The 144,179-nt window shown below is 34.3% G+C and overlaps 4 protein-coding genes across 7 annotated transcripts; 2 read left to right on the forward strand and 2 right to left on the reverse strand.

Moving 5' to 3' along the window:
- Positions 1-596: 596 nt before the first annotated feature.
- Positions 597-47,331, reverse strand: LOC101900099 (protein ECT2). Of its 4 annotated transcripts, none has more exons than XM_011295254.3 (13): positions 46,465-47,326; positions 24,366-24,591; positions 16,022-16,157; positions 15,827-15,933; positions 13,188-13,437; positions 11,424-13,037; positions 7,581-7,712; positions 7,158-7,520; positions 5,126-5,683; positions 4,677-5,060; positions 4,504-4,614; positions 4,116-4,265; positions 597-1,853 (listed from the first exon to the last, which is right to left on the reverse strand). In XM_011295254.3, exons 1-13 carry the CDS (start codon positions 46,496-46,498, stop codon positions 1,713-1,715), a joined length of 4,206 nt encoding a protein of 1,401 aa, XP_011293556.1. In that variant the 5' UTR covers positions 46,499-47,326; the 3' UTR covers positions 597-1,712. The 4 variants fall into 4 exon arrangements, 3 of the variants coding, with proteins under 3 accessions (XP_011293556.1, XP_011293557.1, XP_005186008.1); XM_011295255.3 differs by lacking the exon at positions 46,465-47,326 and adding an exon at positions 36,643-36,945; XR_002194805.2 differs by having other exon boundaries at positions 1,714-1,853; positions 4,116-4,285; positions 46,465-47,331.
- Positions 47,332-49,507: 2,176 nt separating this feature from the next.
- LOC101900796 (uncharacterized protein DDB_G0283357) lies at positions 49,508-51,823 on the forward strand. The gene has a single exon (XM_005185955.4). It carries the CDS (start codon positions 49,888-49,890, stop codon positions 51,082-51,084), a length of 1,197 nt encoding a protein of 398 aa, XP_005186012.1. The 5' UTR covers positions 49,508-49,887; the 3' UTR covers positions 51,085-51,823.
- Positions 51,824-51,840: 17 nt separating this feature from the next.
- LOC101900273 (transmembrane protein 43 homolog) lies at positions 51,841-54,079 on the reverse strand. The gene is made up of 5 exons (XM_005185952.4): positions 53,895-54,079; positions 53,616-53,842; positions 53,184-53,556; positions 52,511-52,730; positions 51,841-52,419 (listed from the first exon to the last, which is right to left on the reverse strand). Exons 1-5 carry the CDS (start codon positions 53,988-53,990, stop codon positions 52,208-52,210), a joined length of 1,128 nt encoding a protein of 375 aa, XP_005186009.1. The 5' UTR covers positions 53,991-54,079; the 3' UTR covers positions 51,841-52,207.
- Positions 54,080-55,774: 1,695 nt separating this feature from the next.
- LOC101900436 (tRNA-specific adenosine deaminase 1) lies at positions 55,775-57,209 on the forward strand. The gene is made up of 2 exons (XM_005185953.4): positions 55,775-56,774; positions 56,848-57,209. Exons 1-2 carry the CDS (start codon positions 55,843-55,845, stop codon positions 57,194-57,196), a joined length of 1,281 nt encoding a protein of 426 aa, XP_005186010.1. The 5' UTR covers positions 55,775-55,842; the 3' UTR covers positions 57,197-57,209.
- Positions 57,210-144,179: the final 86,970 nt, after the last annotated feature.

Here is a 144,179-nt window from a genome sequence, read left to right on the forward strand (position 1 = left end):
GGTATTTTTTAGTGCCAACCTTGCTTTTCAAAATACTCCAGACACAATAGTCCAACGGATTGGTATCCGGAGATTTTGGTGGCACTGAAATTTGGGGGCGCTGAAAATGAAGCGAGGAACCTCATCTTGTAACCATTCTTGGGTGGCGCGTGCTGAGTCCTGTTGGAAAGTCCAAGGTCTGCGGGCAAAATGTTTGCGTGCCCAAGGCTTTAATACACCCTCCAGAATATTTTCTCGATAATATTCGGTGTTTATTCTGATGCCACGGTCGATTAATACGAGCGGAGAGCGATCATCGGCTGTTATGGCGGCCCACACCATCACCATGGCCGGCGCTTGAGTTCTGGTGACCAACCGAAGGTGCACGTTTTCAGCTGACCTCTTTGGCGAGTAAACACGATCATTTAGTTTATTTACAAACTGGCTTTACCACAAGCTCATTCTGAAGGTTGCAGTTTTTTCATCTCACCCTGTATCTTAACGTGTGGAAATTATAAATCGCAATCAAACGACTTTCCAAACATCGCGTACATCCACGAACTCATAACCAGTATCACAATACTTTTCAGAAAAGTAATAATAATAATAAAACACAATTATGAATACAGCAAATTTAAATTTTATTAACTGAATTATACACAGTTACCAATATTTATGTTCTTAATTTTGGGTATGGAAAATATAGTCTTAAAGTGACATTATGTTTTTTTTTTTCTGGGGGGATACATAAACAAATACAGATTTTATTTTAGCTAAAGATGTTGTTTGTTTTATTTTTAGCGAACATCAAATAATTTCAATTAACATAAAGAAGATTATATTATTTTTTAAATATATGACGAATATTATGGTTATAAAGTGGATGGTAATTGTATTATCTTCTGTTATTACTGATATTTATGGAGTAAAAATGTTATTGGTAGAATTTGAAATGAAACCTTTTTGGGGAAAAATCCCAATTATATATATAAAAAAAATTATGTACAATGCTAGAAAAGTCTTGTTAAATATAGAAATGCTCACATTTGAGCCATTTTTTTGTTCTGAAGATGCTCTTAATTACAAAACTTTTATATTTATGACAATCTAAATAATTAACATCCTTTTTACCGAACTGTAATTAGGACAATAAAAACCCCAAGCGAAAATCGGGTTTTCTATGTTATGGAATTTGGAATTAGGTTTGTGAAAATATATTAATATTGTGAGCTATCACAATTTCTACGAAATATATCTAACTATATATAAAACTATGACTCTCGTTCCAAATTTCTTTACGAAATAAAATTCACTTAAAACAATATATCGAAGACAATTTATGAAAGTCCTTTAAAATATCAAAGTGAAAGTAGTAGTTTTGTTGGTATTAATGGTAAAAACTTAATCTTGACTTAATTAAAACGTTTTAAAGATATTCTAGTACGATTCTAGTATTTAAAATACTTTAGGAAAGCAAAATCTTACAAGCATTATTTTCATAAAATAAAATTAATCATTTACATGGAAATCCTTGGGCTCTCAATCTTGCTTCGGATGAGCAAATTAAATTCTATTATTACGGGGGATTTGTTTGTCTTACTAATTTAAAGTGTCATGTAGAAAAGACACTGGGACGCCATTTTTAAAAAAGAATTTTAAAATATATTATAAAAGCTCAATAAGAATAGAACGAGTATTATTATGGTCAATAGAGACACCAAAAAAAGAGCCGTTCAAATGCGTCCAACACTGCTTATACTTGAGTTAATATTCTTGCGAGTCGGCTGCACAGACATCGGTGGTACTAAAACTTCTGAATGCGTTGAGGGTGAACTGCTACGCATGCCTGAGTTGTTATCATCATCAACAACTTCCTGTAATTAATATAAATAAAAATATTGATTTAGTTAAATTCATTGGTATTAAAAAAATAAATAAATTTATACAAAGCTAAAGTTAAATTGAAAACTAATTTGACAGAGCTTGAAGTTACAACTAATTTTTTTTTTTAATCTAAGGAATTTTCTACTGGTTTTGATATAACATCATTTATGTTAGTAAGGTTGATAGCATGTTAATCCTTTCAACGGCAATTCTTAAGTTGCAATATTTTTGGTTAACCTGGTTTACTACCGTCACTGCACCTGACGTTTATTGATTTTTAGGCAATACGATAGAAAATATTTATATACGCACATCATTTGTATTGTTCTTGAAAATACAAATGTCTTATCTGCTTTACAATCTGAAACATGGTGGAAATCCACGGTTCTCTTATAGACTTCCAAGGATTTATTAATGGATGAATATTGACTCTATGTTTAATCTCTCTTCATTTTATATTAATGAATAAAGGGATTCTATGGATTCTCTTACTAAATATTATTCTCAAAAAAAAAAAAAAAATCAGTAAAAAAAAATTCAAAAGTAGGGCGGGCCGACAATATGATACCCTACACCAATATCTCCCGTCTAGCTTTTGTACGTTTTGTAACAAACGTGCTTTATATTAGCAAAATTATTAAAAAAAAACATTTAATACAACCCCAATATATTCATATTTTTCCTACAAAAGCTACCTACAACTTGTTTTCTTAATGTTAACTGAACAACAATGTGTGCATCCCCCACGCATGTCTACATTCGTTGAAGTCTCATCAACGACTGAGATCACCGCAAACGTACTGTTTTGTGCATCTATGCCCTACACCACATTGCATATTTGGTATAGGTCCCGAACCAAAGAATTTATTTGAAGTAGATCATACCACCTATCAACATTTGGCTTAGAGCAGTTATATTTTGGTTTCAGAGGGAACTAATACATGAGAGGCATATCCAATTCTGAATCGATTTTCACTAAATTTGACGGCGACATTTTAATCTTTTATACCAAATAACATTGCTATAGAGTGCATGATATAACTTCGAGAAGGATTTTATTAAAAAAATATATATCGGAGTCGAGTTCCACAAAATGGAACGAAATTAACTCCATTTGGCCTGATATTGGTCATTTAGTGCACAATTAACTCGAAATCGGTTGAAGATATATATGGGAGCTATATCCAAATCTGAACCGATCTTCATAAAATTTGGCAGAGGTATATCTGAGCTCTATAAGAGGTATCATTGTTGTCGAATGGATATTACGAATGTGAGCGACTTAAACACAATATCGGATGAAACATATATATGGGAGCTATAGCTATATCTGAACCGATTTTCACTAAATGTGATGATGCCAAAATATAGGTCATTTGGACTGATATTGGCCATTTGCTGCGCAATTAACCCTAAATCGGTTGAAGAAATATATGGGAGCTATATCCAAATCTGAATCGATCTTCATACAATTTGGCAGAGGTATTTCTGGGCTGTATCTGATATCAAACATAATTCTTATGGGGTGCATATTACGAATGTGGGGGACTTAAACACCAAATCGGTTGAAACCTATATATGGGAGCTATAGCTATATCCGAACCGATTTTACTAAATTTTATGTAGTGGCTTCTAGACTGAATTCGGTTGGATGTGCCAAAATTCAGGTAATTTGGACTTATATTGGCCATTTGGTGCACTATTAACCCGAAATCGGTAGACGATGTATATGGGTTTATGAAATTTCATATGGTTTGGGAAATTTCATCTCAATCGTATAATAAATGCGTCCTGCATTTTGTTCACAAGAATAAATGGACAGACGGACTGACATGCATAAATCGACTCAGAATGTGATTCTATGAAGATCCTCAAAAGTAAATATGAGTCTATCTCGATTCCTTCTCCCTGTTACAAATAAATGCACAATGACATAATGCTTTTACCACTATGTGGTGTAGGGTATAATGAGCAGACTTCCAATTATAAAAATAAATCATAATAATCATAAAGAATTCATATACAAAAATATACCAAGTCCCATAAATATATTCTTATGTATGTTCATATTTTCACATTAGTAACGCATATGTTTCATCCAATTCCCAATAAAAAAAACAACTTCAATCCAAATTACTTAATTTAAATTGTTTTAATTTCTGCCTGTATTTGATCATTTTACCCTCATTTCGATACTTAATTTATTCAAAAACACTAAATATATATTCCAAAAAACACATTGAAGTACTTACATGAATATTTGTACAACTTGCCAAACGCATTTGTGCTAATTGAGAGGCGGGTGTCAAGGAATTTGTACTGCCAAACGGTGATGTCATCATTGTTGATACAGCGCGCTTCAATTTAGAAGGGGTTTTGTTGAATGAAAATGCGCGCCCGACCTAGGTAGAGTAAATAGTTTCTTTAATTTAGATGGATGGTTTACAGACACACATCAGTGGTTGTATCGAGAAAAACAAAAAATATATGTTAGCTTAAACAAACAACCACGTCAGCACACAATAACAAATAAAAAAAATAAACTCAAACAAACGAGAAAAATTCAAAATACAAATAGAAAACCGCATACTAATGAAAAAGAAAAACACAGAACAATTCAAACAGAAAAGAAGGACCTACCTTTAGACGGGTACGTGCCGCCAATTTAAATGCTTTAGACAGTGTGCTTAGGTTAACATCACTAATATCCACTTCCAATTCCTGAGAAGTCCGACATAGTAAGGCTTTATCCTAAAAATAAAAAAATCGGATAATTAATCATTTTTTCATTTCACAAGTCCTCCGTAACCTACCGTATCCGTACGACAGGCATTCTCTGCCATTTGCTTGCAAAGCGTTTTCAAGTACATGACTTTATCGATTTCCTCATCGGTAATGGTGAACGAATGCAATTTGTCTTTATCCTGGCGACAAAGCAAAGCAAATGCTCGCGGGCTATCAGTTATGTCGATGACAAAACGTATGGCATTTAAGGACATCAATTTGATGTGCTTATATGATTTTGCTGTGCTTGGAGATTTGGCACTATTGAAGCCACGTGAACGTTTCTTACACACTTCAATGGAATCGGAAAATAAGTACAATACCAAATGATCGCCACGGCCACTAAGTGAGTCGGTGAGTTCAGAGACTTCACAACGTGATATGAAATTACGATTAGAGCTAACTAGATGGGCCTAAAATAGATAAAAAATTATTTTCTCTGTAAGGGAACAAATGTTTAATTTATTCGTTTACTTACCGGACATCCTTCAATATCATTGAAAATATCAAATATGGCCATACGAGATTCTGTCTTTCTCTTATCCTCATTGATGTGCATCATCACGACACGAATGGCTTTTAGGGCCTCCTCCAGTCGTGCATAATCGGGATTATTTTTACTGGTATGTTTAAGTATGTCATTTAATAGAAGACTTATGCTGGGCAATCGCTGCACTGGTCTTATCATAAGATCCTGTAATGTTTGTCGTCCACATTCCGGTTTGGTTTGATTGATTTTCAAAAAAGCATGAAATCGCGGATTTTGTGTGTCACACTGTACCAGAGTCTCTTTCATTTGTTCAAAGAAATTAACATAGGGTGGATAGGCTTTGATCAGATCATCTTGATGTTGAAGTATAATGTCGCCGATCAAACAATCCTCACTCCATTTACTGTGTATGGCACGCAAACGTTCCAACATACTTTGATGCACTTCATGTATGGGAAGGAAGTTGCCAAAAATTGCTTTAATTTCCGATTTATTAAGCAGTGCATCACTGGATTCGGCAATTTCTTCCAGGGGATTTTTGAAGAGCTGTAAGATTGTTAAAATAAGTTTTATTGTCACTGAACCTTAATTCAATTCCGGTGTTATTGTTATACAAAGCTTAGGTAAAGAAATATACATTTAAAAACCTATTCCAATGGATTGTGATAAACCACGGACGTCTTTACATTGTTCTATTAATTTTATAACAAAGTCAACAAAGTCAAAAGCCATATTTTTGACATTTTTTTAATTTTATAGAATGAAAGCAAAGAATTTCGGAAACAGCATCAAATTTTAGAATACGTTTAGATTTGTTCGAATTGGTCACCGTTGACACGAATTATGGCCTTTAAAAGGCCAATGAAACCGTCACACGCTGACCGAATGTTACTTTGCGGTATTTTGGCCCATTCCCGGCGAAGCGCTTACTTGAGGTGATCGACACTTTGGTATTTTTTAGTGCCAACCTTGCTTTCAAAAATATTCCAGACACAATAGTCCAACGGATTGGTATCCGGAGATTTTGGTGGCCATTGTGCACTGGAAATTAAGCGGGAAACCTCATTTTGTAACCATGCTTGGGTGGCGCGTGCTGAGTGCGATGGTGCTGAGTCCTTTTGGAATGTCTAAGGTCTGCGGCCAAAATGTTTGCGTGGCCAAGGCTTCATTTTCGCGATAACATTCGACATTTATTTTGATATCACGGTGTATTATTAATACGAGCGGAGAGCGACCATCGGCTGTTATGGCGGCCAACACCATAACCCCCATAATGGAATGAGTATTATGCCCAATAACATCGGTTACAATTAGGTCCTACCCTAGTACGGGGTAGGCATTTTTAACGTTATTACGGCAAAGTATTTTTTCGTGGAGGAAATACTCGGTTGCCTGGTTATTCGACCTTACAGTTCGGATAGAAAATCCGACAAATGGGCTGATATTTCTTGTAGTTTCGTATAGTATTAGCAATAAAAATCATAAACTTGAGATTTTCTCCTCTAATATTTATATAACCTCTATAGGTTTTTTAGATAGCTGGCAATTTTCCAGGACTTATGATTTTCTCCTCTGAGTTATGTCGAACTTGATCATAGTTTGGCAAAAATATTAGGATGTTCCAAGTTTGGATAGAATCGGATATTACGTACGTATCAGCTGATATACCCTCTTAAGCAATAAGGATGAGGGTAGGAATAGATAATGTGCCGATGTTTTTATGGGGAATTCAAAAGGGAATACAAAAGAAATATACGAATTCCTTGTGTGAATTATATGATTATAAATATCAAAAAATTGGAAGACACGTGAAATGGGTGTTTTTCTGGCGAATTTACTTTCGAACCGTAATAGAGAAACAGGCCCTTAAATATATTTTCTTTAAATTTCTCAAAAGTGTAATTTTTTAGTCCGGTTCAAATGAGGTTTATACAATTTATGTAACTAACATTAAAACATAATTGTACAACAATACCAACGAAAAATAAATGTTTAACATGATCGAGGTTCCAATACTTACATTCACAATCGTATCCAAAATGCCAACATAATTTGATTCAGTACTAAAGAAATCCATAAAATGATTGAAACGCATGGACGCCTTCTTTCCCGGTGGTGTCTGTTGTTCACATGCCGATGTTTCTGGTTCCGTTAATATTGTACCATTTTCTAGTTTATTCGGTGTACCGCTACAATCAAAGAAACTACCCGATGCCGATAGCAGGCCAGCATCTGAGACCGATGAACGTCGTTTGGTCGAACCCAATGGTGTACCCTCCAATTGGATGCGTTGCGAAAAACGTTTGCGTTTACGTTTATTGAAACTAATGGGCAACGAATCGCGACGATCGGTATTGGGTGTATTGGCAATGCTATCCAAATACTAGGTAAAACAAATAATATTGTAATAATATTGTGGAGGGAATAACTTAATTTTACTTACATCACCGAACAGATAATCCATTTCATCGGCATATCCATTTTGTATGGTATACCAAAACCAGTCTGATTTTAGAATATGCGTACGATGATTTTTCGGCTCTGGCTTGGTTTGAGTACTATGCTCATCCACCACCTAAGACATTTTATAATATCAATTAGTTTATGGGTATTTAAATATCAATCTTGTACAATATTATTTGAAAATTTAATTTTCAACACAAAACACATATTAATGACCTTATGAATCTTCTTATATTCAAATAGTTCAATGATTCAATAACCAAAACCTATTGAAATTAGTGATAATCGGATCAGATTTAGATATAGCTCCCATATATCTTCAACCGATTTCGGGTTAATTGTGCACCAAATTGCCAATATAAGTCCAAAAGACCTGAATTTTGGTACATCCCACCGAATTCAATCTAGAAGCAAGTACATCAAATTTGAAGAAAAGAAAATCGGTTCAGATATTGCTATAGCTCCCCCTCCCCCACATGCGTAATATGCACTCCACAAGAATGATATTTGGTACCGGACATCAGATACTGCTCGAAAATACCATATTTTATCCAGTTCGGTTCCGTTTTGATTTCGAATTAATTGTGCACCAAATGGCCAATATCAGTTAAAAATTCCTAAATTTTGTTCCATCCGACCGAAGTTAGTCTAAAAGCAAGTACATCAAATTTGGAGAAAATCGGTTCAGATATAGCTTAGCTCCCATATATATATATTTCATCAGATTGGTTTTTTAAGTCCCTCACATTCGTAATATGCATTCGCCAACAATGATATTTGGTACCAGAAATACTATAGAGCTCGGAAATAACTTTGTCAAATTTTATCGACAACTGCTAAGATTTGGATATAGCTGCTATATATATCCTTAATCCGATTTCAGGCTTCTTGTACAAATAATGGCTAATATCACCCCAAATGGAGTGAATTTCGGGACGTACGTTTCCATTTTCTGGAACTCGGCTGCGATATATATTTCTTTAAAATAATCCTTCACGAAGTGATAAAATGTCTCTGTCAAATTTAGTGGAAATCGATTGAGAATTGGATATGCCTCCCATATATTAGATGCCTTTGAAACTAAGCTATAACTGCTCTAAAGCCAAATGTTAATGGGTTGTATGATCTATTTCAAATAAATTGTTTTGTTACGGGAACTCTACTAAATATGCATAGTGCATGCATGCATCATATTGTCGGCCCTGCCCGATCTTAATACCCAACAATTCCTAATGTATATCACTAAAATTCTCTACACGTTTGACCTTGTCCTTCATTTGTTTCTGTTTCACTGTTTTAGTCAACAAAAAAATGTTTTCATTCATAAATACTAGAATATTGTATATATATATAGATGCAGGTATATAAAAAAAATCGCTAATATGTGTTTTGTGTTGATCGTAAAAAATTCAAAATTAAAGATATTGAAAATTGTTTAAATAATGTTCTTATGTGAGAAAATAATTTTTGAAATGTTTGTTTATAAATGATTGTTTTAAAAATGTTTCGTTCAATTTAGCTTTAGCTGTTCACATGGTAATTGGTTAAGTGCTTTGCTAAATTTTGCAGCAACAACAACAAAAAAAGAAAGAAAGCGTGAAATACATGACTATATGATGATGACTGATTGTTATGACAATAAAAATGTGCAATAAACAAAACATAAAATAAAAATGAAAAATGAAAATAAAAAAAAAATTATATTTCGATTTGATCATGTTATTGTGTGCTCACCAATACACATTCTTTGATAGTATCCTTCTGATTTAGTGTGCAATTTGAAATACAATTGAAAGGGTAATTGAACATCAGAATTCACAACTATTTTACCGTACAATTCAACAAGCACATAAAATTATAATTTGATATTTTAATGCTTTAATAGATTGAACATTTAAAGAACAAAGAAATTCAGCAATTGTATTTAAAACATTTTTCAAACAATTTTCAATTAAACTACAATTTGTTAAAGATGGGGCAAAGAGATTGTGTAGGATGTCTTAATAAAATATGGAAAACATTTCAACTTCATTTCATTCAATTGTTTATTCATTTAATTTTGCCCATATTTCATCAAACGCAAATAATGTAATTTGCTTTGCATTTTTAACATTTACATTAAAAAAAATATTGTGTTTTAAAAATTACAAAATTTAAATATTTTATGGCCTTTGTTTTATACAACCAACTGAATTTGCTTGTTAAACCTTTTTAGTATTTTGTTTAAATTATAATTTACTGTGCTGTGTTGTCTTGGGATGCAAAAAAGGACTGTTACCCAACCACCATTTAAAGAAAAGATTATTTGATTAATTTTATTTACATAGGACCAAAAAAAAATAACACAAACACACATTCAATTTGTTTTTTGCAAGCGACAGTAACCAATAGATTATGATGTTGTTATGTAACTAGTGTAAATATTTTCGTTGGACAATAATGATGTTAAAAATGCGCTGCAAATTGCAAATATTTTTCCTGTAACTGGATCGAAAATTAAATCTGAAACGAAGAAAATTTAAATCCTCAATGTAGGCAATCTATTCACTGAGAACCCAAAAAATCTTATTAGGAGAATAGCAGTAGAGATGTTATGTTAACGTTTGAAATCTGTTGGTTTCCTCATGCGTAACATTATGATGACTTTTCATAATTTAGTACTATTTTGAACAAAAAAAAATATATATATACTGAGATGAAAAAACTGCTTCAGCTTCAGACTACTGTCATTTCAAAGCCACTCGTCCGACAGCTGTTAAAATTATTCCAGTGACAGTTCATTATATTGTTTACAAGCGTACAAGAGCATTTTCGAAAGAAACAGTTATTCGTGATGGCATTCAAGCGTGATAGTGTGATTTCTTAATATTTGGCTGGAAAACCACAAGTGGCTATCGTTAGAGAACTCCAGCACTTAAATGTTAATAAATTTTTTGTGTCTCGTACCATCGCTCGTTACCGTGATACTGGTAGCGTAGTCCGACGTCAAGGAAGTGGACGGGAGAAAACAGCAACATCAGCCGAAATGTTTCGAAAAGTAAAGAAGCGACTTGATCGAAACCCGCCTCGCAGTGACCGAAAAACGGCTCGTGAGCTGAACATATCGCAATATTCCATTCGCAAATATTGAAAAATGAGCTTGGGGTAAAGCCATTGAAATTCCAAAAAGTGCAAGAACTTACACCGCAACAGAAAGAAAATAGACTCAAAAGAGCTAAAAAGTTGCTTCGCTTGGCCGAAAATGGTGAAATGTCGAATTTGGTTTTCTCCGATGAGAAAAAATTCGTTGTCCAGCAGTTTGTAACCAAACAAAATGATCGTGTTTACTTGCCAAGGAGATCAGCTGAAAATGTGCACATTTGGTTGGCCACCAGAACTCAATCGTCGGACATTCAGGCAGCGTGTGACGGTTTCATTGGCCGTTTGAAGACCATAATTCCTGCCAAAGGTGACCAATTCGAACAAATCTAAACGTATTCTAAAATTTTATGCTACTTGCGAAATTTTTTGCTTTCATTCAATAAAATTTAAAAATTATAGCGTTTGTCTTTGTTGCAGTTTTTTTATCTCATCCTGTATATCATACCGATAACATTTTCTATTCTCTCAATAATTCCAAACAATTATTCCAATTTGGCAAACGATTTTAGTTAAAAAAGGGAGAATAATATTTTCAATTAAACATTAAATTTAACATTCAATTTTCAAAAGGATTTAATCTCTAAATGTTTTCCAAATTTTGTTTAAGACATTTCTCTTTGCTGCCCATTTACACTCTACGTTCGATATTAAAAAGAAAACAATGTAAATGAAAAACATATACCGAATTTAAAGCTGTTGTTGCAACGGGAGCAACAACATTTGCCTCCACATTTGATGTCATATGGTTTCCTGATTGCTGTATTTGCTTTTGTACAATTTCGTGGTGTAGAGTGGACGACGATGTTTGGTTACTTTGCATTAAAACATTGTTAGTAATAGAAGTATTAAAGTTATTTGCACCTAAGCCCATATTTTTACAATCAGCCGGTAGATTAGAGGAGGTATTCATTTTTTGTAAAAAGGAAGAATTTATTGTACCATTGGGACCGTCAATGGTCGTAAGATTTAATGATTTATTAGACAATTTAGAAGTTGATGCAGTTGCCGAGGCTGACAGAGATTGGCTAATGGATCTTGTTGTTGGTCTGGGTGCTGAGGCACAAGTGTATGCAAACTTGGTGGGTGCTTTGGGGGTCTTAAACTCTTCTTTATCGGTTTGTTGGTCACCATCCACCATGGCATTATCTTCTTCCGTGGCATTTGGTTTCTGATTATTACTAATCACATATTTTTCCCGACGACTGCTACTTCTTGTGATGCGATTACGCAGACTCCGTAGCTTCTCCTTAACTGGTTTCCTTATCGATTCATTGAATGTACTTTCAACGGATGCTATAGAACAAAATGAATCATTCGCATCGTTTTCATTATTGTCATCCACATTATTGTCCAAATCCTTGTCGGTAGGTGCCGAATCCAAGGCCACCGAACTGCGACGTGGCCTCAACATTTTCGCAATAGGGGTGCGTACAGCTACAAAACTCATAGAACGCTTTATGGTACGTGATATGGAACCAGTGCGTAATAACTTGGGTTTCTTGGTACTGGTCGGTAGGGCAAATGATTCCACAGACATTAGGGATATGCTATCGAGGCTTTCCCGTTTACGCTTCAATTCGCGTTGCGCTTCATCTAGTTCCGCGTCTAAATCTTCGGCATCCATTTCCATTGCAAAACATGTTTCTTCTGCTTGGGCTTTTATTAAGCTTTCCTCTTCTTGGGCGACTTTGTTACATATGGGTGAAATTGCGGAATTGTCTTGAAATTCATTAGACATTGTATCTGTTAAAATACTAAGTTTACGTTCCAGCTGCTTCGAGGGTAGAAGAGCTGAAATAGCTTTCGATGATTTGGGAGTACTGGCATGAGAATTAACATCTTTGTTTGGTGGCATAGCCATATCATCCTCAATATCATCTACCGTGTGTGGTATCAAATCATTAACCAAATCATCATCAAAGTCATTTTGTTTTAAATTGCACTCATAATCAACCACTAGACGTTCATCGAAGTGTCCCTCATCGTCATCATCCTCATTTCCATCGCTGTTGTCTTCTTGCCGTTCAGGACTTTCAAGAGACTTTTTATCATTTAATATTGGATTATTATTCTCGCACATTTCTATATTCTTTGATTCACCATTAGAAACAACACCACCACCACCAGCCTCAACTTCAACATCAACATCCATTTGATTGTCATCATTTTCATTTAAAGGATTTGCTTTTTTAGGAGTTTGGTTAGTTTGAATTTTTGATGAATTGTTAGTACTAAGATTATTCGGTTTGTTATTGTTAATAGTTTCAGGAAAGTAACCACCAGTATTAGGCATAACCTGTAAATTTAGAATATATATATTATATTTAAAAATATATTACGCACACACACACACAAACATATACATATGTACAAACATTTATAACATTATTGTGGTCTTTTGAGGCTTTCAATGTATATAGCCGCACAGTTTGTAAAATAAACTTACCACATGAGAACACTCTGGATCATCCAATTCTGCAGGAACACCACCATTACTTTTCAAAACATCTACCATATGCTGATGTTCATCGGCCGGAAACCCGAAGAAGCAAATTTTTTGTCCTTCGAAAGCTTTCAGTTTGTGTTCTTTGGAAAAATCTTCTGCAGTTGCTTTAAAGTGTGTTTCATTTCTACGCTCCCATGCAGCGTAAACCCAATGTGGACGCACCACTGTTAGACGAAAGGTTTTTGCATATCTGGAAGAAAATGAAAATTTTGTTAAAATGTACATATGTTGGAGCTCAATGGGATAATTTATTATCAAAACAAGTCTTCAGAAACTTTACAAGAGTACTTAGTAGCAGTTTTTAAATGCCAAGATGTACGACGAAAAATACTGGGAAAAAAACAATTATCAAATAAATCGCACTATTGAATTGGTATTTTATTGCTTATTTTTATTTATTCATTTTGAAGACAACCAAAATGGTCAAATAAAGCTAAGGTACAACAATACTACAAATTACAACAAAAAAATGACATGCTTTTTACTACTCCAATAATAATAAAATGAATTCAAATAAAAAATATATACATTTTTTTATTTTGAAATTACTCTTCGTCAAATCAAAATCTAAATACATATTAGCTGTTAAGAAGGATAAATATCCAGAAGCAGGCCAAGTAAGATTTTAAATAAATTTGTAAATGAAATGATTTTGGGTTTCACTGGTTTTCAATGCTTAATAACCTTCAAAATTGTTCAGTACTCTCTGGAAGAGAATATGGGAATCATCATAGGTCACTGTAACATAAGTTCAACGACTTGAACTTGAACGACGGCACCCAATTCTGCAGACTCCGTCAAGATGAGGAGGAAACTGAAACTGTCGAGCATTTACTTTGCCACTGTTCAACTCTCTTCGCTATGAGACAGTAGCTTATGTGGGAACACATTATGGACGATCTGTCTTCATTTTCCGACACTGAATCAGCATCCATTTTTCAGTTAGTCAGAAGACTAAAGTAGACGACATGCAGAAGCTAACCAATTTAGATGGCAATCGAAAAATATTTCCACTAACAGCGAATATTTTTAATCCTGCCCAAATCAAAAATACAAATACAATAAAATATGGCTAATAGCCATCGATATCGGATATGTAGCAATATAATACAATATGAATGTAAAATAAATAGACCTTTTTTATTCATAATTCTCATAAATTTGGAGTGGTCTCTGGCCAAAAAAGGAAAAATCTACAAAATCGCGTAAAATATGTCAATAAAAAGGCGACGATTTTTTTAATTTTTTTAAATTTTTGTCATATTTTTTATCACATGCGATTTTTTCAATTTGACTAACAATTTTGAATTGTACATTTTGTTATGTAGCAACAGCCTGCAACACTATGTGTTGAGTGTATTATATACAGGTCGCAATTATCGTCCGATCCTAATGAAATTTATCTAATTCTTCAATAAGTTGTAATTTTTGTTCATCTTTTTTTTTTTTTTTTGTTAATTTTTTAATAAGATTTTTAAGATTAAGGATGTTATGAATAGTTTAGAGTAGTCATGTATAGGAGTTCTTGGAACCGTCAATTAATTGTTAATTTTGTTCATTTTTTGTTAATTTGTTTTAGTGTTTAATTTTAAGTAAGTCTATTAGGATTAAGGATATTATAATTAATATAGAGTAGTCATGTATAGAAGTTTTTGGAACCGTCCATGGCCGTGTCGGATAGGTTTCTGTACAAATTGAAAATATTTTTTTTTTTTTTCGGACTGTCAAGCGAGCTCTCCTATGTTGTAGAGAGCGTTGGCGATCCTCAGGATACAAAAAGCCAGGTTGTAGAAAATAAATAAAAAAAAAAATTTGAATGGGGGTAGGTCAGAATTCAAGCCTTTTTTTTCAAGGTGTACATTTAGGGTTTCAAATGGACCAAAAAAATAAAATTTTCCTAATTTTGCAGTCGCTCCACAAGTCACAATTAAATAACAATCGACACGGAATTTTGCATGAGAAGAGAGTTAAGTGCAGAGAAGAAGTCTAGCATTTTAGATGACCATTGGATTATATTTAGATGTAGTGCGTAAATATTCTGGAAATGCCTACGGTCAAAAAGCTAAGCGTAGGGCTCTATGATATCATATCAAAAACGAAATCTTCCAAAATGGATTTCGACATAAGGGACCTGTAGAGTTTGTAGGGTATCACATGGTTAGTCCCGCACGACCATAGCTTCTGCTTACTTGTTTTTTTTTTTATATTTTCAGTTTCCCCCTTTTCTTTTTTATAATTTTAGAATGAACAAAATGTCACAAAACTACACAGACCTTCCTAACCAATTAAAAAAAATCATTGAATTCATTTTTATTTCGAATTCACTTTCGTATCATTATACATAAATGGAACTCCATGAACTCTAATACGTATTAGTTGCACTTACGTTTTAATTGATATTTAAGTCTAAGTTTTAAAGTCAATGCAAAAGATAACTACCAAGAACAGCTACCATTTATGTAAATGGAAATACCATATAAATACAGCATAGTTTTAGGCATTATTATTTTTTTAAACAAAATCGTGTTGTTCTATTCCATTTATAAAGAAATTGAGGTAAAAAAATTGTTAATACTTACTGATACTTATCACCACCACTGTGGGAACTAATTAAATGTGTTATTTTTGAATTCATATCCTTTCGTATACAACCGCCCATTGAATGTATCAAATTCACCAATTTTGTCTGAAACAATTAAAAATTAATACATTAATAGAAACAAAATTAACATTGTTGTCATTACACTCAAAAAATGGACATTTACAAAACTCACCAATTCATCTTTTTTGCGTATGCCAGTAAAACACGTAACCACACCACGCATGGAATAATTATAAATGGGACGTGCATTGTGTGTAAGACCATCTTTCATTTCGGCTGCCTGACGTAAAGCTGGAGGACCCAAAATACTGGAAAAAAAACATAACAAAAACAAATTATAAGTAAACAAAATATACAAATTATGGTGAATTTTTAATGAATTGCAATTGTAAATAGTCCTACTTATAAGTAATTACAAGAAAATCACAACAAATGACATGAATCAATTAACACCTCCTTTTGGCTGCCCATCATCTCACCCCACAACAGGGTAAGCACTATTATGATCATCAAAAGAAAAGTGTTATTGTTTTATACGTCTGACAAAAAAAAAAAAAAAAAAAAACGAATGAAAACAAAACAACCAAAACATACACGTCAATGAAAATCAAACAAAATTTGCCGCCGTCACTTAATGGCGGGGAGGGTGCGGTTGGAAAATGCTTCTTCTTTCTCTCTCTCTTTAAAACTTATTTTCATTCATAAACAAATAAATGTTCACATTTTCATATACATTCATATGTATATAATTGTATATGAAATTAAGGTAAGTGTTGATTTTAAACCACTTAGAGACAAATCTTTATTTAGCATAACAATTATATATAATATTTATTTTTCATGGGGGAAAGATTTTTTTACTCTGAAACCTATAATGTTTTTACCCACGAGAAACATACTGCTACACATACAACATACTATATTTCAGTGTATTGGTTTTTTAATTGGGTATTGGTTGCTATTCAATTACTTCAGGTAGGAAGTGCCGATATGGTGAGGCTATTTTAAATTGTAAAATAATTCAAAAAAAAAAAACAAGTTAAAAAGTATCAATTGGTTTTGGATCGGATTATTCAAATTGTTGGATTGGATTATTCAAATTGTTGACCCTCTATGGAGTAGGTTCCGAAGGAATGGGTCAATATTGACCATTTCGTATCGGACCTAAATAAAAATGATAACAATTTTCGAAGTGTAAAAAATTTGGACAATGTTCACTTTATAAGTGATATGTGATAATTTTTAGAAAATGTTAAAATGTACGTGAGGTACCAGATGTAGTCGACCGAAGCATTCCATTTTCATACTTCATCTAATACAAATAAATGTATTGAAAGGAAATCAAACATTTATATCCAATTTTATGCGAAATTATAAATTTCGTATTCATATCAGGTATCTGGTTGAGAGAAATTTCCAGATATAACAAGTTGTAAAGAATCGCTGACTTGTATCGCAAGCTATGATAAATAAAAGATTTGTTCCAGAAGATATATATCAACTACACAACAGATCTTGTGTTAGCCAAAATGTTTGAAATTTAAAGAGAGGAGAATGCTTATTTCGTTTTCTTTGATCGTTTTATTTTTCAAAATCTTCAACCCTATGTGGAGGAGGTACCAGAAGAAATGGTCCGATCTCTACCATCTTTATAACAGATCTAGCGTTGATAGAAATATTAAGAAGCACCAAGTCTGAACGGTGTCGGATGTTAATTTCGTGTTTTATGAGCTTCATGGCTGTTGCAAATTCTAACCCTTTGTGGGGGAGGTACCAGAAGGAGTGTACCGATATATCCCATCTTTACAGTAGATCTTGTGTTAGTAAAAATAAAGGGATATGTGAAATATAAAGTGAACTGGATGCTTTTTTCGGATATTGTAAACGTTTTTGTTATTCAAAATTTTGACCATTTATGAGTGAATTACCAGAATTAGTGGACCGATATTGTCCATCTCCGAACACGATCTAAGTTTCACAACAATATTACGATGTACCATGTTTGGACCAAATCTGATACTCCCATCGAGAGTTATCGTGCACAACAGCCAGACAGACGGATATCGCTAGATCGGCTCCAAATATCCTGACACAGATTTGGTCCAAAGATAACTGGGGTCTAAAAACATTATTTCGATGAGGCAAAATACATGGATAGAAGGACAGAAGGACTGACATGGAAAAATCGATTTAGAAAGTGATTCTATGAAGATCCTCAAAAGTAACTAGTAACTATCCCGCTTCCTTCTCCATATTACAAATAAATGCACAAAGACATAATACCCTTACCACTATGTGGTGTGGGGTATAAAAAAAATGGAATATCTCATAGAATACAAAGGGATTATTATAACCTGGAACTTTGCACAATATTTATAGTCACTTGGGCCAAGAGCTAAAATGAACAAATTACAATAATCGAACCTATCATAAGTCATACAATTTAACATCTCACATAAATTGGAACAAAATTATTTGAAGTGAAAACATGGGATGCATGGAATTACTACTTATGGTAATTACATCCCAAAAAAGCAGTCAAAATTTTAATAAGCCCTTAATCCCATTGCAGGCGATCCAAACTTCATATATCATAATATTTTCATGGAATTTAATTCAGGCCACAAAAAGTAAAAAACTCATGCATTTCTTCTTCAAAAGTTCCCCGAAAAATTTTTAATAGATCGAAAAATCCTGTTTCCGATTTGGTCGAAATTTAGTGCAAAAATATGTTTACATCAAACTTAATGGACAATAAACATTTACTACCTTTCTTTTGAATTCACTGTTTTCTTCTTTCTAATGATAAAACAAACCATTAAAAGGAAAACATAAAACCAAATCGAGCTCACAATACCCATTCCGAGAAACAGAAAAATGTGTTTCTAGTCATTTTATTATATACGCATTTCAAACACGATAAAATTAGTGGGATATGCATTGTAATTCTTTACAACATTTAAGAAAAAATTCCATTGTTATGTGTGGTTTACTTCTTATGGCTTGGTTTTATTTTTTTTCATACTTTGTTAGAAGAAATTTTTATCATTAAATAATCATAATTTTTTCGTTGGCAAATTTTGGAATATATCATAAATTTCAGTAATGAAAAAAATACATTCATGCTGTTGATATACATGTGTATAAATCTGTTTCTGTATGGGGGAGGCTTACAGTGGACACACGATAAGACAATTGTTAGAAAATTTTTAGTCCCGCAAGCAGGTTTGTAGAATGGTGTAGGCAAATCAGCCTCTTTCCGAGATGCAAGGTAATGACAAGAAAATTCCTTCCGCATTACAAGTATGCCAAAAAATAATGAGTTATTATTTTAAAATTTAAAAACAAAAAAAAATAATTTTTTTCCTCATCAAAGAATGAGTAATGAGTGGAAGATATACTAACACAGTTACAAATGTCATTGACATTTTAGAACATGTAAATACTTAATGAAGATCCTACTCATCCCTAATTTTGGCATGGTTATGTCATAGGAAGTGATAAGGCAATAAATAAGTTTTAAAACAGTTGCTTTGTTTTTAGACTACTAGAGTTGAATTTGTGTTAAATTTCACCACACCTATTTTTTGCTGGGTTTCTATTCGTAACAATGGCTGACATTGTGTTGAGCCCAACTAGTAATGAGAGGACCGTGATTTTAAACCCCCAATTGGCAAATAAAATTCCACTGAAGTGTTTTAAAATGTAACGATTGTTTTTTAAATTATTTATTGGCCGTTGGAGATAGTTTGGTAAGTACTTGCTTCCTCAGACATGTCCATTTTGAAATAAGGGATTAGTAAGCAGTCTATTGGTAATGAGATTCTTATTATATATAATTTTTTGTGAGGGAAGTACCAGAAGGACTGGACCGGCATATTCCAGCTTCACACCAAATCTTGCCATATGGCTATATATCTTGCCATATGGCTATATGAGTATATATCATTTGATACGGCCAAAACGTGCCTCATCCTAGGTCTCTTTGGACCAAATCCGTTTCAGAACATTTCGAGTCGATGTAACGATGTCCGCCCGTCCGTCTGTCTGGTGCGCACGATAAGGAGTATCCGATTTGATCCAAACTTGGTACATCGTAAGAGGTAGGATAATCCGATTTTGCTCCAACTTTACAAATCCTAATATTTGCATCAGTACTAGTTCAAGTGCTCTCTCTTATAAAATTTGATGTAAGTGTTTAATTGTCTTCAAATTACACACAACACAATATTTTTATTAACCCAAGGTCTGGTGTAAAGATGTAATATATCCGTCCACTCGTTCTGGTACCTTCCCCACAAAGGGTTAACGTTTTGAATATTCATAAAGCACAAAAAACACGAAATAAACATCCGATTCTATTCAGATTTGGCACATCTCAATATTTCTATCAACACAAGATATGTTATAAAAGATAAGCATCCGTTTCTCTTCAAATTACCACATCACAATATTAACATCCGATTTCATTCAGACTTGGTACATTTCAATCACAAGAAGATCTGTTATAAAGATGGAAGAGATCGGACCATTTCTTCTGGTACCTCCCCCACACAAGGCTCAAGATTTTAAAAACAAAATGCTCAAAGAAATTGAACCCACAAATTCCATACACCCAATAATTTTGCTAACGCAGAATCTGTTGTGAAGATGATATATATCTGCGAACCCATTCGGTATCTAACCTACAAAGAGTCACAATTTTCAATACTTTTATCTTCATAACTTGCAAAACAAGTCAGCTATTCTTTACAACTTGCTATACCTAAATATTTCTCTAAACCAGAAATCTGATATAAATATATAATTAATGGAAATTTACGATTTCTCATAAAAATGGATATAAATGTTCGATTTTCTTGTAATTTTGTCCATACTAGTACTTTTATTATTAAAAAGGAATACTTCGGTCCGCTATATCTAATACCTCACACATATTTCCAAATTTTCCAAAAATTTCCACATATTCCATATAAAGTATTGAAAGTAGTCGATATAGTCCAAATCCGGCATGTTTTAATATTTATATCAGCCTTAGGTCAGATACGAATTGTTCAATATTGGCTAAATTCGGAACTTAGGAACCTCTCCCATAAAGATTCAACAGTTTGAATAATTACAACTCATGGCTGGGGGTATACATCTGTCGGCAAAAACGACTGATACTATTTTACTTGTTTTACCTATAGCTCTTGAAATATCATCCTTTAAAAGTACGGCACTCATATATTCTTGTTGGAGCCATCACCCTCATTTGGAAATCCAACTCACCTCTATTGGCTAATTTCGACAATCGATCAGCAGTGGATGGACCACATTCACGCTCTTCCTGTCGGAGCTGAATTTGAATTTTTTCTTGATCTTGATTCGCCTAGAAGATTATAAAGTCTATCCTGTCAACCAGCAGCATCATCAGCATGATATCTACAAATCAGCTTTGGACTTTTTTGACTATCCAAGCGAGTATTCACTGTGACTTTGTAAAAACAACAACAACAAAATTGACAAAAATCAAACCATTATACAAACAATTCCACGACTAACTGACAGGGGGTTTGCTGATATCTACATGAAGACAAGACAGGCAAAGCAGAGCAATAAAAATACGATTGGCGCCAACAATGTACGATGCGAACATATATGTACCTCCAGTTTTCCTCACAATGACATAGATGACAAAAGCTAATTCAGAAAAAAAAACACACAGCCGATTATTTAGATTATTAAATTGAATACGCAGAAGGTCAATCAGTCTTATGTTTGACATTTAAAATATTTCAGAGAGTTTATGTGAAGGTAAAACTCGTCCTGACAAAGGAATAAACTTATGGGGAATTATGTTTTAAAAATAGATATTATCCTTAGCTGAATGAGACTAAACAAGAGATAGAGATAAGTAATCTTGTTTTAATTATTTTTATTGCACCTCACAAAGAATACGTCATGTTAATATTGCGGGTGCCCCCACAAATGATTGTTGATTACTTAATTATTCAAATGATTAAAAATAAACTGAACGTAAAAATAACTTGGGGACAATTTAGAAGCAATTTAGTAGATAAATGAACAAATAAATAAAAAATAAATAAACAGGTTTAATGTCTCAAAAAATGCGGGCTCCTGACGCTAAAATACTCAACCACATCATTTTTGGCATAAAATTTCGTAATACGAAACCCTCTGATCGGTATATTGACAGCACCCTTTGAAATGTTTTGCTTAAACAAGTGGCAAGTCAAATGAGACTCGTGAAGTTAAGATTGGTCGATTTCCAATATAAAGTTATATTTTTTAAAAAATATTACGGAAATGTATTCGGCCGTTACCACAATTTCTCAAAGCATTTCACTTCATCCAACAATGAAAAAAAGATGTGGTTGTTCAAAATTTGAAGAAAATCAAACATCTATAACCAAATTTTTGGGAAAAATCGTCAATCATAACTTTTACTTTTTTTGGGGAAGTACTAGAGGGAGTCAGCTGAAATATTTTATATTCACATCAGATCTTTGATTCGGAAAAATATGTAGATATACCAAGTTTCAAAGAATTGCCGACTTTGTTTCGCACATTATGAGAGATATAAGTATTGCAAACCCTGAACCTTTGTGGGAGACGTTCCAGATGGGATAGGCGAATATCTATCATTTTGACACCAGAAAATATCAAAATACATGAAATTTGAAGAGAATATGATGCTTATTTCGCATTTTATAAAACACAGGGTGAGATGATAAAACTGCAACCAACTTCAAACTACTGTTATTTCCGAGCCACTCGTCCGAAATCTGGTAAAATTATTCCGGTGACAGCTCATTATATTGTTTATAAGCAAAAGAATTGTGGCCACAATTTTCCGGAAAAAAGTAATTCGTTATGAAATTCAAGCGTGGTAGTGTGATTTCTTTATATTTGGCTGGAAAACCACAAATGGATATCGTTAAAGCACCCCAGCATTTAAATGTGAATAAATCTTTGTGTCTCGTTACCGTGATACTGGTAGCGTAGCCCGACGTCAAGGAAGTGGACGGAAGAAATCAGTAACATCAGCAGACATGGTTCGAAATGTAAAGAAGCGACTTGATCGAAACCCGCGTCGCAGTGGCCGAAAAATGGCTCGTGAGATGAACATATCGTAATATTCCATTCGGCAAATATGGAAAAATGAGCTCGGGGTAAAGCCATTGGAAATCCAAAAAGTGCAAGAACTTACACCGCAACGGAAAGAAAATAGACTCAAAAGAGCTTAAGAGTTGCTTCGCTTGGCCGAAGGTGGTGAACTGCCGAATTTAGTTTTCTCCGATGGGAAAACATTTATTTATTTATTTATATTCAATTAACACAGTTACCAAGCCCCTAGGGCCAAATTAAACATTAAAACAAATTAACAAAAATAAAAAATAACCATTGATTTAATAATAAGATGAATCAGCTATGCAAGAGAAATACAAAAACAAACAAGAAAATCATGAAAATTTTTAAACAATATGTTGGTTGAAGTGAGCATATAATTTACGCTTATAACATTTTAAGGAAGAATTGAATGTTTTAAGATTTGGCGGCAGATTGTTGAAAATACTAGCAATTCTAACATAGAAGGATTTTTCCAACAGAGGAGTCAAGCGTGGTATAAGGATTTGCGGGTTCCTTACAGATCTAGATCCAAACTGCCCAGCAGTTTGTAAACAAACAAAATGCAACATTTGGGCAGCGTGTGACGGTTTCATTGGCCGTTTGAAGGCCATAATTCGTGCCAAAGGTGACCTATTCGAACAAATCTAAACTTATTCTAAAATTTGATGATATTTCCGAAATTTTTTGCTTTCATTCAATAAAAAAAAATATATATATATAAATTATGGGGTTTGACTTTGTTGCAGTTTTTTTTATCTCAGCCTGTAAACTCGACTTTATGTTTTTTTTTAATTATAAAAAGCTTTATAAATACCAAATCAAAAGCTTTGCGTATATTTTATTAGTATAACTAAATGTCTAGACCGGACTTGAACAATAAGTGGAGACTAGCGGGTCGGTCCTAAAAATTACATCACTAAATTAATACGCTAATAACGTTATTATCCATAAAAGTGTGAATGTTAATTGCAGCAATGAAACGTTTAGAGACAATGGCGAATAACAAAAAACAAACACATCATTTGCATACAACATTATTTGGTTTTATAATAATTAAAAAAAGTAGATGGGAAAAAATAGCCCAGACACCAATTGAGCAAATATTTTTCAAAATCGAACTCATGACGAGAAGCATCAGTGGGGAGAAGATACCCACCTGTGTTACTTTTTGTTTTGTTTGCTAATGTTTACTTTGTGAGGGAGTAGCATTTAATTTGCATAAAATTTTATAAATTAAATTTTATTGTTTTATTGTTTTTTCTCGTTCTCTTTTGGAATTTTCACGTGATATATTTATCACCTTAATTATAATATTTTGCTTAGCAGCAATTCATACAATTGCTTATCAAAAAACAATGTGTAATAAATATTTCAAAACTTACCATTGTTTACTTTTGTGTATTGCCTCATACACAGGACCCTCGAAATCATTCAACACGAAATAGGTACGCCAGTCACAATCGTTAATAAGTTCCAGACCAGTTTCCGATGTTATGACCGGCACACCGAATGTGTGCGCAGCTTCGACGGCAGCATCATTTTGTATTACATCGCCGACAAGGCAAATGCGTAGATTTTCTGGCGATGGAGATGATGAAATTGACATTTCTGGAAAAATAAGGATAAAGTATATATTATTAGTCTTGCTAAAACATTTTTAAAGTTTTATTTAATTTTTTTTTTTTTGAATTATTAAATAACAATTATAAAACTTATTCAAAATGTATGTATAAGGGAATCTAACACCATCTGCAAGATTTGTACATACAGTATTGAAATTGTTTAATTTAAATTAATATAAAATATAATGGTTCAATGACTTATTACTCGATTGAAAACCATATTCAATATTAAGGAAAATATTCCCTCCCATACACCCTCGCACACAACGCACAGACCGAATGGATAAAGGAGAAAACAATAAACAACATTAGACTCTTTCAATAAAAATATTTAAAAAAACGGTGTGTGTGCGTGTAGCACATACAAAGCAATTTAGATTTTTATTATTGAATAAAATTGTTATAATCAGAAAATGTTTCAGTAGCACCAGGCGGCGGTAGTCAACACCAGCTGCAATTCTTAAAATTGTGTTCTATTGTTGCATGGCGTCTCAGTTGTTAGAGACGCAGAGAACATTTTGTCGTTAAAGCGGTGTCTTTCCAAATAATGTCAACAAGCGATTAAGGCGGCAGCAACCGCAGACAATCCATATGCATTTTCCACACGTGTTAACTCTACGTCTGGCTGCAATTTGTATGCTCTCCATTTTTTTGGATTTCTTTACAGCTGTTGTAACACACATACTTCCTTCGCCAAACCTTATCAGCTGCTTGTTTTCTCTAAGCTAATAGGAAATAGATAATTAGTTTAACATTATCCAAACATGTGTTACCTAATGGATATGTATACAGTATTAACAATATTTACAGATTAAAAAATTACATAAATATAACAAATATAAATAAAATCGGAGGTGAACTAGGTGTAAAACTTAAAAAAGAAACTTGCATACTGTATTTAATTTTTATACCCTCAAATTTTATATTTGATTCGGCCAAAATATGCCTCATCGAAATAATTCTCTTTGGACAAAATCCGTTTCACAACATTTGGTGTCGATCTAGGGTCTACGTCTCTTTGGACAAAATCCGTATCAGGACATTTTGGAGTCGATCTAGGGGTATCTGTCCGTCCGTCTGTCTAGCTGGCTGGTGCGCACGATAACTCTCGAAGGGAGTAGCCGATTTAGTCCAAACTTTGTCCATCGCAATATTATTGTCAAACTTAGATCGAGTTCGGAGATGGGTAACATCGGTCTTCTCCACAAAAGGTCAGAATTTTCGAAGAAAATAATTTACATCGTACATTATGTTAGCACTAGGTCAGGTGCGAAAATGGACAATACCGGCCAACTCCATCAAGTACCTCCCCCACAAAGGGTCAACATTTGGAATAATTATAATTCTTATAAAATGTGCTATAATAGTCCGGTTGTCTTCAAATTTCGCACATCCAAATATTTTTATCAACACAAGGTCTGGTGTGAAGACGGAATACATCAGACCACTCCTTCTGGTACCTTCCCCACAACGGGTCAAATATAAAATGTGAAACAAGTAAAAAAAGCTGTAAGTTCGGCCTGGCCGATCTGTGAATACCCTCCACCATTTGGAACGATTTTGGCAAATTTTCAAAAAAATAAAATCCGTTAAAAAAAAATAGTCGTTATATTAGGGTCTATACGACGGCGTGGACAAATTCAAATGCGAAACTTCAATAAAAAAATTCGTTGAATAATGTAGCTAAAATCATCAAAATTCCGAATATAGGGAGGTACAGACAATTTTCTGTTATAGGCTGTAATATCCATTACAAACTTCTAACACCAAATTTGAAACAATTCCGGTGAATAATGTCGCTAAAATCATTAAAATATATAAAAAAATATATATCGGGAGGTACCGTTATATGGGGGGATATACGAAAACGTGGACCTGCACAGACAATTTTCTCTCTCAGGCTGTAGTATTTATTACGAACTTCAAACACTAAATTTGAAACAATAATTTCGTGAATAATGTCGCAAAGATCATCAAAATACCGAATATCGAGAGGTACCGTTATATGGGAACTATACGAAGACGTGGACCTGCACAGACATTTTTCTGTCATAGGCTGTAGTACCCATTACGAACTTCAAATAACAAATTTGAAAAATTTCCGGTGAATAATGTCGCTTAAATCATTAAAATACCGAAAAAGGTAGGTAGCATCATATGGGGGTTATTCCAAAACGTGGACCTACATCACCCATTTTCAATACTGCAGACATAATACACATTTGAGTAAAATTTTATCAACCTACTTCATTTCGTTCGGAAGCTAGAGTGATTTCCACAGACGCTAAATCGACATAGTATCTTATGCTGATCGAGAAAATACAGGGTGAGATAAAAAAACTGCAACAAAGTCAAACGCCATAATTTTTACTTTTTTAAAATTTTATTGAAGAGAAGAAAAAAGGTCGGAAAGAGCATCAAATTTTAGGCACGAATTGTGGCCTTCAAACGGCCAATGAAATCACACTATCACGCTTGAATTCCACCACGAATAACTTTTTTCTGGAAAATTCTCACCAGAATGCTTTTGTACGCTTGTAAACAATATAATGAATATTAGAATAATTTTAAAAGGCTGTCGGACGAGTGGCTTAGAAATGACAACAGTCTGTAGTTGGTTGCAGTTTTTTCATCTCATCCTGTATACTTTGTAGGGTCTATTATGAATATTTCGATACGTTACAAACGGAGTGACAAAGCTAATATACCCTCCATAGAATGGTGGGGGTGGCGTATAAAAATTAAATCTAAACAGAAATCACCAAATAAATATCGGGAAAAAGAAGAACGGCTAAACTCTTTACCACTTGAATTCCAAAAATTTCTAAACAAATTAAGTAGATTTGATTGCTCATTTCTTCGGCGTTACACTTGATTGACAAGTACTATAATGTTCAATTTATAAGCAAAATAAACAATATTTCTTAGATACACACAAAAGCTTGAAATATAAATAAACATTTTTTTTTGAAAATATTCAAAAGAAAGCAAAAGTAGCATATGAAGAATATTCGCACAGCATACAATGTACCAAACAAGATGGATAGATAGATGGATAAGTATCAATGACGAAAGTAAAAGCTATGAGTGGAGGCGAGAAGCAACAACAAGAACAGCAATTTGCTATTAATCGAAAACAAATGGTGTGTAGTTGATTTAGAATACTTGAGGTAGTGAGTGTTCTCCTTCCGCTGCGCTCTTCCGTGGCGAGCATTTCCACAAACTCTGCATACTTTTCTTCATAGGTTCTTTCGTGTCTTCATACAACGCAAACAATTATTCACAGAAAAACAAAATCGTGAATTATGTCGTGTGCCAGTCAGCTAGCTGGCCGGCCAGCCTGCTGACCAGTGGCAGCTGAGTTGTTTGATTTGTTTTTCTATATTTCCTTAATTTTATTTATTTATTCGTTTTTTATTGAACTAGACAATTTTTAGTGACTAGAATTTATTTCAAAAGAAAAAGAAAATATTGTGTTTGTTTCTTAGTTCTTCCACAGGGAAAAAATGTAAAGGGAATACGTAGTTAGAAAAATCAATTGAATATTTTATCCTATTCAGCGGAAAGAACAAAAGCTACGTGATCCACATTTTTTATTACAGAATTGAAAGAAAATGCGACAACGTATGTAATATAATTTCCATTTACTTTCGAAAACAGCAAGGAGTGTAGATGTATGGTTAGTGTCTCACACGTTTCAATTTACTTTTGGCGGTCCGCATATGGCAAGCAAACGCGACTATTTCAATTAATTAACAAGTAATTCATTTACAACATGAAAAACAATTTAAAATGGGTTAATTGTTTGGCGGGAAAAATTAAAATTTTCTATTGTACGTCACGAGATGTTGTTTTTAGGCATGTATCATTTGATACGGCCAAACGTGCCTCATCGAAATGACGGTTTTAGGCCGTAGGTCTCTTTGGACCAAGTCCATTTCAGGATATTTGGAGTCGATCTAGCGATGTCCGTCCTTTTTCCGTCTGGTTGGCTGGTGAGCACGAAAACTCTCGAAGGGAGTAGCCGATTTGGTCCAAACTTGGTACATAGTAATATTATTATAAAATTTGGATCAAGTTCGAATATGGGCAATATCGGTCCACTCCCCCACCCCTTCAAAAGTTTCAAATTTTTAAAGAAAATAATTAATCTCATAGACAGAGAAAGGTTCATTCAATTTTGTGCAAACTTTGCAAATTGCAATACTTCTGCAAATGCTATGGCAGGTATCAAGTACCTCACCCACAAACATGTGTCAACATTTTGAATAACTCTAACTCTTATAAAATGTGATACAAGAGCCCGATTGTCTTCAAATTATGCACATCCCAATCATTTGACTAACATAAGGTCTGGTGTAAAGATGGAATACATCGGTCCACTCCTTCTGGTACCTCCGCCACAAAAGGTCAAAATTCTGAATATCCATGAAATTAACATCCGATTACATTCAGACTTGGCACATCTCATTATTTTTATCACCACAAGATCTGTTATAAAGATGGTAGAGGTCGGACCATTTTTTCCGGTACCTCCCCCATAAAGGGATAAATATTGTGGAAAACAACACGCTCGAAGAAAGTGAAATAAGCATCCAACTCTCTTCAAATTTCGCACACAACAAACATTTTTGCTAACACAAGGTCTGTCCTGAAGAACCCTACCTCACATTTTAACTTTTTCTAAAAATTATCACATATCTTCTTAATTAAAAGAAGTAGTCGATATAGTTCAAGCCTGGTACGTCGCAATACTTTAATCATATGTACAGGGTGAGATGAAAAAACTGCAACCAACTTCAGACCACTGTCATTTCTAAGCCACTCGTACATAAAGCTGTTAAAATTATTCCAGTGACAGCTCATTATGTTGTTTAAAAGCGTACAAAAGCATTTTGGTAAGAATTTTCTAGAAAAAAATTCAAGCGTGATAATGTGATTTTTTTATATTTGTGAATAAATCTTTTGTGTCTCGTATCATCGCTGTTACCGTGATACTGATAGCGTAGCCCGACGACAAGGAAGTGGACCGAAGAAAACAGCAACATCAGCTGAAATGGTTCGAAAAGTAAAGAAGAGACTTGATCAAAACCCAACTCGCAGTGGCCGAAAAATGACTCGTGTGCTGAACATATCGCAATATTCCATTCGCAAATATTGAAAAATGAGATAGGGGTAAAGCCATTGAAATTCCAAAACGTGCATGAATTTAGAGTTGCTTCGCTTGGCCGAAGTTGGTGAACTGCCGATGAGAAAACATTCGTCGCCCAGCAGTTTGTAAACAAGCAATGTGATCAAGTTTACTTGCCAAAGAGGTCAGCTGAAAATGTGCCCCTTCGGTTGGTCACTAGAACTCAAGCGCCGGCCGGATGATAGTGTGGGCCGCCATAACAGCCGATGGTCGCTCTCCGCTCGTATTAATCGACCATGGCATCAGAATAAATGCTGAATATTATCGCGAAAATATTCTGGAGGGTGTATTAAAGCCTTGGGCATGCAAACATTTTGGCCGCAGACCATGGACATTTCAACAGGACTCAGCACGCGCCACCCAAGAATGGTTACAACATGAGGTTCATCGCTTCATTTCAAGCCACATTTCATGACCACCACAATCCCCGGATACCAATCCGTTGGACTAATGTGTCTGGAGTATTTTGGAAAGCAAGGTTGGCACTAAAAAATAGCAAAGTGTCGATCACCTCAAGCAAGCGCTTCGCCGGGAATGGGCCAAAATACCGCAGAGCAACATTCGGGCAGTGTGTGACGGTATTATTGGTTGTTAGAAGGCCAAATTCGTGCCAATTCGAACAAATCTAAACTTATTCTAAAATTTGATGCTGTTTCTGAAATTTGTGGCTTTCCTTCAATAAAAATAAAAAAAAATAAAAATGATGGCGTTTTTTTTTTTAGTTTTTTTTTTATCTCATCCAGTGATGTAGAGTTTCTTCCTGCAAAAAAGAAATGTTCGATTTAGGTCCACAATTTTGGTATAACCTCGCAATTTTAAATATATTGCTAAATAATAAATCATTACAACTTTTGCTACTTTTGTTAATCAGAACCGCAACCTACGTTAATGAATGCTACATTGTCTGGAATTATAAAATTCAAATACAGTTTGTCAACTAAATTTTTCCATACGACGTTCATTATCTAAATAATTTTCTTGCGTTAAGAAGTAAGCTTATAAATAACAGCAACCCCATTTGGGGTACTGAGTTTTTGTACTATCACCATGATCTACAGCCCTTGATAACACCCCGACAGGTTCAAAAAACTGTAAATTCCCGTATCGTGTTGAATCGCGTTTGTATAATCTAAGTCTTATTTATGTTGGACCTGGATGTTTTAGGTCTACACCTTAAGAAAAAAGTTTTACTTTTTTATTGTTTTAGGAAAGGGATGAACTACATTGAAATAAATTTTAAGGATATGGAATGGACAAAAATATTACTACTAATGATTTTTTTCAACAACAAGGGTGTTGAAATATGGTGAGAATTGCAAAACTTGTAGATTTTTCCTGAATCTGGAATTGTGCAACATTTTTCGCTTGCCAACCGCCAGTTGACAAACTGTATTCCAGTATTTCCAAAGAAACAGTTACGGAATATATTTTTCATTTTTGATGGGTTATTAGTTGATGAAATAAAACAGATGTTGTCCAGCAATTTGTAATAATATCAACAAAATAAAAGTAGTAATATTTTATTTAAAATCAAGCCTAAATATTTACATTTGTTTGTAAGAAATTGAACTATAGACATACATTTCGATGTGCACGAAAAACAGTATTCATTGCTCTTGGCCATGGCAAACATTTATAATTTATAGACATCCATCATTAAGTGATTATCTTTCATAATTTACAAGATAAATAAATGATTTAAATTACATTCATTACGGCTGGAGAGGAAAGAAATTTCACTCACACACACGAACGCAAATCCCAAATAGACACAAGTTTGGGCCACAAAAGAAATGTTTAGTGAACAATTATATTTTCCAATCTGTTTGGCATTTCTTCCGAATACATGCGTCGTCCATAATCCTAAATCACAAGCAACAAACGAATTCTTCCGTTTATTATTTTCAAACATCAACAACAACAAAAAGAGAAACAATTTTTTGATATTTGCATGCACAGCAACGGAAAATATTTGTGAAAAAAAACAACATTTCAACATTCACATGCGTCAATTAGATTTTTCCATTGCCATTATGGCATTATAAAAACAATTTGCCAAGCAAAAAGTATGTGAAGAGATGTTCATAGGCTCGCCAATAGAATATCAGCACATATACTTTTTGGAGAACTGAAGAGAAAAGCATTGGGAAATTTGGAATTGCCAAGTTCACGGAATCAGTTATTCAATATTTTGAAGATTTACGTTATAGCTCGCAAAATGTATAAATCTTTGTTATATTTAAAAAATACAAAAGATGTTACTTTTCTCATTACCAAGTAATAAGTAACAACGGTACAGACTATGCGACTTCTACTACGGTTTTGTAGTTCATATTTGTTCATATTTTGTTTCACTTTCAAACATCTTCAGTTTGGTCTATAATTTAACCATGAATCGCCTTACAAAGGAGGAAATCTTAAATATCATTGAATTTTATTATCAGAATGCGTGCTCAGATAAGAAAGTTCATCGCGCGCTTCCTGTATTCATCGACGTTTTTGCTTAATAAGCGAAATGGTCGATTTTAGACTGAAAATCAGCCAGAAGCTTTGCAAATCCTGAAAAAATAACAGTTTGGTGGGGTTTATGGGCTAGCGGCATCGTAAGACCATACTTCTCCAAAGATGCTGCGAATCGGAACGTAACTGTGAATAGTGAGTCCTATTGTGAACGATACCAAAATTATATAGACCGCACTATCAGTTCAAATACGCACTATCAGTTCATGCACGATTTTCTTGTGTTTTACTTTTTTGAAAATTTTTCCTATTGCCCTTTAAAAATCACCCTGTCTATCGAGGAACATCTAAAGGAAGCCTAAATAGGCAAGACAATGTCACACCATTCAAACCTTTTTCCAAACAATCAATTTTATATTCTACTAGAGATCAACTGACCGATCTGAAACGAAGAGGAAAAAGTGAGTAGCAAATATTGTGCAAAAAAGTGTCAATAAAGGATCAAGCTTTGACATAGGACCAAATATAACCCTATCGCTCAATTTGGGGTTATTCGAAGATTTTAAAGACATTTTCTTTTAATGTCTGCAAGATGGTGAAATATCGGATCGTAACACCCATATAAAGGTACCTCTAGGGTTAACTTATTTCAACGTCCAACCAATGATCCAATGATTGAATATGATTTTGTATACGCTTGAACCAAACTGGGAAATATTACGGAAATACTTTTAAAATCATGGTAATGTTGCAGAATATGTGAGAAAATTGTGTATGCATTAGGAAGTAGATAAGCACCATCAGCTCTGTATGTACACAAAACAAATTGTCTTTAAAAAAAATGAAAAACTTTCCAATAGAACTTAAAAAATTCATCCTATCTATCGAGATTTTGGAAGCCAACATCTAGAGGAAACCTAAATAGGCAAGACAATAATACACTTTTCAAACCTTTTTCCAAACATTCAATTTTATATTCTACTAGACATTGCATACTTGTTTCACCACAATTAACAATGGACCACTTGTATGGAGAGGGCCTTCAAAAAATGTTTCTAGTGTCAATATAGCCTCCAGCTTTGATATAGGACCAAATATAACCCTTTCGTCCGATTTGAGGTTATTCGAAGATTTCAAATACATTTTCTTTTAATGTCGGTAAATTGGTGAAATATCGGATCATAGCGCCTATATAAAGGTACCCCTAGAGTTGACTTATTTCAAGGTCTAACCTCATCGCTTCCCTCCTTTTTATTATGAATTATAAAGGATCCATAATACAACTCTTTTTAACCAGTGCTTATTTGGAGATTGTTAACACTTAGTATATAAAGTATATATATGAACGAATCTGATTGTGTATACGCATGAACAACGCTGGGAAATATTGCGACATTACTTTGAAAATCATGGTAATAATACAGAATGTGTGCGAACATTGGTGTGCGGATTTTGGAAGAAGACCCGTCAGCTCCATATGTAAATGAGTAAAATTGTCGTATTTGGGCACAGAAAACCCGCTCGCATATATTGAAAAGCCAATGGCCGTTACGTTATCGGTAGTTGAACGAATTTTTGTTCACAAAAATTGAAGAGGAGGGTATTGGCAACATTTGGTTTCAACAGGACGGCTCTATGTGCAACGCTGCGGGTTGGACACCGCGGCGCTACGATTTGCCACCATTGGACTATTATTTGTGGAGTGCCGTCAAAGGTTAGTGTTACGCCGACATACCAGAGACAATTTACACTTTAAAGGACAATATTCGTGAAGCCATCGGTAAAATACTGCTGCACACATAACCAAGCGAGGTAGCCATTTGAATGATACATTTTTTCATTATTAACTGGAAGGATTGTTTTTTTAAAGAAAAAACAATTTTGAAAAAATATTAATTAGTTTTAATCAGGACTGCAAACAGGTTCCGATCCGAATTGAACTTAACCACTATTTTTGAAAATATACCGAACCGTGAACCAAAACATTGTCTAAAATAATCTTTTGAACCTAACCAATAACCGTATTTAAATTTAAAACAAGTAAAAAAACATTGAGTTCGGCCGGACGAAATACCCGCCACTAAAGAAAACATTTTTATATAAAAGAACCTGAATTCAAACGTGTTCCACTTTAAACTACAAATACCAGTACGACCGTTGGATAGTTCTGTTAAACTTTTCAAAAAAAAATACATAAAGTGGGTGAGGCCGTTATACCAAAACGGGAAGGACTATAGACGACTATTTTGTACCTCAAGGATTCTCATCTGCAAAATCTTAAATGCCAAATTTAAAACAATTTCGTGGGTAAATCTGACTAGCTTTATGAAAATACCGAATATCGGATGGCATCGTTATATGTGCGCTATATGAAAACGTGGACCTAAAAATGTTTCGCCACCGGAGATAGAACCCATTATGACCTACAAATAGCAATTTTTAGTAATATCCATGCAAAAATGTGACAAAAATTGTCAAAATACCGAATATCACAAGGTGCCGTTTTACAAAACGTGGGCTGTACAAAAACGTGGACCTATACATTCAATGTTTCGCCAATGGAGCTAGAACCCATTAAGACCTACAAATAGTGGTTAAATGTGGCAAAAATCATCGAAATAACGAATGTCGGGAGGTACCGTTATATAAAGGCTATACAAAAACGATTACCTATACCTATACATACAATGTTTCGTCACCGGATCTAGAACCCATTATGACCTACAAATAGCAATTTTTAAACAAATCCATGGAAAATGTGGCAAAAATCATCGAAATCGCGAATATCAAGAGGTACCGTTATGTGGGGCTATACCATTCAATATTTCTCATTTTCAATACCAACCATCCTAGAAAAATTGTTCTGCCAAATTTAGAAGCTATACGTCAAAAAATGTGGGCTGTAATGTGATTTCAACAAACAGACAAACATAATATTTAGGGATGTTACAAACGGTATGACAAATTTAATATACCCTCTTTTTCAAAGTGGAGGGTATAAAAAATGGTTTGGTTTAATAAGTTGTGCCTCCAAAATTAGGAATTTATGTCGAAACATAAACAACGCCTTATCAAATACAAGTTTACTATAAATATGTTGAAAATTGCTTGAAGTGACAAGTAGTTTTGACAAGTAGTTTGTATGCGTAACTGGATATGTATGTATTTACACATAACACTGAACCGAACTGAACCAAAACCATTTCATAGTTCAAAAGGTAGCTTGAACCACTGAACCGAACAAACTCAAATCGACAAATGGTTTGAGGACCTGATTTTTATAGCATTTTCAAAAAAAGTTACTTGGAGGACCCTGTATATCAGGGGTCATGAGGATTAAAATAGAAATTAATATATAACATATTGCCATAGGTAAACAAAAACCTATTTTTAAACATTCCTCGGATAGGATATATAAATTGGTCAAGCCAAATTCTATCTATATATCCCTATTTTCTATCCACTGGTCATGATTAAATATCATCTTTGACCTACACGAATCAGCCATTAGTAATTGGCAGCACTACAATAGCAATACACATGGGAAATATATTGAAAAGGCTTGCAAAACATGTGAGTGCACTTGAAAATTGTCTTGTAAACAAATAGAAAATAAAAAGATTTTGTTTATAAAAAAACAATGAATGGATGGAAATTTTTCATTGAAACTAACTTAAACAGATATTACTTTATGTATTTGCCGCTAATAATTACAAAAAATTCGTTATATTTAAAAGTTGTATTCCTTGGATAGAAAATTACTCAAAATGGCATTAATTAATTTTCTTTTGGTACACCTAAACAGGTTCTAAGTCGCTCGTTGATATATTTTCCAAATTAACGGAAAGAGTAAGTAAGTAAGAATAAGTATCTCGCTCTGACACCCGTCAAATTTCTTACATAGCCAAATAAACGTATAGACGGAGAAATGCTCTCACTAAGTATGTTCGAATTGAGTCAGCCGACAGCCATGCTTATTTTAGATTGCCAAAAAAAAAAAAAAAAAAAAAAAAACTACATCCTTAAATAGCATATTGCTACAAAATCTGAACAGTTTTGCCAAATCCGTCTTCGAACAATTCGAAACTTATTTTAAAATTTTGATTTTGCTTTCATTCAAAAAAATTTAAAAATTTTTCTATCTCACCCTGTAATTAAAGAAAAAATGATTAATTAATAAATAACATATTGCAACAAAATCTTAACAGTTTTGCCAAAATTGTCATCGAATAATAATTTTTTTGCACTGAAATTTCAAAGGATTCTCCTTTCATATGGGATTTAAAAAAAACTTCTGTTTTTTTTTTCAACTCCATTTCAAAATTACAAACAATTTAAAATTATTAAATAACAAGATACACTTAACACTATTTTCAATTTACTAACCGTAACACATTTTTGTTTCAATTAAAAAAACAAGTTCAAATATTTTTTCAAAATATTTCAAATCACAATGTTCTTTTTCCTTCTTTGTATACACAGTTCAATATTCTTTGAATTTATTTGTTTTACAATTTCACAGGCACACAACAGTGATACGAAAATACTTTTAAAGTAAATTTTACAAAATATTTTTCTTCATTTTGCAATGAAAACTTGGACGCAACGATGCATAACCGAATGACCGACCGACCGACTGACAAGGCCAGCAACCGTTTCACTGCAAGGATTTGAAGCGAATAAAAACGTTGGTCATAAACAAATAGCGGCAAACTCAAGACCATTAAAAGGATGTTTTGGTTTTGTAAAAAAATTAAACAGCAGCATAGGTAGACGACGAGGACGTTGATGCATTTATGTTTGATAGGAAATGGAAATGTAGGTAGATTGCAAGTTCGTGGTAATCCTTGGCCCTCGTTACTTAGCAGCAGCAGTAGCAAAACAACAACAAAACACACAACAACAAGCCATGTGTTGAACATATTGCGGATCAAAGGAATGCAGAAATAAACAAGGAAAAGGAACTTCTAAGGATGTGAGAAGCAAACAAGTGCTATGTTGTGTAAGGAAACAGCAAGCAAAAATAATGAGAGACTGTGAGAGACCGAGAGAGAGAGAGTCACCATGAGAGAATCAATAAAGCAAAAACAATACACAGCAGGTGTTTCTTACGCTGATTTAGAAATGAAACGTGAAATGAACTACAGGTACCTGGCCGGCACCTGCAGTTTTAGTATAACTCCATGGGATTTGCAAACACCAAATCCGCCAAAGACAGTTTAGAGGGCAATTTGGCAATGTCATTTGCCGTTAAGCTTTTTTATTTTGCTTGTGATACGACATGACACCTAAAATTTTTCCCTTTGACATTGTGGGCAATCGCATTGTAGCAAGATGGCTAATTGCTAAATGACCTTCAGATTTTGTTCAAATACCAATAATTCTTCTTAGAATTCCAAGAGTGGCATTCTTTTCTAGCGATCAGTTTACGATGACAGCAATTGTTTGGCGAATGATTAAAAATTCGCCAATGCATATCATTAGCCATAAATTTCACGTTTATGCATCACTGGAGCGATGTTGAAATTTCAGTCAAGTGTTGGGCAGAAATATTTTTGTTTATGTGTTGTGGCATGAATGTGGGTTTTATAGGTCATGTGGAAATATATGAAGGCATTAATATTCCAATCAAGTCAGTTGGGATACCTCTTTTCCAAATACAGACTGAATATTACAAAAAAAAATAAATAAATTGATATACATAGAACTTTCGGAAATCCTAAAGAATTACCCTTTTTGGATGTTTAAACATGAACGCTAAATGGTTGAAAAGAATATGTGCGGAATAGTTCGTGATAAGGAAAGTACATGGATATGGATGCACTTATAAAATAAACATGGGATTCAATAAAACTTAGTCAAGACTTAGGTATATAATTTAAACCTGAATCGTCTTACAATCAAACGACGCTTGCAAATCATTGCATTTTATAATTAACAAGTAAAAAAGCTGTAAGTTCGGCCGGGCCGAACTTTTAATACCCTCCACCATTTGGTACAAATTTGGCAATTTCCAAAAAAAAAACCGATAAAAATTCTGTTAAAATCTTAAAAATACCGAATGCTTATACGACGACGTGGGCCTGCATAGGCAACTTTTGTCATAAATTATTACAATATTTAAATGCGAAACTTGAAGAAAAATCTGTTTATAATGTAGCTAAAATCGTCAAAATACCGAATATGGGGGGTACCGTTATATGGGGGCTATATGAAGACGTGGACCTGCACAGACAATTTTCTGGCATGGGCTGAAGTATCCATTACGAACTTCACATGCGAAATTTGAAACAAACCCTGTAAATAATGTCGCTAAAATCATTAAAATACCGAATATCGGGGGTACCGTTATATGGGGGCTATATGAAGACGTGGACCTACATGTCTCATTTTTTTACTTTGGATGAAGTATCCATTACAAACTTCAATTACCAAATTTGAAACGATTCCGGTAAACAATGTCGCTAAAATCATCAAAATACCGAATATCGGGGGGTACCGTTATATGGGGGCTATATGAAGACGTGGACCTGCACAGATAATTTTCTGTCTTAGGCTGTAGTATCCATTACGAACTTCAAATACCAAAATTGAAATAATTCCGGTGAATAATGTCGCTAAAATCATCAAGATACCGAATATCGGGAGGTACCGTTATATGGGGGCTATATAATAACTTGGACCTACATGGCCCATTTACGAACTTAACCTGCCTACTGTGAAAATATACATGTGTGCAAAATTTTAGCCTTCTATCTCAATTTGTTCGAAAGATAGCGTGATTACAACAGACAGACAGACACACAGACAGACAGACGGACATGGCTAAATCGTCTTAGAATTTTACGCTGATCAAGAATATATATACTTTGTTGGGTCTGACATGAATATTTCGAGGAGTTACAAACGGAATGACAAAATTAATATACCCTCCATAGTATGGTGGAGGGTATAAAAATGGCACTAAGCAACGACCCACGAATACCAATTTTTAGACAAATCCGTGGAAAAATATGGCGAAAATCATCAAAATACCGAATATCGGGAGGTACCGTTATATGATGGCTGTGCGAAAACGTAGACCTATACACACTATGTTCCGTCACAAGAGCTAGAACCCATTTCGAACTACTAATACTAATTTTTAGACAAATCCGTGGAAATGTGGCAAACATCATCGCAATACCGAATATCGGGAGGTACTGTTATATGGGGGCTATACAAAAACGTTGACCTATACATACATACAATGTTTTGTCAACGGAACTAAAAACCATTATGAAACACAAATACCAATTTTTAGACAAATCGGTGGGAAAATGTTGCAAACATCATCAAAATACCGAATATCGGAAGGTGAAGGTGACTTTTTCTGAATGCATTGGTATCTTTTGCAATGCTTCTGTTCTTCTGATCTTTACTCAACAATCGAAAAATCTTTTTTTATGTACCCATTGAACCAAAAATGAAGAAATTGAATTGAATGAAATTTCATAACGGAGCACAAATTTTAATAAAAAAATAACTAATTCTCAATGTTTGTAAGACGATTTATGGTTGAATTTTGACCAAACTAAAGATGTTTGACAGTGAAGCAAAACACAAAACGTTAGTGAGCTGTAGAAAATTGTGTTGCCGAAAAGATTGTTCGTCAAATTTGATATATTTGCTTCTAGTCCGAATTCGATCCCTGTGATATAATCTATCAAATTTGGGCCGTTTCCTTCGAAATAGACAATAAAAGACATATATGGGAGCTACATTCAAATCGGAATTATCACGAATTTTAATAGGATCCGTTAGGGACTAACAAATAATTTAAGAAAAATTGAACACTTAACGCGACCTGTACATTTATTTTACAAAAATACATGGAATTAATTCAAAATGTGATTATATGAAGGTCATCAAAGGATATCTAGTATCCTTCTGTATGCTACAAGCAAATGCGAAAATATATAATATCCTGTACCACAGGCTGTCTACATTCGGTACATTGGCCAAAAGAGGATAATTCCAAATTTGCTAAAGTAATACAAACAAAGAAAATGACTAAGAAAACTTTTTTCGGTTTAGTTCTAGATATCATAATTTCGGAAATAATTCGTTGCAACATATTCCCGCATCTTTATTCTATTCTAAAATTGAAACAACGCAAGTAACATTTGCTGCAACAACAAAGGGCATGCATTAAATGTCATGTCACCGAAACGGAAATTGTATTATGTTAAGTGCATGGACGAACGCAATCCATTGACAGTCATAAAAAAGGAAAACACAACAACAATGATCATGTACTTGACACTCACGCACTTCTGCGTCGGGGGTGAAACGAAAATGCTATTAAAAATCGACAAGAAAAACATATACGTACGTATAGGAGGTGAATATTTTTAAATGAAAAAGGAAAACATGATCATCGTCACCATCAACGTCGTTTGACAATGTCAAAAGAGTTGTTGCACGCCAAAGAAAAAACAAAAACAAAAAAAAAAACATGGCACAGGCCACAAAAATACGAAACTTTGCTAAAAATAGGGAACAGCAACAAAAAAGCAAAACACATTTCTTTTTTTCTGTAATACACTAACCGAATAGGTATTCCTTCTAATTATAAACTCAACAAAGTGGCAATGATCAAACATAAACCGTATGGGACAAAATGCTTTGTGAGCATCACCACTACACGGATGACTTTTAGTTTCTTGTTTAAAATTTCATAGGAAATCATATTTAGGATGCCTTGTTAAAACCCATCATAAAATTAGGAAATCCCCGTTTTGGTTTATTATTGCAATGTAAGGAGAGAGAGAGTTCAATTGTATAAACATGGCGAAAGGGAGAGTGAGAATGAGAAAGAAAGTATTTACAACTTTAGCCACATCCGAAGTCTGCACACACCATAACATAACCTTTCAGAATAGAAAAGCATGACATTTGCCGTTCTTAATTTACTTCACCGTAGTACAATACACGGTGAGATTAAAAAAAACTGCAACAAAGTCAAACGCCATAATTTTACAATTTTTTTTTAATGTAAATGTCAGAAATAGCATCAAATTTTAGAATAAGTTTAGATTTGTCGTCTTTGGCACGAATTATGGCCTTCAAACGGCCAATGAAACCATCACACGCTGCCCGAATGTTGCTCTGCGGTATTTTGGCCCATTCCCCGCAAAACGTTTGCTTGAGGTGATCGACACTTTGGTATTTTTTAGTGCCAACCTTGCGTTCCAAAATACTCCAGACACAATAGTCCAACGGATTGGTATCCAGAGATTTTGGTGGCCATAGTGCGCTGGAAATGATGCGAGGAACCTCAATGGTGCTGAGTCCTGTTGAAATGTCCAAGGTCTGCGGCCAATATGTTTGCATGCCCAATGCTTTAATACCCCTCCAGAATATTTTCGCGATAATATTCGGCATTTATTCTGATCTCACCGTCGAACGAGAGCGACCATCGGCCGGCGCTTGAGTTCCGGTGGCCAACCGAAGGTGCACATTTTCAGCTGACATCTTTGGCAAGTAAACACTGCGACGCGGGTTTCGATCAAGTCGCTTCTTTACTTTTCGAAGCATTTCTGCTGATGTTGGTGTATTCTTCCGTCCACTTCCTTGACGTCGGGCTACGCTACAATATCACGATAACGGGCGATGGTACGAGGCACAAAAGATTTATTCACATTTGAATGCTGGAGTGCTCTAACGATAGCCACTTGTGGTTTTCCAGCCAAATATAAAGAAATCTCACTATCATGCTTGAAATCCATCACGAATAACTTTTTTTCTGGCAATTCTCCCCAAAATGCTTTTGTGCGCTTGTAAACAATATAATGAGCTGTCACTGGAATAATTTTAACAGCTGTCGGACGAGTGGCTTAGATATGACTGCATTCTGAAGTTGGTTGCAGTTTTTTCATCTCACCCTGTATGTTGCTACCTCTAGTTTACTAATTGCAAGAGAAATGAAACTCAACTTCAAAAGATTGCTGTTTCTGGCAGGCTTGGCATTGATATGAATATGATATGATAATGTGATAATAAATCCGAAGGACAAACCCTTCGTGTATTCGGACTAAATTTGACATGTTCCTGTTTTTCTCATAGTAAACTGAGCTATTTGTTTGTTTACGCGTTAAGTATGACAATAATTTTAAATTTTCGTATAAATTTTTAAATTTAAATTTCCGTATATCAAATATAATTTTATGTAATAAAAAGGGATAGCGTAGCGAACCGAGTTCAGCTAGTATTCTTTACAAATGCATCTTAAAAAGATATTCTCAAAAACAACAACGTTTGTAATAAACTTAAAAAAAAATTAAAGAATTGACTTTTTTAATAAACATAAAAAAATATTACTTAAAAATCAACAAAATTAGCATCTTGTAAAGTTACAAAGGGCTAGTTTCGTATTTTTATTTTTTTCGTATTTTATTTTTCCATTCTTATTTTCTATACGTTTACTATTTACCCACAGTGTAGATAAACAGGAAACCTGTAATGAACTGGTTCGTGTGTATTTGTAATGATCCTCAATGTATTCGAATGATGGTGGTAGTATGTATTCAGGAATAAAGTAAGTTGAATAAAAAACAAGTCAAAAACGCTCTTTCAATGATGTTGTCCGTCGACATTGTCGACTAATGCAGACTCACCCCAATGTCTGCTATCGAATAAGGATTTATGTACCTACAAAACTACATCCGTGCGTGCATCTACGCTATGACAATTAAACTAGATATGAAAGGGAGGTAATAACAAAATTCACGTTAGAGCAGTTTTAATTCCACACCTCACCACACACACATTTTCTACCTATTGTAGTAAAAATACATCAGACACACACACACATAAAATACAACCACAAATAAAACGGAAAATGATCAATTTATGGAAAACTATTGGAGTAACGAAAAAAAAAGCAAAAAGGACAAAAAAACTGTGCATTAAACTGGGTTAAACCCAAACAAACAAATTTCCATAGACAGATTTTTATAGAAGGCTGAATAGGTAAGTAAAAGGATTTTACACGGAAGATTTCAAGGGCATTTTTGTAACTTAATAAGTACTTGTAAAAATAGGAATTCCTATTATTAGTTAGCCTCCAATGACACTGAACTTTATAAAGCTGGGATAAACCCGTTCATAGCAAATTTCTATAGAAATACTTTTAATAGAAAGTGGAAAAATGGGCTTTGTTAATGAAGATAACCTTGGTAAGGTAAATCCACACGGAAATTCTAAAGCACACTTTATGCAAAATTTCTTAGTTTTTAATTCTAGCCTTGACTTTCTCTTATTATCTTTCTAGCAAAGCTTTGTAACGACAGAATGGGTTATTTTTTACTAACAACCTTTTGGAGCAAGTTGAATTTCTGAGCTCGTCTGGGATTATTCTAAAACTCGTACTTATAGTTAGTAGCCCTTGTCCTGATTGAAACGTGTTGGATTTTGTTCGTTAGAGTTTCTTACTTGCTTAATGTATGAACCTTCAAATTTAATAAAAATAAAATGGACTATATGTGGGTATAACTCGCCTTTTTTGACTCGATATTGGTTGCGTCGAAAAATGCATTACTCGTAAGTAAGAATGTAGGCATTTCAGAGTTTTACCCTGGACCAAGTTCAAAGTTACCTGAAACTAAATTATTTTATTTTAAATAAAATTCCGTTTGAGATTACAAGTCAAATTTCCCTTATATCTCGAAGATACTATCTCGGTCCTTAATTTAATTTAATAACAGAAATTTCTTTAAACCTGGTACTGAAAAGTTAGGTTCTTGGTAGGCATATCTTTCACGGATAGTTGTAAGTCCAAGACTAACTTCACTGGACATGGCACCATTTTAAGAAAAACTTGAGTGTTAGCTATAATTTCGCACCTATTTTTTATTTTTATACGTTTTCAAACAATCCATATATGACGACTAGCTGAACCCGGTGCGCTTCGCTACCCCTTTTGATTTTATATGCATTCAATTATATATGTTGGCTTAAAAAAAAAAAATAAAACAAATTCAAAAATAAAAAAAAAAATATTGTAATACTTTAATGGGTAAATAAACAAATAGCTCGGTCTGCCAACGCGTGAACATGCCAGGAACAGCTGACCATGAGAAAAGCATGAACATGCTAAATTTAGTCCGAATACACGAAGGGTTTGTTCTTCAATTTTTTTGATTTCATAGCAAATCCCAAGCGTGCAGGATACTGCAATCTTTTGAAGTTGAGTGGCATTTCTGTTGCAATTAGAGAATTCGAGGTAGCAACATACTTCCCCGTAATAATCGTATCCTAAATTAAATTATTGTGTAGTATTTTACTGTTAGCCTATTACCAGTGCAAAGGCTTTGTGGATCAATGCTTCTTAATAAAATCATAACCCAATCTGAATCGATTTCAATATAATTTGACAAAATTTACTTTTAAACCAAATTCCGTCACACCTTCCATATTTCATTGAAATTGCTGCGACAAATACGTAAAATCAGCCGAAAAAATATATATGGGAGCTATATCCAAATCTTAACCGATTCCCAATTAATTTGTCAAACCAAACCAAATTCCGCTACATATTCTAAATTTCTTTGGAATCGGTTATATACATCGTGTTTGGTGCATAACATACATGAAATCGGCCGAAATATATTTATTGGAGCTATACCGAAACCTCAACCGAATTCAATATAATTTGGTAAATTTTTTTGGTACCAGATTTCGTCTCTCTTTCCGATTTTCTTTTTGGGTACATCAATATCGTGTTCGAACATATATAATATACATACATTCTTTCAGGCGATGTTGTAGTATACTTGGAAATTTTTAGAAAAATCTGTTAAGCGGGTTTCGAGTTCATAAATTACAAACAAACATACAACCATATTCCTCTTTTATAGATATAGAAATCAACCGACGGGTAGTATGACCACTTCTTCGTTCACATCTTTTGAACACAGTCTTTTAACCCGTATTTGTAGTAGATGTAGTTCCAGTATATAATTTCCGCCGTTTTGGTGCTGCAACTTCGCTCATCTGTACAATTTAGTGCTTCATCAATTTGGCAGAGAGTATGAGAAACTGGTACCAAACATCATTGTTTTGGAGTGCATATTGCGAATACGAAGGACTTAAACACCAAATCGGATGAAACATATGTATGGGAGCTAGGTATATGTGACCCGATTTTTACCAAATTTGAAGTTCTTGCCGTGCCGAAATATATCCTGTTTGGACGAATATTATAGATATGGCGTACAATAAAATTGAAATCGAACGAAGATATATGTGGGAGCTATGTCTAGATTGGAAACGATTCTCACCAATTTCGATAATGTAAACAACACCTATTTTTTTTAAATCGTCTAAAAATATAAAAAAATATATATAAATACATTTTTAATATAAATATGCTGAAAATTGCGTCGCAACCGCTAATTTATTGAATTTTAACAAAAATTTTGTGTGCGAAACTATACATATCGCTGAACCGAACCAAAATCACGGTTCGACCCGTCTGAAAATCTATTTCAAAACCGAGCCTTGGTTCATGTGAACCACAGAACCGAACCAACCCAAATCGACCAGTGCAATTACCCCAATCGTTTCGACGGTTCCATATGGTACCTCTTTCAGTTATATGTATTTTCCGTAAAATCAAACTTAGAGGGCTAATTAATTCAATCGATGCGACGATTACATAAGTTATCTCTTTCAGTCATATTTATTTTCAGTATAGGAATTAGCAGATCAAAATTTGGGGGCGTGAAACGTTGAATTAGAAATTTAAAGCAAAAGTTTTTGCGTATCCTAAAATTAAAATGAAATGTGGATGCTGTGATTATGTTCCAACTATGTTTGCTACGAGCGGTCCTTCCCTAATTTAAAAAAAGTGAATTTCCTAAGGAAAAAATCTGCAATTATTATCTCAATTACTTAATTTTCTTGTCTATAATAAGTAACACGCCATAAATCCTTTACGTCTGTCAACAATATCGCGCAGCTTTTAATTTTCCATTAGAATTCTAAATACTAGGCATTTCCTAATTACAGCTTCGCCTGTGTGCACTTTAATACCTTTAGCTGTAGATTACACGGTGATATACCTTTGCCAACAACAACAGGATGTACATGTGTAGGTATACAACCAAAAGAACAATGTAGATTAATGTCATTGATAAAGCCTACAGCATACGCCACATTACTTACCATACTTGGACGAGTGCTCGTCTATAGTTTCCATCCTGAATATGGATAATTAACGGCAAGACCCGCTAATAGTTCACAGCAATTTAATCACAAATCTTCAATACAGTTTCCGGCAGGGAATATGCAATATGTACATGAATGAATGCTCACAGAGCTTAAACAGACTTGTAAACATTAAAATTAAATTTGGGATGGCTTTCTGTATTAGCAAATGGTATTGCTAAGTAAGTATTGTTATTCACAACAAAATGCACCATAAACAGGCTTTTGTTATTTCAATGTGTATGCGTAATCCTTTGTAGAAATTGCCAAGAGGCAGCTCAAAATTGTGAACAAGTGTGGCCTTTCTTTTGCCACACCTCAGCGCACAGAAATATTATTAAAAAATCGCTATACAAGATCTATAGGAATGTGTATCCTTGGCGAATATAGATAAATGTTTTCGGGTATAAAACTTTGGCTATCACTCAGGTACGCTGGCAAGCAATCTTTATTCGTGGGATCTTTTTTGTTCTTTCAACGCATTCTTTTTTCATTTTAATGGCATTCTCATTCCGCACACAGGCCACTCAAGGACAACAACGACGCCGCGGAATCACAATGTTTTCAATAATCTTTTTTCCACTAATGCATTTGTCAACAATTTGTTTTCCATTGCACAATTTTTATTAGCATTTTGTTTGATTTTTTTCTAATTCAATTTGACAACTTCAATTGAGATTTATTATCTTTTTCCTTTTAGCGTTTAAACTTCTATTTTTTGTTTGTTCTCTGTACGCGCGACAAGAGCACAGCACGACGGCGGCAAAACGTAAACTTATTGTGGCGCGGCCAAATACAAATTGAATTCAACGATCGTTTGCTATGTTTTGTTGTTGTTCTCTTTGTTATCAACGTCAATTGTGGTGCGATGTTTATACACTTCAGGTCCAGATGACAATTTTGAGCAACCCTGTACATTGTCAATTGATAGCAACACTGCAGAACAATGTTGTCAACTAATTAAAAGTTATCTCATGTATTTGACGTCTTTGTGTGTAGAGAACAGAGACGCGTCGACACAGCTGCTGGGACAATGAACTGTCAAACCAATTTTGGAATTGAAAATGTTGAATGAAAAATTATTTAAATTTGTAAAAATTGTTGAAAAACGCGAATTATAATAGCCTCCGAATGACGTAGTATAAGAAACATATAAAAATATACTTATATTTGAAAAAGCATTTGATGCATCTACCTGTATTCTTCTGCCATGGTATATAGGGTCTGTTTTATTAAGTTGAAAGAAAATGAATGTTATGTAAAAACATCAAATTACTAAACATTAACGCTTCCGGTTTGACAACAGGTTTCCAGTTAATAAAATAGTCATGGTACAATAATTTCCAAGTTAGGACAGAGCATGGCTTAATAAGAAAGGTTGCTCAACTTCAAGGAAAGTGGGAAAATGCAACTCTGTACTTGAGTCTTATTATGTCAAATAGACTTTTGAATAGCAACAGTTGGCTTTGTTTATTTTGATTTTTCATATTCAAATTCATATATTGGAAAAACGTGCGAAATAAGAATGGAATTTCCACAGGATTAAATCTAAAATAATAGGACAATACATTTTTATTACAAAATTGTACAATTTGTTTACCATTTCGTAGAAAATGTGCATTTATTTTGCAACCATATTTGAAATAATTTCAAATTATTTTATTTTTTATTCAAAACAATACACACCATGGTACAAAAAAAGGTAAGGTAGAGCTACCAGCTGATTACAATTTTTTCTAAGTGTGCCCGATTTCTGCCAATTTTTTGTATGTATTTTTTTTGAAAAATGAAAACAGAATATTTTCAAAAACAATGATTGGAAGACAGGTACATGACGGCTCGCGCATTAAAACTATTAATCAGTTTAGCAATTGAAATTGAAATCCAGGCATTTCATTAATTTTTGGCGGTATTTAACTTATTTTAAAAATGAGGGAAAATATGAAAAAAAGAAAATAATGTTTTTGACAGGAAGCGGACATAGCCTCAGTGCTGTATTTCTGTAGTTTTACGAAGCTGTTCTATCTCCTTATTGTACCATGACACACACATACACAAAATGTGTATGTTTTAACAGAATAAGGAACAAAAAAAACTTTTATTCTCCATATTTTCTTCTGCATAGAAGAAATTTGGTGGAAATAAAGTTAAAAACAAGAAAGAAGAAGACCAATCTAACTTTTTCAATGTACTGGTTTACAATTGTCATAGTTGTAAAGAATTATTTTATAATTCCATGCAACTATTCGATTATACTCAGTGTACTGTTTTGATCTTCTTTGATCGAATACATACATTGCATAACAAAAACATACAATTACAGTTGTACTTATATTTAATGGTGGATCAATCGGCTCATGGGCGATGAAGAACGCAGCAAACTGTGCGTCATCTTGTGAACTGCAGGACAGATGAACATCGACATTTTAAACGCATATCGCAGTCCATGCTGTAAGGTACTTTAATTAATTTTAGAGTGCTGCTTGGACTACATATGGTTGAGGGTTGTAAGACTATATATATATATATATATATATATATATATATATATATATATAGAATTGTCTCTTTTGAATTGAAAACAAATTTTCATATACCGAAAAGAAAAGATTTTTTTCATTTGAAAATGATGATGTTTCTATTTAATGTATAACTGAGTAGTATCTGTTTTATACAACCTCAACTTATATGGGACTACCCCCCGAATTTAAGCATATTAATTTTCAAATGTACATTTTTTTATTCTAATATGATGTTTAGTTTGGCGAGTATAAAGACACAACTGACAAAATTGTTCTTTATAGATTTTATGTATTTATTTATTGGTTAAAAAAACATTGAAACAATATATATATACCTATTTTCTTGTTGTTTAATGTAGAAATAATTTGAAAAAATAACTAAGCTCATTTGATTGAAAGAGTTTTTTTTAATTAAATCAAAATTATTTTCATGCTTAATACTGCAGAAATTCACAAATACATTTGCAAATACTCTCTTGCATGTTCACAGCGCATAGTCTGTATACGAATTAATTTCCTCAATAGTTTCAAATTCCAAAAATGACCGTTAATAACAGTTTAATGCAATACCGCGCTGCCAACTTGCAACATTAGTAACCCTAATTGTAATTGGCAACACAACTCATTGTGTCAATGCTGCAATCTGTCAATACATACAATCCATTTGACAGTGTCAATACAGCAACATATCATTACGTCCATTACGTTGTCAGAGGAAAACATTGAAGAAAATCATCACAATTGAACCATCCCACTCCGAAAACAATAGCGCTCAAGTGTTTTTATAAATCGTTAAAGGCACTTTTAACGGTCAAATTTGAAAAAAAAAGTTGCTCACAAGCATACGCAGCGCATTAGTATGTTGGATCCCAGTCAACAGCAGCAGCAATCGATCAATATAAAGTCTTCGTTTAGTGTGACAGAAGAAAATCGTCATTACCTGAAACTTTTCATACAAACCTACCACAACCTTCCCATCCTGTGGGATACAACATTGCGTGATTACACAAATAGAGATAAACGTGCCGAGGCATATCAACAGTTGGTTCCCATTTATAAATATTTAAAGCGGGATGCCAACTTGCAGGATGTAAAGAAGAAAATCAATACTCTGAGGACCAATTACCGCAAGGAACTGAAAATTGTTGAAAGCTCTCGAAGACAAGGAACAAGTTATCAGCCACGTTGTTGGACTTTTTACGAATTGGATTTCCTCAGAAATGCGGAAAAATTTCTTGCCATTGACCCTAACTACATAAAAAGTGAAACGCCAAGCAGCAACACAACAAATTCCACACCTCCATTCGGTCTATTTAATGAGACTACACCTCAGGGAAGCTTTTTGGAAATGTCTCCTTATGGCTTCCGTATGAATAATGGTAGCTCACCGCCTCCAAGTATAACGCAATTGTTTCAAAAGAATTTTGGCCAAAATAGCAATCCTTCCACACAGCAACAACAAAAGTCACAGGCAATGCAACACAATATAGGAAATTCCTTAAATAATATGTCCGGGGCCATAAGTAATGGTGGCAATGATATAAACACATATAACCAGCAAATTCCTTCACAAGCAGAAGCATCCACGCCAAGTAGTGATGGAAATAAACGTTTGAAAATATCAAACAATTTGAATAAAAATTCTTACAGTTGTCTCTCTTCCAATTATCCCGAAGAAGAGTCCATCACCCGAACATGGGCACATAAACTTAAGCGTTTACCTCGAGACCAACGGCTCTTTGCTGAAAAGTTTATTAACGATATACTCTTTGAAGCTGAATCTGGTACTCTGCATCGGGGCTCAATGCAATTAAATGCTTTCGAACCCTATGTACGTTTTGAAGAGCCACAGGTCGATGATAACACAAACAGCACTAGTCACGACAAATCGCAGAGTCCAAATATAATGTCGAGCAATTCACCTAATACCGGCAGCATGCCATCGTCTAGTAATGCGCATAAACAGGCGTCAGAGAACAATTGCGTTGCACCTAGTATAGACAGTGAAAGTGATTGTCCTAAACAACAGGCTGTGGGTTTCAATAGCTACAATTAAAGTGGAAGTTATAAGCAATATTCTTTGTTGAACGGCTTAAAATAGAATTGAAAAATAATTAATTTAGATATCTATTTACTGCCGAGGGGTTTGGCCGAAAGTCGTTTTATGGGTCGACTATGAATTGTAACTTTGTTGAGTTATCAGCAGCCAATTTTTTTTTAATTTTATGATTTTGTCTTCTGGGAACATCATCACAGTTAATATGCAATCCATTAGACCTATATTTTTTATCGTATATGGTATCCAAGATTCATTAAAATTTTTATCGACTTGATATAGGTATGAGTGTAATGACCGAAAGGTCTTCGGGTGGAGTAACTAAAATTTCTTGTAATCAAACGTACACAAAAATGTATGTATATGTATTCATTATACAAAATGTATATATTTGTATCCAACCATTTTAATTGAAAGTATTACTAAGTAAATATATACACAATTTCAAGCTTGGGGGTATTAATTTGTTTTAAACAAATTCTAACATCCCTGTTGCAACATTACATGTTTCATCATGACTGATGAAAAAAATCGTATTTATATTTTCCAAATCTTTCTCAACATACGAAAAATGTACAAAGATATAACCTCATTGGGGGATAATTGTAATTTGTACAAATCTTAATCCCTATGCTGCACGCCAATATTGTGAACAATTAATGCACAAAAATAAGAAAATCGTATCTATGTTTCGGTATGATAAATATTTGCACAGTAAAAATTTCATAATCATATTAAAAAATCAGTTTATTGAACTCCTTTGGTAAACTCTTTTTATTTTGTTTTAAAATAAAAAAAAAAAACTTTAAAACATGTAAAAGTTTAAGTAAACACAAACTTAAAACAATGAATATGTTTTGAAAATAAATCAATAAATCTATGAGATGTCTTATAACAAAAAATAATATCAATAAAGTAATAACATAAGCAGGAGGTTATATCCAGTTATTTTTAACTGTTAACCAATTGTTTTTTATGAATAATGGGTTCATTTCAGTTCAATTTTCGGAAAACAAATGCATTAACAATCATAAGATATAGAAGCTTACATTGTAATTATTCTTCACAAATGTTTAATAAACCATGCCAACCGATCCAAATTTTATGATCTTCTTACATCCTGTCAATCGACTCTTTGATAATTTGCAACACCTCTGGCAAACCACACGAATGGTGAGGCCGCAGCAAACATCAAACCAGCTCCAATCATGGGTCGATGTAAAATCCAAGCAACAGCTGTTATGACCAGAGCCATAGAGAGTGAAAGTAACACATTCGCACCCACCGGAAATCGTGGATCTGGAGCAAGGGCTGAGAGAAACTGTATACGTGACACTAAAGTAAATAATAAATGGACAAGGTTTAAAAATAATTCAATTGTATTTGAAGTCATGGCAGTAGCTGCAAAATATATTTCCGTACTTACATATCAAATGCAACAACGTGGATGTACATGTTACACCAAAAAATACCAAAACCCAGCCCATAAAACGGAAGCCCCATGTGGTTAAGCGTTGAGCATGATGTTCTTTTTTAAACACTTCAGTCAATGAATGCTCGCCCGGATAGACGAGTAAAATTTTAACACCCTGACTAGTTACGTATGGTTCGATTTTGTTCTTCACTAGTTTTCCAACTATTGTGTACTGTAAAAATAAAGAAAAGTGTGTAAATATTTTATATAAAGAATAAAAAATGTGTGATTGAAAGATTCTTAAAAATGCTTTTTCAACAAATGCAGCTTTAAATTGCATCTGTAATGAATATCCAATTATTTTTGATCACAGATGTAGTTGCCAAATTTTAAAGCGATATACCACTCCTCAAAAACTCAAAAGGCAATGCAAATACATTATTTTTGGGGACAATATTTCTCAGCTATTACCTTATTTTTGCCGTTGAAAATTTTAAATTGGTCTGTTCCAGAACCTGCAAGAATCTACTAGTTTTGCAATTTTTCCGATATCATAAAGGAAAAATCGGTTATCGTAGTAAAACCTTTTACATTCTTACAGTTCTGGAACAGATCAAATATTTTGAAGCGATCTATCGTATTAATTTTATCATCTTGATAGGTATATGCTTCTATACACACTCACCATTTCACCCTCCATTCCGGCAAAGGAGAACAGAATACGTATATCGCCTATTTCAGGATTAAAAATATCATTCGTATGATAATATAAACCCAAATGCAATTTTATAGATGGATCTTCAGGTCTGGTATCCGATGTTAATTCAACGTAATTGCTGAATATGTTTTTAATATCGCTACCCAACTCGAAACGACCAATGTAAACAGCATCTGCTGTCTGCGTCGTAGATTCAATGGGAAATTGTCTGGGATTTTGATGTCCAGTTTGTATATAAAAAGAACGTGAATCAACAACGTGATCACGCCAATCTCTTGTGTAGTAGTAAGTGCGGTCTTCTGTATGTACTGAAGCTACACTCTCTCCATAATTATGCTCCCTAGAATGAATATTTTACAATGTTCGATTATATTAAAACCTTAATCTCTGTGCACTTACACCGTCTCTTCCACCCATTGATACATTTGAACTCTTCGCTTCAACTTTACAGCCAAAACCTGAATATTATAGTCCGGTTCTGTCAGAGGTTCTCCAACAATTATTGGCCCAGTGATATGTACAATTCTATCATTGTAAATTGGCTCAATCTCATCGGCCCCAGCATCCAGGGTCACAGCATCATCCAAGGCCTCGTCTAATGACATTATCGTGTGTACGGCTCTTCCCTAGAACAAAACAAATTATTGACTTTTAGCGGAACAGTATATGTTACGTTACCTCATTCCAAAAGAGAACTCCGGCTCCACCAATAAATAGAACCAAACCAAATGTTGCTATTAACCAACATGAACGATATGCTTCCGCAAGTGTCATGACTAGCTAGGACATTTAAAAAGAACCCTTTCCTTTAGATTTGTCGTTCAAAGTAAATATTCGAAGTAAATATTCCAAATTTTTAGGGACCAACAGATCGAAAAAGAAGGCCTTCAGGGCTTAGCAGGTCGAAAGCCAACCATGAGCTGGAGTTCACAGAGTTCACCAGATCTAAAACTGGAATTCCTTGCAGGGTTTTAAAAATCGGTCCATCTAAACATAAGCAGCTGTTTTTCACCTGCAATGATCGACCAAAATGAAAGTCGTCCCCAATGGAACGAATATAAATGTCAAAAGAATACTTGATAAAAATTAAACAGAAAGCAAAATACACGAGGGGCCTCTGTTGTTTACGAATGAGACTTGAGGAAAACTGAACACATTCACTAAAAGAGCGCGGAACTAGCTACAAAACATGGCAGAAGAATACAGGTAGATGCATCAACGCTTGGGAGCATTGATATGTCAAAAAAATTTAAATATTTTATTAAATATAAATATATTTTTATATGTTTTCTTATACTACCTCATTCGGAGGCTATTATAATTCACGCTTTTCAACAATTTTTACAAATTTAAATAATTTTTCATTCAAAATTTTCAATTCCAAAATGAGTTTGACAGTTCATTGTCCCAGCAGCTGTGTCGATGCGTCTACCTATATTCTTCTACCATGCTACAAAATTCGAAACTTTGTTGAACAAAAAAGGGAAAGATGAAAACAATGTAAGGTGGCTTACACACCATTGAACAAAACGGTGTAGGCGCGTGGGCTGTATTTACAACATTTTTTTTCCGGTTACGCGTTCGCCAACGATTTAGTTCAACGGGGATATTCATTAAACAATGGTAGGTATATTAAGGTATATTAACTTTGTCATTCCGATTGTAACTCCTCGAAACAATCATGTTAGACTCAACAAGGTATATATATTTTTGATCAGCGTAAAATTCTAAATGGATTTAACGATATCAGACAGTCTGTTGTAGATACGCTGCTTCTGGAACGGATTGACATGGAAGTCTAAAATTTTGAACACATGTGTATTTTGTCAGTTGGCAGGTTAAGTTCGTAAATAGGTCATGTTGGTGCACGTTTTCGTTTAGCCCCATATAACAGTACTTACTGATATTCGACATTTTGAAGATTTAGATCACATTTTCTAACAGAATTGTCTAATTTTAAAGTAAAGTCATACAGTCATATGTTTACAATTTCCTTGAAATTATACATTTGACAATATCTAATTGTCAAAATTTATATATACAAATCCAGTGTATAGACGACAATTAGAGATGGAAAGCGCACCTCCCGATCTAAGGTATTTTCTGAATTCTAACGACATTTTTAAACGGAATTGCTTATAATTCGGTTCATAGACTGTAGATTGGTTCCATGGCTCAATAAGAAAGGTTGATCAACTTCAAAGAAACTAGAAAAATGCATCTCTGTGCTGGAGTCTTATAGTGTCAAATAGACTTTTCAGTATGCAACAGTTGGTTTTGTTTATTTTTCATTTTTTTAATAAAATTCTTATATTGGGGAAAACCCGAAACAAGAATGGAATCTGCCGGCGCCATTGGAATATACAACGGCGTTACAAGTGACGGAGTTGTTGTTATCATATGTTAAAACTTCACTAAACAGTACCTTATTTATTTCTCTGAAGGATCTCTAAACAGCTGTTTATGTTTAGAAGGTGACGATTTTTAAAACCCTGCAAGAGATTCAGGTTTTCGATCTGGTGAACTCTGTGAACTCCAGCTCATGTCTGCCTTTCGACCTGCTAAGCCCTGAATGCCATCTTTTTCGATCTGTTGACCACTATGTTGTTCGGTCTGTTGTGGCACTATGGTCACCAATTCGCAAGAGATTCCAGATCCAGACACTATTGCACAATTGTGCTTTTCCAAATTTAAAAGCCTGCCTAAAACTGGTAAACCAGGTGCTTCGGAATGGACAGTGTTGGCGGGAGTTGTTATGCACAATTGCAACAATGCCACAAACGAAGTAATCTCTCTAGGATGTGGAACCAAATGTATTGGGAAGAGCAAATTATGTCCTAAAGGTTTAATACTCAATGACTCACACGCTGAGGTGTTGGCCCGTAGAGGTGTACTGAGGTGTTTTTATTATCAATTGCAGCAAACATTGAAGGCCAATAATGATACTGTCTTCGAGTGGATACCAGAGAAGAATAAATGCAGGTTGAAAGAAGGTATAAGCTTTCATTTCATATGTACCCAGACTCCATGTGGGGATGCCTGTATAATTGGTAATGGAGGTGATAAAGTGGATGGCGAACCACTTAGCAAAAAATCAAAACTTGACGACTGTGAAGTAAAGGATAACACAAATGAGAATTGTGGTGACATGGTTTATACAGGAGCTAAACTGTTGGGTTCTGATCATGTAGATGCCATTGACCAAATAGTCGGTGCTGTGCGAACGAAACCTGGACGAGGTGAGAGAACTCTCTCTATGAGTTGCAGTGATAAACTAGCTAAATGGCAGGTAATGGGATTTCAAGGAGCACTACTGCACATGCTTCTAGATGCTCCGATATATTTCAAAACATTAAATTTCTGTCAAACAGATTATAATGCTTTGGAAAGGGCCATTTGGAAACGATTTGAAAAGGCAACCTATAGTCATCACAAATTTAACTTACACAAACCGCAAATTAGAATTTATAAGACAGAAGGTTTTCCCCATATTCAAAACGAACTGAAACAACCATCACCTAATGGCTTAGTGTGGTGTAATATTCCAGCTACCATGAGGTATGTATGGTTACAATTTCATAAACATGCTTTCCTAGATTCCCTAGTTCTAATGTTTTGTTTTTACTTATAGACCCTATGAAATATCGGTCAATGGAAAGCGTCAAGGTGTTACTAGAAAAAAGTTGAATACCCATGCGGCCGCCTTATCAGTGGCAAAAATAAATCTATTTAAGAATTTCGTGGACACAGTACAATTACAAAAAAATATATCGAGAGAATATGAAAATTTGCAATCCATATCGTATTTTGATGTAAAATCAAAATCTGTCGAATATCAAGATGCTTGGTTGCAACTTAGGGAGAAGTATTTCCAACAATGGACGAAAAAACCAAGCGATTCACTTATGTTTACTATTCAAGATGCTGAAACGAATGAAAATATGAAAGAATTGAAAATGAATAAAGTTGACAGTGTATAAGAACATAATTTAATTTTCCTCTGTGAAGAAGGTATGCATTTGATTTAAGTATTCTATTTTAATGCAAGTAATTTAACCTGATATATTTGTGCTCTTGAGGTGGCATTTCCCAAAGTGGATTGGAATGGAATCAATCAATCAAACGAAATCGAGTAGGTCGACTGGTTTAATAAACATGTTGACTATGCAAAAACGTGTCGAGACCTACCATAAAAAGACAAAATTAACATTCCGTTCTCCATATATTCATAAGTCTATGGTTATTTCATTAAATGCTTCAGATTATTAAAACAAATTAAAAAAAATAATATAATTAAAATCCCCTGGCGAGAAAATTTTCAATTAAGAGGTATGTCTCTATGGTTTCTATCTATGATAAAGAGTCCTCCTCAAAGTATGCATAACAAATTGTTAAATTGTCGATAACACCGTGTTGTGGTAATAGCGTATATATACTTCGATGAGTTCAAAGGCCTAAATACAAAAGAGGGGATAAGGGTACAAGTCATTGGTTCCTAGTTCAAGGCATGGCCAGAATTCGAACTAGGACCAGCCCAAGGGCTACTAAACAAGAACACGTATCAGCGATTCGTTGCAACCAAAACTGCTTTTTGAAGCATTAATAGATTGTTGCAGAACTGCTGGGATGTAAAACATTTTACTACGATAGCTTATTTTCCCTTTATGATATCGAAAAAATTGCAATGTTAGTATATGCTTGCATGTTCTGGAACATAGGTTAAATATTCAACAAAAATTTCCGCAAATGTATTTTAAGTCCATAGATTTTTTGGTAATAAAAATGAGTCCACGTCCTGGTATAGCCCCTGTACCGGCAGATTAATGTATTTTGGGTCACAATTTCAAAACGAATTAGATATATGTTGACAGTTTGTGTTTCCGGTAAGTAGAAAACATTGTAGCAGATAATTATACATAGAGGTCCACGTCTTCATATAGTTCCATAGAACTGTACCTTTTCGATTTTCGGTATTTTCATGATTTTAGCCACATTTTTCATGGCCATTGTTTCAGATTTGGTACTTGGAGTTCGAGAGCATTTTAAACGTATTTTTTTTAGTTTGCAAGTTCCTTACAAATGTTGGAGGGTATTAAAGTTTATGGGCCTCCTAAAATTAAGTGCTTTATATACCCTCCACCTTGGAAAGGAGGGTATATTAAATTTGTCACCTCTAAGTATTTGTGAAAGACCCCATAAGTATATACATTCATGATCAGTATACAATTCTAAGTCGATTTAGCGATGTCCGTCTGTCTGTTAAAATCACAATACGGCCCACATTGTTTCTCGCAGGGCTTTTAAATTTGGCACAGTAGTTAGTATTGTGTCCAGGATGGTTGGTATTGAAAATGATATATATCGGCACACGTTTTGGGATAGCCCCCATATAATGGTAGCTCCCGATATTCGGTATTTCAATAGTTTTAGCCACATTCCCTTCCTCCATTTTGTCTAAAAATTGGTATTGATACTTCGTTATTGGTTTTAGCTCCAATGGCGCAACATTTTATATATAGGTCCAGGTTTTCTTATAGCCCCCATAAAAGGGTAACTCCCGATATTCGGTATTTTGATGATTTTTGCCACATTTTTCCACGGGTTGTCTAAAAAATGGTATTTAATGTTGGCAATGGGTTCCAGCTTCAGTGACAGAATATTGGTTATACAGGTACACGTTTTCATATAGCCCCCATATAAAGGTACTTCCCGATTTTCGGTATTTTGATGATTTTAGCGACATTATTCACCAGAATTGTTTCAAATATGGTATTTGAAATTCGTAATGGATACTACAGCCTAAAACAGCAAATTGTCTGTGCAGGTCCACGTTTTCGTATAGCCCCCATATAACGGTACCTCCCGATATTCGGTATTTTGATGATTTTAGCAACATTATTCACCGGAATTGTTTCAAATTTGGCATTTGAAGTTCGTAATCGATACTATAGTCTATGACAGAAAATTGTATGTGCAGGTCCACGTTTTGGTATAGTCCCCTTATAACGGTACCTCCATATATTCAATATTTTGATGATTTTAGCTACATTATTCACCGATTTTTTTTAGTTTCGCATTCGAATATTGTAATAGCTTATGACAAAAGTTGCCTATACAGTTCCACGTCGGCGTCTAGACTCTAATATAAGGGCTACATTCGTTAGTTTTAAAATTTTACCAGAATTTTTAACCGATTTTTTTTTGAATATTGTCAAATTCGTTTCATATGGTGGAGGTTATTTAAAGTTCGGCCCGGCCGAACATACAACGTTTTTTTACTTGTTTAAGTTTCAGCAATATTTGGTATGTTCCAGAACTGCAAGAATGTTACCGTTTTTACTACGAATTTTCGAAAAAAATTAAATATAGATTCTTGCTTGTTCTGTAACTATAATATTCTATGAGTAATGCGCCGCAGACCAAGAATATACTAGTTTTGCAATTTTTTTCGATTTCATAAAGGAAAAATCGGTTATCGTAGTAAAAAATTTAACATTCTTGCAGTTCTGGAAAAAAACAATATTGGTATATATTAATATTAAGTCAACTTTTTTATTCAATGAATCTCATTATATACATTTTTATATATACAGCAAGAACTGTAGACACACATCTATTCCACAACCATTCCGAAAGACAATAATCAATAGACTCAAAGAACCATTTGTTATACTGTTAACAATATGAATATGGACATCGGAAATTTGTAAATTGCTTAAAAAATTTATAATGTAAATAATGCATGACTATAAACAAATCAAAAGTAATTCTCAATTTGTAGGCAAATACAAAATGTCAACATTGAGCGAGCGTCTTGCTTGGATGCCAAATGAATGCTCAAAAGAAGCCAATAACTAAGAAAGCATACAAACGTATAAACAAAGAACAAAAAAAAAAAAAAAAAAACATCTCCTCCAAAACTACTATCCTACTACTACTACTACTACTTCGGCCATAACGCCAATGTAATATATCCAAACCAATCATCGAAGTACATTTGTCAGTTGGTCAATGGCAATGTTCATAAACATCCTTGGCAGCGTAGTTGCAAGAGAAACAAACAAAAGCTACCAGTAAGGAAGGGATGGACCATAGTAGGGCGTAGCAGACTATATTATGCCGTATACCGCAATCGGTAGTGACCAATTTTATCATTATTTTATGTTCATTTATTGGGGATACTAAACGTTATTTATGGGGGAGCTATACCAGAAAATCCACTGATTTTAGGTATAGCTAACCTTACAGCACGTTTGGACTACTAAATCCACTCGATTTCAGAAGTAAATTCCATAACGTATACGCATTCAATTCGACTTCGAACGATCGCAAATATCTGGGAATCTAAAAGACTTATCATTCTTGGAATGGTTCCATTGTGTCGAGAAACATTTTTTACACTAAAAACGGCTTTAATCTTAGTTGTATTGGAACAACACAAAGAGATAACAGCCATCATTTAAAGAAGTGGGAAATTGTCCTGAAAATTGACTAGTGCCCTTCAACTTGAAACTACCAATATGTCGGAAACTTAAAGATTTACATCTCTGGGAATGGTTACGTTGTGCCGACAAACATTTTTTACACTAAAGCCAGTAAAGAAAACCCAGTATAAAGTCGGGCGGGGCAGACTACACCACTATGCATATTTAGAAGAGTTCCCATAACAAAATAATTTACTTCAAGTAGATCATATCACCTATCAACATTTGGCTTTGGATCAATTATAGTTTGCAATAGAATGCATGATATCACTTGGAGGATGATTAATTAAAACAATTAAAAAATCTGTAAGTTCGGCCGGGCCGAACTTTGAATACCCTTCACCATTTGGACCGAATTTAACAATTCTCAAAAACAATAAAATCCGTTAAAAATTCTGTTAAAATCTTAAAAAATACCGAATGTAGCTGTTATATTAGGGTCTATACGACGACATGGACCTGCATAGGTAGCTTTTGTCATAAGCCATTACAATAATCAAATGCGAAACTTAAAAAAAAATCGGTGAATAATGTCGCTAAAATCATCAAAATACCGAATATCGGGATGTACCGTTATATGTTGGCTATACGAAGACGTGGACCTGCACAGATAATTTTCTGTCTTAGGCTGTAGTATCCATTATGAACTTCAAATACCAAATTTGAAACAATTCCGGTGAATAATGTTGTTAAAATCAACAAAGTACCGAATATCGGGAGGTACCGTTATATGGTGGCTATAAGAAGACGTGGACCTGCACAGACATTCTCCTGTCATGGGCTGTAGCATCCATTACGAACACCAAATACCAAATTTGAAACAATTCCGGTGAATAATGTTGCTAAAATCAACAAAGTACCGAATATCGGGAGATACCGTTATATGGTGGCTATACGAAGACGTGGATCTGCAGGAACAATTTTCTGTCTTAGACTGTAGTATCCATTTCGAACTTCAAATACCAAATTTGAGACAATTCCGGTGAATAATGTCGCTAAAATCATCAAAATACCGAATATCGGTAGGTATCGTTATATGGGGGCTATACCAAAACGTGGACCTACATGGCCCATTGTCAATACCAAAAGTCCTGGACACATAATATACATTTGAGTAAAATGTTATGAATATATATACTTTGTGGGGTCTAAAATGTATATTTCGAGGTGTTACAAACGGAAGGACAAAACTTAATATACCCTCCATACTATGGTGGAGGGTATAAAAATATATATCGGAGCCGAGTTGCACAAAATTGAAACGTATGTCTCGAAATTCACTCCATTTGGGATGATATTAGCCATTATTTGCACAATAAACCTGAAATCAGATTAAGAATATATTGGCAGAGCTCTATAAGATATCCGAGCTCTATAAGATATCTTGTACCAAATATCATTGTTGTCGAATGCATATTACGAATGTGAGGGACTTAAACACCAAATCAGATGAAACATATATATGGGAGCTATAGATGTATTCGAATCGATTTTCACCAAATTTAATGCACTTGCTTTTAGACTGAATTCGGTCGGATATGCCAAAATGCAGGTCATATGGACTGATAAAGTCTATTTGGTGCACAAATAAGTCGAAATCGGTTGAGTATATAAATGGGAGCTATATCCAAATCTGAACCGATCTTAAAAAAAAAATTGATACACTTATTTCAGAGCTGTATCTGATATCTGGTACTAAAGATCATTGTTGTGGAATGCATATTACGCGTTTGAGGGACTTTAAACCCCAAATCGGATAAAACATATATATGGGAGCTATAGCTATATCTGTACCGATTTTCACCAAATTTGATGTAATCGCTTCTAGACTGAATTTGGTCGGATGTACCAAAATTCAGGACTTTATGACAGATATTGGCCATTTGTTAAATTTGTTGTATTGTTCAAAATTTTGGCCGTTTGGGGTAGTCGATTCGCATTGCATGAGACTTAGGCTTTTCAAAATTATGTGCAAGGCAACAGATCTTCTCATCTGATCCAGCGAAGCTAATACCAATTTTTAGTCAAATCCGTGGAAAAATGTGGCGGAAATCATCAAAACACTGAATATCGAGTAGTACCGTTATATGGGGATTATAGAAAAACGTGGACATGTATATACAATGTTACGCCACCGGAGCTAGAACTCATTATAACCAGCAAATACCAATTTTTATAAAAATCCGTGGAAAAATATGGCAAAAATCATGAAAACACCGAATATCGGGAGATACCGTTATATGGGGGCTATACAAAAACGTGGACCTATACATACTCCACAGGAGCTAAAAACCATTATGACCTACAAATACCAATTTTTAGACAAAACCATGAAAAATGTGGTGGAAATCTTCAGACCGATATATCTTATTGCTAATACCGACCATCCAAGACACAATGCAAATTGTTCTGCTAAATTTTTAAGCTCTAGGTCAAATAATGTGGCCTGTACCGTGATTTCAATAAACGGACGGAAATCGTTAAATCGACATAAAATTTTATGGTGATTATGATACATATAAACTTTATGGGATCTACGACGAATATTTAGGGATGTTTCAAAGTGGAGGGTATAAAAATATTGATTATGAGGCACTTGTGGAAAATAGTTAGTTATGCTATTCAAAATGATGGGCAAGCAATAGAAGGAATGGACCGTTATCATCCATCTTCATATCGGACCGTATTCAAATATAATGACGTGCAAAGTCTAAACCAAAACGAACTTCGCTTCTAAGATATATTTGTCTTAGAAATCATTTCACATTTTTTGAAACTACGAAAATGCAACTCTGGATCGTATTGTGCCAATAGATATTTAAACATTCAACAATTGGTTTTGTTTATTTTACATTATATAATTCCTAAATTGAGCCCCGCTAAAGATTTTGTATGTAAACCCGCTATAGGCGCTATGTCTGTTACCCACAAATGTGAAAAACGCATAACTTGATTGCAATGTATCGTAGGGTGTGTTAAAACTACAATGATAATAATACAACTGCGGAAGAGACCAAATGAATAAAGCAATAGAATGCTATAGACCATCTAAAATATCATTTTTTTATAAAGCATCTTTATAAATCGCATTGGAAGAATATATTTTAATAAAAAAAGAATGAAAATAAAAAATCAATTGGCAAAGTAAACAAATTTGAAAAGAAAATTAAATTAACTTTGAGTAATGTGCGGACATTAGAGTGGGTAGGGGAATATAATATACCAAAACGACTTATAGGGAAATATTGGCTTCCTATGGATAGTGATTGTAGGAGATGGAATTGGTTGACAAATATTTTTCTAAAACCAGTAAAGAAAGTCTTAAAGTCGGGCGGGGCCGACTTTATGATACCCTACACCACTTTGCTAATTAAGTAGAGCTCCACATAACAATTAAAAGTTTTTATGGGAGAATTCAATCATACACGCTATGATTATAATTATACCCTACAACACTATGTGTATAAGTTTGATTGGGCCAGAATTTATGTAACACCTCGAAATATTGATTTCCCATATAGGAAAGTATATATGGATCTTCCTAGCTCGCCGAGCTGAGTCGATCTAGCTATGTATGTCCGTCCGTCCGTCTGTCCGTCTGTCCGTCTGTCCATGTTAATTTGTAATCACTCTACAGGTCGCAATTATGGTCCGATCTTCACGAAATTTAGAATGTAGGTGGGGCTTGGACCAGAATAGAACCCTATTGCTTTTGGAGATGATCGCCAAATGTTTAGGGGTTGAAATGGACCAAATACTGGAAAAATGTCGGATTTTGCAGTAGCTATACAGGTCGCAATTATAGACCAATCGACGCGGAATTTCGCATGTAGCTGGAGTTTAGGGAGGGGAAGAAGCCTACCAATTTGGGTGCTCATCGGATAATATTTAGCGGGTAAAATAGACCATATCTTTTGTGTTGAAAAAATTCAAAATTTTTCATTAAACCGTGAATTTTTTAAATCCCGGCGAAATCACAAAGTCATGACAAGGTTACTTCTGACCTTTACATTGATGTTAACATCCAACAAATCGGATATATAGCAAAATATGTGCGATTTAAATGTCTATCAAAGAAGATATGCTTGAAAGATCTCTTATATGTCGAGAACGGCTGAACTGATTTCGACAGTTCTCATTAATTTAGAATGGCCTCTTGGCAGGAAAGAAAAAACGTCTAAAAATATCGCATAAAAATATCTCTCTAAAGATGAAAATATTGATTTTGTAGAATTTTCTCATACTTTTTCAATTTTGTCATATTTTTTTGGCATATTTTCATTTTGAATTAAACATTTGGTAATATTTCTACAGCTAACAAAACTAAGTAGTTAGGATATCAGGATATCATATACAGATCGCATTTATGGCCCGATCCTTACGAAATTTTGCATGGGGATAAGATGAGGGTCAGAGTAGAAGCCTACACTTTTTGGAGATGATCGTCATATATTTAGGGGTTGAAATGGACCAAAAAACTGCAAAATTGTCAGCAGGTCGTAATTATCGCCCGATCCTCACGCACATTTGAATGGGGGTTACCGGACATTGCAAAAGCCAAGCAGTTTTGGATGGTCATCCAAAAATATTCAATGTGTGAAATAGTTTGCCAACTTTTGTAGACAAAATACGAAAATGTCCATTCCAGTGACTTTTTGGAGAATTCACAAATACAGGAAAGACGTTAACGCTGATTTCGTTGAAGAATATAGTCAAATGTCTGTATCTCATATATATGCGTTTCAGTCAAAAACCAATAATAAATGTTAATCTTTTGAAACTTCTGAGAGATTATAGGTCTTTGGGAAATATTGGTTCCAGATCTAGGAAGACCATTGACGTGCAAAATCTTCCAATAAATTGGAAATGAGCAAATTAGTTAAAGTTGCTATTATTCGAAAATTAGAGAACGAAACCTGATGGTTTTCTTTTATCATTTGTCACAATATCTTGTGGAATTCTTTCGAGTATCTCGCCTATATAAACTGTGTCGTTTATTATAGTGTTGTAGGGTATTCAACGGTCGGCCCCGCTCGACTGTAGCCATTGCTTACTTGTTATAATTTAAAGTTCAAAAGATGAAATATGCAGAAGCAAGCACAAATAATTTGAAATCGGGTAAAGATATATATAGGAGCTATATCCAAATCTGAACCGATCTCGATAAAATTTGGTAAAGATATTTCTGAGCTGTATTTGATATATTTCCCTGAATATCGTTGTTACGGAGTGCATATTACGGTTTTGGGTAACAAATACAACAAATCGGATGAATAACATATATGGAAGCTATAGCTATATCTGAACCGATCTTCACCAAATTTGACATACTAGCTTCTAGACTCAATTCGGTCGTAAGTGCCAAATTTCATCCAATTTGGACAAATATTAGACGTTTGGTGCACAATAAAAGGTAAATCGGACTAAGTTATATAAGGGAGCTATATCCGAATCTGAACCGATCTCGATAAAATTTAGCAAATGTATTTCTGAGCTGTATTTGATATATTTCCCCAAATATTGTTGTTGCATAGTGCATATTACGGCGGCGGTGGACAAAAATAAGAAATCGGATGAACAATATATATGGGAGCTATAGCTATATCTGAACCGATTTCGATCAAATTTGGCATACATATTTTCGAGCCTAATTTGGGTGTATATGCAAAATTCCATACAATTCGGGCTGATATTACACGTTTGGTGCACAATAAAAAGCAAATCGGACGAAGATATATATGGGAGCTATATCTAAATTTTGACCGATTATCTCCAATTTCAATAGGGTTCGTCCTTGGGCCAAACAAAAGATCTTTGCAAAATTTCATCTGGATCGGGCAATAAATGCGACCGACAAGGTGGTCAGGGTATTATGTCTTTGTGCATTTGTTTGTAAAAGGCAAAAGGAAAGGAGATAGACCCATAGTTCCTTTTGATGATCTGCATAGAATCACATTCTGAGTCGATTTATGCATGTCCGTCCGTCCGTCCGTCTGTCTGTCCATGTATTTTTGTAAACAAAGTACAGGTCGCATTTATTGCCCGATCCAGATGAAATTTTGCACAGATCATTTGTTTGGCCCAAGGACGAACCCTATTGAAATTGGAGATAATCGGTCAAAATTTAGATATAGCTCCCATATATATCTTCGTCCGATTTGCCTTTTATTGTGCACCAAACGTGTAATATCAGCCCGAATAGTATGGAATTTTGCACATACAACCAAATAAGGCCTGAAAATAAGTATGCCAAATTTGATCGAAATCGGTTCAGATATAGCTATAGCTCCCATATATATTGTTCATCCGATTTGTTATTTTTGTCCTCCGCAGCTGTAATATGCACTCTGTAACAACAATATTTGGGAGACTATATTAAATACAGCTCAGAAATATCTTTGCCAAATTCTATCGAGATCGGTTCCGATTTGGATATAGCTCCCATATATATCTTTATCCGATTTCAAATTAATTGTGCACTAAATGGGCAATACAAGTCCGAATTTAAAACATACAAATGCTTCGGCATATTTAGTCCTGTGAGCTTTAAATTATAATTATAATTATAGCGTGTATCACGCCCGACTTTAAGACATTCTTTACTGGTTTTATTAGTTGGGCCCTTTTCGTCACTGCTTATGACAGCAAAATAACATAAAAAATTGATTAATGAATCATATGATTAATCGAAATGATCGAAATGGCATTTCTAACGGACATCATATAACTTTTAGTTCTTTATTGGTGCTAAAGGAGTACCCTCTCTCAGTCCTCTCCACTGTAAGTTCTCTCCTAAATGTTTTTTTTACCATTCTCTCCTTATGTACACAAGTGATAAAAACATTTTGTTTTTTATTTAAAATCATAAGCAAACGAAGTGGCGGTCGTGTATTGTTGGTGGGAGTTATATTTTCCCACGCTTTGCCCCATCTTGAGTTTCATAGCATTGCATTTCAAGTTGATTTTAACAGTTTCGTTGGAATTGTTCTCCCCCACTTTTGAAAATTCGCACAACATAAAATTGTATGAGCGTCTAAAGTGATCAGTTTACACCGCCCCATTGAAAGTTTTTGAAAACAATGAAATAAACTTCATGACGAATGTTGGCTATTTTTGTTTATAAATGGTTTTATTCGAAAACTTTGCTTCAGCTCAACTTCCAAACGAAAGGTTCCAGGCTGTGTAAAGTAGTATTTGGTGGGTGAATGCTGAATGCGATAGCGGGTATTATCGTGTGTTGTAGGTGCTTGTGTGCCCACCACCGCCGCCGCCACCTGTGCAAATATGTGTGTACGTAATGCAGTTGAGAGATTGTTTTTTTATTTTGCAAACCTCAAGTAATGTGATTTTTATTTTCGAGAATTTGTTCTTTGATTTGGCGATGAAATATACGAAAGAATCGTGTGAAAATCTTTATCACTTCAGCAAATTTGCAAAAATTTTTAAAGAGCCATGAGAATTGCAAATAAACCGGTGCAGTGTATGTAATTTGGAATTATTGAAACTAGCCGAATCGCTTATCGATCGCTCAATATTTTCAGATTTTTTTCTTAGAGTTTCTGCTGTGGTTGTTATCTAAAAGCAGGGTAATTTGTGTGGGAACAGAATTTTGAAGAATTCTACAATAAATAATTAATAAACCAAGCCTACGGTTGGGATGAAAGTTTTATAACCCACATCAAGGGACACATTTTAAACGACGATGGACGAAAGTTATATTTGAAAAATATCGATACATGAAATTGGCCTGCATTTGGCCTATGTAGAATTGGGTGAACCAAACGTTTAGTATTCTTATATTTTTATATCCTCCACCATAGTATGGTGGATCAGCATAAAATTCTATGTCGATTTAACGATGTCCGTCCGTCTATCCGTCTGTCCATCTGTGGAAATCACTCTACTTTCCGAACGAAGTGAGGCAGATTAATAAAATGGGTGGTGTAGGTCCACGTTTTGGTATAGCCCCCGTATAATGGTACCTCCCGATATTCGGTATTTTGGTGATTTAAGCGACATTATTCAACGGAAATGTTTCAAATTTGGTATTTGAAGTTCCTAATGGGTACTACAGCCTATGACAGAAAATTGTCTGCGCAGGTACACGTCTTCGTATATCCCCTATATAACGGTACCCCCCGATAATCGGTATTTTGATGATTTTAGCGACATTATTCACTGGAATTGTTTCATATTTGGTATTTGAAGTTCCTAATGAGTACTACAGCCTAAGACAGAAAATTGTCTGTGCAGGTCCACGTCTTCGTATATCCCCCATATAACGGTACTTTCTTATATTCGCAATTTTGATGATTTTAGCTACCTTATTCATCGATTTTTATTCAAGTTTCCCTTTTGAATATTGTAATGGTTTATGACAAAAGTTACCTATGCAGGTCCACGTCGTCGTATAGACCCTAATATAAGGGATATATTTTGTATTATTAAGATTTTAACAAAATTTTTAAAGGGTTTTATTTTTTTGAAAACTGCCAAAATCGTTCCAAATGGTGGGGGGTATATAAAGATCGGCCCGGCCGAACTTACTGCTTTTTTACTTGTTTTTTTGTTACATTTTACAACAGCTAATTTTAAGCAATTTGGAGTCCACTTGATAAGTAAGTTTAATCGCCTACTATGGCTTTAGAGTGGTTAAAATTGGATATCGGATAAAAATAACATATGGGAGCTATACCTTATTCGGAATCCATTTTCGCTAAATTTCAAGTTCATTGTTGCTTAACAAATATCTTCATGGTAAACCAATTAGCATGAAATTAAAATTAAATCATACCAACTATGATTATAGTTATAATTTAAAGTCCAAAGGAACTAATATATGAGAGGAGTATCCTCCTCTGAATCGATTTCTACTAAATTTGCCGATGCATTTGTTCCTTTTCAATACGGGCTTGTATCTGAACCGATCTCGATAAAATTTGGCAAAGATATTTCTGATCTGATATTTCTGATCTGTATTTGATATATTTTCCCGAATGCCGTTGTTACGGAGTGCATATAACGGCTGTGGAGAACAATTATTATATTTGGATGAACAATCGGATGAACATTATATATGGGGTTTATAGCTAAATCTGAACCGATTTTCATCAAATTTGACATACTTGTTTCTAGGCTCAATTTGGTAGTAAGTGCCAAATTCCCTCTAATTTGAACTAATATTGCATGTATACACAATAAAAGGCAAATCGGACGAAGTTATATATGGGAACTGTATCCAAATTCGGACCGATCTCGATAAAAATTTAGCAAAGGTATTTCTGAGCTGTATTTGATATATTTCCCCAAATATCGTTGTTACAGAAGGCATATTACGGCTGCGGAGGACAAAAATAAGAAATGGGATGATTAATATATATGGGTGCTATAGTTATATCTGAACCGATTTTCACCAAATTTGACATACTCGTACTTGTTTCTAGGCTCAATTTGGTCAAAAAGTGCCAAATTCCATCGATTGGTGCACAATAAAAGGCAAATCGGACAATAATATATATGGGAGCTTTATCCAAATCCGGACCGATCTCAAAAAAAAAAAAAAAAAATTAGCAAAGGTATTTCTGAGCAGTATTTGATATATTTCCCCAAATATCGTTGTCACAGAAGGCATATTACGGCTGCGGAGGACAAAAATAATAATCCGGATGAAGAATATATATGGGAGCTATAGCTATATCCAAACGGATTTCGAATACATTTGGACACTTATTTTTAGGCATAATTTGGTCGTATGTGAAAAATCCATACAATTTGGGCTGATATTACACGTTTGTAAATTTTGACGATTATCTTTTTCTTGGGTCAAACAAATGATTTGTGAAAAATTTCATCAGGATCGGACAATAAATGCGATCTGTACTTTTTACAAAAGTACATGGACAAACGGACGGATATGCATAAATCGACTCAGAATGTGATTCTATGCAGATCATCAAAAGAAACTATGGGTCTATCTCGTTTCCTTTTGCCTGTTACAAACAAATGCACAAATACATAACACCTTGTGGTGTAGGGTATAATAAGAAGTGCCTCATCGAAATAACGGTTTTACAACTTAGGTCTCTTTGGACCAAATCCGTTTCAAGACGTTTGGAGTCGATCTAGGGAAGTTCGTCCATTTGTCTGTCTGTCTGGCTGGTGCGCACTACAACTCTCGAATGGAGTATCCGATTTGGTCTTAACTTGGTACTTCATAGTATTATTGTCGAACTTAGATCGATTTCGGAGATGGTCAACACCTACAAAAAGTCAAAAATTTCACAGAAAATAATTTACGTTGTAGAATATGACAGAATCCTTCAATTTTGTGCCAAATTTGCAAATCCTAATATTTGTATCAGTGTTAAGTCAGGTGCGAAAATAGACAATATCGGCCCACTCTATCAAGTACCTTGCCCACAAAGCTTCAAACTTTAATTCATTTATTCATAACTGCGAAATAACTTTAATTATTTAAATAATTAATAATAATTATAACTGTTATAAAATGTAAAATAAAAATCCGAAAGTCTTCAAACTTCGCAAATCTCAATATTTCTATCAACGCAATATCTTTTATAAGGAACGAATAGAAGGGACCACTACTTCTTGTACTGCCGCACAACATTTTGAATAAGCATCCCAATATTTCTATCAATGCAAGGAGATATATCGGTCCACTCCTTTTGGTACCTACCTAACAACGGTTTAAATGATGATCTAATTAAAGGATCTTTTTAAGAAATTCACGTTGACAGTCGCTTTAGAGGGACTTAAGAAGTTGATAGTAATTTAATCTAAGATTCAAAAAAAAAAAAAAAAAGAAAAAAAACAAAGAAAAGAAACGACAAAGGCAAAAAAGGACCTAAGTTCGAAGTTTTAATACCCACCAATCGGAAGGAACTTGAAAATTTTCAAAAAAACAAATCCGAAAACTACCACATAAATGAAAATTGTTATATGGGGACTATCCGGAGACCAGCATACGAAACTTTTTGTCATAGGCTGTAGAGAAATACGAAATTTGAAACAGTTCCAGTGAATAGTGTCGCTGAAATCATGAAAATATCCAATATCGGTAGCGTTATATGAGTGCTATACGAAGACGTGGACCTGCATACGGCACTTTTTGCCATAGGAAATAATAATAAATTTGCAACAATTCCGGTGAAAAATGTCACAAAAATCATAAACATATCGAATATCGGAAGGTACTGTTATATGGGGGCTATACGAAGACGTGGACCTGCATACGGCATTTTTTAATTAAGATCTTTCATTACGAAATTTGAAACGATTCCGGTGAATAATATTGTTGCAATCATCAAAATACCGAATATCGGGGGTACCATTATATGAGAGCTATATGAAGACATGAGAGCATGTCGCTATAATCATGAAAATATCGAATATTAGTATATAGGGGCTATACGAAATCGTGGACAGACATGGCCCATTAACGAACTTAACCTGCCTATTGGGCGATTATGCATGTATGCAAAATTTTAGTCTTTTATCTCAATATGTTCGAAAGATAGCGTGATTACATCAGACAGACAGACGGACACACAGACTGACATTGCTAAATCGTCTTTTTTGGACAAATCCCTACAAAAAGGGGAATAAAACCTTCAAAATATCGAATGTTGGGAGGCACCAATATTTTTTTATAGGGCTTATAAGATTCTTAAAAAAACCTATTTTTACTTTTTAACCTGTTTGGAAAACTGATTCCATACTGTTGGCTTTGAGTTAGTTACTTTTTAAAAAATCCTTGCAGTCCACCTAAATATTTCCTTCCTTTTGCATTTACATTTCCAATTACACAGGAACACCAGTTTAATTATCTTCTTACCTCATACCGATGCAATATTACTTTAGCTCTCATATACTTATCAGGACATTTAAGGAAATTTATTACACCCAACTTTACAAATATTGAAAAATTGGACATGATACAAGATGACTACCCCCACGTTCATCGTTGGCTGCTTTTTGTTGGCCATTGTCGGACTGATGCCAATTTTATTACGTCCAGCCAGCCAGCATGCCCACATTTTCGATTTGTACCTTAACCTCATTATTGTTATTTTAACAATACCAACAGCTTCTGACTGCTTGGCCTGCGTGGAACAGACAATTTTACACCGAACCCATAATAAATCACTAGGCATCCATGTATCATCATATCCATAAAATGCTGACGATCATCGTCGTCGTCATATGCAGCTATCTTCCTTTTTTCTGTTGTTTTCCAAAGGAGCAGAAGCTCCAGCCGCAGCACCAGCACCATCAACCTGATATGCTACACCAACGAATCGAATTGAGCGAGAGTATGAAAATGAATGAATTATCGCGACATGAAGGAAGCTGGGCCAAGAACGAATCGCTAACATGCTCCGTACTTGCTTTATTGTTGTCAGAATGAGAGCTCTTAAGCAGACAATTGCATCCTGCAGGGCAAAACTCCTACTGAAAGTAAAAATTCAATATTAACATTGAACGGAAACTTGAATAAGTGGTGGAAGAGGAGGAGGCTTCCGAAGAAGAAGAATTTGTATCAGACTCAACAACATATGAAAATGTTACAAATACGCGGGCGTTGAATATAAAAAATATATCCATAAAATTCTGATGTTGGAGTTGGAAATTTTGAATATTAGCCCCATCATTGTTGCTTGCCAGCCAGCTAGTCGCAGCGACAGTAACGATTATGTGGAGGACGAAGTTGACGTTGGTTAGCTACAATTGCAAAATATAATCCAAAGGCGGAAAGGGGCACTGGGTTAGGGGTGACCAAGCCCAAATGTTGTTGTCCCTTAAACATAAACCCTGTAATGCTTCATTCTCCTGTATATGATACCACATCTACAGATTGATGTTAAAGGGGTCGTTCTGATCAAACAGTAGCGAATCTTGCAATAATCAAGAGAGAGTTCGTAATTTGTAGGAGACATTTAGAAAAATTCCAAAACATTTGGTTTTGGAAATAGGCCCCACCTGCCCACGTTTGATACATAACCAATGTTAATAGGATAATTTCGGCTCAAAACCAAAAGTAAGGAAATGTGAACTATTTTCAATACAAAACAAGTAAGCAAAGGCTATAGACGTGCGGGGCCGACCACGTGATACCTTACCACACTACAATTTATTGGAAGACCTCTTATGACCAAATCCATTTTCGAAGATTTCGTTTTTGAAATAATGTCGTAGAGCCCATCCCAAATGTTACCCTAAGGTTTTTGACCGGGGGCATTTGCCCAATATCCGTAGCATAGCGTTGTTAGGTATTCAAAACAATTTCATACGAAAGTTGTGGTCCATTTTAGATATAATCCAATGGTCATCCAAAATGCTAGACTTCTTTCCTGACTTCAGCCTCTTTTCAAGCAAAACTCTATGTCGATTGCTTTTCAATTGTGAACTATAGAGCGACTGCAATGTCAGCAAAATTTCGTGAGGACGAAAATTGCGACCTGCATATAATACCCTCAATACAGTGTTATAGGGTGTAAAAAAATTTAGAAAATATACAATTCAAAATTGTAAGTCAAATTGAAAATATCGCATGCGATAAAAAATATGACAAAAATTAAAATAAATGTGACAAAAAGTATTCACTTTTTTATTAACTTGTTTTTACGCGATTTTCTAAGATTTAATCCTTATCGGGCAAGAGGCCATTCCGAATTGCTGAGAATTGTGAAAATCAGTCCAGTGGTTTTCGACTTATAAGCAGAATAACTAAAATATATTTCTTTTACATATTTATTGCACCTATTTTGCTATACAGGGTGATATGCGCCATAATTTTAATTTTTTTATTTAAATTTTATTGAATGAAAGCAAAACATGTCGGAAATATCATCAAATTTTAGAATAAGTTTAGATTTGTTCGAATTGGTCACCTTTGGCCTTCAGACGGCCAATGAAACCGTCACTCGCTGCCCCAATGTTGCTTTGCGGTATTTTGTCCCATTCCCGGCGAAGCGTTTGTTTGAGCTGATCGACACTTTGGTATTTTTAACACACAATAGTCCTACGGATTGGTATCCGGAGATTGGTGATCATTGTGCGCTGGAAATGAAGAGAGGAGCCTCATTTTGTAACCATTCTTGGGAGGCGCGTGCTGAGTGCGATGGTGCTGCGTCTTGTTGGAATGTCCAAGTTATGCGGCCAAAATATTAGCGTGCCCAAGGCTTTTATATACCCTCCAGAATATTTTCGAGATAATATTCGGCATTTATTCTGATGATACGGTCGATTAATACGAGCGGAGCGGCGCTTGAGTTCTAGTGGCCAACCTAAGGTGCACATCTTCAGCTGACCTCTTTGGCAAGTGAATACGATCATTTTGTTGGTTCACAAACTGCTGGACAATGAATGTTTTCTCATCGGAGAAACCCAAATTCGGCAATTCACAACTTTCGGCCAAGCGAAGCAATTGTTTGGCTCTTTTGAGTCAATTTTCTTTTTGCTGCGGTGTAAGTTCTTGCACTTTTTGGAATTTCAATGGCTTTTCCCCTAGCTCATTTTCAATATTTGCCGAATGGACACAGCTGTCGGATGAGTGGTTTAGAAATGACTACAGTTTGAAGTTGGTTGCAGTTTTTCATCTCACCCTGTACATCCCGTATCTTGGCTACCAGCATCCTGTAATGGTCGGAAGTGACCTTTTAATGTATTTGTGATTTGGCCGGTATTAAAGTTATTCGCGGTTTAGTGGAAATGTTCGTATTTTTATACATAAAAGTTATGGTTTATTTTACCCGCTAAATAATGTCCGATGAACGTCCAAGTTGGTACGCTTATAAACTCTACACTCTAAACTCTTACTTCATGCAAAATTTGGTTTATAATTGTAGACCTGTAGAGCAACAGTAAAATCAGGAAATTTTTCTGTTTTTGGTCCAAAAACAATAGGCTTCTATTCTGACCCAAACCCCACCTCCATTTTCAATTTCGTGGGGATCGGCCCAAAGCGTGATTACAAATTAACATGGACAGACGGACATGGACAGATGCATACATGCTTTTCTATGTCGGGGGCCAATATTTCGAGGTGTTAATAATTTTTGGCTCAATTAAAATAGAACACATAGTGTTCTAGGGTATGAATACAAATATTTTAGAAAAAGTGAAATACGATCATCCTGACATTTCTTATGTAGGTTTGTCTGAAAGATTTTTTGCGGTATTCAACCCCTCTCTACTGGCATCATTTATATCGATTATATGAAAGCTTTATCGTAATCTGAGGAGGGCAAATTGGATCGCTGATGGTGTTGAGGATAAATGTGCAAAAGGTTTTTAGGAAATGTAAACAGTAAGTACTACAGTACCAAAAAATCACAAAATGTATGTCGATATTAAGAGGTAGTTTTGGAAGAATGTACTAAATGGGTAGTACAATTTTGTGTAAAAGAATGGAGCTGGAAATTGTTGGTATTGGGACAGTGCTAGTGGGTAGGGTTGAAATAAGGAGGTGGATGTCGTACAACAATTATACGAAAAATATTAAGTGGTACAACATTTTCTATTGAATAAACGGTGCCTGAAATTTGGCATTAGGGTGATTTAGGTCTGTTTTTAAAATATGTACTAAAACAGTACGAAATATATTAAATGGTACATAATTTCGCATTTAGGGAAGGAATATAGTTTGGAATATAAAATTTGAGGTGTATTTGAGTTCCTAAAAATACACAAAAAATACTACAAACACAAAAAATACTGAACAGATAGTGCTTGAAATCTAAGATTTGCCGATAGGACTGATATTAGGAGGTCGTTTTGAATATATGTATTTTAAAGAGAAGTACTTAATGTTACTAAATTACGTAATTGGAAAGGGAATAGAGTTGCAAACATAACATTTGATTTCGGATCACTTTTTATGCGGCAATAAAAAATAAATGTTCTAAAATTAAATATTTCCCAGCCACCATAAAATATCACATGTGAAGAATTCGGTGATCTTGTGCGCTGACGCATACGATAATGTGAGAGATAATAAAGGTTATGACCCACACGCACATATATCGATGCGCTCAGTAGGTGCACAAGACCACTTGAATGAGATGTCAAGCAACCCTGCAATGTTCTCCATTCAATATTAGAATAGATAAGAACAATTGTGTGGCTGCGACTAGGTTAAGTTAGATTAGTTTCAGTAGTACTTAAGAAAAATATTTTCATAATAAAATTAGAATTGAATCAACAACCAAACCATTCGGTTGGTTTTCTTTTCTCACTTTACATCTGGTCCTTCGAGCCGGATCCGAATAAAGAATAGAGTTGACAATCGAAGAGGGAGATTGGACTCTATTGTCCTTTACAGATATTGTTTAGGAAAGGATTTTTGGAAAATTGAACAAGTACCAAAAGATGGACGAAAAAGTACAACATTTGGTATTGTGTGAACGGATAGTGCTTGATCACTGTTAGTGTGTAGGGCTGAGATCAGGAGGTCGCTTTGAAATTATGTGCTCATAAAGTAGTAAAAGGTAAATATGTATTTGATAAATGAATGTAGTTGTAAATATAATATTTGGTATTAGAGCTGGAAATTTGAATAAGCTGGAAATTGGAAATTTTGTAATGAGGGTTTTTGATGTAGTGTAGGATAGACGTGGTGGTACTAAATTTGGTATAAGTTGGTTTTGGGTGAATGGATAGAGCTAGAAATTTTAAATGTTATTATTAGGGTCATGTTTGGGAATTTTGAAATTTTGTATTGGTGTTATTCTTGGTGGTTGGTTTGCGTAATCGGTCTTAAAAGTGCAAGAAAAGTACTAAATAGTACTATATTTGCTACAATTTTGAATTAGGTGGACAATTAGTGCTTCAAATCTAAAATTAGATATTAATGTGTTCACGTTTAATCTGGATATATGGAGGTGGTTTCGGAAATGTGTGCCATAATTGTATGAAAAGTACTAAATGGTACTATATTTGGCATTGGATGTGGTCTCTGTTGGTATATGGATATGGGGATGGTTTTGGAAAAGTGTACAATAATTGTACGAAAAGTACTAAATAGTACAGAATTTGGCATTATGTAAAAAAATAGAGCTTAAATCCTGATGTAGATATCACTTATGGTGTTTGTAGTTATAATATGGAGGTGGTATTGGGAATATGTACTATAATTGTTCGAAAAGAACTAAGTGGTACTAAATTGGATATTGGGTAAAAGAATAGAGCTGAAATCCCGAATTTTGAAATAGTGGTCTCTGTTGGTATTTGGGATTGAGTTATGAGGGTGGTTTTGGAAATGTGTACTATATTTGTACCAAAAGTACTAAAATCGGTATAAATTAAAGAATAGAGCTGAAATCCTGAAATTTGATAAAGATGTCAATGTTTGTGCCTGTGGTTGAAAGAAGGAGCTGGTCATGGATATGTATACTATAATTGTACTAAATGGTATTAAATTTGACAATGGGGTAAATTACAAATCTGAAATCTAGAAATTTGATGTCAAAGTCACTGTTGGTATCTGAGGTGAGAAATGAAAATTGGTCTACAGAATTTGGGTTTTGGGTGAAGGGATAGAGCTGAAATCCCGAAATTTGATGTGGATTTCACTGTTTGTACCTGTGGTTGAGAGAAGGAGCTGGTTTTGGAAAATGTTCCGTGGAATGTTGGCATAGAGATGGTATTTTATAATTTGGTATCGCGGTCACCGTGGGTGGGGGTGGAGGGAAGGAGGTAATTTTGTGTCCGCAGGATTTTTGGTAATTTGGTAACGGGGCATGTAGGTCCACGTTTTGATTAAGCTCCTATAAAACCGCACCGTTTGTTTTGGGAGTTTCAGTATCAATTTTACGCTAAGTTTGCTGTAAATTGGCAGTTTACGTTTCCTTGCAGGGAACTGTCCTAATAGTTAAAAAAATTGGTATAAACCCATATAACCGTGTCTCCAAACATTCGGTATTTTTATTATTTGTGTCACACATTTCACTGGAATTGTCAAAAAATTGATATTTGGAGTTCGTAATGAGTACTACCTCCTTTTACAGAAACTTTCCTGTACTGGTCCACATCTTCGTATTTTGAGAATTTTAACTGCGTTTTCCACAAGGAATTATGTCAAATTTGGAATTCGGAGTTCGCTATGGACTTTCTATGAATGAATATTGTCAACGGCTTCCTATAGCCCCCATATCATGCTATCTGCCTATATTCAGTATTTTGATAATTTTGGTGATATTGTTCTACGGAATTGTTTTAAAGTTGGTATTTGGAGTTGATAAGAGTTACTTTATTCTCTGAAAGAAAATTATCTATATAGACTCACATTAACCCCCAACCCCCACCCTCCGTATAACTATACCTAACGATGTTCGGAATTTTGAATATATATATCAAATTTTTCGACGGAATTTTTCCAAATTTAGTATTCTATGACAGAAGGTTGAAAGGTCCAAATCTTTGTATCTCCGCCATACAATGACACAATGACACCTTCCGATATTTGGTATTTTTTCGATTGTAGCCAAATTTTTCAACTGAATTATTTAATAATTGTTATTTTGAGTTTGTAATAGGTCTTCACAGTTAGATAATTGGCGATACAGCCTTAATATAACAGTACTACCCGATATTTTGTTCATTTTGTTGACATTTTTCCAACGAATGTTTTTTACGTTTTCCAAGTTCCTTCCAAAAAGTTATTACAAAATTTCGGTCCTGCCTAACTTAGCTGCTTTTTACTTGCTATTCCCTACAAAACTATGTGTTGGGTGTATTATAAGTTTGGACCGAAACGTTTGTAATACCTCGAAATATTGATACTAGATCTACGATATTATATATTGATCTTTCTATCTCACCGATGTCGATCTGTCTGTCACGCTACTCACGCTACAGGTAGCAATTATAGCCAGATCCTCACATATGGAGATGGGGTTATTGTCATAGTAGAGCATATTATACAAGTCACAATTATAGACCAATCGACGTGGAATTTTGCAAGGCGTTAAAGTTTAAGACAGGACAAAACCCTACCATTTTGGATGGTAATCGGATAATGGCTGAAAAAGACTCTAACTTTTGTGTAAAAAACGTATCAAAATGTTCATTTAACAACGATTATTTTTAATGCCGACACCTTTCTCAAATCATTGAAAACATTAAATTTACGAGTCTGGCCACCTTATCCACACGCTTGCCTGACAGATTTATTTAAAGTTAATAATTATGTAAAAATAGCTTCTACCAATCATGTTGTTGCCCGCTACGAACTATTGAAAATATGAAGGTGGCATGTAGTTTCTAAATGGTAGCTAGGACCCATACACCTTGGCTTTGTTGGTAAAAAAAAGAGGTGGGAGACATGACTACTACTTGCAACATCATCAAGGTTCGACATGCTGGTCACCAGCAGCATCACCAGTTCGCATTTATGGTAGTGGATGTAGCACCAGCCCAAAATACGGGTATGTGTAGTGGTGTTGTTTTTTTCACAGTGTGTTTATGATATGTTGCACTGTTGCCGATCATAAATCACAGTGACCATCCAGGTCTCTCTACACTAAGAAAAAGCAATAAGATAAAAACGACAACAACAAAATGTTCAATACTTCAATTTTAATCTCTACCCAAATATACTCGTAATCTTGTTTATTCGTTTTAAATGAAGAAATTTCCAACTACTCAATGTGAGATTGCTGCGCCTACAAACAGTTGCCAGTCGGTGTCCACCAGGATGTATCGAAATTGTTACAAACATAATGTACATAGCTATGGAGATGAAATTTAGTCCAGAAGAAGACATTAAATGGAGTGTGGGGTTTGTAAAAGAAAATCTTGTTAATTTTTGACATTTTCTTCGGGTTATTTATCATTTGCATAAATACAATGTGTGGGGGAAAAATTATTTTGGGATAAAGTGAATTCCGAATGCCCTACACTCATGGATTTCTACAAGGACTACTGAAGGTCACACACATTACCCGCCAGAGTATTCTTCGGAAATGGAACAATTCCGGCATTGTCCTAAATAAATGAAAACGTGTAAGCATGACCTGGGCGAAATTGAGATTTTTAGAAATGAAATGACGTTTAGAAGTTACCCGCCTTCTTTAGAAAATCGGGAAGTAGGATAAACATAGGATAATGACTGATAGGATGACTGACTGATCGACAGTAAACACCCCTACGAAACGACTGAACATAGAATCTTGAAATTTTGCAATGGGGTCAGTATTAGTGCGTAGGCGTGTGATAAGGCTGGGTTTTTGGAAATTAATACTAAAAAGGTACGAATAGTACTAAAATGTACTACAAATTAAATACTTTGTATTGGGCAAACGGAATGAGCTAGAATTCGGAAATTTGTAATTGGAGTCACTGATGGAGTGTAGGGTAGATGTAACAAAGCGTATTCGGAAATTCTAACGAAATACAATGTGTGGTTATGCTAACGAAACGATATAAAATGGTACCAATTTTTATAACGTAATCGGATAGAGCTAAAAACTTGAAATTCGGAAATTGGAAATGTGTACTAAATGTGCGAAATGTTGTATATGATTCTAAATTTGGAAGAGTTTGGTTTAGGGTTAATGGATGAAGCTTGAATTTTGAAATTTCCTATTGGGATACGCTTTGGTGCTAAGTTTGTAAAAAATCGGTTTTATGGAAATGTGAGTGCTCGAAAAGTACTAAGTAATACAATATTTGGTACAATTTGGTATTGGGTAAACAGATAGTTCTTGAAATCTGTAATTTGGCATTGGGGTCGCTCTGTAGCTTGGACCACCTTCATATGGTTTCAGGAATGTGTATTATAATTGTACGAAAAGTACTGAATGGTACTAAGTTGGTATTGGGTGAAGGGATAGTGATAAAATTCTGAAATTTGGGCTTAACTCTAGTTTAGTAAAAACTCTTCGATTTTTTCGAAATTTTTTCCAGAGGTAGGTATTTTTACCCTGATCCCGGGAAACAATTTTTTTCTTGGGGGACGGACCCGGGACCCCAGATTTTTGACCCGAAAGTCCGGGTTCAAGACCCCGACTAGACCCGGATCCAATTACCCGACATAGACAATATAGATATCGTTGGAAAGCTTATGAAAATACCTATTCAACACATGATCGGGAAAGATGTTACGATTTGGAAGTTATAGTCAAATTATTATTTTTTGGACCCGGATTTTTTATAAAACCCCCCCTAAAAGTCAAAAAAGGGGCCATTATGGGGGACAAGAAAATTGATGCCAAATTATAGCTGACACTATTACCTTTCTAAAATGCTACAATTAGTGCTAATACCTTTTTCGGGTCCAGAGATATGGGTCTTTGACTCTTGTTGGATAGGATTTCCATAAGCTTTCAATCGATACCCATATTGTCTATATCGGGTAAGTGGATCCGAGTCCAGGCGGGGTCTTGATCCCTGACTTTCGGGTCAAAAATCTGGGGTCCCGGGTTCGTTCCTCAAGAAAAAAATAGTTTACCGGGATCAGGGTAAAAATACCTAGCTCTGGAAAAAATTTCGAAAAAATCGAAGAGTTTTTACTAAACTAGAGTTGTCCCGAAATTTGAAATTAAAATTACTGATGGTATCTTTGTTGATGATATGGAGGTGGTTTAGGGCATATTTAATATAATTGTACGAAAAGTACTAAATAGTACTAAATTTGATTTTTGGTGAAGGAATAGAGCTAAAATCCTGATATTTGATATGTATGTCTCTGTGGTTAAGATGTGGCGGTGGTTTTGGGTATGTGTATTTTAACTATATTTGGTCTTGGGTGAAGGAATAGAGGTACGATTTTGTAATTTGATAGAGATGAGATTTGGCGGTGGTTTGGAGATGCGTCCTATATTTGGACGAAAAATACTAAATGTTACTAAATTTTGTTTTGGGTGAAGGGTCCCTACAGAAATTTGAGATTTACATAACTGTTGGTATCTGAAGTTGAGATTGAGGTGGATTTGGAAATTCGTCCTATTATTGTTCGGAAAGTACTGATAGTGCTGGCAGAGCGAAATTTTATGTTAAGGTCGCTGTTCGTGTGTGGAAACGTGTATTAAAATTGTGCACTACTTGACACTAAATTTGGACTTGGTGGAAGAGATAAAGATAGAATTTAGAGATTTGATATGGTGTCCGTAAATTTTATATTGGAGTCTCTGCTGGTGTGTGGATTTGAGATATGGAGGTGGTATTGTAAATGCATGCTATAATTGTTCAAAAAGTACCAAATGGTACAAAATTTGCAATCGGGTGAAGGAATCGAGCTGAAATCCTGGCATTTGAGGTGGTTTTGGAAATGTGTACTATATTTGTACAAAAAGTTCTGAATGATACCTCATTTGGTATTGAATGAAGGAATAGAGCTGGAATCCTCAAAATGTACTCTTCGTGGTGCATATACAGAGTGAGATAAAAAAACTGCAACAAAGTCAAAAGCAATAAATTTTACATTTTTTTTTTAAATTTTATTGAGTTAAAGCAAAAAATATAAGAAGTAGCATCAAATTTTAGAATAAGTTTAGATTTGTTGGAATTGGTCACCTTTGGCATGCATTATGGCCTTCAAACGGCAATTAAAACTGTCACACGCTGCCCGAATGTTGCTCTGCGGTATTTTGGCCCTTTGGTGTTTTTTAGTGCCAACCTTGCTTTCCAATATACTCCAGACACAATAGTCCAACGGATTGGTATCCAGAGATTTTGGTGGTCATTTTGCGCTGGAAATGGCGAGGAACCTTATTTTGTAACCATTCTTGGGTGGCACGTGCTGAGTGCGATCGTGCTAAGTTCTGTTGGTATGTCCAAGTTATGCGGCCAAAATGTTTGCGTGCCCAAGGCTTTAATACACCCTTCAGAATATTTTCGCGATAATATTCGACATTTATTCTGATGCCATGGTCGATTAATACGAGCGGAGAGCGATTATCGGCTGTTATGGCGGCCCTCACCATCACCATGGCCAGCGCTTGAGTTCTGATGGCCGACCGAAGGTGCACATTTTCAGCTGACCTCTTTGGCAAGTAAACACGATTGTTTTGTTTGTTTAAAATTGCTGGACAACGAACGTTTTCTCCCCGGAGAAAACCAAATTCGGCAGTTCACCCCTTTCGGCCAAGGGAAGCAACTCTTTAGCTCTTTTGAGTCTATTTCCTTTCTGTTGCGGTGTAAGTTCTTGCACTTTTTGGAATTTCAATGGCTTTACCACAAGCTCATTTTTTTTTTATTTGCCGAATGGAATATTGCGATATGTTGAGCTCACGAGCCATTTTTCGGCCACTGCGACGCAGGTTTCGATCAAGTCGCTTCTTTACTTTTCGAATCATTTCTGCTGATGTTGCTGTTTTCTTCCGTCCACTTCCTTGACGTCGGGCTACGCTACCAGTATCACGGTAACGATCGATGGTACGAGACACAAAAGATTTATTCACATTTAAATGCTGGAGTGCTCTAACGATAGCCACTTGTGGTTTTCCAGCCAAATATAAAGAAATCACACTATGATGCTTGAAATCCATCTCGAATAACTCTTTTCTGGAAAATTCTCACCAAAATGCTTTTGTATGATTGTAAACAATATAATGAGCTGTCACTGGAATAATTTTAACAGCTGTCGGATGAGTGGCTTAGAAATGACAGCAGTCTGAAGTTGGTTGCAGTTTTTGCATGTCACTCTGTATATAACAATAACATCAGCATCAAAAGTCAGAAATGCGATTTTCGCGTATTTGAGAAGTGACTTTCTGTATTCACATTATTTGCAATTGAAGTTTGGTATTTTCCAAAAAAAAATGCTTTAATGCACCCTCCAGAATATTTCGCGCTAATATTCGGCATTTATTCTGACGGTCGATTTATATGAGCGGAGAGCGACCATCGGCCCACACCATCTCCATGGCCGCTTGAGTTCTGTTGGCCAACCGACGGTGTAGATTTTCAGCTGACCTCTTTGGCAAGTAAACACGATCATTTTGTTTGTTTACAAACTACTGGACAACGAATATTTTCTCATCATATATTTTTTAATTCAAAACCTCCGTATTCTTTCCCATTTATTTCAAATATTATAAATTTACAAATAAACACCGAACACAACAATACCTGTAAGAACGATTGTCACATATCCGAATTGAAACGAATAATAACTTAATATATGCTATTCATATTTTTTTGCTTTTCAAAACTATCATTCACGCATATTTTTGTCGCTTTTCTTCTTCTTTCAAAATTTATAGACCAACTTTTCTAGGAATAACATAAAAAATCCGAATACAAATAAACCGACACCAGTTCACACAAATGTTGTCTCCTTTGATGACTAAACGAGCGGGGGATTCGGAAAACCAGTTCAGTTTCTATTTTGATTTATGGGAATAAATGTGGCAAATCTATTGCTCCCTTCAAGACACTTCGTAGCAGTTGAGCGAGCTGGACTTTCAGCAAGATACATTACCTTACACACAACTACGATGTACTGCATTTTTTTTTGTTTGTTGGAATTTTGTTGTTTTTGTTTTTTATTCTGGTTCTGTAATGCGACAATTATCATGTGGGTGGTTAAATGGTGGACTAAACCGATTCAAGTGTACCTGGACACAACAATCTGAGAATTTATTGAACTCACATGTCTTTAAGAAATTATAAATCTTCCATTGTTATTGATGGCGGGAAGTGCACAATGGGAGTGGAGAATGATTTTCGGAGAATGAACATCGGTAAAAAATTGTTGCTTTGGTGATCAGTATGATTATTGTTCTTTTTCCTTTCTTTCCAACTGCAAAGTCTGTAAAAGTATCATCTTGTGTAAGATCGGGTACTCCATGTTAGAATTATTGTGTGCGGCAGTTTGAAAGTAAATAAATGTCGGGAATTCAATGCTTGATATTCACTTTGGGTCCAACAAATCCATAGATTCGTGTTTTACACAATGAATAAAACGACTGCGATTTCCATACCTTTTTAAACTTCACCATTGTAGCTCCAGGTCTGGTGAGTTATATATATTCCTTCAATTTTCCGACCTCCATCAACTTCGTAGGCGTATGTGCTATTTAAAAAACAACATTATCAGTATTATATTACCAATATTACAGGGTAAGATAAAAAAACTACAACAAAGTCAAACGCCATAATTTTTACACTTTTTATACCCTCCACCATACTATGGAGGGTATATTAACTTTGTCATTCCGTTTGTAACTCCTCGAAATACTCATGTCAGACCCAACAAAGTATATATATTCTTGATCAGCGTAAACTTCTAAGATGATTTAGCCATATCCGTCTGTCTGCCTGTCCGTCTGTCTGTTGTAATCACGCTATCTTTCGAATGAATTGAGATAGATGGCTAAAATTTTGCACACATGTTTAGTTTTCCAGTAGGCAGGTTAAGTTCGTGAATGGGCCATGTAGGTCCACGTTTTCATATAGCCCCCATATAACGGTACCTCCCGATATTCGGTATTTTAATGATTTTATGCAGGTCCACGTCTTCGTATAGTCCCCATATAACGGTACCCCCCTATATTCTGTATTTTTATGATTTTAGCGACATTATTCACCCCCTATATTCTGTATTTTTATGATTTTAGCGACATTATTCACCGGAATTGTTTCAAATTTGGTATTTGAAGTTCGAATTGGATACTACACCCTAAGACAGAAAATTGTCTATGCTGGTTCAGGTCTTCGTAAAGGCCACATATATCAGTACATCCCTATATTCGGTATTTTGACGATTTTAGGTACAATACCCACCGAAATTGTTTGAGGTGTGGTATTTGAAGTTCGTAATGGATGCTACAGCCTGTGACAGAAAATTGTCTATGCAGGTCCAGGTCTTCGCACAGCTTCGATATAACGGTACCTCCCTATATATGATATTTTGATGATTTTAGCAACATTAATCACCGTTTATTTCAAGTTTCGAATTTGAATATGGTAATGGCTTATGACAAACAATGCCTATGTAGGTCCATGTCGTATAGACCCCAATATAACGGCTATATTCGGTATTTTTAAAATTTTAACAGAGTGTTTTAATGATTTTATTTTCTGAAAATTCGTTCCAAATGGTGGAGGGTATTCAAAGTTCGGCCCAGCCGAACTTATTGCTTTTTAACTTGTTAAATTTTATTGAATGAAAGCAAAAAATGTCGGAAATAGCTAAAATTTTAGAATAAGATTAGATTTGTTCGAATTGGTCACCTTTGGCACGAATTATGGCCTTCAAACGGCCAATGAAACCTCGCTCCCTGCCCGAATGTTGTTTTGCGGTATTTTGGTCCATTCCCGGCGAAGCGCTTGCTTGAGCTGATCGACACTTTGGTATTTTTTAGTGCCAATCTTGCTTTCCAAAATTCTACAGACACAATAGTCTAACGGATTGGTGTCAGGAGATTTCGGTGGTCATTGTGCGCTGGAAATGAAGCGTGCAACCTCATTTTGTAACCATTCTTGGGTGGCGCGTGCTGAGTCCTGTTGGAATGTTGAAGGTCTACGGCCAAAAAGTTTGCGTGCCCAAGGCTTTAAGACACCCTCCATAATATTTTCGCTATAATATTCGGCATTTATTCTGATGCCACGGTCGATTAATACGAGCGGAGAGCGACCATCGGCTGTTATGGCGGCCCACACCATCACCATGGCCAGCGCTTGAGTTCTGGTGGCCACCCGAAGGTGCACATTTTCACCTGACCTCTTTGGCAAGTAAACACAATCATTTTGTTTGTTTACAAACTTTCTCATCGGAGAAAAACAAATTCGGCAGTTCACCACTTTCGACCAAGTGAAGCAACTCTTTAGCTCTTTTGAGTCTATTTTCTTTCTGTTGTTCTTGCACTTTTTGGAATTTCAAAAATGTTTCGAAAATCTTCAAAATACCGAATATCGGGAAGCGGATATACCAAAACGTGGACCCATTTACCACATTTTCAACACCAACCATACCAAAAACAATACAAATTCTGAAGCTCTACGTCAAATAATGTGTGCTGTATCGTGATTTCAAAAGACGGACGGACAGGCACACAGCCTTAAATCGACTTAGATGCTGATCATGAATATATATACCTTATGGGATCTACGACAAATATTTAGGGATGTTAAAACGGGATGTTAAAAATGACAAAAGATGGGTATAAGAATAATTAAAATGCAATTAAGTGTTTTTAGGTTATTTTAAATTCCACCCATTGTGCAATCTCATCGTAAGGACTCTTTTAAAAGTAATCTTACAGTTGGTTGGAATTGTTTGGGGATCTAGAAATAATGCAGGCACAAGGAAATACTTTTTTGCCATAATATTGTGCAAAATAGACTCACGCATTTTGGCTCAAACTCTTTTTCGCCACATTCGATATATTTTATCTTTAGTGTTTCCTCCATGCAGACCTTTACCATAGACACACATACATACATACACATATAAATACGAAGATGCAGAATGAAAGCTTGGTTCTTTCCATTCAGTGCTTCGTCATCTTCGTTCTCGCCTTCTGTTTGAATTCTGTTACCATTTAAGGTAAATGGCAATGGGATCGAATGGATCTGTATGTTTGCCGATGTTGTTGTTGTTGTTGTTGCTTTTGTTCGTTATTGTGTTGGGGGTTTTTCTGCAACCTGAGCTAGTACATTATTTGCATTATGTTGCACATTTTTGGACATTGTATGAATGGACAGAGAGAAAGACAGACAGACAGACAGACATACAGACGGTTTGTTTTTCTTTTTTGGGGGCTTTTATAGGCTATGTTGTGTGTTTGTTTTCACAATTGTACGTTTGGTTTTTGGCAAATTTGAAATGTCCATAAAAAAATTGAAAAACAAAACTGTGAAGTTTTGGAAGTTTTCAAAGTGTCTAAGGAAGTGCATATTTACAAATTGTTATTGTCCATTTCCAGCCATCGTAACCTTGCAATTTCGGTCTCTGCCAACACCGACACCATCGGCATCGCCAGCATTCGCAATGTGAATTGTTCTTCAAATATGGCAATGCAGTGAATTGCACATAATTTGCATTAAATTTAAATTCGTAAATATTTCCAATGATCGTTTCATTTTATTTCATTTTCATTCAATGATTAGAACACCAAACCCCGCATTAGAATAGTATAATCGATTTTTTTTTCTAAAAAAAATGTTTTTATTTGTATTGGGGTAAAAGGTCCAGCGGTGTGGCTGCGCCACACTGTGGTACAGATTATTTTGATTTGTATTTGATTTTGATTTATTTTGATTTCTGTAATGATTATTCAAATTGTTGACCCTTTATGGAGTAGGTTCCGAAGAAATGGGCCAATATTGTCCATTTCGTATCGGACATAAATAAATCTATATCTATAAAAGAGGAACATGCTTGTATGTTTGTTTGTAATTTATGGACTCGAAAACCGCTGAACAGATTTTCCTGAAAATTTAGGCTATATAAATTTTTGAAATTCCACTTGGAAGTGGAGATATAGCATCGGAATCGGAGGTACTCCCAAAAATTTAGATTTTGTATGCACATATCTATTGATCGATTACAGATACAGTCTCCAAATTTGAAATGCGTAACGGAATTTGGAACAAAAATAAATTTGCCAAATTATATTGAAATCGGTTCAGATTTGGATATAGCTCCCATATATATTTTCGACCGATTTCATGTATTTTATGCACCAAACACGCTATGTATCCCAAATTTCAATGAAGTTTGAAACGTGTGATTGATTTTATCTAAAAAAATGATTTCCCAAATTGAAATCGGTTCAGATTTGGATATAGCTTCATTATATATTTTCGACCGATTTCGTTCATTTGATGCCTCAAACACGATATGAATGTTCGATTCCAATGAAATTTGGAATGTTTAACGGCATTTGATCTGAAAATAAATTTATCAAATAATATTGAAATCGGTTCAGATTTGGATATAGCTCCCATATACATTTTCGGCCGATTTCATGTATTTGGTGCACCAAACACGTTATGTATGTCCAATTTTAATGAAATTTAAAACAAGTAACGAAATTGGGAGCAAAAATGAATTTGTCAAATTATATTAAAATCAGTTCAGATTTGGATATAGCTGTCATATATATTTTCGGCCGATTTCATGTATTTTATGCACCATAAACGATATGTATGTTCGATTCCAAAAAAATTGGAATATGTGACGGGATTTTGATTAGAAAATAAATTAGTCAAATTATATTAAAATCGGTTCAGATTTGGATATAGCTCCCATATATATTTTCCGCCGATTTCACATATTTGATACACAAAACACGATACGTATTTCCGATTCCAACGAAATTCGGCATGAGTGGCTAAATTTGGTACAAAAATAAATTTGACAAATTATATTCAAATTCGCTCAGATTTGATTATAGCTCCCATATATATTCTCGGCCGATTTCACATATTTGATGCACCCAAAGCGAGAGAGACGAATTTTGGCACCAGAAAAAAATTGCCAAATTATATTGAAATCGGTTGAGGTTTGGGTATAGCTAACATATATATTTCGGCCGACTTCATACATGTTATGCACCAAACGCGATATATATGACTGATTCCAATGAAATTCAGAATGTGTGGCGGAATTTGGTTACAATAATAAATGTGATAAATTAATTGGAAATTAGTTACAATTTGGATATAGCTCCCATATATATATTCTCGGCCGATTTCACATATTTGACGCACCAATTTCAATGAAATATGAAAGTTGGGGCGGAATTTGGTGTAAAAGTAAATTTTTTTAAAATTATATTTAAATCGGATCAGATTGGGATATGATTTTAATAAGAACCATTGACCCACAACGCCTTAGGCTAACACTAAAAAACAACACAACAATTAATTTGAAATACGCTTATTACTGGGAAGTATGTTGCTACCTCGAATTCACTAATTGCAATAGAAATGCCACTCAACTTCAAAAAATTGCAGTTTCCTGCACGCTTGGTATTTGCTATGAAATAAATAAATCCAACGGACAAACCCTTCGTGTGTGCATGTCATGTTACTGCTTTACTAATGGTTTTGTTTATTAAAGCATTAAAGTTTGTGCAATATTTCTTTTTTCAATTTTTAAATTTGTTTTTTATCCAACATATATTCGTAAATAAAATTTTGAATGCATATAAAATCAAAAGGGATAGCGAAGCGCACCGGGTTCAGCTAGTATGATATAAATATTGCGACGTGACTTCCTTCCTTGTTATAATTTTTTTTGTTATTATCTCAGGTATCTGGATGAGAGAAATCTTTGGATATAACAAGTTGTAAAGAACCGCTGACTTGTTTCGCAAGTAATGACAGATAAAAATATTGAATATTTTGACCCTATGTGTGTGAGATTTCAGAAGGGGTTCGCAGATAGACTTCAGACTGCTGTCATTTCTAAGCCTCTCTTCCAAGAGCTGTCAAAATTATTCCAGTGACAGCTCATTATATTGTTTTCAAGCGTACAAAAGCATATTGTTGAGAATTTTCAAGAAAAAAAGTTATTCGTGATGGAATTCAAGCGTGACAGTGTGATTTCTTTATATTTGGCTGGAAAACCACAAGTGGCTATCGTTAGAGCACTCAAGCATTTAAATGTGAATAAATCTTTTGTGTCTCGTACCATCGCTCGTTACCGTGGTATTGGTAGCGTAGCCCGACGTCAAGGCAGTGGGCAGAAGAAAACAGCAATATCAGCAGAAATGGTTCGACAAGTAAAGAAGCGACTTGATCGAAAACCGCAGTGCCGAATGGAAAATCTTCGGATACCAATCCGTTGTACTATTGTGTCTGTAGTATTTTGGAAAGCAAGGTTGGCACTAATAAATACCAAAGTGTCGATCACCTCAAGCAAGCGCTTCGCCGGAATGGGCCAAAATGCCGCAGAGCAACATTCGGGTAGCGTGTGGCGGTTTCATTGGCCGTTTGTAGGCCATAATTCGTGCCAAAGGTGACCAATTCGAACAAATCAAAACTTTTTTAAAATTTAATCCTATTTCTGACATTTTTTTGATTTCATTTAATAAATTTAAAAAAATGTACAAATTATGGCGTCTGACTTTGTTGCAGTTTTTTTTATCTCACTCTGTAGTTTAAACTGGAACATGTTTGAATTCCGATACTTTTATGAAGATAATGTTTTTTTTTTGCCCAATGGTGGATGGTATTAAAAGTTTGGCCCGGCCGAACTTAATGTTTTTACTTGTTCTCACTCACTTACACTCTTCAAGCTAACTCATGCTCTTTTTTTGCGATTCTGCTCCCAACTTAATTTTTCAAAGTAGAGTGAGTTGGGAGTTCTCCCACAGAAAACAATAGAGTGGAGAGTATACTCTGTAAAAATTCCCACTCTTCGAACAAACAAGCTCGTGAGCAAAAATCTGATCGATTTATTTGAAATCTAAACATAAATTGTTGTGTTTCTTCTGCGTTTTGCTCTAACACAACTTTGTGCAAAACCAATCTAAATGATATTTAATATATCCCTCATTAAAATGTTCTGTCCAATTTTAGGTTACATTTTACGCCACATACATTCACAATTTTCTATTTCGACTTCTCAATGGATATTTAAAACCGTAAAACCAAGTGTTCGTTACAGGTCCATATTATGACGCGAAACGGTCTTAAGTAATTGGTTTATATTTTACTTGCACAGAGACATTACTTCGCTACCTGTTGTTGAAAGTTGTGACAACTGATGATTGTTGGACTCCCCATTGAATACAATACATTTCTTTACTGCAAAATAATTTCTAATCTTGGGACAATCTACAAATCAAACATCCTTCTTAATATTTTCAATCAACGAAAGAGCTTCACCTGACATGACTAATTCAAATTACTCTTGCGGAATTTTAATTGAACAATTAATCAATCACACTTGCTACTTATGTCCGCCACAAAACAAAAGTGGAAAGAAATCAAAACAAAAAAGATGAAAAAAAACACACAATTTGAGCCTCAAACGAACTTCGGTTTCGCAAAACTATTTCTAATTCAACTGTAGTTTTATATTCCAAACATTCGAAATAAACCTCCAACGGCGGCGGCATCGGCAGCAATGGAGATGACCAAGAATCAAAGAAGTAAAAGCTTTAGAAAGTACATCAACAATTTGACCAGCTAGCTAGCCATGCGGCCACAATTATAATGCTAATGGAATACACAGGTGATGGGTAATTGAGTGCATCCATTGAAATCAGAGGCAGAGAACAGAGATGCACACACACACACACCGTGGTGGTTGCACTGCAACAACAAATGTGAAAAAGGCCAACAGACCGACCACTCATGTGACCGGCAACAATGTTCGATGAACGGATGAAAGGACTATTTGCCAAGTGACGGAATCGAACGAACGAACGAATGAATGAATAAATTGCAAGAGGTGCTCTCTCAACGATAAATAGTCGCAAAAAAGTAACTTTTGCTAGCCGCTGACAAATTGCCAATAAACAATTGTCACAGATTTCGCATTAATTTCACTCGAGTGAGGCTATGCGATGCAATGCAATGCAAACAAAACAGAAAAGCCCCAACAAAAACACGCAAAATCTTTGAAAAATTACAATAAAACCGTTCGTTTACGGTTTAAACTTTAATGTCAAATTGTTTTGGTTTGTTTGCTTGATGTTCGATGTTGGGTGACACACTCTAAATCATCAGACAAAATAAATAAAAAAAATGTAAGGCAATTGCAAAAAAAAAGATTTTATTTCATTATGAAATGAAATTCTAAGCGGCGGCGTTATGTACGCTACTGCAATAAGGAAAGTCAACAAAATGCAAGAGAACAATCAAATTCGAAAACTCCAAATTCGAGATACATTTTTAACGAAAATTTGCTCGTTTTTTTTTGGCCATTGAAATTCTTTAAAATATTACTGTGGTCTTAAAAAATAAGTTTTAAGCAATGGTGAAAGAACTTGGGGAAATTTTTCTGCAAAAAGTCTACAATAGTAGGGTCCTTTGGTCTCCCCCTCGAACTTTAAAGCAATACGACAGGTCACATTCTGCACAATTCTGGTTGAGATATAGCTCCCATTTTCCAGCCAAATGGTAAAAATATATTTTTTTGCTCCTAGGAGCACACTGCTCTAAATGGAGTGAGTTTTACTCTTCAAATTCAAACGAGTTTTTCGTAACTGTTTTTTGCTTCTTTTACAAAAAGGTGTTTTTTCTTAAAATAACAAATGGAAATTTTAACAACTTTTCAATTGATAAAAATTAAAGAATAGTCATACTGGTTATGTTAGGTTTTTAAGTATATGAGCGATATTTTAGCCTGATGCTACCTTTTATATTTTTTTCATGGTCTGTAGTTACTTATAAAGTCAGCCACCACTGACTACGTTCTGACTTGAAGTTCAAAGTTGTTATGTTATTTGTCGCCAACTGTAATTTAGATTTAACATCATCTTCCTGTGATCACCATCACCATCATCATTATCAACATCGTCGTCATTATCATCAACATCATCATCCGCTGTGGTAATTGTCATTGCCTCAGCTGCCACCGCTGTTAATTCAATTAAAAATTCTCATCACACTCTTGTAAAAGTTAATGTCAACAATGGTCCGAACACATGTTCATCTAGACAACGCTATACTCAACTTCTTGTCTGGATTTCTTTCCTCCCTTGCCATTTAATTTATCAGACATTGGCCACAATTGTGCACTCCCATCGGTAGTTGGTGGTTTTATGTGACACAGATTTGAAAGGTTTCTTGCCATTGGGAGCTTCCAGCATTACGCTATCCGACTGTGAGCATCAACAGGTCCATGTAGAACAGTTGAGGTTATGTTGCTTGTCAGGCTTATCTTTTATTAGTAAGAGGGGGATGAATTGCGAGTGCGGGAGCATGCTTTGGCACAGTTGATGAATCGCGACAAGTGATTACTTAAATATTCATTATTTGCAGTAACTGTTTGTCAGCCATTGACCATTGCCACAATCATAATGAAGATCGATCATCACAATTGTCATTGCGAGAGTTCGATGATGTCTTCAGCTGACCATCATAAATTTCATCGTCAGTATCTCAAATGTGACTAAGCTCACCTGACGTAGCAACGCGATGACTGCTGATGCTGCTGTTTAATATTAATGAAACATGATGTCGCTATTTGATTTCGTACACCTTTTTTGGTCAAAACCTGGCGCCTACAGGCATACCATGGAGCCAAACACTTAGCCATAGATGGTATGTAAGGCGACGCAAATTATCGACATTAGTTTGCTATATTTGTGAAGATTGTTTTAAGGAACGATCGCAGAGCTATTGTAAATGTTTTGAAAATTGTCTAGACTATTTTAAAGGGTATTGAAAATGGGCCCAACATTAGTACCTCCCTTTTTCCAGTACTTCGTAATTTTTACTCCTTACTTAGAGTATTTTGTAGGTTTCAGATGCGTTTTTAAGCTAAATAAGCAGAAATTCGACGATTCAGTTATTAAAAACGGCCGACCAGACGGCAATGAAGGTTTTGGTTATGCACAAAAAAAGTTCAATTATAACAACGAAAAAGTTTTCATTTAATCTTCAATAAACCATATGTATATATTAGGTCTGTCTATTTTTAAGTATATTCAAGGGTACAGGTACATTTTCGAACCAAAAATATTGCAATTGTAAATTTTACAATCTTAATGATTAGAACTTAATACCGTTAAAAATGTTTATTGTAGATCCATAGGTATTAGAATCGCATTCTAAAGCTCCTAGCCACATTTGTCAGCAGATTCAACTGCTGTTGGTAATCCGAAACTGTTGAAATAAATACGCTAAAAACGCCGAAATGTTAATATTTAAGGAGTTACAGCCATTTTAAAATACCCTATTTTTCATTATTAAAAAACTGTTGAAATAAATAGGCCGAAAACCCCTAAATGTTAATACCTAAGGAGTTACAGCCATTTTAAAATATCCTGTTCTTCATTATTAAAAAACTGTTGAAATAAATAGGCTACAAACGCCGAAATGTTAATATTTAAGGATGTTAAAATACCCCATGTTAAAATACCTTATTTTTCGTTATTAAAAAACTGTTGAAATAAATGGGCTAAAAACGCCGAAAGGTTGATATTTAAGGAGTTACAGCCATTTTAAAATGCCCTATTTTTCACTATTAAAAAACTGTTGAAATAAATGGGCTAAAAAAGCCGAAATGTTAATATTTAAGGAGTTACAGCCATTTTAAAATACCCTATTTTTCATTATTAAAAAACTAAACAAATAAATAGGCTAAAAACGCAGAAATGTTAATATTTAAGGAGTTACAGCCATTTTAAAATACCCTATTTTCATTATTAAAAAACTGTTGAAATAAATAGGCGAAAAATGCCGAAATGTTAATATTTAAGGAGTTACAGCCATTTTAAAATAACCTATTTTTCATTATAAAAAAACTGTTGAAATAAATAGGCTAAAACCGCCGAAATGTTAATATTTAAGGAGTTACAGCCATATTAAAATACCCTATTTTCATTATAAAAAACTGTTGAAATAAATAGGCGAAAAACGCCGAAATGTTAATATTTAAGGAGTTACAGCCATTTTAAAATACCCTATTTTTCATTATTAAAAAACTGTTGAAATAAATGGGCTAAAAACGCCTAAATGTTAATATTTAAGGAGTTACAGCCATTTTAAAATACCCTATTTTTCATTATTAAAAAACTGCTGAAATAAATAGGCTAAAAACGCCGAAATGTTAATATTTAAGGAGTTACAGCTATTTTAAAATACCCTATTTTTCATTATTAAAAAACTGTTGAAATAAATAGGCTAAAAACGCCAAAATGTTAATATTTAAGGAGTTACAGCCATTTTAAAATACCCTATTTTTCATTACTAAAAAAACGAAACAAATAAATAGGCTAAAAACGCCGAAATGTTAATATTTAAGGAGTTACAGCCATTTTAAAATACCCTATTTTTCATTACTAAAGAAACGAAACAAATAAATAGGCTAAAAACTCCGAAATGTTAATATTTAAGGAGTTACAGCCATTTTAAAATACCCTATTTTTCATTATTAAAAAACTGTTGAAATAAATAGGCTAAAAACGCCGAAATGTTAATATTTAAGGAGTTACAGCCATTTTAAAATACCCTATTTTTCATTATTAAAAAACTGTTGAAATAAATAGGCTAAAAACGCCGAAATGTTAATATTTAAGGAGTTACAGCCATTTTAAAATACCCTATTTTTCATTACTAAAAAACGAAACAAATAAATAGGCTAAAAACGCCGAAATGTTAATATTTAAGGAGTTACAGCCATTTTAAAATATCCTATTTTTCATTATTAAAAAACTGTTGAAATAAATAGGCTACAAACGCCGAGATGTTAATATTTAAGAATGTTAAAATACCCCATGTTAAAATACCTTATTTTTCGTTATTAAAAAACTGTTGAAATAAATGGGCTAAAAACGCCGAAAGGTTGATATTTAAGGAGTTACAGCCATTTTAAAATGCCCTATTTTTCACTATTAAAAAACTGTTGAAATAAATGGGCTAAAAAAGCCGAAATGTTAATATTTAAGGAGTTACAGCCATTTTAAAATACCCTATTTTGCATTATTAAAAAACTAAACAAATAAATAGGCTAAAAACGCAGAAATGTTAATATTTAATGAGTTACAGCCATTTTAAAATACCCTATTTTTCATTACTAAAGAAACGAAACAAATAAATAGGATAAAAACGCCGAAATGTTAATATTTAAGGAGTTACAGCCATTTTAAAATACCCTATTTTTCATTATTAAAAAACTGTTGAAATAAATAGGCTAAAAACGCCTAAATGTTAATATTTAAGGAGTTACAGCCATTTTAAAATACCCTATTTTTCATTATTAAAAAACTGCTGAAATAAATAGGCTAAAAACGCCGAAATGTTAATATTTAAGGAGTTACAGCCATTTTAAAATACGCTATTTTTCATTATCAAAAAACTGTTGAAATAAATAGGCTAAAAACTCCGAAATGTTAATATTTAAGGAGTTACAGCTATTTTAAAATACCCTATTTTTCATTATTAAAAAACTGTTGAAATAAATAGGCTAAAAACGCCAAAATGTTAATATTTAAGGAGTTACAGCCATTTTAAAATACCCTATTTTTCATTACTAAAAAACGAAACAAATAAATTGGCTAAAAACGCCGAAATGTTAATATTTAAGGAGTTACAGCCATTTTAAAATACCCTATTTTTCATTATTAAAAAACTGTTGAAATAAATAGGATAAAAACGCCGAAATGTTAATATTTAAGGAGTTACAGCCATTTTAAAATACCCTATTTTTCATTATTAAAAAACTGTTGAAATTAATAGGATAAAAACGCCTAAATGTTAATATTTAAGGAGTTACAGCCATTTTAAAATACCCTATTTTTCATTATTAAAAAACTGCTGAAATAAATAGGCTAAAAACGCCGAAATGTTAATATTTAAGGAGTTACAGCCATTTTAAAATACCCTATTTTGCATTATTAAAAAACTGTTGGAATAAATAGGCTAAAAACGCCGAAATGTTAATATTTAAGGAGTTGCAGCCATTTTTAAATACCCAATTTTTCATTATTAAATACTGTTCAAATAAATAGGCTAAAAACGCTGAAATGTTAATATTTTAGGAGTTACAGCCATTTTAAAATACCCTATTTTGCATTATTAAAAAACTGTTGAAATAAATAGGTTGAAAACGCCGAAATGTTAATATTTAAGGAGTTACAGCCATTTTAAAATACCCTATTTTGCATTATTAAAAAAACTGTTGAAATAAATAGGCTAAAAACGCCGAAATGTTAATATTTAAGGAGTTACACCATTTTAAAATACCCTATTTTTCATTATTAAAAAACGAAACAAATAAATAGGCTAAAAACGCCGAAATGTTAATATTTAAGGAGTTACAGCCATTTTAAAATACCCTATTTTTCATTATTAAAAAACTGTTGGAATAAATAGGCTAAAAACGTCGAAATGTTAATATTTAAGGAGTTACAGCCATTTTAAAATACCCTATTTTTCATTATTAAAAAACTGTTGAAATAAATAGGCTAAAAACGCCGAAATGTTAATATTTTAGGAGTTACAGCCGTTTTAAAAAACCCTATTTTTCGTTATTAAAAACTGTTGAAATAAATAGGCTAAAAACGCCGAAATGTTAATATTTAAGGAGTTACAGCCATTTTAAAATACCCTATTTTTCATTATTAAAAAACAGTTGAAATAAATAGGCTAAAAACGCCGAAATGTTAATATTTTAGGAGTTGCAGCCATTTTAAAATACTCTCTTTTTCATTATTAAAAAACTGTTAAAATAAATAGGGTAAAAACGCCGAAATGTTAATATTTTAGGAGTTACAGCCATTTTAAAATACCCTATTTTTCATGAAAAAAAACTGTTGGAATAAATAGGCTAAAAACGCCGAAATGTTAATATTTAAGGAGTTGCAGCCATTTAAAAACGCTGAAATGTTAATATTTTAGGAGTTACAGCCATTTTAAAATACCCTATTTTGCATTATTAAAAAACTGTTGAAATAAATAGGTTGAAAACGCCGAAATGGTAATATTTAAGGAGTTACAGCCATTTTAAAATACCCTATTTTGCACTATTAAAAAACTGTGAAAATAAATAGGCTAAAAACGCGGAAATGTTAATATTTAAGGAGTTACAGCCATTTTAAAATACCCTATTTTTCATTATTAAAAAACTGTTGAAATAAATAGGCTAAAAACGCCGAAATGTTAATATTTAAGGAGTCACAGCCATTTTAAAATACCCTATTTTTCATTATTAAAAAACTGTTGGAATAAATGGGCTAAAAACGCCGAAATGTTAATATTTAAGGAGTTACAGCCATTTTAAAATACCCTATTTTTTATTATTAAAAAAAGAAACAAATAAATAGGCTAAAAACGTCGAAATGTTAATATTTAAGGAGTTACAGCCATTTTAAAATACCCTATTTTTCATTATTAAAAAACTGTTGAAATAAATAGGCTAAAAACGCCGAAATGTTAATATTTTAGGAGTTACAGCCGTTTTAAAAAACCCTATTTCTCGTTATTAAAAAACTGTTGAAATAAATAGGCTAAAAACGCCGAAATGTTAATATTTAAGGAGTTACAGCCATTTTAAAATACCCTATTTTTCATTATTAAAAAACAGTTGAAATAAATAGGCTAAAAACGCCGAAATGTTAATATTTTAGGAGTTGCAGCCATTTTAAAATACTCTCTTTTTCATTATTAAAAAACTGTTAAAATAAATAGGGTAAAAACGCCGAAATGTTAATATTTTAGGAGTTACAGCCATTTTAAAATACCCTATTTTTCATGAAAAAAACTGTTGGAATAAATAGGCTAAAAACGCCGAAATGTTAATATTTAAGGAGTTGCAGCCATTTTAAAATACACTATTTTTCATTATTAAAAAACTGTTCAAATAAATAGGCTAAAAACGCTGAAATGTTAATATTTTAGGAGTTACAGCCATTTTAAAATACCCTATTTTGCATTATTAAAAAACTGTTGAAATAAATAGGTTGAAAACGCCGAAATGGTAATATTTAAGGAGTTACAGCCATTTTAAAATACCCTATTTTGCACTATTAAAAAACTGTGAAAATAAATAGGCTAAAAACGCGGAAATGTTAATATTTAAGGAGTTACAGCCATTTTAAAATACCCTATTTTTCATTATTAAAAAACTGTTGAAATAAATAGGCTAAAAACGCCGAAATGTTAATATTTAAGGAGTCACAGCCATTTTAAAATACCCTATTTTTCATTATTAAAAAACTGTTGGAATAAATGGGCTAAAAACGACGAAATGTTAATATTTAAGGAGTTACAGCCATTTTAAAATACCCTATTTTTTATTATTAAAAAAAGAAATTAATAAATAGGCTAAAAACGCCGAAATGTTAATATTTAAGGAGTTACAGCCATTTTAAAATACCCTATTTTTCATTATTAAAAAACTGTTGAAATAAATAGGCTAAAAACGCCGAAATGTTAATATTTTAGGAGTTACAGCCATTTTAAAATACCCTATTTTTCATTATTAAAAAACTGTTGAAATAAATAGGCTAAAAACTCCGAAATGTTAATATTTAAGGAGTTACAGCCACTTTAAAATACCTATTTTTTAAATACCCTATTTTTCATTATTAAAAAACGAAACAAATAAATAGGCTAAAAACGCGGAAAGGTTAATATTTAAGGAGTTACAGCCATTTTAAAATACCCTATTTTTCATTATTAAAAAACTGTTGAAATAAATAGGCTAAAAACGCCGAAATGTTAATATTTTAGGAGTTACAGCCATTTTAAAATACCCTATTTTTCATTATTAAAAAAATAGGCTAAAAACGCCGAAATGTTAATATTTAAGGAGTTACAGCCATTTTAAAATACCCTATTTTTCATTATTAAAAAACGAAACAAATAAATAGGCTAAAAACGCCGAAATGTTAATATTTAAGGAGTTACAGCCATTTTAAAATACCTTATTTTGCACTATTAAAAAACTGTTAAAATAAATAGGCTAAAAACGCGGAAATGTTAATATTTAAGGAGTTACAGCCATTTTAAAATACCCTATTTTTCATTATTAAAAAACTGTTGAAATAAATAGGCTAAAAACGCCGAAATGTTAATATTTAAGGAGTTACAGCCATTTTAAAATATCCTATTTTTCATTATTAAAAAACGAAACAAATAAATAGGCTAAAAACGCCGAAATGTTAATATTTAAGGAGTTACAGCCATTTTAAAATACCCTATTTTTCATTATTAAAAAACTGTTGAAATAAATAGGCTAAAAACGCCGAAATGTTCATATTTAAGGAGTCACAGCCATTTTAAAATACCCTATTTTTCATTATTAAAAAACTGTTGGAATAAATTGGCTAAAAACGCCGAAATGTTAATATTTAAGGAGTTACAGCCATTTTAAAATACCCTATTTTTCATTATTAAAAAACGAAACAAATAAATAGGCTAAAAACGCCGAAATGTTAATATTTAAGGAGTTACAGCCATTTTAAAATACCCTATTTTTCATTATTAAAAAACTGTTGAAATAAATAGGCTAAAAACGCCGAAATGTTAATATTTAAGGAGTTACAGCCATTTTAAAATATCCTATTTTTCATTATTAAAAAACGAAACAAATAAATAGGCTAAAAACGCCGAAATGTTAATATTTAAGGAGTTACAGCCATTTTAAAATACCCTATTTTTCATTATTAAAAAACTGTTGAAATAAATAGGCTAAAAACGCCGAAATGTTAATATTTTAGGAGTTACAGCCATTTTAAAATACCCTATTTTTCATTATTAAAAAACTGTTGAAATAAATAGGCTAAAAACGCCGAAATGTTAATATTTTAGGAGTTACAGCCATTTTAAAATACCCTATTTTTCATTATTAAAAAACGAAACAAATAAATAGGCTAAAAACGCCGAAATGTTAATATTTAAGGAGTTACAGCCATTTTAAAATACCCTGTTTTTCATTATTAAAAAACTGTTGAAATAAATAGGCTAAAAACGCTGAAATGTTAATATTTAAGGAGTTACAGCCATTTTAAAATACCCTATTTTTCATTATTAAAAAATTGTTGATATAAATAGGCTAAAAACGCCGAAATGTTAATATTTTAGGAGTTACAGCCATTTTAAAATACCCTATTTTTCATTATTAAAAAACTGTTGAAATAAATAGGCTAAAAACGCCGAAATGTTAATATTTAAGGAGTTACAGCCACTTTAAAATACCTATTTTTAAAATACCCTATTTTTCATTATTAAAAAACTAAACAAATAAATAGGCTAAAAACGCCGAAATGTTAATATTTAAGGAGTTGGAGCCATTTTAAAATATCCTATTTTTCATTATTCGAAAACTAAACAAATAAATAGGTTAAAAACGCCGAAATGTTAATATTTAGGAGTTACAGCCATTTTAAAATACCCTATTTTTCATTATTAAAAAACTGTTGAAATAAATAGGCTAAAAACGCCGAAATGTTAATATTTAAGGAGTTACAGCCATTTTAAAATACCCTATTTTTCATTATTAAAAAACTAAACAAATAAATAGGCTAAAAACTCCGAAATGTTAATATTTAAGGAGTTACAGCCATTTTAAAATATCCTATTTTTCATTATTAAAAAACTGTTGAAATAAGTAGGCTAAAAACGCCGAAATGTTAATATTTAAGGAGTTACAGCCATTTTAAAATACCCTATTTTTTCATTATTAAAAAACTGTTGAAATAAATGGGCTAAAAACGCCGAATTGTTAATATTTAAGGAGTTACAGCCATTTTAAAATACCCTATTTTTCATTATTGAAAAACTGTTGAAATAAATAGGCTATTCTAACTAAACAATAGCCTATTCTAACTAAACAAATAAATAGGCTAAAAACGCCGAAATGTTAATATTTAAGGAGTTACAGCCATTTTAAAATACCCTATTTTTCATTATTAAAAAACTGTTGAAATAAATAGGCTAAAAACGCCGAAATGTTAATATTTAAGGAGTTACAGCCATTTTAAAATACCCTATTTTTCATTATTAAAAAACTGTTGAAATAAGTGGGCTAAAAGCGCCGAAATGTTAATATTTAAGGAGTTACAGCCATTTTAAAATACCCTATTTTTCATTATTAAAAAACTGTTGAAATAAATAGGCTAAAAACGCCGAAATGTTAATATTTAGGAGTTACAGCCATTTTAAAATACCCTATTTTTCATTATTAAAAAACTGTTGAAATAAATAGGCTAAAAACGCCGAAATGTTAATATTTAAGGAGTTACAGCCATTTTAAAATACCCTATTTTTCATTATTAAAAAACTAAACAAATAAATAGGCTAAAAACTCCGAAATGTTAATATTTAAGGAGTTACAGCCATTTTAAAATATCCTATTTTTCATTATTAAAAAACTGTTGAAATAAGTAGGCTAAAAACGCCGAAATGTTAATATTTAAGGAGTTACAGCCATTTCATAATACCCTATTTTTTCATTATTAAAAAACTGTTGAAATAAATGGGCTAAAAACGCCGAATTGTTAATATTTAAGGAGTTACAGCCATTTTAAAATACCCTATTTTTCATTATTAAAAAACTGTTGAAATAAGTGGGCTAAAAGCGCCGAAATGTTAATATTTAAGGAGTTACAGCCATTTTAAAATACCCTATTTTTCATTATTGAAAAACTGTTGAAATAAATAGGCTATTCTAACTAAACAATAGCCTATTCTAACTAAACAAATAAATAGGCTAAAAACGCCGAAATGTTAATATTTAAGGAGTTACAGCCATTTTAAAATACCCTATTTTTCATTATTAAAAAACTGTTGAAATAAATAGGCTAAAAACGCCGAAATGTTAATATTTAAGGAGTTACAGCCATTTTAAAATACCCTATTTTTCATTATTAAAAAACTGTTGAAATAAGTGGGCTAAAAGCGCCGAAATGTTAATATTTAAGGAGTTACAGCCATTTTAAAATACCCTATTTTTCATTATTGAAAAACTGTTGAAATAAATAGGCTATTCTAACTAAACAATAGCCTATTCTAACTAAACAAATAAATAGGCTAAAAACGCCGAAATGTTAATATTTAAGGAGTTACAGCCATTTTAAAATACCCTATTTTTCATTATTAAAAAACTGTTGAAATAAATAGGCTAAAAACGCCGAAATGTTAATATTTAAGGAGTTACAGCCATTTTAAAATACCCTATTTTTCATTATTAAAAAACTGTTGAAATAAATAGGCTAAAAACGCCGAAATGTTAATATTTAAGGAGTTACAGCCATTTTAAAATACCCTATTTTTCATTATTAAAAAACTGTTGAAATAAGTGGGCTAAAAGCGCCGAAATGTTAATATTTAGGAGTTACAGCCATTTTAAAATACCCTATTTTTCATTATTAAAAAACTGTTGAAATAAATAGGCTAAAAACGCCGAAATGTTAATATTTAAGGAGTTACAGCCATTTTAAAATATCCTATTTTTCATTATTAAAAAACTGTTGAAATAAGTAGGCTAAAAACGCCGAAATGTTAATATTTAAGGAGTTACAGCCATTTTAAAATACCCTATTTTTCATTATTAAAAAACTGTTGAAATAAATAGGCTAAAAACGCCGAAATGTTAATATTTAGGAGTTACAGCCATTTTAAAATACCCTATTTTTCATTATTAAAAAACTGTTGAAATAAATAGGCTAAAAACGCCGAAATGTTAATATTTAAGGAGTTACAGCCATTTTAAAATATCCTATTTTTCATTATTAAAAAACTGTTGAAATAAGTAGGCTAAAAACGCCGAAATGTTAATATTTAAGGAGTTACAGCCATTTTAAAATACCCTATTTTTTCATTATTAAAAAACTGTTGAAATAAATGGGCTAAAAACGCCGAAATGTTAATATTTAAGGAGTTACAGCCATTTTAAAATACCCTATTTTTTATTATTAAAAAAAGAAACAAATAAATAGGCTAAAAACGCCGAAATGTTAATATTTAAGGAGTTACAGCCATTTTAAAATACCCTATTTTTCATTATTAAAAAACTGTTGAAATAAATAGGCTAAAAACGCCGAAATGTTAATATTTAGGAGTTACAGCCATTTTAAAATACCCTATTTTTCATTATTAAAAAACTGTTGAAATAAATAGGCTAAAAACGCCGAAATGTTAATATTTAAGGAGTTACAGCCATTTTAAAATACCCTATTTTTCATTATTAAAAAACTAAACAAATAAATAGGCTAAAAACTCCGAAATGTTAATATTTAAGGAGTTACAGCCATTTTAAAATATCCTATTTTTCATTATTAAAAAACTGTTGAAATAAGTAGGCTAAAAACGCCGAAATGTTAATATTTAAGGAGTTACAGCCATTTTAAAATACTCTATATTTTCATTATTAAAAAACTGTTGAAATAAATGGGCTAAAAACGCCGAATTGTTAATATTTAAGGAGTTACAGCCATTTTAAAATACCCTATTTTTCATTATTAAAAAACTGTTGAAATAAATAGGCTAAAAACGCCGAAATGTTAATATTTAAGGAGTTACAGCCATTTTAAAATACCCTATTTTTCATTATTAAAAAACTGTTGAAATAAGTGGGCTAAAAGCGCCGAAATGTTAATATTTAAGGAGTTACAGCCATTTTAAAATACCCTATTTTTCATTATTGAAAAACTGTTGAAATAAATAGGCTATTCTAACTAAACAATAGCCTATTCTAACTAAACAAATAAATAGGCTAAAAACGCCGAAATGTTAATATTTAAGGAGTTACAGCCATTTTAAAATACCCTATTTTTCATTATTAAAAAACTGTTGAAATAAATAGGCTAAAAATAAAGAGGCTAAGGAGTTACAGCCATTTTAAAATACCCTATTTTTCATTATTAAAAAACTGTTGAAATAAATAGGCTAAAAACGCCGAAATGTTAATATTTAAGGAGTTACAGCCATTTTAAAATACCCTATTTTTCATTATTAAAAAACTGTTGAAATAAATGGGCTAAAAACGCCGAATTGTTAATATTTAAGGAGTTACAGCCATTTTAAAATACCCTATTTTTCATTATTAAAAACTAAACAAATAAATCGGCTAAAAACGCCGAAATGTTAATATTTAAGGAGTTACAGCCATTTTAAAATACCCTATTTTTCATTATTAAAAAACTGTTGAAATAAATAGGCTAAAAACGCCGAAATGTTAATATTTAAGGAGTTACAGCCATTTTAAAATACCCTATTTTTTTCATTATTAAAAAACTAAACAAATAAATAGGCTAAAAACTCCGAAATGTTAATATTTAAGGAGTTACAGCCATTTTAAAATACCCTATTTTTCATTATTAAAAAACTGTTGAAATAAATGGGCTAAAAACGCCGAAATGTTAATATTTAAGGAGTTACAGCCATTTTAAAATACCCTATTTTTCATTATTGAAAAACTGTTGAAATAAATAGGCTAAAAACACCGAAATATTAATATTTAAGGAGTTACAGTCATTTTAGAATATCCTATTCTAACTAAACAAATAAATAAGCTAAAAACGCCGAAATATTAATATTTAAGGAGTTACAGCCATTTTAAAATACCCTATTTTTCATTATTAAAAAACTGTTGAAATAAATGGGCTAAAAGCGCCGAAATGTTAATATTTAGGGAGTTACAGCCATTTTAAAATACCCTATTTTTCATTATTAAAAAACTGTTGAAATAAATGGGCTAAAAGCGCCGAAATGTTAATATTTAGGGAGTTACAGCCATTTTAAGATACCCTATTTTTCATTATTAAAAAACTGTTGAAATAAATAGGCTAAAAACGCCGAAATGTTAATATTTAAGGAGTTACAGCCATTTTAAAATACCCTATTTTTCATTATTAAAAAACTGTTGAAATAAATGGGCTAAAAACGCCGAATTGTTAATATTTAAGGAGTTACAGCCATTTTAAAATACCCTATTTTTCGTTATTAAAAAACTGTTGAAATAAATAGGCTAAAAACGCCGAAATGTTAATATTTAAGGAGTTACAGCCATTTTAAAATACCCTATTTTTCATTATTAAAAAACTGTTGAAATAAATGGGCTAAAAGCGCCGAAATGTTAATATTTAGGGAGTTACAGCCATTTTAAAATACCCTATTTTTCATTATTAAAAAAACTGTTGAAATAAATAGGCTAAAACCGCCGAAATGTTAATATTTAAGGAGTTACAGCCATTTTAAAATACCCATTATTAAAAAACGGCTAAAAACGCAGAAATGTTAATATTTAAGGAGTTACAGCCATTTTAAAATACCCTATTTTTCATTATTAAACCAGTAAAAAAGGTCTTAAAGTCGGGCGGGGCCGACTTTATGATACCCTACACCACTTTGCTAATTTAGTAGAGCTGCGCATAACAATTAAAAGTTTTTATGGGAGAATTCAATCATACACGCTATGATTATAAATATAATTTAAAGTTCAAAGGACTAAATATGCCGAAGCATTTGTATCTTTTAAATTCGGACTTGTATTGCCCATTTGGTGCACAATTAATTTGAAATCAGATAAAGATATATATGGGAGCTATATCCAAATCGGAACCGATCTCGATAAAATTTGGCAAAGATATTTCTGAGCTGTATTTGATATATTTCCCTGAATAACGTTGTTACGAAGTGCATATTATGGCTGTGGGTAACAAATATAACAAATCGGATGAACAGTATATATGGGAGCTATAGCTATATCTGAACCGATCTTCACCAAATTTGACATACTAGCTTCTACTTTCAATTCGGTCGTAAGTGCCAAATTCCATCCCATTTGGACAAATATCAGACGTTTCGTGCACAATAAAAGGTAAATCGGACGAAGTTATATATGGAAGCTATATCCAAATCTGAACCGATCTCGATAAAATTTAGCAAATGTATTTCTGAGCTGTATCTAATATATTTCCCCAAAATTTTGTTGTTACAGAGTGCATATTACGGCTGCGGGGGGACAAAAATAACAAATCGGATGAACAATATATATGGGTGCTATACCTATATCTGAACCGATCAAATTTGGCATACTTATTTTCAGGCCTAATTTGGTTGTATGTGCGAAATTCCCTACTATTCGGGCTGATATTACACGTTTGGTGGCCAGTTAAAGGAAAATCGGACGGAGATATATATGGGAGCTATATCTAAATTTTGACCGATTATCTCCAATTTCAATAGGGTTCGTCCTTGGGCCAAACAAATGATTTGTACAAAATTTCATCTGCATAGTGCAATAAATGCGAACTGTACTTTGTTTACAAAAATACATGGACAGACGGACGGACGGACAGACGGACGGACAGACGGACGGACGGACAGACGGACGGACGGACATGCATAAATCGACTCAGAATGTGATTCTATGCAGATCATCAAAAGGAACTATGGGTCTATCTCGTTTCCTTTTGCCTGTTACAAACAAATGCACAAAGACATAATACCCTTACCACTATGTGGTGTAGGGTATAAAAACTGTTGAAATAAATAGGCTAAAAACGCCGAAATGTTAATATTTAAGGAGATACAGCCATTTTAAAATACCATATTTTTCATTATTAGAAAAATAACTACTGGGGAGAATATCCCAGACAAAAACAAGGGAACTGATGAGGACTGGTGGCTCTTTCCGAAACCTAGGTATTCCCTGCCTTACCCCCTGGTAAACATTACCATCGTTCTCCACTAATAAACAAACGTTGTTTTTATAAAAACAACAATAAAGGGATAAAGCCTGGCCATTTTGCAACAACAAAATTATTAGAAAACCAAACAAATAAGTAGGGTTAAAACGCCGAAATGTTAATTTTAAGGAGTTATAGCCATTTTAAAATACCCTTTTTTCATTATTAGAAAACTAAACAAATAAATAGTTCTAAAACGCCGAACTACAGCCATTTTAAAATACCCTATTTTTCATTATTAAAAAACTGTTGAAATAAATAGTCTAAAAACGCTGAAATATTAATATTTAAGGAGTTACAGCCATTTTAAAATATCCGATCTTTCATTATCAAAAAACTAAACAAATAAATGGGCTAAAAACGTCGAAATGTTAATATTTAAGGAGTTACAACCATTTTAAAATATCTATTTTTCATTATTAAAAAACTAAACAAATAAATATACAAAATTTCAAATATCGTATTTTTGATAATAGCAAAATTTACTTATGTAGGACCAGTATTTTTCCGGTATTTTTCGACGGATTTTGTTTAAATATTTCAACTTCCTGCCTGACCATTTTGCAACAACAAAATATTTCAACTTCCTTCCAAATGGTGGAAGTTATAAATATTTAGGAAGGGCCAAACTTAAGTGTTTTTTTGCTTGTTAAAAACTATTTATTAATCCGCAGATATAAATTAGTGCAATCCAATTAAAAAAATTCGTATGTCTTCAGAAACATGAAAAGAACAAAACGATTACAATCGTATTTGCTTTCGTTTTAAAATACCTATAAATGTGTACAACGGGTAACCGAAACTCTCAAACAATTTGAATCTTATCTGACACTCAAACGGAGATAAGTTATAACAAGCATACAAGAGAGGCATGAACCACAAGTGGGAACAACAAAATTCTAGCACTGCCCAGCAGTTCGTCTTTGTATGAATTCTTATTTGAAATGGAAACACGGCGCAAAAGTGTATATGGGACATTCCAGTTGGGACAGGCACTTCCTCTCCTCAGCAGATACATATGTGGGTTCGTTTGGAATACAAAGCAAATGATGCAGATAATGTAATTGTATTTTGGCGGTATTTTGCCTTTTAATAAAAAAAAGTAATCCATAAAATACCCATGTGGAAAATTTTTTCCAATTGGGATAATTCCAGGCATTCCATTGCAACGATGAAGCCCTTGGTGGCAGCAAAACAAAATTTGCCTTCCCCCCACACTAAGTCAGTCAGTCAAACATTTAACGTAAATATGTGTCACATGGTACGATCCCCCTCCATATGTGGAAAGACCAAATACCTGTTACGAGGTTCTCGTGGTGAATGTGGCAAATGCACGCTATTTTCGAAAGGAAGGTACACCAGGCAGGAAGGTCATTCATTCCTGGCCAACGACATGTTGGCCGTTTTGCTTTGCCGATTGTCGGTGTGCAATTATAAAAACCGCCGACAAATGCCGATAAAACTAAAATGACAAAACCTCGAACAGCAGCAAAAGCAACAACAACAGAACACCAAAACGTAAAAGATGCAATGACAAAAATTGCAGAATAAAAAAATTGATGCGAGGGAACGTGCGCCCGCTGTCGTTTCATCTTTGCCGCCATTGATATTTCGGTGCAATCAATATGAAAAGACTCCGAAAACTGGAAACGAAATTCTGGACAAGAGACCCTAGCAATGACAGACAGACAGTCGGGGCGGATGGAACATCTGAAATTCGATTAAACACCCAAACAGCGACAACAACAATAACAGCCACATTAGGACCAGGACAGCGAATAACAATCCAAATAAATGTGGTATGGCCAAACGTTGTAAACACCAAACAGAAGCGCTAGTACGCCACCACTACAACCATCACTGGCGTCATCATCAGCAGCAACATGTTTGGACTTAATCGAAAATTGAATGTTTTAACATTGATTTGGAAGCATTAAATGCCGAAATTATATTACTTTTGCTTCTTGTCGCAGAACCGCCACTTATTGACGACGAGGACGGCCGCACTGCCTGTTGCCCAAAACTCTGTTATGCTTACCAGAGGCAGCGGAATGGGAAACGAAAACCTATTGTGGTTGTAGTTGTTGTTGATGATGAAGATCATATTGACGACAATACTGAGTCTATGATGTGAATGATGAAAACAATACTATTTCTAGGAGGAGGCCACACCAAGAAGTATATGTGGTGGGGTGGCGCTGAGAGTTTTTACTTAGTAATGGGTGATGCTTTGGGGGTGAGTGAGTGAGAAAAAATGGCAAGACTATTTGCATCTCGTACCGAATATCATTGTTATACAGTGCATAAAACGGCCTTAATATTCCTTAAAAGTTTAAAAAGAGGCTAATACAATATCAAATAAAATTAACAAGTAAAAAGCAGTATGCTCAGTGGGTTCGAACTTTGGATACTCCCCACAATTTGAAAGGAATTTGCAAATTTTTATAAAATTCCCTTGGAAAATACATATCATATCAAATATACGAAATATAGGGAGTTACCGTTAAATTAAGGTCCATGCAAAGCACGTCTGTACAGAGTGAGATGAAAAAACTGCAACCAACTTCAGACTGCTGTTACTTCTAAGCCACTCGTCCGACAGCTCTTACAATTATTCCAGTGGAAGTTCATTATACTGTTTACAAGTGTACAAAAGCATTTTGGTGAGAATTTTCCAGAAAAAAAGTTATTCGTGGTGGAATTCAAGCGTGATAGTGTAATTACTTTATATTTGGCAGGAAAACCACAAGTGGCTATCGTTAGAGCACTCCGGCATTTAAATGTGAGTATATCATATGTGTCTCGTATCATCGCTCGTTACCGTGATACTGGTAGCGTATCCCGACGTCAAGAAAGTGGACGGAAGAAAACAGCAACATCAGCCGAAGTGGTTCGAAAAGTAAAGAATACTTGACTTGATTGATGGCTCGTAAGCTGAACATATCGCAATATTCCATTCGGCAAAGATTGAAAAATGAGACCGGGGTAAAGCCATTGAAATTCCAAAGAATGGATACAAAATGAGATTCCTCACTGCATTTCCAGCGCACAATGATCAACAAAATCTCCGGATACCAATCCGTTGGACTATGGTGTCTGGACTATTTTGGAAAGCAAGGTTGGCTCTACAAAAGTGTCGATCACCTCAAGCAAGCGTTTCGCCGGGAATGGGCCAAAATACCGCAGAGCAACATTCGGTCAGCGTGTGACGGTTTCATTGGCCGTTTGAAGGCCATAATTCGTGCCAAAGGTGACCAACTCGAACAAATCTAAACTTATTCTAAAATTTGATGCTATTTTCTACATTTTTAGCCTTTATTCAATAAAATGTAAAAAAAAATGTAAAAACTATGGCGTTTGACTTTGTTGCAGTTTTTTTTATCTCACCCTGTATATGGAATTTTTGTATAGGGAACTGCGATATTTAAATACGAAACTTAAAACAATTCCGGTAGGTTTTGTCGCTAAAATCTTCAAAATACCGAATATAGGGGGTACCGTTATATGGTTGCCATACTAAGACCTAATCCTGCATATGCAATTTTCTCCGATAGGCTGTAGTACCTATTAGGAACTTCATATACGACAGAATTCCGGTGGAAAACATCGACAAAATCATGACAGACGCTTCCTTCTTTATATGGTAGTCCAGGAGTTGTAGCACTATCCTACTTACCACGTCTCGGCCTCTTTAAAGGCAGTTAAGCGCATTTCTATGGACTTATGGCTGTGCTTGTTGGGTGGTCGTCTGTAAATATCAGTCCCATCAATTGTTGGTCACATTCCAAAGCACGATGCCAAGATCCTTCTTTCCCCATATGCTTATCCTTTCAATTTAAGCCAACGGTCGAATCTGCAGTGCAGGATGACTCGAAGGAAGTTCCAATTAGTTGGTCACCAACCTTAATCGTAGGGATGTACCTTCGAAGGTTCCTTGCTGTAGACTATGGCTTGCCGCTGTAAACCACAGGTAGGAACATTGCAACTTTGACTGTTTTTTGTTGAAGTAGTAGTGGAGCGTGTCCATGTCCATGTCCACGCATTCAATCTTCCTTCCACTGAGCTTCAGAAGCGACTTCGTACCGCCAATAAAATGTCGTCAGCGGTAATACTCCTTCAGACTGCCTAGGGATGTCGCAAACAAACATGTTGTGTAAGACCTGCTGCAGCTGTGGTGCCTGAGGAGCTCCCACCCCCTCCCCCGGATGAAAAAAAAAAAAAAATATAAGAGACCTATAGCTACTTCTGAACCGATTTTCACAACATTTGACATATTTCCTTATTCGCTGAATTTGTCCATATTTTAAAAAATCCATTCAATCCTAACATCGTATAATGATATATATTGGACATATATCCAAATGTGAACCGATCTAGATAAATTTTTTTCTATGCTATATCTGTACCACAGTGAGGCGTAGGGTATATAAATGAACTTAAATGTTTTATATAGTGAATGGTATAGAAAGGTTTTCATTACATTTGTAACACTTGGAAGTATACATTTTATACCCAAAAAAGTATACATGGTCAGCATGAAATTATATGCCCATTTAGTGACTCCTGCCGTCAGTCCGTCTGCTTGTCCGTCAGTGGAAATTACTCTAGCTTTCCTACGAAATGAAGAAGGTTGATAAAATTATACTCAGATGTATTTTAGGTCTGCAGGACTTTTGGTATTGAAAATGGTTTACCTATAGATTTAATTTTTATGCCCCCCCACAATAGAATGGAGGGTATATTAAGTTTGTCATTCCGTCTGTAACACCTCGAGGTATACATTCTAGACCCCACAATGTATATATATATTCTTGATCAGCAGTTGGTTGATTAAATTTTTCTGAAATGCATATTATGTCTGCAGGACTTTTGGTATTGCTCCGTATAACCTATATATAACCTATATATATAACGGTACCTCCCGATATTCGGTACTTTTATTATTTTAGCGACATTATTCACCGGAATTGTTTCAAATTTGGTATCTGAAGTTCGAAATGGATACTACAGCCTATGGCAGAAAATTTCCTGTGCAGATCCACGTTTTGGCACCCATATAATGGTACCTGAAGATATTCTGTATTTTTATACCCTCCACCATAGTATGGAGTGTATATTTACTTTGTCATTCCATTTGTAACTCCTCAAAATGCTCATGTCAGACCCAACAAAGTATATATATTCTTGATCAGCGTAAAATTCTAAGTCGATTATTCACCGGAATTATTTCAAATTTTGTATTTGAAGTTCGTAATGGATACTACAGCCTATGACAGAAAATTGTCTATGCAGGTCTACGTCTTCGTATAGCCCCCATATAACGGTTCCTCCAAATATTCGGTATTTTGACGATTTTAGGTACAATACCCACCGAAATTGTTTGAGAAGTCGTATTTGAAGTTCGTAATGGATGCTACAGCCTGTGAAAGAAAATTGTCTATGCTGGTCCAGGACTTCGCACAGCTCCGATATAACGGTACCTCCCTATATACGATATTTTAATGATTTTAGCTACATTATTCACCGTTTATTTCAAGTTTCAGATTTAATATAGTAAAGGCTTATGACAAACAATGCCTATGTAGGTCCACGTCGTATATATTTATATATATATATATATTTTAACAGAATTTTTTAAGGATTTTATTTTTTGAACATTTCCAAATTCGTTCTAAATGGTGGAGATTATTCAAAGTTCGACCCGGTCGAACTTACTGCTTTTTAACTTGTTCAAATTTTGCATTTGAATATTGTAATGGCTTATGAAATAAGTTGCCTCTGCAGGTCCACGACGTCGTATAGACCCTAATATAACGGTTATATTTGCTATTTTTTAAATTTTAACAGAATTTTTAACGGATTTTATTTATTTTTTTTAAATTGCTAAATTCGTTCCAAATGGTGGAGGACAGTACCTCCCATTTATTTGGTAATGAGAGTTTTTACTGCGCCAAAGATGAAAAAAATACAAAGCAAGAAATTAATTCATTCAAGTCAACTTTTCTCATGCCCCTCGTTAGAAAAAACAAATATTGATCGAAAGCTCAGTTCAATTCAAAAGCGCTCTTTTTAATGTTAACTACCCCCCTCCTGGCTAACTCCCATGCCCATCGTGGTCATCATCATCGGCATTGTCATCATTAAATGGTGTATATTTCGGCTAGTCGATGATCGAGGTAATGTCATTTCATTCAGCTACATTATCAAATAGCCAATAGTTGTGGTTAAAATTGCTGTCTTAACATGTTGTCTAGCATCGGCTATAAAGTCCAGAATAATTTTCTGAGACGCCGCCACAATCTGACTGTCACTTTGATTCAATTGATACATACATGACCATCACCATTCGGTTCGGTTCGATTCGATTGTTCCAATGGCTTGTTCGTTTGCCAGCATCGCTCGCCTTTTGATTGCAGACGAAAATTCGGGGAGAAATTAAAGCGCCGCACAGCAATATGGGAAGTCATAGCCAGGACACACGTATAGACGGCTAGAACAACACAAATAAAATGTTGACAATATTCTGACAATTGAAACGAACTAGGCGGTCGGTTAAACATGAAACGGCAACGAAAATGTTTTGACTTTCAAAACAAAATCGTTGGTGGTGACAGTTGTGGTTGGTGTTAGTGTTCTTTTTGCCAAGTCTTCCGTCTGCGTTGTTTTGGGTTGTTCAATTAACTGATCGATTTTCAGATAAGTATAATGCTCCAAGGCTCTTACGGTTAAAAATATTGGGTTATAATTACTGAGTTTTGTCTTATTAAGGGGAAGATCATATGTTTATGATTTTATCTGTTTGTTTGTTTGTTTTCGAAATAACTCATTATTGTAGTATTATTAAACTTTGTATTATCATTATAATTACTGAATTAACCCTATTCGCATAATAACATTACGATACGAGATACAAATAGGAACTCTTTCTTAACAATCATATTCTAAAGAAAAAAGTACAAAAACATATACAGGGTGAGATAAAAAACTACAAAAAAGTCAAACGCCATAATATTTACATTTTTTATTTTAATTTTATTGAATGAAAGCAAAAATATCGGAAATAGCATCAAATTTTAGAATAAGATTAGATATGTTCCAATTGGTCTCATTTGGCACGAACTATGGCCTTTGCTTCCCTAAACACTCCCGACACAATAGTCCAACGGGTTGGCCATTGTGCGCTGGAAATGAATCGGCTAACCTCATTTCTAACCATTCTTGGGTGGCGCGTGCTGAGTGCGATGGTGCTGATGCCTGTTGGAATGCCCAGGTCTGCGGCCAAAATGTTTGCGTGCCCAAGGCTTTAATACACCCTACAGAATATTTTCAGGATAACATTCGGAATTTATTCCAATGTCGATAAATACGAGCGGAGAGCGACCATCGGCTGTTATGGCGGCCCACACCATCACTATGACCGGCGCTTGAGTTCTGGAGGCAAACCGAAGGTACACATTTTCACCTGACCTCTTTGGCAAGTAAACACGATCATTTTGTTTGTTTACAAATGCTGGACAACGAATGTTTTCTCATCGAAGCAACTCTTTAGCTCTTTTGAGTTCATTTTTTTTCTATTGCCGTGTAAATTCTTGCACTTTTTGGAATTTCAATGACTTTTTACCCCGAGCTCATTTTTCAATATTTGCAGAATGGAATATTTCGATATGTTCAGCGCACGAGCCATTTTTCGGCCACTGCGCCGCGGGTTTTCGGACAAGTCGCTTCTTTACTTTTCGAACCATTTCTGCTGTTGTTGCTGTTTTCTTCCGTCCACTTCCTTGATGTCGGGCTACGCTACCAGTATCATGGTAACGAGCGATGGTAAGAGACACAAAAGTTATAGTTATAGTTATTCACATTTAAATGCTGGAGTGCTCTAACGTTAGCCATTTGTGGTTTTCCAGACAAATATAAAGAAATCACGCTTGAATTCCATTACGAATATTTTTTTATTTAGGAAAATTTTCCTAGTCTATGTTACTTTCAGGCAATATTGGAAATTTTCAGGAAAATCTGTTCAGCGGTTTCGAAATTAAATTGCAAACATGCAAACATTTTTCTCTTTTATAGATATAGAATCAGATTGTTATAGAGTGCATGATATCGGTTCAGATATAGGTATAGCGCCCATATATATATTTCATCCGATTTGTTGGTGTTTAAATCCTTCACATTCGTAATTTGCATTCGACAACAATGGTATATGGTACGAGTTAACTTATAGAGCTTAGAAATACCTTTGCCAAAATTTGTGGAGATATTTATCCTTAATCCGATTCACGTTTATTGTGCAAATAACGACTAATATCGGCTTAAGTGAAGTGAATTTCGGGACGTATTACATTTGTTTGGCCTAAGGACGAACCCTACTGAAATTGAAGATAATCGGTAAAAATTTAGATATAGCTCCCATATATATCTTCGTCCGATATGCCTTTTATTGTGCACCGATAGTGTAATATCATCCCGAATAATATGGAATTTTGCACATACAGTCAAATTAGGCCTGCAAATAAGTATGCAAAATTTTCAGTTCAATTTTCGGTTCAGATATAGCTATAGCTCCCATATATATTGTTCATCCGATTTAGTAGTCCTCCGCAGCCGTAATATGCACTCTGTAACAACAATTTTAGGGGAAATATATCAAATACAGCTCAAAAATACCTTTGCTCAATTCGCTCGTAAGTGCCAAATTTCATCCCATTTGTGCAAATATTAGACGTTTGGTGCACAATAAAAGGTAAATCGGACGAAGTTATATATGGGAGCTATATCCAAATCTGAACCGATCTCGATAAAATTTGGCAAATGTATTTCTGAGCTGCATTTGATATATTTCCCCAAATATTGTTGTTGCAGAGTGCATATTACGGCTGCGGAGGACAATAATAACAAATCGGATGAACAATATATATGGGAGCTATAGCTATATCAAAACCGATTTCGATCAAATTTGGCATACTTATTACCAAATTTGGGTGTATATGCAAAATGCCATACAATTCGGGCTGATATTACACGTTTGGTGCACAATAAAAGGTAAATCGGACGAAGATATATATGGGAGCTATATCTAATTTTCTACCGATTATCTCCAATTTCAATAGGGTTCGTCCTTGTGCCAAACAAAATACTTGTGCAAAATTTCATCTGGATAGGACAATAAATGCGAACTGTACTTTGTTTACAAAAATACATGGACAGACGGACGGACGAACGGACGTGCATAAATCGACTCAGAATGTGATTCTATGCAGATCATCAAAAGGAACTATGGGTCTATCTCGTTTCCTTTTGCCTGTTACAAACAAATGCACAAAGACATAATACCCTGACCACCTTGTGGTGTAGGGTATAAAAAATGAGAAGCACCGTCGGGAAATTCAGTTCGAATTTATTCAATGCGATCATCCAATACTTTTATTTATCACTGATTTTACCATTAAAAAGTAAAGGAGAAACAGTTTTCTCACCTATTTGCCTTTCGTGCAATTTTATTTCAATTGTTTACACAATTACATGGTTTCAATACCATCTGTTGTATTTATAGAAAAAAAAAAACACTTTTAGAATTGCCAATTCTTTGATACAAACTTCATTACATAAAATTTAAATTCACATATTAAAGACTCAGTTTGTTGATTCGGCTACAAATCAAAAATTTCTATAAACGCAGTGCATGAGTGGTGCGGTGGAAATATTTCCATTACGCCTAACTTCAAGTCAAAATGCTTATAAAAATCGATGATTTTTATGGGCTAGAAAAAGTCTTTGCTTTGAAATGTTTATATATACGTACGTAGTTGGACAAAACAGCGGGATATCAAGTCGTTTCCTTGTCTGTCGTACATTTAGTTTGTTTAACAAGACGAAGAACAGAAATGGAATTGACAAGTGTAGAAAATAATGTTGAAGTCAATAAACATCTGTTGTGGACTTGTGTGTTCCCTATAAACTTTGCAAGGCACAATTTAGATTTTTTATACACTACACCTTGAAAGGAGGGTATATTAACTTTGTCATTCTGTTTGTAATGTAACATCCTTAAATATTCGTCGTAGACCCCATAAAGTATATATATATATTCAGAATCAGCATAAAATTCTAAGTCGATTTAACGATGTCCGTCTGTCTGTCTGTTGAAATCACGATACAGCCCACATTATTTAACGTGGAGCGCCAGAGCAATTTGTATTGTGTGTAGGATGGTTGGTATTGAAAATGAGATATATCGGTCCACGTTTTGGTATAGTCCCCACATAACGGTACCTCCCGATATTCGGTATTTTGATGATTTATTCCACAATTTTTCACGGATTTGTCTGAAAATTGGTATTTGCAGGTCATAACGGGCCCTAGTTCGTGTGGCGAGACATTGCATGTACAGGTCCACTCTTTGGTATGGCCTCCATATAAAGGTACCTCCCGATATTCGGTATTTTGATTACTTTTGCCACATTTTTTCACGGATTTGTCTAAAAATTGGTATTTGTAGGTCATAATAGGTTCCAGCTCCGGTGTCGAAACAAAGCATGTATATGTCCACGTTTTGGTATAGCCCCATATAGCCGAATTTCCCGATATTCGGTACTTTGATGACTTTTGACACATTTTTACATGAGTATGTCTAAAAATTGGTATATAGGCTCTAATGTTTCCTTTACCCTAAGGTGGTGGGTATTAAAAATTTGGCTCGGCCGAACTTAATGGTTTTTCCTTTTTTTGTTAAGGTGTATTAAAGGGGGTATAATTTAATTTTGTTTTCATTGTTTTTAATTTCGAGATGTTTTTCAGTACGAGAGTTAAAAACTTCCAGCTTTATGTTTATACCCTAGGCCACACTGCGGTACAGGGTATTATGTCTTTGTTTGTAACATGCAGAAGTAAACAAAATAGCTCCTTTCGATGATCGTCATAGAATCACATTCTGAGTCGATTTATGCATGTCCGTCTGTTCATGTATTTTTCTAAAATAAAGTACTGGTCGCATCTATTGTCCGATTGAGATAAAAATTTCCACAAATCCGTTGTTTGGCAGAAGACAAACCCTATTTAAATTGGTGCCAATCGGATCAGTTTTGGATATATGTTTCCATACATAGTGTCGTCCGTTTTCATGAGTATTGTGCTCTCAATGCGTATTATCAGTCCAAAACAGAAGCACACATGGCTAGGTTTAGTCCAGAAGTATGTCTGTTTTTCTGTTTAGGTAAATATCGATTCCGATTTAGATATAGCACCCATATATCCAAATCTTAGCCGATCTCGATAAAATTTGGCAAATGCATTTTTGTCGAATGCATATTACGAATGTGATGGATTTAAACATCAAATCGGATGAAACATATATATGGGAGCTATATCTATATCCGAACCGATTTTCACCAAATTTGATGTACTTGCTTCTACACTGAATTCGGTCGGATGTGCCAAAATTTGGACTGATATTGACCATTTGATGTACAATTAAGCCGAAATCGGTTGAAGATATATATGGGAGCTAAGTCCAAATCTGAACCGATCTTGTTACAATTTGGCAGAGGTACTGCTGAGTTGTATCTTATATCTGATACCTAACATCATTCTTGTGGGGTGCATATTACGAATGTGTGGGGACTTAAACCAAACCGGATGTAATCTATATATGGGAGCTACAGCTACTATATATGGACCGATTTTCTCCGAATTCGATGTACTTGCTTCTAGACTGAATACGGTTGGATGTATTAAAGTTCAGGACTTTTAGAATGATATTGACCATTTGGTGTACAATTAACCCAAAATCGGTTGAAAATATATATAGGAACTATATCCAAATCTGAACCGATCTTTATAAAATTTGGCAGAGGTATTTCTGGGCTGTATCTGATAGCTGGCACCAAATATCGTTGTTGTCGAATGCATATGAGGAACGTGAGGGACTTAAACATCAAATCGGATGAATATGGGAGCTATAGCTATATCTGAACCGATTTTCACCAAAGTTTGGACTTATATTAACCATTTGGTGCACAATTAACTCGAAATCGGTTGAAGATATATGGGACCTATATCTAAATCTGATTCGATTATCTCCAATTGCAATAGGGTTCGCCCGTGGGCCAAACAAATATAGTTTAGAAAATCGGATAGTAAATGCGACCTGCATTTTGTACACAAGAATACATGGACAGACGGGCGGACATGCATAAATCGCCTCAGAAAGTGATCCTATGAAGATCCTCCAAAGGAACTATAGGCCTATCTCGCTTCCTTCTCCATGTTACAAGCAAATGCACAAAGACATAATAACCTCACCACTATGTGGTGTGGGGTATAAATAGTGTGGATGCAAACTCTGTGTTACTGGTAGATTATGGCGTACATTCACCACAAAAAACAATTGATTTAAAGTAAAATAGAAGACTTCATGCAACGGAACACCAAAGTGTTCAACAGAACCGAATCGAACGATGACAATGATGACTTCGTACGCCAACAAGTCCCATAGAGATTTTGATAATGGCGATGGCGATGAGACTTGTGTTGTTACCTTTGAAACATTGGCTATTTCGACTTAAATCAAAACCCACTGCAATGTGAACGTTTGCCATGGCAATGAAAAAAAGAGAATTGCCTGGACGAAACACAAGTGTGTTCACCTGACTAATGTTCACGGTTAAAGCTTTCGGTCTCTAAGCATTTATGCTGTACCGCAAGGACAGTGTGATTTGTTTCTCGCAGTAAAAGTGCCAACGAAAAAAGTTTAGATCGATTGGGTGCTTTAACAAGTGTTTAACCTTATGAACTTGGAGGATTTTGTATTCTTTTTTTTCTTCTTCTTCTTAAAGTCTTGCAAATGATAGTGTGGAAGTGAATGCGTTCATATGATCTGAAAAATTGGCAAAATGGTTGAACATTTTCGATTATGTCCAGCACGTGTTTGGGTCTGTTTGGTTTACTCGCATGTGCTGCTTCATACTCATCCCGGCGGTTTGCATGAATTCTCCTCAAATTTTATTTAGTCACAGTTAGAAAACAAAAAACCAAACGTTTGCCGATTTGCCATTAACTGTTACATTCTCTGCTAATAGTTCACGAGAAATGTTCGCGTGTGCTATCCGATTGTGTCTCCATCATAAATAATGCTAGGAACACAATTGGAGCGAACGACGAATTTTTTCGCGGCGTATGTTCGTCGTCAAAAATAAAACACATATGTGTATATGGAAGTGCACACAATCACGGCACCGGCGAAAATTTCGTCGGTCGCCGCGAACTCAATTAGCTTTATTTCTATTTCATACGCCGGCGACCGGCGAACAAAACAGTACAAGGTGGCCATACTTGTACGAATTTTATGTGTTTTAGTAAATAAAGTTACTTTTTACTTTAAAATTTGTTATGGTCACTCTACTATCTGTTACTCGTATAAAAAAAACATAATTAATTTGTTTATTTATTTGTGTACTTGCGCCTGAGTGAAGATGGATATCAGTGAATTTATAATAGAGAAGATGGACATAAGTGAAATTATAATAGAGAACGTAAAGAATTATGTGTTCTTGTATAATTCATTGTAGTCAACAAATGAGCAAAAAGTAAACAACTTCATCAGCTGTTTTATAATTTCGTCGGTATTGTGTTCCATACGACGAATTTTCGCGGCTCATTTTGTCGCCGCGTAGGGCGAAATTCGTCGTTCGCTCCAATTGTGTTCCTAGCATAACGCGATTGCGTATCGGGACTTCTATTGTTTTTTTGTTTTTTTGTGTCACATTAGCTAGCTACCTAGCTGGAAAGTCAATTTGGCGACCGTTCCTTTCTTTGTCTGGCGGACAACTATAGATCATCTGTGGTAGAGCATGCTAACATTTGTATATGGGTTGTGTTAATTTGATGGTAACCGAAATCGGCATTTAACGACGTACTTGTACCATGATCGTTGCTTCTTACAACCTACACCACACTGTGGTTAAAGTTATACCTATCTGTTAAGTTCAGCAGTATGGATACATACATGATTTAATATTGTCAGGTAATGCATTATCGAAATAACAGTTGTAATAAGTTTCTTAAAGGGAGTATCCGATTTATTCAAACTTAACAAATCGTAATATTTTCTATCAAACATGTTTGAGTTTGAAGTTGAAAATATGAAAAACAATCATTTCTTTCGTAGAAAATGAAAAGAACATCCGATTTGACTACACAGAACTTATATTTATATCTATACTAGGTGAATCCTTTGCGTTTCGTTACCCCTTTTGATTTTATATGCATTCAAAATTTTATATACAAATATTTGTTGGCTAAAAAATAAACCGATTTAATAAGTAAACAAGTTAAAAAGCAGTAAGTTCGGCCGGGCCGAACTTTGAATACCCTCCACCATTTGAAACGAATTTGGAAATAAAATCCTGAAAAAATTTTGGTAAAATTTTAAAAATACCGAATATTGCCGTTATATTGGTGCCTATACGAAGTGGACCCACACAGGCATTATTTGTCATGAGTCATTACCAAATTCAACTTCGGAACTTGAAATAAACGCGAATAATGTAGCTAAAATCATAAAAGTATAGAATATAGGGAGGTATCGTTATATCGGAGCTGTGCGAAGACCTGAACCTGCGTAGACAATTTTTTGTCATATTCTGTAGCATCCATTACGAACATCAAATACGACATTTCAAACAACTTCGGTGAGTATTGTACCTAAACTCGTCAAAATACCGAATATAGAGAGGTACTGGTATATGGGGCCTATACGAAGACCTGGACCTGCATAGACAATTTTCTGTCACAGACTGGAGTTTCCATTACGAACTCTAAATGCGTAATTTGAAAAAAATTTGGTGAATAAAGACGCTAAGATCACCAAAATACCGAATATAGGGAGGTACCGTTATATGGGGGCTATACGAAGACATAGACCTGAAAGGACAATTTTCTGTCTTAGGCTGTAGTATCCATTGCGAACTTCAAATACTAAATTTTGAACAATTCCGATTAATAATGTCGCTAAAATCATCAAAATACCAAATATCGGGAGGTACAGTTATATGGGGGCTATACGAAGACGTGGACCTGCACAGACAATTTTCTGTCTTAGGCTGTAGTATATATTTCGAACCTCAAATACCAAATTTGAAACTATTCCGGTGAATAATGTCGCTAAAATCATCGAAATACCGAATATCGGGAGGTACCGTTATATGGGGGCTATACGAAGACGTGGACCTGCACAGACAATTTTCTGTCTTAGACTGTAGTATCCGTTTCGAACTTCAAATACCAAATTGGAAACGATTCCGGTAAATAATGTCGCTAAAATCATCAAAATACCGAATATCGGGAGGTACCGTTATATGGGGGCTATATGAAAACGTGGACCTACATGGCCCATTTACAAACTTAACCTGCCTACTGTAAAAATAAACCTATATACCCTCCATAGTATGGTGGAGGGTATATAAAGCTGTAAGTTCGGCCGGGTCGAACCTTGAATACCCTCTACCATTTGGAATGAATTTGGAAATTTTCAAAAAAGTTAAATCCGTTAAAAATTCTCTTAAAATCTAAAAAAAAAATACCAAATGTAGCCGTCATATTACAGTCTAAACTGCGACGTGGACCTGCGTAAGCAACTTCTGTCATAAGCCATTACAATATTGTTTCTAAAATAATCAATATAGCGAAGTACTATTATATGAGGGCTATACCAAAATGTGGATCTGCACAGACGCTTTTCTGTCATAGGTTGTAGTATCCATTACGAAATTCAAATACCTAATTTGAAACAATTCCGGTGAATAATGTCGCTAAATCATCAAAGTACTGAATATCGGGAAGTACCCTCATATGAGGGCTATACAAAGACGTGAACCTGCACAGACAATTTTTTGTTTCATTGCGAACTTCAAATACCAAATTTGAAACAATTCTGGTGAATAATGTCGCTAAAATCATTAAAATACCGAATATCGCGAGGAAACGAGGACCTAAATGGCCCATTTTCAATACCAAAAGTCCTACAGACCTAATATACATTTTGGGTCGTTTTTACCAATCTACTTCATTTCGTTCGGAAGCTAGAGTGATTTCCACAGACGGGCAGACAGATAGACGGACAGAAAACTGCAATCAGCGGGAAACTGCAATCTTTTGAAGTTGAGTGGCGTTTCTGTTGCAATAAGAGAAATCGAGATAGCAACATACTTCCCCGAGATAATCATATCCTCAATTAAATTGTAGTGTAGTTTTTTACGTTAGCCTAATATCAATGCAAAGGCGTTGATGGTCAATGCTTCTTAATAAAATCATATCTCAATCTGAACCGATTTCAATATAATTCGACAAAATTTACTTTTACACCAAATTCCGTCACACCTTCCACATTTCATTGAAATTTGTGCATCAAATACGTGAAATCGGCGAAAAATATATTTGGATATATATCCAAATCTTAAGTGATTTTCAATTAATTTGTCAAATATATTATTGTCACCAAATTCCGCCACACATTCTGAATTTCATTGGAATCTGTTATATATATCGAAATATATAAATGGGAGCTATACCGAAACCTCAACCGATTTTAATATAATTTGGCAAATTTTGTTGTTGCAAAATGGTCAGGCTTTATCCCTTTATTGTTGTTTTTATAAAAACAACGTTTGTTTATTAGTGGAGAACGATGGTAATGTTTACCAGGGGGTAAGGCAGGGAATACCTAGGTTTCGGAAAGAGCCACCAATCCTCATCAGTTCCCTTGTTTTTTGTCTGGGATATTCTCCCCAGAAGTTATTTTAAAAATAACTTCTATGATAAAAAACATTTTTTTACCCAAGTGACGAGATCGTGAGCTCAATAGAAGAGGAACGGAAGAATTAAATAAGACTAAAATTCTTTTGGAAAGTCTTCTAAATCTTACAACCGCACTTATAAACATTTACATCTTTCTCCACTAATTATGCTTTCGTTCAACCTGAACGAAGTAGCATAACCATGTAAGTTGGTTTTGTCTGTTACAACAAAAACCCCTTCGTCGACTGTGCCTTGTCTATTAATAGAACAGTGTTGCTTGTTTGTTCGGGATACCGTAGTATTTTGTTGTTGCAAAATGGTCAGGCTTCAACCCTTTATTGTTGTTTTTATAAAAAACAACGTTTGTTTATTAGTGGAGAACGATGGTAATGTTTACCAGGGGGTAAGGCAGGGAATACCTAGGTTTCGGAAAGAGCCACCAATCCTCATCAGTTCCCTTGTTTTTTGGCAATTTTTTTTTGGTACCAGATTTCGTCCCTCCCTCCAAATTTCTTTGGAATCGGACGTACACATCGCGGTGGGTGCATCAAATATGTAAAATCGGTCGAAAATATATATGGGGACAATATCCAAATCTGAATCGATTTCAATATAATTTCACAAATTTATTTCTGAACCAAATTGAGGCACTCATGCACTTCATTAGACTCGGATATACGTGTCGTGTTTTGTGCATCAAACACATGAAATCGGTCGAAAATATATATGGGAGCTATATCCAAATCTAAACCGATTTGAATATAATTTGACAATTTTATTTGTGTATCAATTTTAGTCACTCATGCCGAAGTTCATTGGAATCGGACATACGTATCATTTTTGTTGTATCAAATATATGAAATCGGCCGAATATATATGGAATCTATATCCAAATCTGAACCGATTCCAATAAAATTTATTTGTATCACAAATTCCGTTACGCATTCCAAATTTGGACTGTATCTGTAGTCGATCAATAGATATGTGCATATAAAATCTTAATTTTTGGGAGGTAGCTCCGATTTGGATGCCATATTTCCAGTTCTAAGTGGAATTTCAATAATGTATATAGCCTATGTTACTTTCAGGCGAAAGTACTACTTTGTAGTATACTTGGAAATTTTAAGGAAAATTTGTGCCAATGCATTTTTGGCATGTCGTCGGCCATCTATTGCTTGATCGAGGCATTAAAAGGCAAAATACGTTTTGCCCAATTTTTACAGTTTTATGTCTTTGGAAAAACTCCAGCTTGAGGTTTCTTGCTCTCTTCAGTAACATTGACAGATTTTGAAGACTTACACAAGACACTAACCTCATAATACGACCCAAACGCTTATCAACCAACTTGGGAAGTAAATATTATGTAGGATATTACAGTATTTTAGAAGTTGATGACGTTTTATACTTTTTCTACGTTTTATACAGGTAAATGACGTTTACAACTTTTCGACAGTCGAAAACCTAAAAAACTGTATAATACATAGTATGGAGATTATATTAAGTTTGTTTGTTTGTTACTCATAGAAATATTCATTTTATTATTATTATTATTCTATTTTCTTAAATAGAAAATTCTCAACATAGGTCCTATACCGAATATGGAAATGTACTGTTAAAATAGATCGAAATTCCAAAAAGGTAATCTAAATTTAATCTTTGTTGTATTGTGCTAGAATTTTGGAATTTTGGTCGCTGATAGAGTGCAGAATTGACGTAAACATGATTTTTTGGGAATTCGAACTGTAAGTGTTCTAAAAGTAAGAAAAAGCAATAAATTTTGGGTGAACGAATGAATTTGAACTGTTGGTATTGGGGTAGGGCTGAATAAAGAGGTGATGTATACAAAAAGTTCCAAGTGGTTCAAAATTTGGTAGTTAAGGAAGGCATAGAGATGCAAATCTGAAAGTTTACGACACGGAAATACATACAATAAATACTATTTTTTATTATTTATATTTAAGGAAGGCATATAATTGAAAATATAAAATTTGGAATGAGAATCACTTTTGTATATGCCTGGTACTGTTCGGTACCGATATATTGAAGTCTTGTCAAAATTCGATAATAAAAACCAGTAAGGAAAGGTCAAAAGTCGGGCGGTCTGACAATGTGATACTCTAAACTACTATGTGTATTTAGTAGAGCATATTAGGAATTTATGTGAAGTACGAGTAGACCATACCACCTAACCAAATAAAATTACTGTATAGTATAGTGCATGATATGACTTCGATAAGAATTATATCAAAAATTATTTGTTTAATCAATAGATATACCGGACCGAGTTTTACCAAATGGAAAAAGTCGGTTGAATATGAAAATATCTATTCAATTTGGGCCGATATTACATATATGTCGAAGCTATATAAAAAATTTAACCAATATCAATAATATTTGGCAGAGGTATTTTCGATCTGTATCGGGTGTCTGTTTTAAAAGCTCATTGTTGTGGAGTGCATACTACGTATATGAGTGACTTAAAACCAGAAACAGGATGAAACATGAAATATGGGAGCTAAAGCTATCTATATCTGAACCGATTTTCTTAAAATTTGACGTACTTACTTCTAGACTGAATTCAGTCGGATGTGCCACAATTCACTTCATTTAGGCTGATATTAGCCATTTGATTAGGAAAAACTACAAAATTAATATACCCCTATCGTATGGAGAAAATAGAAGAGCGTTAAGTTTAAACAACTCTCAATCCGGAGGTAGAAAAGGCTGAATAGTTCTGATGATGGTCTTCTATAAGTTATGTATGAGGAATTCGAAATCATATCATTAGCAATTGGAAAAGTGCTACCATTGAATTTTGTACAATTAAATTAGTGCCACGGTGTGGATGAACTTGGTTGACAATTCTATTTTGAAATAACTCTCAACCTGGAGGTCGAATGAAGGTTTATATTGTAAGGACTGTACGATTGAGTCTTCTACTCCTGTCCTGTTATATTTCAATGAATGTGTATTTTTTATACCCTCCACCATAGTATGGAGGGTATATTATGTTTGTCATTCCGTTTGTAACACCTCAAAATATACATTTTAGTGAAAATCACTCTAACTTCCGAACGAATTGAAGTAGATTGATAAAATTTTACTGAAATGTATGTTATGTCTGCAGGACTTTTGGTATTGAAAATGTAGGTCCTCGTTTTGGTATAGCTCCCATATAGCGGTATCTCCCGATATTCAGTATTTTGATGATTTTAGCGACATTATTTACCGGACTTGTTTCAAATTTGGCATTTTAAGTTCGTAATGAATACTACATCCTATGACAGAAAATTGTTTGTGCAGGTCCACGTCTTCGTATAGCCCCCCATATAACGCCACCTACCGATATTCGTGAGTTTGATGATCTTAGCGACATTATTTACAAGATTTTTTTTTCATTTTTTTTTTCAAATTTGGTATTTTAAGTTCGTAATGGATACTACAGCCTATGACAGAAAATTGTATGTGCAGGCTCCCGTTTTATAACTCCCATGGTACCTCGCTATATTCGGTATTTTGATGATTTTAGCTACATTATAAACAGATTTTTTTCAAGTTTCGCTTTAGAATATTGTTATAGCTATTGACAAAAGTTGCCTATGCAGGTCCACGTCCTCGTATAGACCCTATTATATGCCTACATTCAGTATGTTTAAGACTTTAACAGAGTTTTTAACGGAATTTATTTTTTTTTTTAAATTACCAAATTTGTTCCAATTGGTTGAGGGTATTCAAAGTTTGGCCGGCCGGCTATTTTACTTTTTTCTGTATACGATCACCCCCACGTTCTCACACAAACAAACAGTAAAGAAAGTCTTAAAGTCGGGCGGGGCCGATCTATATCCAAATCGGAACCGATCTCGATAAAATTTGTCAAAGATATTTCTGAGCTGTATTTGATATATTTCCCTGAATATCGTTGTTACGGAGTGCATATTACGGCTGCAGGTAACAAATATAACAAATCGGATGAACGGTATATATCTAAAAGCTATATCTGAACCGATCTTCACCAAATTTGACATACTAGCTTCTAGACTCAATTCGGTCGTAAGTGCAAAATTCCATCCCATTTGGACAAATATTAGACGTTTGATGCACAATAAAAGGTAAATCGGACGAAGTTATATATGGGAGCTATATCCAAATCTGAACCGATCTCGATAAAAATTTAGCAAATGTATTCCTGAGCTGTATGTGATGTATTTCTCCAAATATTGTTGTTACAGAGTGCATATTACGGCTGCGGAGAACAAAAATAACAAATCGGATGAACAATATATATGGGAGCTATAGCTATATCTGAACCGATTTCGATCAAATTTGGCATACTTATTTGCAGGCCTAATTTGGTTGTATGTGCAAAATGCCATACTGTTCGGGCTGATATTACACGTTTGGTGCACAATAAAAGGCAAATCGGACGAAGTTATATATGGGGGATATATCCAAATCTGAACCGATCTCGATAAAATTTAGCAAAGGTATATCTGAGCTGTACTTGATGTATTTCTCCAAATATTGTTGTTACAGAGTGCATATTACGGCTGCGGAGAACAAAAATAACAAATCGGATGAACACTATATATGGGAGCTATAGCTATATCTGAACCGACCGAAATATGGTATACTTATTTGCAGGCCTAATTTGGTTGTATGTGCAAAATTCCATAGTATTCGCGGTAATATTACACGATTGGTGCACAATAAAAGTCAAATCGGACGAACATATATATGGGAGTTGTATCTAAATTTTGACCGATTACCTCCAATTTCAATAGGGTTCGTCCTTGGGCCAAACAAATGATTTGTGCAAAATTTCATTTGGATAGGGCAATAAATGCGAACTGTACTTTGTTTACAAAAATACATGTATAGACGGACGGATGGACATCCATAAATCGACTCAGAATGTGATTCTATGCAGATCATCAAAAGGAACTATGGGTCTATCTCGTTTCATTTAGCCTGTTACAAACAAATGTACAAAGACATAATACCCTGACCACCATGTGGTGTAGGGTATAAAAATGGAGTGCAGACTCCCACTATCCGAACAATCCTGATCGAGACCAAATTTCTCTCCCAAATGGAAATGAGAAAATCTGTGTTCTGATTGAAGATCAGCATGTATAGATCAGCATGCGTAACTCTATTACTCCCTTAATACTGATATATTCACCCACCTCTTCCATTTCTTTCTCCATCCACTGTGCCAACAATTGTTGGCGTTCTCCTACCCAGTTTGATGTCATTTCCCTTAGCGATTTTGCATGTAGATCGCGTAGCTAATTAAACGATTATTTACCATTTGGAGTCGGACTGCCGCACATAAGCGAACATTTAATAAGAAAAAAGTTGTGTACGTGTGTGTGTGTTTTTTTTATAAGATCAGATCTTATTCCCAATAGCACATGCCAAATGTGGCTTTTGTTGTAATGATCTGTCGTCTGTAGTTCGGGTTCAGTTATGTCGTAGTCTCTAGTCGCTGGAGCCGTTGTGGGACTGCTGCTAGACTTTGTAATGAAAAGAAGATGTGATTTGTTTCCATTCACATATCCCACATACCAACTGTCGCCAATTTACTTTTTTTTCCATGTTTTTCTCTAATGTGGTTATTATGGCAAGTTTTCTTGGAAAATAAGAAAAATTGTTTCGTTTGTTGGTAAATGGGTGACGAATGTCAATTGCTTTAGCAGTGATATACAAATTAATTATTTTATTATTGGAATTTATTGAATTGAGAGGATTTGTATTGCAGATGAAACGTGTATTTGAAAATAGTCATATTAAAATTCATGGAGTTTTGTTAGATTTCTGATTAATTAGAAGAGTGGCGTTGCTTAATTTTTCACAGGGAACCCATATTAATTGTTAAAAATTTAAAGAGTTCAACCATCGCTTCAGAGAAATATGAAATTATTGCCCGATTTTCTCCTAAATTTACACATCAAATTACTATTATTATCTTTATTATCTATAATTCTACCATACTTCGCATATCCCAATATTTGTAGAGAAATAACATTAAGTATTATAGTCTCGTTATATCTATATATCAACTTTGTACTTCTTTAGCAGTGTTGCCACCTCGTGTAATTACACATATTGTGTATAATTTTTCGTCGCATGTGTGGCCCATGTGCAAGTAGGGGCATGTGTGATTCATGTGTAATATATTGTTTAACTATTTACAACATTTTCTTGTAATCCTTCACTTCTCAAATGCAGAAAGAATATTTAGCTAATAAAGTTTGGGAAAAGCAAGAAGTGAGTGCGGCTCTCATTCTCTACACTTATAGAGCTTGCTTTTCACAAAAGTCGTCAGGTCAAAAAGCTGAAAAGCCATGTGGCCATTCCCTTCAACAGGACGTAATCATTGATATTGGTAGCGATCAGCAAATTTTGTGAAGCTGTCAGCTGTCTCAAATTAAACTCTTTCTCTTCCTCTCTCTCATCTATCAATAAAATTACGGCTCTTTAATACTCTCCCACTCACTTTAACTTTGTTATACCCTCCACCATAGTATGGAGGGTATATTAAGTTTGTCATTCCGTTTGTAACACCTCGAAATATACATTTTAGACCCCACAAATTATATATAACATTCTATGTCGATTTATCAATGTCCGTCCGTCTGTCCGTCTGTCCGTCTGTCCGTCTATCAGTCTATCCGTCTGTAGAAATCACTATAGCTTCTGAACGAAATGAAGTAAGTCGATAAAAATGTACTCAAATGTGTATTATGTCTGCAGGACTTTTGGTATTGAGAATGGGCTATGTAGGTCCACGTCTTCGTATAGCCCACATATAACTGTACCCCTCGATATTCGGTATTTTGATGATTTTAGCGACATTATTTACCGGAATTCTTTCAAATTTGGTATTTGAAGTTCGTAATGGATACTACAGCCTCAGACAGGAAATGAGCCATGTAGGTCCACGTCTTCGTATAGCCCCCACATAACGGTACCCCCTATATTCGATATTTGGATGATTTTAGTGACATTATTTACAGGAATTGTTTCAAATTTGGTATTTGAAGTTCATAAGGGATAATTCAGTCTCAGACAGGAAATGGACCATGCAGATCCACGTCTTCGTATAGCCCCCATATAACGGTACCCCCGATATTCGCTATTTTGATGATTTTAGCGACATTATTTACCGGAATTGTTTCAAATTTGGTATTTGAAGTTCGTAAAGGATACTACAGCATATGACAATAGATTGTCTGTGCAGGTTCACGTCTTCGTATAGCCCCCATATAACGGTACCCTCCGATATTCGGTATTTTGATGTTTTTAGCGACATTATTTACCGGAATTGTTTCAAGTTTGGTATTTGAAGTTCGTAATGGATACTACAGCCTAAGACAGAAAATGAGCCATGTGGGTTCACGTCTTCGTATAGCCCCATATAATGGTACCCCCGATATTCGGTATTTGGATGATTTTAGCGACATTATTTACCTGAATTATTTTAAATTTAGTATTTGAAGTTCGTAATGGATACTACAGCCTATGCCAGAAAATTGTATGTGCAGGTCCACGTATGGTACCTCCCTATAATCGGTATTTTATTTATTTTAGCTTTATTATAAACATATTTTTTTTAAGTTTAGCATTTTAATATTATAATAGCTTATGACAAAAGTTGCCTATGCAGGTCCACGTCGCCGTATAGACCCTAATATACGGCTACATTCGGTATTTTTAAGATTTTAACAGAATTTTTAATCGATTTTATTTTTTTTTTTGAAAATTGCCAAATTTGTACCAAATGGTGGAGGGTATTCAAAGATCGGCCCGTCCGAACTTACAACTTTTTTACTAGTTTTTATTATATTTTTTATCAATTGTTGTCAAATCAAAATACTATTACACATTGGTTAAAGAAAACATTTTTTTATAAAAGTTCAGATACGTGTTCAAACGTGTTCTACTTTAAATTACAAATACCAGTAAGATCATTTGGATAATGCTGTTAAAATTGGTTAGGCCGTTATATGGGGGCCCTACCAAAACGGGAACCTCTATAGAACATTTTATACTTCAGGGATTGTCATTTACCAAACCTTCTAAAATATCAAATTTGAAACAATTTCGTTGGTAAATGTGACTAGGATTATCAAAATAACGAACAAAAAATCCTAATATCGGGAGGTACCGTTATATGGGGGCTATACAAAAACATGGTCCTATACATACCAGAGCTAGAATGTAGTAAAATCATGAAAATTCCCAATATCGGGAGGTACCGTTATATGGGGTCTTTACCAATTTATCGCCACACGAGCTAGAACCCATTATATCTTACAAATACCAATTTCTAGACAAATTAGTGAAAAAATTAGCAAATATTATCTAACTACCGAATACCGGGAGGTACATGGACAGCATAGACAATTTTCTGTCACAGGCTGTAGTATCCATTACGAACTTCAAATACGACATCTCAAAACAATTTCGGTGAGTATTGTACCCAAAATCGTGAAAATACCGAATATAGGGAGGTACTGATGTATGGGGCCTATACGAAGACCAGAACCTACATAGAAAATTTTCTCTCACTGATGGTAGATCCCATTACGAAATCTAAATGCGCAATTTGAAACAATTCTGGTGAATAATGACGCTAAAATCATCAAAATACCGAATATCAGGAGGTACCGTTATATGGGGGCTATACGAAGACGTGGACTTGCACAGACAATTTTTTGTCTTAGGCTGTAGTATCCATTACGAACTTCAAATACCAAATTTTAAACAATTCCGGTGAATAATGTTGCTAAAATCATCAAAATACCGAATATCGGGAGGTACCGTTATATGGGGGCTATATGAAAACGTGGACCTACATGGCCCACTTTCGTTCGGAAGATAGCGTGATTAAAACAGACGGACGGACAAAATCGACTTAGAATTTTACGCTCATCAAGAATATATATACTTTGTTGTGTCTGACATGAGTATTTCGAGGTGTTACAAACGGAATGACAAAGTTAATATACCCTCCATGTTATGGTGGAGGGTACAAAAAAAACGGGGGTCAACAAGGTCTCTTTGGCTGCGCTCTAAGTGCTGCCGGCTAGCGCTTTGAGGACCTTGTTGCTACTTTTCAATTTATTACAGAAATCTGTATCTTGCGCGGACAACTTGAACATGCTGTCGAGCGCACATTCAGCTGTGTTCCCCTCTCCGCAAACCCTGTGGTAAAAAGTGTGGCCGTTGTAATCATCAGGAATATTTTCATATACCTCGCGTGGAAGAACGCGACAAGCTCCCTGAGATAAGTGTTCAACCTTACGCATATACCATCAACGGCAGGGCCCGACGACATGATCCTACAATAATCTGCATACGTTGCGATCTTTAAGTCGTTTGGAAGGCGGAAGTAAAAAATTTTCGGAGATATTTCTCAGCTGGAGCAACTCCCTGCTTCTCTCTACGGGGTTTGGATTTCTTATTCTTGAGTTCCACATATAGTTAATTTAAACTTGGCCGGAGTGTGGTTGATTGTTGCTAAGTAAAGGACTGCCATCACTGTTCTGATTTAGTTCTCGACTAATATTTTGTCAGACCAAATGATATTATGGTTAAGTCAGGATAACTGACACACTTTACTTCTATTCGGTATCCTCACTTTCAATGTAGAGCAAACAATTTACTATGGCAACTTTGATTCCCTTTGATCATTACCCTGGACAGAATGCTAAAATTCATTGTGGAAATCCGGTTATTACCTTCCAAAAGCCAGGTAATATCTGTCAAATAGCTTCCGAACGAAACGAAGTAAGTTGATACAATTTTACTTAGAGGTGTTTTTGTGTTTTTATACCCTCCACCAAACATAGTATGGAGGATATATTAAGTTCGCCAATCCGTTTGTAGCTCAACGAAATAATAATTTTAGACCGAACAAAGTATATATATTCTTCATCAGCGTAAAATTCTAAGACTATTTAGTCATGCCCGTCTATCCGTCTGTTGTAATCACGCTAGAGCCAAAACAAATAAAGATAGGAAGCTAACATTTTGCACAGATATATGTCTTACCTACGATATTGGGTATTTTGATGATTTTGGCCACATTTTTCAATGGAATTATCTGAATTTCTACACAAGGAGTTCTTCAAAAGTACTTTAACCCCTGAAAAAATGGATATATATGGGCCTACGATATGGTATATCCCTCTTATAACTGTACCTCCCGATATTCGGTGTTTTGATTATTTTAGCCACATTTTTCAATAGAATTGTCTGAAATTCTACACAAGGAGTTCTCTATGAGTTCTTTATCCCCCGAAAGAGAATTGTCTGTATAGGTCCACGATTCGAAATTTTAATTATTTTAACCATATTTTTCAATGGTATTATCTGAAATTCACACAAGGGGTTCTCTCTGAGTACTTTACCCCCTGGAAGAGAATTGTCTATATAGATCTACGTTTTACATATAACGCTACCCCGAGATATTCAGTATTTCCAGAATTTTCGCAAATTTATTCACCGGAATTGCGTCAAATTTCGTACCTGAAGTTCGTACTGGGTACTAAAATCAATGATGGAAAATTGTCTATGCAGGTCCACGTCTTAGTATAGCCCCCATACAACGGTAACTCTCTTTATTCGGTATTCTGATGATATTAGAGACATTATTCACCGGAATTGTTTCGAATTTTGTATTTGAAGTTCGGAATCGGTACTACAGCCTATGACAGAAAATTACTTATCCAGCACCACGTCTTCGTATAGTCCCCATATAAAGGTTTTTATTTTAACAGTATTTTCGACGGATATTTTTATACCCTCCACCAAAAAAAGTATGGAAGGTATATTAAGTTCGTCATTCCGTTTGTAACTCATCGAAATAATCATTTTAGACCCAACAAAGTATATATATTCTTGATCAGCGTAAAATTCTAAGACGATTTAGCCCTGTCCATCTGTTGTAATCACGCTACATTCTAAACGAATTAAGATAGGAAGCTAAAATTTTGCACAGATCTCTCTTTTGTCTGCAGTCAGGTCAAGTTCGAAGATGGGCTATATCGGTCCACGATATTGTATAGCCCCCATATAACGGTACCCCCGATATTCGGTATTTTGATGATTTTAGCCACATTTTTCAATGGAATTGTCTGAAAATCCACACAAGAAGTTCCTTGTGGGTACTTTATACCTCGGCAGAGAATTATCTATATAGGTCCACAATATCGAATAGTCCCTATATAACGGTACCCCCACGGTATTCGGTATTTTGATAATTTTAGCCACATTTTTCAATGGAATTGTCTGAAATTCCACAAAAGGAGTCCGTAGTGGACATTTTACCCCCTCAAAAAGAATTGTCTATATAGGTCCACGATATCGTATATCCCCCATATAACTGTACCCCCCGATATTCGATATTTTGATGATTTTACCCACATTTTTCATCGGAATTGTCTGAAAATCCACACAAGGAGTTCCTTGTGGGTACTTTATACCTCGGCAGAGAATTATCTATATAGGTCCACGATATCGTACAGCCCTAATATAACGGTACCCCCGATATTCGGTATTTTGATGTTTTTAGCCATATTTTTCAACGGAATTGTCTGAAAATCCACACAAGAAGTTCCTTGTAATTCAAGATAATTCTCTATATAGGTTAACGATAACGTATAGCTCCCATATAACGATACCCCGCGATATTCGGTATTTTGAAAATCCACCTTCCTATATTAGAAAAAGCACCTTCCTATATTAGATATTTTAAAGATTTTAAAAGAATTTTTAATGGATTTTATTTTTTTTGAAAATTTTCTAATTCGTTCCAAATGGCGGAGGGTATTCAAAGTTCGGCCCGGCCGAACTTACTGCTTTTTTACTTGTTTTTCTTTTTTTTGAAAATTTTCAAGTTCCTTCCGAATGGTGGAGGGTATAAAAAGTTTGACCCGGCCGAACTTAGCTGCTTTTTTACTTGTTTGGTATTGAAAATGGGTTATATAAGTCCACGTTTTTGTATAGTCCCCATATAACTGCACCGGTAGTTTTAAGTTTTTTTTTGTGTGTTTTAGTCACAATTTAGGAAACTTTCTTTCAGAAAACTGTCCATATAGGTCCAAGGTAAATGTATTTGGTATTTTGATGATTTGTGTCAGTGTTTTCACCGGTTTTCCAATTTATTATTTGGAATTGCTAATGGTCCATATAACCCCGTATAACGATACCAGAGTTTTCACCGGTTTTCCAATTTATTATTTGGAATTGCTAATAGTCCATATAACTCCATATAACAATGCCTTGCAATATTCGGTAAATTAAGAATTTTAGTTACATTCTTCAAAAGAATTATGTCAAATTCGGTTGCAGAGGTCCACGTTTTCGTTAGACCGTCATAACTATAGCGACATTTTTGAAGGAATTTTTTTACATATTGCAAGTTTTTAACAAGTTATTTTTTACTTTTTTTCTTATAATTTGAATCAAAATCCTTAACGGCCTAAACGGAAGTACAATTCGTAAAAATTCAGCATTTATTTCAAATTAAATCGAATTAAACTCAATTAAAAATATAAATGTGCTCAATATAAGAAATCTACATAACTTTTCCTCATTGTCGTCTTCGAAAATAAAATACTCCACTATGGTGATTATATTTGGTCACAAACATTCTGTTTTATATCGAAACTCGACATCTTACCGTTTAGATACTTAATTTGTGGATGTCAGGAGCATTGATTTATTTTACAACTTAATGATGTTTCCGTACAAGTGAAAAATCAATGGCATTCAACAATGATGTGATGGTGCACCCATCTTTTGGACGTGCAACATATGTGGGTATATGTGTGTCCGTTTCGACATGACGACATCCATAGGAATGACAATGTGTTCGCATGTGGATAGATGTGCCAGCATTTACAAATAAAGTCAAAAAGTGAATTTTTCCTAGAAGGTGGCATTAAAAGTTACTCTCAATTGGGAAAACCTATCAGTCAGTGAAACGGTTGGTCAGATTGTGGAACATGTTATACAAATGGAGAGGGATAGGAAGAAAAGTTGGTGACAAAAAAAAAGAGAGTATTTGTTGGTTTTGGCGCCCAACACGTATGCTTACCGATCTCTATAACATCAATCATCATTTTGTAACATTCATTCACGTATGAGATACTTACATTTTTTGGTAAAATCTCTCTCTTCGTTAAGGAATTATAGGTAAAAAATTAAAATGTTCATTTTTACACACTTAGATTATATATGCAGACACATGTAGACAGAAAAAAGATCTGAAGATCTTTGTAATATTTAAGAGTTAAAGGTAAGTAATTAGCTTCAATGCATTTATGACTGTAAACAAATTAACTCAAATTATATTTTAAGTTTTGTTAGATTGGTGGTGGACATTATTGTAGTGATAAATAAGTTACCCTCCACCATTAGAACGAATTTGGAAATTTTCAAAAAATTAAAAACAGTTAAAAATTCTGTTAAAATCTTAAAAATACCGAATATAGCCGTTATATTGGGGTTTATACGACGTGGACCTACATTGTTGTCATAAGCCATTGCCATTTTTAGCTTCGAAACTTGAATAAACTATGAATAATGTCATCAAAACACCGTACATAGGGAGGTACCGTTACATCGGAGCTATATATGACCTGGACTTGCATAGACAATTTTCTGTTATAGCCTGTAGCATCCATGACGAACTTCAAATACGACATCTCCAACAATTTCGGTGAGTATGGTACCTAAAATCACCTGCACCTGCATAGATAACATTCTGTCATAGGCTGAAGTATCCATTACGAACTTCAAATATCAAATTTGAAACGATTTCGGTGAATAATGTCGCTAAAATCATCAAAATACTGAATATAGGTGGGTACAGTTAAATGGGGGTTATACGAAGAAGTTGACCTGCACAGACAATTTTCTGTCATAGGCTGTAGTATCCATTACGAAATTCAAATACAAAATTTGAAACAATTCCGGTGATTAATCTCGCTAAAATCATCAAAATACCGAATATCGGGAGGTACAGTTATATGGGGACTATACGAAGACGTGGACCTGCACAGACATTTTCTATCTTAGGCTATAGTATCCCTTTGGAACTTCAAATGCCAAATTTGAAACAATTCCGGTGAATAATGTCTCTGAAATCATCAAAATACCGAATAAAGGGAGGTCCCGTTGTATGGGGCTAAACGAATACGTGGACCTGTCTGTGAATAATGTTGCGAAAATCCTGGAGACCGAATATTTCGTGGTAGCGTTATATGGGTGCTATACTAAAACGTAGACCTATATGGACAATTTTCTTCCAGGGAGTAAAGTACTCCGAGAGAACTCCTTGTGTGGATTTTCAGACTATTCCATTAAAAAATGTGGATAAAATCATCAAAATACCGAAAATCGGGGTGTACCATTGTATGGGGGCTATAAGATGTCGTGGACCTATACAAAAAATTTCCTTTCAGGGGGGTAAATTACCCACAGAGAGCTTCTTGCGTAGAATTTCAGACAATGCCATTGAAAAATGTGATTAAAATCCTCAAAATACCCAATGTGGGGAGGCACAGTTATATGGGGATATATGATATCGTGGACCTATGTAGACAATTCTTTTTCAGGGGTTAAAGTACTCACAGAGAACTCCTTGTATAGAATTTCAGACAATTCCATTGAAAAATGTGGTCAAAATCATCAAAATACCCAATATCGGGGGTACAGTTATATGGGGATATACGATACCGAAGACCTATATTGACAATTCTCTTTCAGGGGTTAAAGTACTCACAAAGAACTCCTTGTGTAGAATTTCAGAAAATTCCATTTAAAAATGTGCCTAAAATCATCAAAATACCGAATATCGCGGGATACCGTTATATGGTGGATAATTGATATCGTGGACCGATATAGCCCATCTTCGAACTTGACCTGCCTGCACACAAAAGACTGATCTGTTCATCAATTTTACGGTGATCAAGAATGCATATACTTTGTTGGGTGGAGGGTATAAAAACCAATACCATACAAAAATTGTGCACCTATTTTTCTGCCCATACGTGTATTATTTGATACGGCCTCATAGAAATAGGAGCATTCTGGATAAAATCCGGAATAATTAGCACCGATGTCCGTCCATTTGACTAGTACGGAGTCTCCAATTTGTATATTAGGCATTACAATTATTACATTTGCCTCCTTAAAATTAAACGTTTATTTCGCTGCAATTGCAGTGAATCTCACATACTCGGAATGTACATTCATACCGACCTATCCCAACAACTTGAGGAATGCCAAGATGTCAATAATGCATTGTGACACCACTTCATCAAGTGAACGTAAACGATAAATTACGCATAACCAATGGACCAGGCAACCACCGGTACAATCTTGCTGTCCGCCCATTCCTCCTCCCCCCGTAACCAATACATAAATCCATAATAGCTGGACATAAGGATCGCTTCACAACATGGTAATGGACTGGAGTTCTAGGATAGACTTTTTTCAATGTTTAACGAACATAATGAGCAACGTTTTGAGAATTCCAGTAACATGCGACGTGTGACATAAACGGTACTGTCGCCGGTTGTGGTGGTGGTGGTGACCGCCCAAAAGCTATGCCATATCAACTTTGTGCCAATGACGGAAACCCTCAACGAAAAAAGAAAACAAAACAAAAAAGTGTCAGGAATAAACAAGGCAACGACAAACAATGACGACAAAGAAATTTGCAACATGTGAAATGGAAGGAAAATGCGATTATGCGGACAACAATGACATGGAGGAGAGATTGTGGGCTAGAACAAATAGTGATAATGACAACACAAAGCGAAAGACGTTGATGATGTTACTCTTAGGGGAGTAGACACGTCCATTTTCATTACCATATATTCGTATACATTCCAGATCAATGCCGCGGCTACAGTCCATCGCGTTGATGTTTGCTGATGCATTAGCAGTGGGACACAAGAACAAGAAGAAGGCGAGTAACCACATAACACCAAAAGGCAACTGTAACATGAAAAAGCTCTGCAGCTTCCACCCAATTGGCAATATTAACGCTGATGACAATGATGTCGTTAAATGTTGCTTTACATTTTGCTGTCACACCTCTTTTGCGGTGATCTGGGCCGTCATCTATGGAATGGCTGACTGGCTAGCTGGCTGAGTATGATGCCTTCGGAAAGCCAAGTTGTGGTTGTTTGTTGTGTATACAACATCAATATCTAATGAGGCGAAATTACCTCCGTTAATGGACATCATGGTTTTCGCACCTACTTTACAAAATTCCACATACCCACCCAATAGATCCATCCTTCCTACCTACCACCGTCGTCAGCAATATCAATGACTAGAAAAACAAATCCGTTCGCTGTTGTCAGTTTTTTTGCAGGGATGGCAGAACAATTGAAGAAATGATCTGAATTTTACAGTGCCTCAAAACCAAGGATCATCAATTAAACATTATTTTTGAAAATGTTTTCAATTTCAAAACTCTAGAATTTTTAAAAATAATATTTTGTTTCGATTGTTTTTCAAATGAAATAAAAACGTAGTGAATAAGAAAGGTCTTTGAGACTTAAGGCTAGGTTTATGTGTACGAAAAGTACTAAAAGGTACCAAAACCAGTAAAGAAAGTCCTAAAGTAGGGCGGGGCCGATTTTATGATACCCTACACCACTTTGCTAATTTAGTTGAGCTCCACTTAATAATTAAAAGTTTTTATGGGAGAATTCAATCATACACGCTATGATTATAATTATAATTTAAAATTTAAAGGACTAAATATGCCGAAGCATTTGTATCTTTTAAATTCGGACTTGTATTGCCCATTTGGTGCGAAATTAGTTTGAAATCGGATAAAAATATATATGGGAACTATATCCAAATCTGAACCGATCTCGATAAAATTTGGCAAAGATATTTCTGAGCTGTATTTGATATATTTCCCTGAATATCGTTGTTACGGAGTGCATATTACGGCTGTGGGTAACAAATACAATAAATCGGATGAACAGTATATATGGGGGCTATAACTATATCTGAGCCGATCTTTACCAAATTTGGCATACTACCTTCTAGACTAAATTCGGTCGTATGTGCCAAATTCCATCCCATTTGGACAAATACTAGACGTTTGGTGCACAATAAATGGTAAATCGGACGAAGTTATATATGGGAGCTACATCCAAATCTGAACCGATCTCGATAAAATTTAGCAAAGGTATTTCTGAGCTGCATTTGATATATTTCCCCAAATATTGTTGTTACAGAGTGCATATTACGGCTGCGGAGGACAAAAATAACAAATCGGATGAACAGTATATATGGGAGCTATAGCTATATCTGAACCGATTTCGATAAAATTTGGCATACTTATTTTCAGGCCTAATTTGGTTGTATGTGCAAAATACCATACTATTCGGGCTGATATTACACGTTTGGTGCAAAATAAAAGGCAAATCGGACGAAGATATATATGGGAGCTATATCTAAATTTTTACCGATTATCTCCAATTTCAATAGGGTTCGTCCTTGGGCCAAACAAATGTTGTTTGCAAAATTTTATCTCAATCGGATAATAAATGCGACCTGCATTTTGTTCACAAGAATACATGGACAGACGGACGGACGGACAGACGGACTGACATGCATAAACCAACTCAGAAAGTGATTCAATGCAGATCATCAAAAGGAACTAAGGGTCTATCTCGTTTCCTTTTGCCTGTTACAAACAAATGCACAAAGACATAATACCCTGACCACCTTGTGGTGTAGGGTATAAATATAATCGGTATTCAAATGGTTGGAGCTTTGATGTTGTATAGGATAGACGAACCAAAGGATTTTTGGAAATTGTACCCATAGTATTAAAGTGCACTTAATTTAGTATCATTTGATATTATGTTAAAGGATAAAGCTGTTACCGCATTAGATAAATAGGATTAATATAAGGAGGTAAAAACTCTACTAAATGATACAACATTTGGTATAAATTAGGTGTGGGTGGAGCTCAAAATTTGAAATGTTTCTGTTAAGGTCACAGCTGTTGGGTAGGGTTGAAATAAAGAGGTGGTTTTGGAGACGCGTACTAAAAGTATACAAAAGGTTCTAAATGGTACAAAACTCTGTATTTGGGGAATGGATTGAACCGGAAATTTGAAATTAGGGTCTTTGATGTTGTGTAGGATAGATGGACTAAAGGCTATTACAAACTCAAAAAATAAATCCACGAAAGTACTAAATATCACGAAATTTGTTAAGTTTGGGAAATAGGATTGATATAAGGATGTGGTTTCGGAAATATGATCTAAGTGTAAGAACTGTACGATATGATACTAAATTTGGAACAATTTGCTTAGGGTGAACGCATGAAGCTGGAATTTTTAAATTTCGTAGTC

This window comes from Musca domestica, unplaced genomic scaffold, assembly GCF_030504385.1.
Source record: "Musca domestica strain aabys unplaced genomic scaffold, Musca_domestica.polishedcontigs.V.1.1 118, whole genome shotgun sequence".
Taxonomy (NCBI): domain Eukaryota; kingdom Metazoa; phylum Arthropoda; class Insecta; order Diptera; family Muscidae; genus Musca; species Musca domestica.

Excerpts from the sequence above, each read along its gene's own strand:
- LOC101900099 (XM_011295254.3), bottom strand. The coding sequence starts at position 46,498 with ATGGAAACTATAGACGAGCACTCGTCCAAGTATG. Across the intron at positions 16,158-24,365 it reads ATACACAAAAGTAAACAATG|TATTTTGGGTCCTCCAGCTT; the intron begins GTAAGTTTTGAA and ends TTTTTTTTCCAG. Across the intron at positions 13,438-15,826 it reads AGTGGTGGTGATAAGTATCA|ATATGCAAAAACCTTTCGTC; the intron begins GTAAGTATTAAC and ends ATTTTCTTCCAG.
- LOC101900796 (XM_005185955.4), top strand. The coding sequence starts at position 49,888 with ATGTTGGATCCCAGTCAACAGCAGCAGCAATCGATCAATATAAAGTCT.
- LOC101900273 (XM_005185952.4), bottom strand. The coding sequence starts at position 53,990 with ATGACACTTGCGGAAGCATATCGTTCATGTTGGTTAATAGCAACATTT. Across the intron at positions 53,557-53,615 it reads CAATGGGTGGAAGAGACGGT|GGAGCATAATTATGGAGAGA; the intron begins GTAAGTGCACAG and ends TATTCATTCTAG. Across the intron at positions 52,731-53,183 it reads CCGGAATGGAGGGTGAAATG|TACACAATAGTTGGAAAACT; the intron begins GTGAGTGTGTAT and ends TTATTTTTACAG.
- LOC101900436 (XM_005185953.4), top strand. The coding sequence starts at position 55,843 with ATGGTCACCAATTCGCAAGAGATTCCAGATCCAGACACTATTGCACAA. Across the intron at positions 56,775-56,847 it reads AATATTCCAGCTACCATGAG|ACCCTATGAAATATCGGTCA; the intron begins GTATGTATGGTT and ends TTTTACTTATAG.